This window comes from Watersipora subatra, chromosome 11 (assembly GCF_963576615.1).
Source record: "Watersipora subatra chromosome 11, tzWatSuba1.1, whole genome shotgun sequence".
NCBI classification, from domain to species: domain Eukaryota; kingdom Metazoa; phylum Bryozoa; class Gymnolaemata; order Cheilostomatida; family Watersiporidae; genus Watersipora; species Watersipora subatra.
In genome coordinates, this window is record NC_088718.1 from 19,701,565 (window position 1) to 19,845,743 (window position 144,179).

The window sequence follows — 144,179 nt, forward strand, 5'->3', positions numbered from 1 at the left end:
AATATTGCAATTGTCTGACAAAAGTGAAAAATGTAAATTTCCAATTTCAACCAAACATGCTAGAAATGCTCCAATTGAGCTAATTAGCTTATTGTGAGAATATTGCAATTGTCTGACAAAAGTGAAAAAAGTAAATTTCCAATTTCAACCAAACATGCTAGAAATGCTCCAATTGAGCTAATTAGCTTATTGTGAGAATATTGCAATTGTCTGACAAAAGTGAAAAATGTAAATTTCCAATTTCAACCAAACATGCTAGAAATGCTCCAATTGAGCTAATTAGCTTATTGTGAGAATATTGCAATTGTCTGACAGAAGTGAAAAATGTAAATTTGCAATTTCAACCAAACATGCTAGAAATGCTCCAATTGAGCTAATTAGCTTATTGTGAGAATATTACAAACGTCTGACAACACTGAAAAATGTAAATTTCCAATTTCAACCAAACATGCTAGAAATGCTCCAATTGAGCTAATTAGCTTATTGTGAGAATATTGCAATTGTCTGACAAAAGTGAAAAAAGTAAATTTCCAATTTCAACCAAACATGCTAGAAATGCTCAAATTGCGCAAATAAGCCTACTGTAAGAATTTTACAAACGTCTGACAAAACTGAAAAATGTAAATTTCCAATATCAACCAAACATGCTAAAAATGCTCCAATTGAGCTAATTAGCCTATTGTGAGAATATTACAAACGTCTGACAACACTGAAAAATGTAAATTTCTAATTTCAACCAAACATGCTAGAAATGCTCCAAATGAGCTAATTAGCTTATTGAGAGAATATTGCAATTGTCTGACAAAAGTGAAAAAAGTAAATTTCCAATTTCAACCAAACATGCTCCAATTGAGCTAATTAGCTTATTGTGAGAATATTGCAATTGTCTGACAAAAGTGAAAAATGTAAATTTCCAATTTCAACCAAACATGCTAGATTTGCTCCAATTGAGCTAATTAGCTTACTGTGAGATTATTGCAATTGTCTGACAAAAGTGAAAAATGTAAATTTCCAATTTCAACCAAACATGCTAGAAATGCTCCAATTGAGCTAATTAGCTTATTGTGAGAATATTACAAACGTCTAACAAAATTGAAAAATGTAAATTTCCAATTTCAACCAAACATGCTAGAAATGCTCCCATTGAGCTAATTAGCTTATTGTGAGAATATTGCAATTGTCTGACAGAAGTGAAAAATGTAAATTTGCAATTTCAACCAAACATGCTAGAAATGCTCCAATTTAGCTAATTAGCTTATTGTGAGAATATTACAAACGTCTGACAACACTGAGAAATGTAAATTTCCAATTTCAACCAAACATGCTAGAAATGCTCCAATTGAGCTAATTAGCTTATTGTGAGAATATTACAAACGTCTGACAAAAGTGAAAAATGTAAATTTCCAATTTCAACCAAACATGCTAGAAATGCTCCAATTGAGCTAATTAGCTTATTGTGAGAATATTGCAATTGTCTGACAAAAGTGAAAAATGTAAATTTCCAATTTCAACCAAACATGCTAGAAATGCTCCAATTGAGCTAATTAGCTTATTGTGAGAATATTACAAACGTCTAACAAAATTGAAAAATGTAAATTTCCAATTTCAACCAAACATGCTAGAAATGCTCCAATTTAGCTAATTAGCTTATTGTGAGAATATTGCAATTGTCTGACAGAAGTGAAAAATGTAAATTTGCAATTTCAACCAAACATGCTAGAAATGCTCCAATTTAGCTAATTAGCTTATTGTGAGAATATTACAAACGTCTGACAACACTGAAAAATGTAAATTTCCAATTTCAACCAAACATGCTAGAAATGCTCCAATTGAGCTAATTAGCTTATTGTGAGAATATTGCAATTGTCTGACAAAAGTGAAAAAAGTAAATTTCCAATTTCAACCAAACATGCTAGAAATGCTCAAATTGCGCAAATAAGCCTACTGTAAGAATTTTACAAACGTCTGACAAAACTGAAAAATGTAAATTTCCAATATCAACCAAACATGCTAAAAATGCTCCAATTGAGCTAATTAGCTTATTGTGAGAATATTACAAACGTCTGAAAACACTGAAAAATGTAAATTTCTAATTTCAACCAAACATGCTAGAAATGCTCCAAATGAGCTAATTAGCTTATTGAGAGAATATTGCAATTGTCTGACAAAAGTGAAAAAAGTAAATTTCCAATTTCAACCAAACATGCTAGAAATGCTCCAATTGAGGTAATTAGCTTATTGAGAGAATATTGCAATTGTTTGACAAAAGTGAAAAATGTAAATTTCCAATTTCAACCAAACGTGCTAGAAATGCTCCAATTGAGCTAATTAGCTTATTGTGAGAATATTACAAACGTCTGACAAAAGTGAAAAATGTAAATTTCCAATTTCAACCAAACATGCTAGAAATGCTCCAATTGAGCTAATTAGCTTATTGTGAGAATATTGCAATTGTCTGACAAAAGTGAAAAATGTAAATTTCCAATTTCAACCAAACATGCTAGAAATGCTCCAATTGAGCTAATTAGCTTATTGCGAGAATATTACAAACGTCTGACAACACTGAAAAATGTAAATTTCCAATTTCAACCGAAGATGCTAGAAATGCTCCAATTGAGCTAATTAGCTTATTGTGAGAATATTGCAATTGTCTGACAAAAGTGAAAAATGTAAATTTCCAATTTCAACCAAACGTGCTAGAAATGCTCCAATTGAGCTAATTAGCTTATTGTGAGAATATTACAAACGTCTGACAAAAGTGAAAAATGTAAATTTCCAATTTCAACCAAACATGCTAGAAATGCTCCAATTGAGCTAATTAGCTTATTGTGAGAATATTGCAATTGTCTGACAAAAGTGAAAAATGTAAATTTCCAATTTCAACCAAACATGCTAGAAATGCTCCAATTGAGCTAATTAGCTTATTGTGAGAATATTGCAATTGTCTGACAAAAGTGAAAAAAGTAAATTTCCAATTTCAACCAAACATGCTAGAAATGCTCAAATTGCGCAAATAAGCCTACTGTAAGAATTTTACAAACGTCTGACAAAACTGAAAAATGTAAATTTCCAATTTCAACCAAACATGCTAGAAATGCTCCAATTGAGCTAATTAGCTTATTGTGAGAATATTACAAACGTCTAACAAAATTGAAAAATGTAAATTTCCAATTTCAACCAAACATGCTAGAAATGCTCCAATTGAGCTAATTAGCTTATTGTGAGAATATTGCAATTGTCTGACAAAAGTGAAAAATGTAAATTTCCAATTTCAACCAAACATGCTAGAAATGCTCAAATTGCGCAAAAAAGCCTACTGTAAGAATTTTACAAACGTCTGACAAAACTGAAAAATGTAAATTTCCAATTTCAACCAAACATGCTAAAAATGCTCCAATTGAGCTAATTAGCTTATTGTGAGAATATTACAAACGTCTGACAACACTGAAAAATGTAAATTTCTAATTTCAACCAAACATGCTAGAAATGCTCCAAATGAGCTAATTAGCTTATTGAGAGAATATTGCAATTGTCTGACAAAAGTGAAAAATGTAATCTTCCAATTTCAACCAAACATGCTAGAAATGCTCCAATTGAGCTAATTAGCTTATTGTGAGAATATTGCAATTGTCTGACAAAAGTGAAAAATGTAAATTTCCAATTTCAACCAAACATGCTAGAAATGCTCCAATTGAGCTAATTAGCTTATTGTGAGAATACTGCAATTGTCTGACAAAAGTGAAAAATGTAAATTTCCAATTTCAACCAAACATGCTAGAAATGCTCCAATTGAGCTAATTAGCTTATTGTGAGAATATTACAAACGTCTGACAACACTGAAAAATGTAAATTTCCAATTTCAACCGAAGATGCTAGAAATGCTCCAATTGAGCTAATTAGCTTATTGTGAGAATATTGCAATTGTCTGACAAAAGTGAAAAATGTAAATTTCCAATTTCAACCAAACGTGCTAGAAATGCTCCAATTGAGCTAATTAGCTTATTGTGAGAATATTACAAACGTCTGACAAAAGTGAAAAATGTAAATTTCCAATTTCAACCAAACATGCTAGAAATGCTCCAATTGAGCTAATTAGCTTATTGTGAGAATATTGCAATTGTCTGACAAAAGTGAAAAAAGTAAATTTCCAATTTCAACCAAACATGCTAGAAATGCTCAAATTGCGCAAATAAGCCTACTGTAAGAATTTTACAAACGTCTGACAAAACTGAAAAATGTAAATTTCCAATTTCAACCAAACATGCTAAAAATGCTCCAATTGAGCTAATTAGCTTATTGTGAGAATATTACAAACGTCTGACAACACTGAAAAATGTAAATTTCTAATTTCAACCAAACATGCTAGAAATGCTCCAAATGAGCTAATTAGCTTATTGAGAGAATATTGCAATTGCCTGACAAAAGTGAAAAATGTAATCTTCCAATTTCAACCAAACATGCTAGAAATGCTCCAATTGAGCTAATTAGCTTATTGTGAGAATATTGCAATTGTCTGACAAAAGTGAAAAATGTAAATTTCCAATTTCAACCAAACATGCTAGAAATGCTCCAATTGAGCTAATTAGCTTATTGTGAGAATATTACAAACGTCTGACATAAGTGAAAAATGTAAATTTCCAATTTCAACCAAACATGCTAGAAATGCTCCAATTGAGCTAATTAGCTTATTGAGAGAATATTGCAATTGTTTGACAAAAGTGAAAAATGTAAATTTCCAATTTCAACCAAACATGCTAGAAATGCTCCAATGGAGCTAATTAGCTTATTGAGAGAATATTGCAATTGTTTGGCAAAAGTGAAAAATGTAAATTTCAAATTTCAACCAAACGTGCTAGAAATGCTCCAATTGAGCTAATTAGCTTATTGTGAGAATATTACAAACGTCTGACAAAAGTGAAAAATGTAAATTTCCAATTTCAACCAAACATGCTAGAAATGCTCCAATTGAGCTAATTAGCTTATTGTGAGAATATTGCAATTGTCTGACAAAAGTGAAAAATGTAAATTTCCAATTTCAACCAAACATGCTAGAAATGCTCAAATTGCGCAAATAAGCCTACTGTAAGAATTTTACAAACGTCTGACAAAACTGAAAAATGTAAATTTCCAATATCAACCAAACATGCTAAAAATGCTCCAATTGAGCTAATTAGCTTATTGTGAGAATATTACAAACGTCTGACAACACTGAAAAATGTAAATTTCTAATTTCAACCAAACATGCTAGAAATGCTCCAAATGAGCTAATTAGCTTATTGAGAGAATATTGCAATTGTCTGACAAAAGTGAAAAAAGTAAATTTCCAATTTCAACCAAACATGCTAGAAATGCTCCAATTGAGCTAATTAGCTTATTGTGAGAATATTGCAATTGTCTGACAAAAGTGAAAAATGTAAATTTCCAATTTCAACCAAACATGCTAGATTTGCTCCAATTGAGCTAACTAGCTTACTGTGAGATTATTGCAATTGTCTGACAAAAGTGAAAAATGTAAATTTGCAATTTCAACCAAACATGCTAGAAATGCTCCAATTGAGCTAATTAGCTTATTGTGAGAATATTACAAACGTCTGACAACACTGAAAAATGTAAATTTCCAATTTCAACCGTAGATGCTAGAAATGCTCCAATTGAGCTAATTAGCTTATTGTGAGAATATTGCAATTGTCTGACAAAAGTGAAAAATGTAAATTTCCAATTTCAACCAAACGTGCTAGAAATGCTCCAATTGAGCTAATTAGCTTATTGTGAGAATATTACAAACGTCTGACAAAAGTGAAAAATGTAAACTTCCAATTTCAACCAAACATGCTAGAAATGCTCCAATTGAGCTAATTAGCTTATTGAGAGAATATTGCAATTGTTTGACAAAAGTGAAAGATGTAAATTTCCAATTTCAACCAAACATGCTAGAAATGCTCCAATTGAGCTAATTAGCTTATTGAGAGAATATTGCAATTGTTTGACAAAAGTGAAAAATGTAAATTTGCAATTTCAACCAAACGTGCTAGAAATGCTCCAATTGAGCTAATTAGCTTATTGTGAAAATATTACAAACGTCTGACAAAAGTGAAAAATGTAAATTTCCAATTTCAACCAAACATGCTAGAAATGCTCCAATTGAGCTAATTAGCTTATTGTGAGAATATTGCAATTGTCTGACAAAAGTGAAAAATGTAAATTTCCAATTTCAACCAAACATGCTAGAAATGCTCCAATTGAGGTAATTAGCTTATAGTGAGAATATTACAAACGTCTAACAAAATTGAAAAATGTAAATTTCCAATTTCAACCAAACATGCTAGAAATGCTCCCATTGAGCTAATTGGCTTATTGTGAGAATATTGCAATTGTCTGACAGAAGTGAAAAATGTAAATTTGCAATTTCAACCAAACATGCTAGAAATGCTCCAATTTAGCTAATTAGCTTATTGTGAGAATATTACAAACGTCTGACAACACTGAGAAATGTAAATTTCCAATTTCAACCAAACATGCTAGAAATGCTCCAATTGAGCTAATTAGCTTATTGTGAGAATATTACAAACGTCTGACAAAAGTGAAAAATGTAAATTTCCAATTTCAACCAAACATGCTAGAAATGCTCCAATTGAGCTAATTAGCTTATTGTGAGAATATTGCAATTGTCTGACAAAAGTGAAAAATGTAAATTTCCAATTTCAACCAAACATGCTAGAAATGCTCCAATTGAGCTAATTAGCTTATTGTGAGAATATTACAGACGTCTAACAAAATTGAAAAATGTAAATTTCCAATTTCAACCAAACATGCTAGAAATGCTCCAATTTAGCTAATTAGCTTATTGTGAGAATATTGCAATTGTCTGACAGAAGTGAAAAATGTAAATTTGCAATTTCAACCAAACATGCTAGAAATGCTCCAATTTAGCTAATTAGCTTATTGTGAGAATATTACAAACGTCTGACAACACTGAAAAATGTAAATTTCCAATTTCAACCAAACATGCTAGAAATGCTCCAATTGAGCTAATTAGCTTATTGTGAGAATATTGCAATTGTCTGACAAAAGTGAAAAAAGTAAATTTCCAATTTCAACCAAACATGCTAGAAATGCTCAAATTGCGCAAATAAGCCTACTGTAAGAATTTTACAAACGTCTGACAAAACTGAAAAATGTAAATTTCCAATATCAACCAAACATGCTAAAAATGCTCCAATTGAGCTAATTAGCTTATTGTGAGAATATTACAAACGTCTGAAAACACTGAAAAATGTAAATTTCTAATTTCAACCAAACATGCTAGAAATGCTCCAAATGAGCTAATTAGCTTATTGAGAGAATATTGCAATTGTCTGACAAAAGTGAAAAAAGTAAATTTCCAATTTCAACCAAACATGCTAGAAATGCTCCAATTGAGGTAATTAGCTTATTGAGAGAATATTGCAATTGTTTGACAAAAGTGAAAAATGTAAATTTCCAATTTCAACCAAACGTGCTAGAAATGCTCCAATTGAGCTAATTAGCTTATTGTGAGAATATTACAAACGTCTGACAAAAGTGAAAAATGTAAATTTCCAATTTCAACCAAACATGCTAGAAATGCTCCAATTGAGCTAATTAGCTTATTGTGAGAATATTGCAATTGTCTGACAAAAGTGAAAAATGTAAATTTCCAATTTCAACCAAACATGCTAGAAATGCTCCAATTGAGCTAATTAGCTTATTGCGAGAATATTACAAACGTCTGACAACACTGAAAAATGTAAATTTCCAATTTCAACCGAAGATGCTAGAAATGCTCCAATTGAGCTAATTAGCTTATTGTGAGAATATTGCAATTGTCTGACAAAAGTGAAAAATGTAAATTTCCAATTTCAACCAAACGTGCTAGAAATGCTCCAATTGAGCTAATTAGCTTATTGTGAGAATATTACAAACGTCTGACAAAAGTGAAAAATGTAAATTTCCAATTTCAACCAAACATGCTAGAAATGCTCCAATTGAGCTAATTAGCTTATTGTGAGAATATTGCAATTGTCTGACAAAAGTGAAAAATGTAAATTTCCAATTTCAACCAAACATGCTAGAAATGCTCCAATTGAGCTAATTAGCTTATTGTGAGAATATTGCAATTGTCTGACAAAAGTGAAAAAAGTAAATTTCCAATTTCAACCAAACATGCTAGAAATGCTCAAATTGCGCAAATAAGCCTACTGTAAGAATTTTACAAACGTCTGACAAAACTGAAAAATGTAAATTTCCAATTTCAACCAAACATGCTAAAAATGCTCCAATTGAGCTAATTAGCTTATTGTGAGAATATTACAAACGTCTGACAAAAGTGAAAAATGTAAATTTCCAATTTCAACCAAACATGCTAGAAATGCTCCAATTGAGCTAATTAGCTTATTGTGAGAATATTACAAACGTCTAACAAAATTGAAAAATGTAAATTTCCAATTTCAACCAAACATGCTAGAAATGCTCCAATTGAGCTAATTAGCTTATTGTGAGAATATTGCAATTGTCTGACAAAAGTGAAAAATGTAAATTTCCAATTTCAACCAAACATGCTAGAAATGCTCAAATTGCGCAAAAAAGCCTACTGTAAGAATTTTACAAACGTCTGACAAAACTGAAAAAAGTAAATTTCCAATTTCAACCAAACATGCTAGAAATGCTCCAATTGAGCTAATTAGCTTATTGTGAGAATATTGCAATTGTCTGACAAAAGTGAAAAATGTAAATTTCCAATTTCAACCAAACATGCTAGATTTGCTCCAATTGAGCTAATTAGCTTACTGTGAGATTATTGCAATTGTCTGACAAAAGTGAAAAATGTAAATTTCCAATTTCAACCAAACATGCTAGAAATGCTCCAATTGAGCTAATTAGCTTATTGTGAGAATATTACAAACGTCTGACAACACTGAAAAATGTAAATTTCCAATTTCAACCGTAGAAGCTAGAAATGCTCCAATTGAGCTAATTAGCTTATTGTGAGAATATTGCAATTGTCTGACAAAAGTGAAAAATGTAAATTTCCAATTTCAACCAAACGTGCTAGAAATGCTCCAATTGAGCTAATTAGCTTATTGTGAGAATATTACAAACGTCTGACAAAAGTGAAAAATGTAAACTTCCAATTTCAACCAAACATGCTAGAAATGCTCCAATTGAGCTAATTAGCTTATTGAGAGAATATTGCAATTGTTTGACAAAAGTGAAAAATGTAAATTTCCAATTTCAACCAAACATGCTAGAAATGCTCCAATTGAGCTAATTAGCTTATTGAGAGAATATTGCAATTGTTTGACAAAAGTGAAAAATGTAAATTTGCAATTTCAACCAAACGTGCTAGAAATGCTCCAATTGAGCTAATTAGCTTATTGTGAAAATATTACAAACGTCTGACAAAAGTGAAAAATGTAAATTTCCAATTTCAACCAAACATGCTAGAAATGCTCCAATTGAGCTAATTAGCTTATTGTGAGAATATTGCAATTGTCTGACAAAAGTGAAAAATGTAAATTTCCAATTTCAACCAAACATGCTAGAAATGCTCCAATTGAGCTAATTAGCTTATTGTGAGAATATTACAAACGTCTAACAAAATTGAAAAATGTAAATTTCCAATTTCAACCAAACATGCTAGAAATGCTCCCATTGAGCTAATTAGCTTATTGTGAGAATATTGCAATTGTCTGACAGAAGTGAAAAATGTAAATTTGCAATTTCAACCAAACATGCTAGAAATGCTCCAATTTAGCTAATTAGCTTATTGTGAGAATATTACAAACGTCTGACAACACTGAGAAATGTAAATTTCCAATTTCAACCAAACATGCTAGAAATGCTCCCATTGAGCTAATTAGCTTATTGTGAGAATATTGCAATTGTCTGACAAAAGTGAAAAATGTAAATTTCCAATTTCAACCAAACATGCTAGAAATGCTCCAATTGAGCTAATTAGCTTATTGTGAAAATATTACAAATGTCTGACAAAAGTGAAAAATGTAAATTTCCAATTTCAACCAAACATGCTAGAAATGCTCCAATTGAGCTAATTAGCTTATTGTGAGAATATTGCAATTGTCTGACAAAAGTGAAAAATGTAAATTTCCAATTTCAACCAAACATGCTAGAAATGCTCCAATTGAGCTAATTAGCTTATTGTGAGAATATTACAAACGTCTAACAAAATTGAAAAATGTAAATTTGCAATTTCAACCAAACATGCTAGAAATGCTCCAATTTAGCTAATTAGCTTATTGTGAGAATATTGCAATTGTCTGACAGAAGTGAAAAATGTAAATTTGCAATTTCAACCAAACATGCTAGAAATGCTCCAATTTAGCTAATTAGCTTATTGTGAGAATATTACAAACGTCTGGCAACACTGAAAAATGTAAATTTCCAATTTCAACCAAACATGCTAGAAATGCTCCAATTGAGCTAATTAGCTTATTGTGACAATATTGCAATTGTCTGACAAAAGTGAAAAAAGTAAATTTCCAATTTCAACCAAACATGCTAGAAATGCTCAAATTGCGCAAATAAGCCTACTGTAAGAATTTTACAAACGTCTGACAAAACTGTAAAATGTAAATTTCCAATATCAACCAAACATGCTAAAAATGCTCCAAATGAGCTAATTAGCTTATTGAGAGAATATTGCAATTGTCTGACAAAAGTGAAAAAAGTAAATTTCCAATTTCAACCAAACATGCTAGAAATGCTCCAATTGAGGTAATTAGCTTATTGAGAGAATATTGCAATTGTTTGACAAAAGTGAAAAATGTAAATTTCCAATTTCAACCAAACGTGCTAGAAATGCTCCAATTGAGCTAATTAGCTTATTGTGAGAATATTACAAACGTCTGACAAAAGTGAAAAATGTAAATTTCCAATTTCAACCAAACATGCTAGAAATGCTCCAATTGAGCTAATTAGCTTATTGTGAGAATATTGCAATTGTCTGACAAAAGTGAAAAATGTAAATTTCCAATTTCAACCAAACATGCTAGAAATGCTCCAATTGAGCTAATTAGCTTATTGCGAGAATATTACAAACGTCTGACAACACTGAAAAATGTAAATTTCCAATTTCAACCGAAGATGCTAGAAATGCTCCAATTGAGCTAATTAGCTTATTGTGAGAATATTGCAATTGTTTGACAAAAGTGAAAAATGTAAATTTCCAATTTCAACCAATCATGCTAGATTTGCTCCAATTGAGCTAATTAGCTTACTGTGAGATTATTGCAATTGTCTGACAAAAGTGAAAAATGTAAATTTCCAATTTCAACCAAACATGCTAGAAATGCTCCAATTGAGCTAATTAGCTTATTGTGAGAATATTACAAACGTCTGACAACACTGAAAAATGTAAATTTCCAATTTCAACCGTAGATGCTAGAAATGCTCCAATTGAGCTAATTAGCTTATTGTGAGAATATTGCAATTGTCTGACAAAAGTGAAAAATGTAAATTTCCAATTTCAACCAAACGTGCTAGAAATGCTCCAATTGAGCTAATTAGCTTATTGTGAGAATATTACAAACGTCTGACAAAAGTGAAAAATGTAAACTTCCAATTTCAACCAAACATGCTAGAAATGCTCCAATTGAGCTAATTAGCTTATTGAGAGAATATTGCAATTGTTTGACAAAAGTGAAAATTGTAAATTTCCAATTTCAACCAAACATGCTAGAAATGCTCCAATTGAGCTAATTAGCTTATTGAGAGAATATTGCAATTGTTTGACAAAAGTGAAAAATGTAAATTTGCAATTTCAACCAAACGTGCTAGAAATGCTCCAATTGAGCTAATTAGCTTATTGTGAAAATATTACAAACGTCTGACAAAAGTGAAAAATGTAAATTTCCAATTTCAACCAAACATGCTAGAAATGCTCCAATTGAGCTAATTAGCTTATTGTGAGAATATTGCAATTGTCTGACAAAAGTGAAAAATGTAAATTTCCAATTTCAACCAAACATGCTAGAAATGCTCCAATTGAGCTAATTAGCTTATTGTGAGAATATTACAAACGTCTAACAAAATTGAAAAATGTAAATTTCCAATTTCAACCAAACATGCTAGAAATGCTCCCATTGAGCTAATTAGCTTATTGTGAGAATATTGCAATTGTCTGACAGAAGTGAAAAATGTAAATTTGCAATTTCAACCAAACATGCTAGAAATGCTCCAATTTAGCTAATTAGCTTATTGTGAGAATATTACAAACGTCTGACAACACTGAGAAATGTAAATTTCCAATTTCAACCAAACATGCTAGAAATGCTCCAATTGAGCTAATTAGCTTATTGTGAGAATATTACAAACGTCTGACAAAAGTGAAAAATGTAAATTTCCAATTTCAACCAAACATGCTAGAAATGCTCCAATTGAGCTAATTAGCTTATTGTGAGAATATTGCAATTGTCTGACAAAAGTGAAAAATGTAAATTTCCAATTTCAACCAAACATGCTAGAAATGCTCCAATTGAGCTAATTAGCTTATTGTGAGAATATTACAAACGTCTAACAAAATTGAAAAATGTAAATTTCCAATTTCAACCAAACATGCTAGAAATGCTCCAATTTAGCTAATTAGCTTATTGTGAGAATATTGCAATTGTCTGACAGAAGTGAAAAATGTAAATTTGCAATTTCAACCAAACATGCTAGAAATGCTCCAATTTAGCTAATTAGCTTATTGTGAGAATATTACAAACGTCTGACAACACTGAAAAATGTAAATTTCCAATTTCAACCAAACATGCTAGAAATGCTCCAATTGAGCTAATTAGCTTATTGTGACAATATTGCAATTGTCTGACAAAAGTGAAAAAAGTAAATTTCCAATTTCAACCAAACATGCTAGAAATGCTCAAATTGCGCAAATAAGCCTACTGTAAGAATTTTACAAACGTCTGACAAAACTGAAAAATGTAAATTTCCAATATCAACCAAACATGCTAAAAATGCTCCAATTGAGCTAATTAGCTTATTGTGAGAATATTACAAACGTCTGAAAACACTGAAAAATGTAAATTTCAAATTTCAACCAAACATGCTAGAAATGCTCCAAATGAGCTAATTAGCTTATTGAGAGAATATTGCAATTGTCTGACAAAAGTGAAAAAAGTAAATTTCCAATTTCAACCAAACATGCTAGAAATGCTCCAATTGAGGTAATTAGCTTATTGAGAGAATATTGCAATTGTTTGACAAAAGTGAAAAATGTAAATTTCCAATTTCAACCAAACGTGCTAGAAATGCTCCAATTGAGCTAATTAGCTTATTGTGAGAATATTACAAACGTCTGACAAAAGTGAAAAATGTAAATTTCCAATTTCAACCAAACATGCTAGAAATGCTCCAATTGAGCTAATTAGCTTATTGTGAGAATATTGCAATTGTCTGACAAAAGTGAAAAATGTAAATTTCCAATTTCAACCAAACATGCTAGAAATGCTCCAATTGAGCTAATTAGCTTATTGCGAGAATATTACAAACGTCTGACAACACTGAAAAATGTAAATTTCCAATTTCAACCGAAGATGCTAGAAATGCTCCAATTGAGCTAATTAGCTTATTGTGAGAATATTGCAATTGTCTGACAAAAGTGAAAAATGTAAATTTCCAATTTCAACCAAACGTGCTAGAAATGCTCCAATTGAGCTAATTAGCTTATTGTGAGAATATTACAAACGTCTGACAAAAGTGAAAAATGTAAATTTCCAATTTCAACCAAACATGCTAGAAATGCTCCAATTGAGCTAATTAGCTTATTGTGAGAATATTGCAATTGTCTGACAAAAGTGAAAAATGTAAATTTCCAATTTCAACCAAACATGCTAGAAATGCTCCAATTGAGCTAATTAGCTTATTGTGAGAATATTGCAATTGTCTGACAAAAGTGAAAAAAGTAAAGTTCCAATTTCAACCAAACATGCTAGAAATGCTCAAATTGCGCAAATAAGCCTACTGTAAGAATTTTACAAACGTCTGACAAAACTGAAAAATGTAAATTTCCAATTTCAACCAAACATGCTAGAAATGCTCCAATTGAGCTAATTAGCTTATTGTGAGAATATTACAAACGTCTAACAAAATTGAAAAATGTAAATTTCCAATTTCAACCAAACATGCTAGAAATGCTCCAATTGAGCTAATTAGCTTATTGTGAGAATATTGCAATTGTCTGACAAAAGTGAAAAATGTAAATTTCCAATTTCAACCAAACATGCTAGAAATGCTCAAATTGCGCAAAAAAGCCTACTGTAAGAATTTTACAAACGTCTGACAAAACTGAAAAATGTAAATTTCCAATTTCAACCAAACATGCTAAAAATGCTCCAATTGAGCTAATTAGCTTATTGTGAGAATATTACAAACGTCTGACAACACTGAAAAATGTAAATTTCTAATTTCAACCAAACATGCTAGAAATGCTCCAAATGAGCTAATTAGCTTATTGAGAGAATATTGCAATTGTCTGACAAAAGTGAAAAATGTAATCTTCCAATTTCAACCAAACATGCTAGAAATGCTCCAATTGAGCTAATTAGCTTATTGTGAGAATATTGCAATTGTCTGACAAAAGTGAAAAATGTAAATTTCCAATTTCAACCAAACATGCTAGAAATGCTCCAATTGAGCTAATTAGCTTATTGTGAGAATACTGCAATTGTCTGACAAAAGTGAAAAATGTAAATTTCCAATTTCAACCAAACATGCTAGAAATGCTCCAATTGAGCTAATTAGCTTATTGTGAGAATATTACAAACGTCTGACAACACTGAAAAATGTAAATTTCCAATTTCAACCGAAGATGCTAGAAATGCTCCAATTGAGCTAATTAGCTTATTGTGAGAATATTGCAATTGTCTGACAAAAGTGAAAAATGTAAATTTCCAATTTCAACCAAACGTGCTAGAAATGCTCCAATTGAGCTAATTAGCTTATTGTGAGAATATTACAAACGTCTGACAAAAGTGAAAAATGTAAATTTCCAATTTCAACCAAACATGCTAGAAATGCTCCAATTGAGCTAATTAGCTTATTGTGAGAATATTGCAATTGTCTGACAAAAGTGAAAAAAGTAAATTTCCAATTTCAACCAAACATGCTAGAAATGCTCAAATTGCGCAAATAAGCCTACTGTAAGAATTTTACAAACGTCTGACAAAACTGAAAAATGTAAATTTCCAATTTCAACCAAACATGCTAAAAATGCTCCAATTGAGCTAATTAGCTTATTGTGAGAATATTACAAACGTCTGACAAAAGTGAAAAATGTAAATTTCCAATTTCAACCAAACATGCTAAAAATGCTCCAATTGAGCTAATTAGCTTATTGTGAGAATATTACAAACGTCTAACAAAATTGAAAAATGTAAATTTCCAATTTCAACCAAACATGCTAGAGATGCTCCAATTGAGCTAATTAGCTTATTGTGAGAATATTGCAATTGTCTGACAAAAGTGAAAAATGTAAATTTCCAATTTCAACCAAACATGCTAGAAATGCTCAAATTGCGCAAAAAAGCCTACTGTAAGAATTTTACAAACGTCTGACAAAACTGAAAAATGTAAATTTCCAATTTCAACCAAACATGCTAAAAATGTTAATTGAGCTAATTAGCTTATTGTGAGAATATTACAAACGTCTGACAACACTGAAAAATGTAAATTTCTAATTTCAACCAAACATGCTAGAAATGCTCCAAATGAGCTAATTAGCTTATTGAGAGAATATTGCAATTGCCTGACAAAAGTGAAAAATGTAATCTTCCAATTTCAACCAAACATGCTAGAAATGCTCCAATTGAGCTAATTAGCTTATTGTGAGAATATTGCAATTGTCTGACAAAAGTGAAAAATGTAAATTTCCAATTTCAACCAAACATGCTAAAATTGCTCCAATTGAACTAATTAGCTTACTGTGAGATTATTGCAATTGTCTGACAAAAGTGAAAAATGTAAATTTCCAATTTCAACCAAACATGCTAGAAATGCTCCAATTGAGCTAATTAGCTTATTGTGAGAATATTACAAACGTCTGACAAAAGTGAAAAATGTAAATTTCCAATTTCAACCAAACATGCTAGAAATGCTCCAATTGAGCTAATTAGCTTATTGAGAGAATATTGCAATTGTTTGACAAAAGTGAAAAATGTAAATTTCCAATTTCAACCAAACATGCTAGAAATGCTCCAATTGAGCTAATTAGCTTATTGAGAGAATATTGCAATTGTTTGGCAAAAGTGAAAAATGTAAATTTCAAATTTCAACCAAACGTGCTAGAAATGCTCCAATTGAGCTAATTAGCTTATTGTGAGAATATTACAAACGTCTGACAAAAGTGAAAAATGTAAATTTCCAATTTCAACCAAACATGCTAGAAATGCTCCAATTGAGCTAATTAGCTTATTGTGAGAATATTGCAATTGTCTGACAAAAGTGAAAAATGTAAATTTCCAATTTCAACCAAACATGCTAGAAATGCTCCAATTGAGCTAATTAGCTTATTGTGAGAATATTACAAACGTCTAACAAAATTGAAAAATGTAAATTTCCAATTTCAACCAAACATGCTAGAAATGCTCCAATTGAGCTAATTAGCTTATTGTGAGAATATTGCAATTGTCTGACAGAAGTGAAAAATATAAATTTCCAATTTCAACCAAACATGCTAGAAATGCTCCAATTTAGCTAATTAGCTTATTGTGAGAATATTACAAACGTCTGACAACACTGAAAAATGTAAATTTCCAATTTCAACCAAACATGCTAGAAATGCTCCAATTGAGCTAATTAGCTTATTGTGAGAATATTGCAATTGTCTGACAAAAGTGAAAAAAGGAAATTTCCAATTTCAACCAAACATGCTAGAAATGCTCCAATTGAGCTAATTAGCTTATTGTGAGAATATTACAAACATCTGACAAAATTGAAAAATGTAAATTTCCAATTTCAACCAAACATGCTAGAAATGCTCCAATTGAGCTAATTAGCTTATTGTGAGAATATTGCAATTGTCTGACAAAAGTGAAAAATGTAAATTTCCAATTTCAACCAAACATGCTAGAAATTCTCCAATTGAGCTAATTAGCTTATTGTGAGAATATTACAAACGTCTAACAAAATTGAAAAATGTAAATTTCCAATTTCAACCAAACATGCTAGAAATGCTCCAATTGAGCTAATTAGCTTATTGTGAGAATATTGCAATTGTCTGACAGAAGTGAAAAATGTAAATTTGCAATTTCAACCAAACATGCTAGAAATGCTCCAATTGAGCTAATTAGCTTATTGTGAGAATATTACAAACATCTGACAAAAGTGAAAAATGTAAATTTCCAATTTCAACCAAACATGCTAGAAATGCTCCAATTGAGCTAATTAGCTTATTGTGAGAATATTGCAATTGTCTGACAAAAGTGAAAAATGTAAATTTCCAATTTCAACCAAACATGCTAGAAATTCTCCAATTGAGCTAATTAGCTTATTGTGAGAATATTACAAACGTCTAACAAAATTGAAAAATGTAAATTTCCAATTTCAACCAAACATGCTAGAAATGCTCCAATTGAGCTAATTAGCTTATAGTGAGAATATTGCAATTGTCTGACAGAAGTGAAAAGTGTAAATTTGCAATTTCAACCAAACATGCTAGAAATGCTCCAATTGAGCTAATTAGCTTATTGTGAGAATATTACAAACGTCTGACAACACTGAAAAATGTAAATTTCCAATTTCAACCAAACATGCTAGAAATGCTCCAATTGAGCTAATTAGCTTATTGTGAGAATATTGCAATTGTCTGACAAAATTGAAAAAAGTAAATTTCCAATTTCAACCAAACATGCTAGAAATGCTCCAATTGAGCTAATTAGCTTATAGTGAGAATATTGCAATTGTCTGACAAAAGTGAAAAATGTAAATTTCCAATTTCAACCAAACATGCTAGAAATGCTCCAATTGAGCTAATTAGCTTATTGTGAGAATACTGCAATTGTCTGACAAAAGTGAAAAATGTAAATTTCCAATTTCAACCAAACATGCTAGAAATGCTCCAATTGAGCTAATTAGCTTATTGTGAGAATATTACAAACGTCTGACAACACTGAAAAATGTAAATTTCCAATTTCAACCGAAGATGCTAGAAATGCTCCAATTGAGCTAATTAGCTTATTGTGAGAATATTGCAATTGTCTGACAAAAGTGAAAAATGTAAATTTCCAATTTCAACCAAACGTGCTAGAAATGCTCCAATTGAGCTAATTAGCTTATTGTGAGAATATTACAAACGTCTGACAAAAGTGAAAAATGTAAATTTCCAATTTCAACCAAACATGCTAGAAATGCTCCAATTGAGCTAATTAGCTTATTGTGAGAATATTGCAATTGTCTGACAAAAGTGAAAAAAGTAAATTTCCAATTTCAACCAAACATGCTAGAAATGCTCAAATTGCGCAAATAAGCCTACTGTAAGAATTTTACAAACGTCTGACAAAACTGAAAAATGTAAATTTCCAATTTCAACCAAACATGCTAAAAATGCTCCAATTGAGCTAATTAGCTTATTGTGAGAATATTACAAACGTCTGACAAAAGTGAAAAATGTAAATTTCCAATTTCAACCAAACATGCTAAAAATGCTCCAATTGAGCTAATTAGCTTATTGTGAGAATATTACAAACGTCTAACAAAATTGAAAAATGTAAATTTCCAATTTCAACCAAACATGCTAGAAATGCTCCAATTGAGCTAATTAGCTTATTGTGAGAATATTGCAATTGTCTGACAAAAGTGAAAAATGTAAATTTCCAATTTCAACCAAACATGCTAAAATTGCTCCAATTGAACTAATTAGCTTACTGTGAGATTATTGCAATTGTCTGACAAAAGTGAAAAATGTAAATTTCCAATTTCAACCAAACATGCTAGAAATGCTCCAATTGAGCTAATTAGCTTATTGTGAGAATATTACAAACGTCTGACAAAAGTGAAAAATGTAAATTTCCAATTTCAACCAAACATGCTAGAAATGCTCCAATTGAGCTAATTAGCTTATTGAGAGAATATTGCAATTGTTTGACAAAAGTGAAAAATGTAAATTTCCAATTTCAACCAAACATGCTAGAAATGCTCCAATTGAGCTAATTAGCTTATTGAGAGAATATTGCAATTGTTTGGCAAAAGTGAAAAATGTAAATTTCAAATTTCAACCAAACGTGCTAGAAATGCTCCAATTGAGCTAATTAGCTTATTGTGAGAATATTACAAACGTCTGACAAAAGTGAAAAATGTAAATTTCCAATTTCAACCAAACATGCTAGAAATGCTCCAATTGAGCTAATTAGCTTATTGTGAGAATATTGCAATTGTCTGACAAAAGTGAAAAATGTAAATTTCCAATTTCAACCAAACATGCTAGAAATGCTCCAATTGAGCTAATTAGCTTATTGTGAGAATATTACAAACGTCTAACAAAATTGAAAAATGTAAATTTCCAATTTCAACCAAACATGCTAGAAATGCTCCAATTGAGCTAATTAGCTTATTGTGAGAATATTGCAATTGTCTGACAGAAGTGAAAAATATAAATTTCCAATTTCAACCAAACATGCTAGAAATGCTCCAATTTAGCTAATTAGCTTATTGTGAGAATATTACAAACGTCTGACAACACTGAAAAATGTAAATTTCCAATTTCAACCAAACATGCTAGAAATGCTCCAATTGAGCTAATTAGCTTATTGTGAGAATATTGCAATTGTCTGACAAAAGTGAAAAAAGGAAATTTCCAATTTCAACCAAACATGCTAGAAATGCTCCAATTGAGCTAATTAGCTTATTGTGAGAATATTACAAACATCTGACAAAATTGAAAAATGTAAATTTCCAATTTCAACCAAACATGCTAGAAATGCTCCAATTGAGCTAATTAGCTTATTGTGAGAATATTGCAATTGTCTGACAAAAGTGAAAAATGTAAATTTCCAATTTCAACCAAACATGCTAGAAATTCTCCAATTGAGCTAATTAGCTTATTGTGAGAATATTACAAACGTCTAACAAAATTGAAAATTGTAAATTTCCAATTTCAACCAAACATGCTAGAAATGCTCCAATTGAGCTAATTAGCTTATTGTGAGAATATTGCAATTGTCTGACAGAAGTGAAAAATGTAAATTTGCAATTTCAACCAAACATGCTAGAAATGCTCCAATTGAGCTAATTAGCTTATTGTGAGAATATTACAAACATCTGACAAAAGTGAAAAATGTAAATTTCCAATTTCAACCAAACATGCTAGAAATGCTCCAATTGAGCTAATTAGCTTATTGTGAGAATATTGCAATTGTCTGACAAAAGTGAAAAATGTAAATTTCCAATTTCAACCAAACATGCTAGAAATTCTCCAATTGAGCTAATTAGCTTGTTGTGAGAATATTACAAACGTCTAACAAAATTGAAAAATGTAAATTTCCAATTTCAACCAAACATGCTAGAAATGCTCCAATTGAGCTAATTAGCTTATAGTGAGAATATTGCAATTGTCTGACAGAAGTGAAAAGTGTAAATTTGCAATTTCAACCAAACATGCTAGAAATGCTCCAATTGAGCTAATTAGCTTATTGTGAGAATATTACAAACGTCTGACAACACTGAAAAATGTAAATTTCCAATTTCAACCAAACATGCTAGAAATGCTCCAATTGAGCTAATTAGCTTATTGTGAGAATATTGCAATTGTCTGACAAAATTGAAAAAAGTAAATTTCCAATTTCAACCAAACATGCTAGAAATGCTCCAATTGAGCTAATTAGCTTATAGTGAGAATATTGCAATTGTCTGACAGAAGTGAAAAGTGTAAATTTGCAATTTCAACCAAACATGCTAGAAATGCTCCAATTGAGCTAATTAGCTTATTGTGAGAATATTACAAACGTCTGACAACACTGAAAAATGTAAATTTCCAATTTCAACCAAACATGCTAGAAATGCTCAAATTGCGCAAATAAGCCTACTGCAAGAATTTTACAAACGTCTGACAAAACTGAAAAATGTAAATTTCCAATTTCAACCAAACATGCTAAAAATGCTCCAATTGAGCTAATTAGCTTATTGTGAGAATATTACAAACGTCTGACAACACTGAAAAATGTAAATTTCTAATTTCAACCAAACATGCTAGAAATGCTCCAAATGAGCTAATTAGCTTATTGAGAGAATATTGCAATTGCCTGACAAAAGTGAAAAATGTAATCTTCCAATTTCAACCAAACATGCTAGAAATGCTCCAATTGAGCTAATTAGCTTATTGTGAGAATATTGCAATTGTCTGACAAAAGTGAAAAATGTAAATTTCCAATTTCAACCAAACATGCTAGAAATGCTCCAATTGAGCTAATTAGCTTATTGTGAGAATATTACAAACGTCTAACAAAATTGAAAAATGTAAATTTCCAATTTCAACCAAACATGCTAGAAATGCTCCCATTGAGCTAATTAGCTTATTGTGTGAATATTGCAATTGTCTGACAGAAGTGAAAAATGTAAATTTGCAATTTCAACCAAACATGCTAGAAATGCTCCAATTTAGCTAATTAGCTTATTGTGAGAATATTACAAACGTCTGACAACACTGAGAAATGTAAATTTCCAATTTCAACCAAACATGCTAGAAATGCTCCAATTGAGCTAATTAGCTTATTGTGAGAATATTACAAACGTCTGACAAAAGTGAAAAATGTAAATTTCCAATTTCAACCAAACATGCTAGAAATGCTCCAATTGAGCTAATTAGCTTATTGTGAGAATATTGCAATTGTCTGACAAAAGTGAAAAAGGTAAATTTCCAATTTCAACCAAACATGCTAGAAATGCTCCAATTGAGCTAATTAGCTTATTGTGAGAATATTACAAACGTCTAACAAAATTGAAAAATGTAAATTTCCAATTTCAACCAAACATGCTAGAAATGCTCCAATTTAGCTAATTAGCTTATTGTGAGAATATTGCAATTGTCTGACAGAAGTGAAAAATGTAAATTTGCAATTTCAACCAAACATGCTAGAAATGCTCCAATTTAGCTAATTAGCTTATTGTGAGAATATTACAAACGTCTGACAACACTGAAAAATGTAAATTTCCAATTTCAACCAAACATGCTAGAAATGCTCCAATTGAGCTAATTAGCTTATTGTGACAATATTGCAATTGTCTGACAAAAGTGAAAAAAGTAAATTTCCAATTTCAACCAAACATGCTAGAAATGCTCAAATTGCGCAAATAAGCCTACCGTAAGAATTTTACAAACGTCTGACAAAACTGAAAAATGTAAATTTCCAATATCAACCAAACATGCTAAAAATGCTCCAATTGAGCTAATTAGCTTATTGTGAGAATATTACAAACGTCTGAAAACACTGAAAAATGTAAATTTCAAATTTCAACCAAACATGCTAGAAATGCTCCAAATGAGCTAATTAGCTTATTGAGAGAATATTGCAATTGTCTGACAAAAGTGAAAAAAGTAAATTTCCAATTTCAACCAAACATGCTAGAAATGCTCCAATTGAGGTAATTAGCTTATTGAGAGAATATTGCAATTGTTTGACAAAAGTGAAAAATGTAAATTTCCAATTTCAACCAAACGTGCTAGAAATGCTCCAATTGAGCTAATTAGCTTATTGTGAGAATATTACAAACGTCTGACAAAAGTGAAAAATGTAAATTTCCAATTTCAACCAAACATGCTAGAAATGCTCCAATTGAGCTAATTAGCTTATTGTGAGAATATTGCAATTGTCTGACAAAAGTGAAAAATGTAAATTTCCAATTTCAACCAAACATGCTAGAAATGCTCCAATTGAGCTAATTAGCTTATTGCGAGAATATTACAAACGTCTGACAACACTGAAAAATGTAAATTTCCAATTTCAACCGAAGATGCTAGAAATGCTCCAATTGAGCTAATTAGCTTATTGTGAGAATATTGCAATTGTCTGACAAAAGTGAAAAATGTAAATTTCCAATTTCAACCAAACGTGCTAGAAATGCTCCAATTGAGCTAATTAGCTTATTGTGAGAATATTACAAACGTCTGACAAAAGTGAAAAATGTAAATTTCCAATTTCAACCAAACATGCTAGAAATGCTCCAATTGAGCTAATTAGCTTATTGTGAGAATATTGCAATTGTCTGACAAAAGTGAAAAATGTAAATTTCCAATTTCAACCAAACATGCTAGAAATGCTCCAATTGAGCTAATTAGCTTATTGTGAGAATATTGCAATTGTCTGACAAAAGTGAAAAAAGTAAAGTTCCAATTTCAACCAAACATGCTAGAAATGCTCAAATTGCGCAAATAAGCCTACTGTAAGAATTTTACAAACGTCTGACAAAACTGAAAAATGTAAATTTCCAATTTCAACCAAACATGCTAGAAATGCTCCAATTGAGCTAATTAGCTTATTGTGAGAATATTACAAACGTCTAACAAAATTGAAAAATGTAAATTTCCAATTTCAACCAAACATGCTAGAAATGCTCCAATTGAGCTAATTAGCTTATTGTGAGAATATTGCAATTGTCTGACAAAAGTGAAAAATGTAAATTTCCAATTTCAACCAAACATGCTAGAAATGCTCAAATTGCGCAAAAAAGCCTACTGTAAGAATTTTACAAACGTCTGACAAAACTGAAAAATGTAAATTTCCAATTTCAACCAAACATGCTAAAAATGCTCCAATTGAGCTAATTAGCTTATTGTGAGAATATTACAAACGTCTGACAACACTGAAAAATGTAAATTTCTAATTTCAACCAAACATGCTAGAAATGCTCCAAATGAGCTAATTAGCTTATTGAGAGAATATTGCAATTGTCTGACAAAAGTGAAAAATGTAATCTTCCAATTTCAACCAAACATGCTAGAAATGCTCCAATTGAGCTAATTAGCTTATTGTGAGAATATTGCAATTGTCTGACAAAAGTGAAAAATGTAAATTTCCAATTTCAACCAAACATGCTAGAAATGCTCCAATTGAGCTAATTAGCTTATTGTGAGAATACTGCAATTGTCTGACAAAAGTGAAAAATGTAAATTTCCAATTTCAACCAAACATGCTAGAAATGCTCCAATTGAGCTAATTAGCTTATTGTGAGAATATTACAAACGTCTGACAACACTGAAAAATGTAAATTTCCAATTTCAACCGAAGATGCTAGAAATGCTCCAATTGAGCTAATTAGCTTATTGTGAGAATATTGCAATTGTCTGACAAAAGTGAAAAATGTAAATTTCCAATTTCAACCAAACGTGCTAGAAATGCTCCAATTGAGCTAATTAGCTTATTGTGAGAATATTACAAACGTCTGACAAAAGTGAAAAATGTAAATTTCCAATTTCAACCAAACATGCTAGAAATGCTCCAATTGAGCTAATTAGCTTATTGTGAGAATATTGCAATTGTCTGACAAAAGTGAAAAAAGTAAATTTCCAATTTCAACCAAACATGCTAGAAATGCTCAAATTGCGCAAATAAGCCTACTGTAAGAATTTTACAAACGTCTGACAAAACTGAAAAATGTAAATTTCCAATTTCAACCAAACATGCTAAAAATGCTCCAATTGAGCTAATTAGCTTATTGTGAGAATATTACAAACGTCTGACAAAAGTGAAAAATGTAAATTTCCAATTTCAACCAAACATGCTAAAAATGCTCCAATTGAGCTAATTAGCTTATTGTGAGAATATTACAAACGTCTAACAAAATTGAAAAATGTAAATTTCCAATTTCAACCAAACATGCTAGAGATGCTCCAATTGAGCTAATTAGCTTATTGTGAGAATATTGCAATTGTCTGACAAAAGTGAAAAATGTAAATTTCCAATTTCAACCAAACATGCTAGAAATGCTCAAATTGCGCAAAAAAGCCTACTGTAAGAATTTTACAAACGTCTGACAAAACTGAAAAATGTAAATTTCCAATTTCAACCAAACATGCTAAAAATGTTAATTGAGCTAATTAGCTTATTGTGAGAATATTACAAACGTCTGACAACACTGAAAAATGTAAATTTCTAATTTCAACCAAACATGCTAGAAATGCTCCAAATGAGCTAATTAGCTTATTGAGAGAATATTGCAATTGCCTGACAAAAGTGAAAAATGTAATCTTCCAATTTCAACCAAACATGCTAGAAATGCTCCAATTGAGCTAATTAGCTTATTGTGAGAATATTGCAATTGTCTGACAAAAGTGAAAAATGTAAATTTCCAATTTCAACCAAACATGCTAAAATTGCTCCAATTGAACTAATTAGCTTACTGTGAGATTATTGCAATTGTCTGACAAAAGTGAAAAATGTAAATTTCCAATTTCAACCAAACATGCTAGAAATGCTCCAATTGAGCTAATTAGCTTATTGTGAGAATATTACAAACGTCTGACAAAAGTGAAAAATGTAAATTTCCAATTTCAACCAAACATGCTAGAAATGCTCCAATTGAGCTAATTAGCTTATTGAGAGAATATTGCAATTGTTTGACAAAAGTGAAAAATGTAAATTTCCAATTTCAACCAAACATGCTAGAAATGCTCCAATTGAGCTAATTAGCTTATTGAGAGAATATTGCAATTGTTTGGCAAAAGTGAAAAATGTAAATTTCAAATTTCAACCAAACGTGCTAGAAATGCTCCAATTGAGCTAATTAGCTTATTGTGAGAATATTACAAACGTCTGACAAAAGTGAAAAATGTAAATTTCCAATTTCAACCAAACATGCTAGAAATGCTCCAATTGAGCTAATTAGCTTATTGTGAGAATATTGCAATTGTCTGACAAAAGTGAAAAATGTAAATTTCCAATTTCAACCAAACATGCTAGAAATGCTCCAATTGAGCTAATTAGCTTATTGTGAGAATATTACAAACGTCTAACAAAATTGAAAAATGTAAATTTCCAATTTCAACCAAACATGCTAGAAATGCTCCAATTGAGCTAATTAGCTTATTGTGAGAATATTGCAATTGTCTGACAGAAGTGAAAAATATAAATTTCCAATTTCAACCAAACATGCTAGAAATGCTCCAATTTAGCTAATTAGCTTATTGTGAGAATATTACAAACGTCTGACAACACTGAAAAATGTAAATTTCCAATTTCAACCAAACATGCTAGAAATGCTCCAATTGAGCTAATTAGCTTATTGTGAGAATATTGCAATTGTCTGACAAAAGTGAAAAAAGGAAATTTCCAATTTCAACCAAACATGCTAGAAATGCTCCAATTGAGCTAATTAGCTTATTGTGAGAATATTACAAACATCTGACAAAATTGAAAAATGTAAATTTCCAATTTCAACCAAACATGCTAGAAATGCTCCAATTGAGCTAATTAGCTTATTGTGAGAATATTGCAATTGTCTGACAAAAGTGAAAAATGTAAATTTCCAATTTCAACCAAACATGCTAGAAATTCTCCAATTGAGCTAATTAGCTTATTGTGAGAATATTACAAACGTCTAACAAAATTGAAAAATGTAAATTTCCAATTTCAACCAAACATGCTAGAAATGCTCCAATTGAGCTAATTAGCTTATTGTGAGAATATTGCAATTGTCTGACAGAAGTGAAAAATGTAAATTTGCAATTTCAACCAAACATGCTAGAAATGCTCCAATTGAGCTAATTAGCTTATTGTGAGAATATTACAAACATCTGACAAAAGTGAAAAATGTAAATTTCCAATTTCAACCAAACATGCTAGAAATGCTCCAATTGAGCTAATTAGCTTATTGTGAGAATATTGCAATTGTCTGACAAAAGTGAAAAATGTAAATTTCCAATTTCAACCAAACATGCTAGAAATTCTCCAATTGAGCTAATTAGCTTATTGTGAGAATATTACAAACGTCTAACAAAATTGAAAAATGTAAATTTCCAATTTCAACCAAACATGCTAGAAATGCTCCAATTGAGCTAATTAGCTTATAGTGAGAATATTGCAATTGTCTGACAGAAGTGAAAAGTGTAAATTTGCAATTTCAACCAAACATGCTAGAAATGCTCCAATTGAGCTAATTAGCTTATTGTGAGAATATTACAAACGTCTGACAACACTGAAAAATGTAAATTTCCAATTTCAACCAAACATGCTAGAAATGCTCCAATTGAGCTAATTAGCTTATTGTGAGAATATTGCAATTGTCTGACAAAATTGAAAAAAGTAAATTTCCAATTTCAACCAAACATGCTAGAAATGCTCCAATTGAGCTAATTAGCTTATAGTGAGAATATTGCAATTGTCTGACAAAAGTGAAAAATGTAAATTTCCAATTTCAACCAAACATGCTAGAAATGCTCCAATTGAGCTAATTAGCTTATTGTGAGAATACTGCAATTGTCTGACAAAAGTGAAAAATGTAAATTTCCAATTTCAACCAAACATGCTAGAAATGCTCCAATTGAGCTAATTAGCTTATTGTGAGAATATTACAAACGTCTGACAACACTGAAAAATGTAAATTTCCAATTTCAACCGAAGATGCTAGAAATGCTCCAATTGAGCTAATTAGCTTATTGTGAGAATATTGCAATTGTCTGACAAAAGTGAAAAATGTAAATTTCCAATTTCAACCAAACGTGCTAGAAATGCTCCAATTGAGCTAATTAGCTTATTGTGAGAATATTACAAACGTCTGACAAAAGTGAAAAATGTAAATTTCCAATTTCAACCAAACATGCTAGAAATGCTCCAATTGAGCTAATTAGCTTATTGTGAGAATATTGCAATTGTCTGACAAAAGTGAAAAAAGTAAATTTCCAATTTCAACCAAACATGCTAGAAATGCTCAAATTGCGCAAATAAGCCTACTGTAAGAATTTTACAAACGTCTGACAAAACTGAAAAATGTAAATTTCCAATTTCAACCAAACATGCTAAAAATGCTCCAATTGAGCTAATTAGCTTATTGTGAGAATATTACAAACGTCTGACAAAAGTGAAAAATGTAAATTTCCAATTTCAACCAAACATGCTAAAAATGCTCCAATTGAGCTAATTAGCTTATTGTGAGAATATTACAAACGTCTAACAAAATTGAAAAATGTAAATTTCCAATTTCAACCAAACATGCTAGAAATGCTCCAATTGAGCTAATTAGCTTATTGTGAGAATATTGCAATTGTCTGACAAAAGTGAAAAATGTAAATTTCCAATTTCAACCAAACATGCTAAAATTGCTCCAATTGAACTAATTAGCTTACTGTGAGATTATTGCAATTGTCTGACAAAAGTGAAAAATGTAAATTTCCAATTTCAACCAAACATGCTAGAAATGCTCCAATTGAGCTAATTAGCTTATTGTGAGAATATTACAAACGTCTGACAAAAGTGAAAAATGTAAATTTCCAATTTCAACCAAACATGCTAGAAATGCTCCAATTGAGCTAATTAGCTTATTGAGAGAATATTGCAATTGTTTGACAAAAGTGAAAAATGTAAATTTCCAATTTCAACCAAACATGCTAGAAATGCTCCAATTGAGCTAATTAGCTTATTGAGAGAATATTGCAATTGTTTGGCAAAAGTGAAAAATGTAAATTTCAAATTTCAACCAAACGTGCTAGAAATGCTCCAATTGAGCTAATTAGCTTATTGTGAGAATATTACAAACGTCTGACAAAAGTGAAAAATGTAAATTTCCAATTTCAACCAAACATGCTAGAAATGCTCCAATTGAGCTAATTAGCTTATTGTGAGAATATTGCAATTGTCTGACAAAAGTGAAAAATGTAAATTTCCAATTTCAACCAAACATGCTAGAAATGCTCCAATTGAGCTAATTAGCTTATTGTGAGAATATTACAAACGTCTAACAAAATTGAAAAATGTAAATTTGCAATTTCAACCAAACATGCTAGAAATGCTCCAATTGAGCTAATTAGCTTATTGTGAGAATATTGCAATTGTCTGACAGAAGTGAAAAATATAAATTTCCAATTTCAACCAAACATGCTAGAAATGCTCCAATTTAGCTAATTAGCTTATTGTGAGAATATTACAAACGTCTGACAACACTGAAAAATGTAAATTTCCAATTTCAACCAAACATGCTAGAAATGCTCCAATTGAGCTAATTAGCTTATTGTGAGAATATTGCAATTGTCTGACAAAAGTGAAAAAAGGAAATTTCCAATTTCAACCAAACATGCTAGAAATGCTCCAATTGAGCTAATTAGCTTATTGTGAGAATATTACAAACATCTGACAAAATTGAAAAATGTAAATTTCCAATTTCAACCAAACATGCTAGAAATGCTCCAATTGAGCTAATTAGCTTATTGTGAGAATATTGCAATTGTCTGACAAAAGTGAAAAATGTAAATTTCCAATTTCAACCAAACATGCTAGAAATTCTCCAATTGAGCTAATTAGCTTATTGTGAGAATATTACAAACGTCTAACAAAATTGAAAATTGTAAATTTCCAATTTCAACCAAACATGCTAGAAATGCTCCAATTGAGCTAATTAGCTTATTGTGAGAATATTGCAATTGTCTGACAGAAGTGAAAAATGTAAATTTGCAATTTCAACCAAACATGCTAGAAATGCTCCAATTGAGCTAATTAGCTTATTGTGAGAATATTACAAACATCTGACAAAAGTGAAAAATGTAAATTTCCAATTTCAACCAAACATGCTAGAAATGCTCCAATTGAGCTAATTAGCTTATTGTGAGAATATTGCAATTGTCTGACAAAAGTGAAAAATGTAAATTTCCAATTTCAACCAAACATGCTAGAAATTCTCCAATTGAGCTAATTAGCTTGTTGTGAGAATATTACAAACGTCTAACAAAATTGAAAAATGTAAATTTCCAATTTCAACCAAACATGCTAGAAATGCTCCAATTGAGCTAATTAGCTTATAGTGAGAATATTGCAATTGTCTGACAGAAGTGAAAAGTGTAAATTTGCAATTTCAACCAAACATGCTAGAAATGCTTCAATTGAGCTAATTAGCTTATTGTGAGAATATTACAAACGTCTGACAACACTGAAAAATGTAAATTTCCAATTTCAACCAAACATGCTAGAAATGCTCCAATTGACCTAATTAGCTTATTGTGAGAATATTGCAATTGTCTGACAAAATTGAAAAAAGTAAATTTCCAATTTCAACCAAACATGCTAGAAATGCTCCAATTGAGCTAATTAGCTTATAGTGAGAATATTGCAATTGTCTGACAGAAGTGAAAAGTGTAAATTTGCAATTTCAACCAAACATGCTAGAAATGCTCCAATTGAGCTAATTAGCTTATTGTGAGAATATTACAAACGTCTGACAACACTGAAAAATGTAAATTTCCAATTTCAACCAAACATGCTAGAAATGCTCAAATTGCGCAAATAAGCCTACTGCAAGAATTTTACAAACGTCTGACAAAACTGAAAAATGTAAATTTCCAATTTCAACCAAACATGCTAAAAATGCTCCAATTGAGCTAATTAGCTTATTGTGAGAATATTACAAACGTCTGACAACACTGAAAAATGTAAATTTCTAATTTCAACCAAACATGCTAGAAATGCTCCAAATGAGCTAATTAGCTTATTGAGAGAATATTGCAATTGCCTGACAAAAGTGAAAAATGTAATCTTCCAATTTCAACCAAACATGCTAGAAATGCTCCAATTGAGCTAATTAGCTTATTGTGAGAATATTGCAATTGTCTGACAAAAGTGAAAAATGTAAATTTCCAATTTCAACCAAACATGCTAAAATTGCTCCAATTGAACTAATTAGCTTACTGTGAGATTATTGCAATTGTCTGACAAAAGTGAAAAATGTAAATTTCCAATTTCAACCAAACATGCTAGAAATGCTCCAATTGAGCTAATTAGCTTATTGTGAGAATATTACAAACGTCTGACAAAAGTGAAAAATGTAAATTTCCAATTTCAACCAAACATGCTAGAAATGCTCCAATTGAGCTAATTAGCTTATTGAGAGAATATTGCAATTGTTTGACAAAAGTGAAAAATGTAAATTTCCAATTTCAACCAAACATGCTAGAAATGCTCCAATTGAGCTAATTAGCTTATTGAGAGAATATTGCAATTGTTTGGCAAAAGTGAAAAATGTAAATTTCAAATTTCAACCAAACGTGCTAGAAATGCTCCAATTGAGCTAATTAGCTTATTGTGCGAATATTACAAACGTCTGACAAAAGTGAAAAATGTAAATTTCCAATTTCAACCAAACATGCTAGAAATGCTCCAATTGAGCTAATTAGCTTATTGTGAGAATATTGCAATTGTCTGACAAAAGTGAAAAATGTAAATTTCCAATTTCAACCAAACATGCTAGAAATGCTCCAATTGAGCTAATTAGCTTATTGTGAGAATATTACAAACGTCTAACAAAATTGAAAAATGTAAATTTCCAATTTCAACCAAACATGCTAGAAATGCTCCAATTGAGCTAATTAGCTTATTGTGAGAATATTGCAATTGTCTGACAGAAGTGAAAAATATAAATTTCCAATTTCAACCAAACATGCTAGAAATGCTCCAATTTAGCTAATTAGCTTATTGTGAGAATATTACAAACGTCTGACAACACTGAAAAATGTAAATTTCCAATTTCAACCAAACATGCTAGAAATGCTCCAATTGAGCTAATTAGCTTATTGTGAGAATATTGCAATTGTCTGACAAAAGTGAAAAAAGGAAATTTCCAATTTCAACCAAACATGCTAGAAATGCTCCAATTGAGCTAATTAGCTTATTGTGAGAATATTACAAACATCTGACAAAATTGAAAAATGTAAATTTCCAATTTCAACCAAACATGCTAGAAATGCTCCAATTGAGCTAATTAGCTTATTGTGAGAATATTGCAATTGTCTGACAAAAGTGAAAAATGTAAATTTCCAATTTCAACCAAACATGCTAGAAATTCTCCAATTGAGCTAATTAGCTTATTGTGAGAATATTACAAACGTCTAACAAAATTGAAAAATGTAAATTTCCAATTTCAACCAAACATGCTAGAAATGCTCCAATTGAGCTAATTAGCTTATTGTGAGAATATTGCAATTGTCTGACAAAAGTGAAAAATGTAAATTTCCAATTTCAACCAAACATGCTAGAAATTCTCCAATTGAGCTAATTAGCTTATTGTGAGAATATTACAAACGTCTAACAAAAATGAAAAATGTAAATTTCCAATTTCAACCAAACATGCTAGAAATGCTCCAATTGAGCTAATTAGCTTATAGTGAGAATATTGCAATTGTCTGACAGAAGTGAAAAGTGTAAATTTGCAATTTCAACCAAACATGCTAGAAATGCTCCAATTGAGCTAATTAGCTTATTGTGAGAATATTACAAACGTCTGACAACACTGAAAAATGTAAATTTCCAATTTCAACCAAACATGCTAGAAATGCTCCAATTGAGCTAATTAGCTTATTGTGAGAATATTGCAATTGTCTGACAAAATTGAAAAAAGTAAATTTCCAATTTCAACCAAACATGCTAGAAATGCTCCAATTGAGCTAATTAGCTTATAGTGAGAATATTGCAATTGTCTGACAGAAGTGAAAAGTGTAAATTTGCAATTTCAACCAAACATGCTAGAAATGCTCCAATTGAGCTAATTAGCTTATTGTGAGAATATTACAAACGTCTGACAACACTGAAAAATGTAAATTTCCAATTTCAACCAAACATGCTAGAAATGCTCAAATTGCGCAAATAAGCCTACTGTAAGAATTTTACAAACGTCTGACAAAACTGAAAAATGTAAATTTCCAATATCAACCAAACATGCTAAAAATGCTCCAATTGAGCTAATTAGCTTATTGTGAGAATATTACAAACGTCTGACAACACTGAAAAATGTAAATTTCCAATTTCAACCAAACATGCTAGAAATGCTCCAAATGAGCTAATTAGCTTAGTGAGAGAATATTGCAATTGTCTGACAAAAGTGAAAAAAGTAAATTTCCAATTTCAACCAAACATGCTAGAAATGCTCCAATTGAGCTAATTAGCTTATTGTGAGAATATTGCAATTGTCTGACAAAAGTGAAAAATGTAAATTTCCAATTTCAACCAAACATGCTAGATTTGCTCCAATTGAGCTAATTAGCTTACTGTGAGATTATTGCAATTGTCTGACAAAAGTGAAAAATGTAAATTTCCAATTTCAACCAAACATGCTAGAAATGCTCCAATTGAGCTAATTAGCTTATTGTGAGAATATTACAAACGTCTGACAACACTGAAAAATGTAAATTTCCAATTTCAACAGAAGATGCTTGAAATGCTCCAATTGAGCTAATTAGCTTATTGTGAGAATATTGCAACTGTCTGACAAAAGTGAAAAATGTAAATTTCCAATTTCAACCAAACGTGCTAGAAATGCTCCAATTGAGCTAATTAGCTTATTGTGAGAATATTACAAACGTCTGACAAAAGTGAATAATGTAAACTTCCAATTTCAACCAAACATGCTAGAAATGCTCCAATTGAGCTAATTAGCTTATTGAGAGAATATTGCAATTGTTTGACAAAAGTGAAAAATGTAAATTTCAAATTTCAACCAAACGTGCTAGAAATGCTCCAATTGAGCTAATTAGCTTATTGTGAGAATATTGCAATTGTCTGACAAAAGTGAAAAATGTAAATTTCCAATTTCAACCAAACATGCTAGAAATGCTCCAATTGAGCTAATTAGCTTATTGTGAGAATATTGCAATTGTCTGACAAAAGTGAAAAATGTAAATTTCCAATTTCAACCAAACATGCTAGAAATGCTCCAATTGAGCTAATTAGCTTATTGTGAGAATATTACAAACGTCTAACAAAATTGAAAAATGTAAATTTCCAATTTCAACCAAACATGCTAGAAATGCTCCAATTGAGCTAATTAGCTTATTGTGAGAATATTGCAATTGTCTGACAGAAGTGAAAAATATAAATTTGCAATTTCAACTAAACATGCTAGAAATGCTCCAATTGAGCTAATTAGCTTATTGTGAGAATATTACAAACGTCTGACAACACTGAAAAATGTAAATTTCCAATTTCAACCAAACATGCTAGAAATGCTCCAATTGAGCTAATTAGCTTATTGTGAGAATATTACAAACATCTGACAAAATTGAAAAATGTAAATTTCCAATTTCAACCAAACATGCTAGAAATGCTCCAATTGAGCTAATTAGCTTATTGTGAGAATATTGCAATTGTCTGACAAAAGTGAAAAATGTAAATTTCCAATTTCAACCAAACATGCTAGAAACTCTCCAATTGAGCTAATTAGCTTATTGTGAGAATATTACAAACGTCTAACAAAATTGAAAAATGTAAATTTCCAATTTCAACCAAACATGCTAGAAATGCTCCAATTGAGCTAATTAGCTTATTGTGAGAATATTGCAATTGTCTGACAAAAGTGAAAAATGTAAATTTCCAATTTCAACCAAACATGCTAGAAATGCTCCAATTGAGCTAATTAGCTTATTGTGAGAATATTACAAACATCTGACAAAAGTGAAAAATGTAAATTTCCAATTTCAACCAAACATGCTAGAAATGCTCCAATTGAGCTAATTAGCTTATTGTGAGAATATTGCAATTGTCTGACAAAAGTGAAAAATGTAAATTTCCAATTTCAACCAAACATGCTAGAAATTCTCCAATTGAGCTAATTAGCTTATTGTGAGAATATTACAAACGTCTAACAAAAATGAAAAATGTAAATTTCCAATTTCAACCAAACATGCTAGAAATGCTCCAATTGAGCTAATTAGCTTATAGTGAGAATATTGCAATTGTCTGACAGAAGTGAAAAGTGTAAATTTGCAATTTCAACCAAACATGCTAGAAATGCTCCAATTGAGCTAATTAGCTTATTGTGAGAATATTACAAACGTCTGACAACACTGAAAAATGTAAATTTCCAATTTCAACCAAACATGCTAGAAATGCTCCAATTGAGCTAATTAGCTTATTGTGAGAATATTGCAATTGTCTGACAAAATTGAAAAAAGTAAATTTCCAATTTCAACCAAACATGCTAGAAATGCTCCAATTGAGCTAATTAGCTGATAGTGAGAATATTGCAATTGTCTGACAGAAGTGAAAAGTGTAAATTTGCAATTTCAACCAAACATGCTAGAAATGCTCCAATTGAGCTAATTAGCTTATTGTGAGAATATTACAAACGTCTGACAACACTGAAAAATGTAAATTTCCAATTTCAACCAAACATGCTAGAAATGCTCAAATTGCGCAAATAAGCCTACTGTAAGAATTTTACAAACGTCTGACAAAACTGAAAAATGTAAATTTCCAATATCAACCAAACATGCTAAAAATGCTCCAATTGAGCTAATTAGCTTATTGTGAGAATATTACAAACGTCTGACAACACTGAAAAATGTAAATTTCCAATTTCAACCAAACATGCTAGAAATGCTCCAAATGAGCTAATTAGCTTAGTGAGAGAATATTGCAATTGTCTGACAAAAGTGAAAAAAGTAAATTTCCAATTTCAACCAAACATGCTAGAAATGCTCCAATTGAGCTAATTAGCTTATTGTGAGAATATTGCAATTGTCTGACAAAAGTGAAAAATGTAAATTTCCAATTTCAACCAAACATGCTAGATTTGCTCCAATTGAGCTAATTAGCTTACTGTGAGATTATTGCAATTGTCTGACAAAAGTGAAAAATGTAAATTTCCAATTTCAACCAAACATGCTAGAAATGCTCCAATTGAGCTAATTAGCTTATTGTGAGAATATTACAAACGTCTGACAACACTGAAAAATGTAAATTTCCAATTTCAACAGAAGATGCTTGAAATGCTCCAATTGAGCTAATTAGCTTATTGTGAGAATATTGCAACTGTCTGACAAAAGTGAAAAATGTAAATTTCCAATTTCAACCAAACGTGCTAGAAATGCTCCAATTGAGCTAATTAGCTTATTGTGAGAATATTACAAACGTCTGACAAAAGTGAATAATGTAAACTTCCAATTTCAACCAAACATGCTAGAAATGCTCCAATTGAGCTAATTAGCTTATTGAGAGAATATTGCAATTGTTTGACAAAAGTGAAAAATGTAAATTTCAAATTTCAACCAAACGTGCTAGAAATGCTCCAATTGAGCTAATTAGCTTATTGTGAGAATATTGCAATTGTCTGACAAAAGTGAAAAATGTAAATTTCCAATTTCAACCAAACATGCTAGAAATGCTCCAATTGAGCTAATTAGCTTATTGTGAGAATATTGCAATTGTCTGACAAAAGTGAAAAATGTAAATTTCCAATTTCAACCAAACATGCTAGAAATGCTCCAATTGAGCTAATTAGCTTATTGTGAGAATATTACAAACGTCTAACAAAATTGAAAAATGTAAATTTCCAATTTCAACCAAACATGCTAGAAATGCTCCAATTGAGCTAATTAGCTTATTGTGAGAATATTGCAATTGTCTGACAGAAGTGAAAAATATAAATTTGCAATTTCAACTAAACATGCTAGAAATGCTCCAATTGAGCTAATTAGCTTATTGTGAGAATATTACAAACGTCTGACAACACTGAAAAATGTAAATTTCCAATTTCAACCAAACATGCTAGAAATGCTCCAATTGAGCTAATTAGCTTATTGTGAGAATATTGCAATTGTCTGACAAAAGTGAAAAAAGGAAATTTCCAATTTCAACCAAACATGCTAGAAATGCTCCAATTGAGCTAATTAGCTTATTGTGAGAATATTACAAACATCTGACAAAATTGAAAAATGTAAATTTCCAATTTCAACCAAACATGCTAGAAATGCTCCAATTGAGCTAATTAGCTTATTGTGAGAATATTGCAATTGTCTGACAAAAGTGAAAAATGTAAATTTCCAATTTCAACCAAACATGCTAGAAACTCTCCAATTGAGCTAATTAGCTTATTGTGAGAATATTACAAACGTCTAACAAAATTGAAAAATGTAAATTTCCAATTTCAACCAAACATGCTAGAAATGCTCCAATTGAGCTAATTAGCTTATTGTGAGAATATTGCAATTGTCTGACAAAAGTGAAAAATGTAAATTTCCAATTTCAACCAAACATGCTAGAAATGCTCCAATTGAGCTAATTAGCTTATTGTGAGAATATTACAAACATCTGACAAAAGTGAAAAATGTAAATTTCCAATTTCAACCAAACATGCTAGAAATGCTCCAATTGAGCTAATTAGCTTATTGTGAGAATATTGCAATTGTCTGACAAAAATGAAAAATGTAAATTTCCAATTTCAACCAAACATGCTAGAAATGCTCCAATTGAGCTAATTAGCTTATAGTGAGAATATTGCAATTGTCTGACAGAAGTGAAAAGTGTAAATTTGCAATTTCAACCAAACATGCTAGAAATGCTCCAATTGAGCTAATTAGCTTATTGTGAGAATATTACAAACGTCTGACAACACTGAAAAATGTAAATTTCCAATTTCAACCAAACATGCTAGAAATGCTCCAATTGAGCTAATTAGCTTATTGTGAGAATATTGCAATTGTCTGACAAAATTGAAAAAAGTAAATTTCCAATTTCAACCAAACATGCTAGAAATGCTCCAATTGAGCTAATTAGCTTATAGTGAGAATATTGCAATTGTCTGACAGAAGTGAAAAGTGTAAATTTGCAATTTCAACCAAACATGCTAGAAATGCTCCAATTGAGCTAATTAGCTTATTGTGAGAATATTACAAACGTCTGACAACACTGAAAAATGTAAATTTCCAATTTCAACCAAACATGCTAGAAATGCTCAAATTGCGCAAATAAGCCTACTGTAAGAATTTTACAAACGTCTGACAAAACTGAAAAATGTAAATTTCCAATATCAACCAAACATGCTAAAAATGCTCCAATTGAGCTAATTAGCTTATTGTGAGAATATTACAAACGTCTGACAACACTGAAAAATGTAAATTTCCAATTTCAACCAAACATGCTAGAAATGCTCCAAATGAGCTAATTAGCTTAGTGAGAGAATATTGCAATTGTCTGACAAAAGTGAAAAAAGTAAATTTCCAATTTCAACCAAACATGCTAGAAATGCTCCAATTGAGCTAATTAGCTTATTGTGAGAATATTGCAATTGTCTGACAAAAGTGAAAAATGTAAATTTCCAATTTCAACCAAACATGCTAGATTTGCTCCAATTGAGCTAATTAGCTTACTGTGAGATTATTGCAATTGTCTGACAAAAGTGAAAAATGTAAATTTCCAATTTCAACCAAACATGCTAGAAATGCTCCAATTGAGCTAATTAGCTTATTGTGAGAATATTACAAACGTCTGACAACACTGAAAAATGTAAATTTCCAATTTCAACAGAAGATGCTTGAAATGCTCCAATTGAGCTAATTAGCTTATTGTGAGAATATTGCAACTGTCTGACAAAAGTGAAAAATGTAAATTTCCAATTTCAACCAAACGTGCTAGAAATGCTCCAATTGAGCTAATTAGCTTATTGTGAGAATATTACAAACGTCTGACAAAAGTGAATAATGTAAACTTCCAATTTCAACCAAACATGCTAGAAATGCTCCAATTGAGCTAATTAGCTTATTGAGAGAATATTGCAATTGTTTGACAAAAGTGAAAAATGTAAATTTCAAATTTCAACCAAACGTGCTAGAAATGCTCCAATTGAGCTAATTAGCTTATTGTGAGAATATTGCAATTGTCTGACAAAAGTGAAAAATGTAAATTTCCAATTTCAACCAAACATGCTAGAAATGCTCCAATTGAGCTAATTAGCTTATTGTGAGAATATTGCAATTGTCTGACAAAAGTGAAAAATGTAAATTTCCAATTTCAACCAAACATGCTAGAAATGCTCCAATTGAGCTAATTAGCTTATTGTGAGAATATTACAAACGTCTAACAAAATTGAAAAATGTAAATTTCCAATTTCAACCAAACATGCTAGAAATGCTCCAATTGAGCTAATTAGCTTATTGTGAGAATATTGCAATTGTCTGACAGAAGTGAAAAATATAAATTTGCAATTTCAACTAAACATGCTAGAAATGCTCCAATTGAGCTAATTAGCTTATTGTGAGAATATTACAAACGTCTGACAACACTGAAAAATGTAAATTTCCAATTTCAACCAAACATGCTAGAAATGCTCCAATTGAGCTAATTAGCTTATTGTGAGAATATTGCAATTGTCTGACAAAAGTGAAAAAAGGAAATTTCCAATTTCAACCAAACATGCTAGAAATGCTCCAATTGAGCTAATTAGCTTATTGTGAGAATATTACAAACATCTGACAAAATTGAAAAATGTAAATTTCCAATTTCAACCAAACATGCTAGAAATGCTCCAATTGAGCTAATTAGCTTATTGTGAGAATATTGCAATTGTCTGACAAAAGTGAAAAATGTAAATTTCCAATTTCAACCAAACATGCTAGAAACTCTCCAATTGAGCTAATTAGCTTATTGTGAGAATATTACAAACGTCTAACAAAATTGAAAAATGTAAATTTCCAATTTCAACCAAACATGCTAGAAATGCTCCAATTGAGCTAATTAGCTTATTGTGAGAATATTGCAATTGTCTGACAAAAGTGAAAAATGTAAATTTCCAATTTCAACCAAACATGCTAGAAATGCTCCAATTGAGCTAATTAGCTTATTGTGAGAATATTACAAACATCTGACAAAAGTGAAAAATGTAAATTTCCAATTTCAACCAAACATGCTAGAAATGCTCCAATTGAGCTAATTAGCTTATTGTGAGAATATTGCAATTGTCTGACAAAAGTGAAAAATGTAAATTTCCAATTTCAACCAAACATGCTAGAAATTCTCCAATTGAGCTAATTAGCTTATTGTGAGAATATTACAAACGTCTAACAAAATTGAAAAATGTAAATTTCCAATTTCAACCAAACATGCTAGAAATGCTCCAATTGAGCTAATTAGCTTATAGTGAGAATATTGCAATTGTCTGACAGAAGTGAAAAGTGTAAATTTGCAATTTCAACCAAACATGCTAGAAATGCTCCAATTGAGCTAATTAGCTTATTGTGAGAATATTACAAACGTCTGACAACACTGAAAAATGTAAATTTCCAATTTCAACCAAACATGCTAGAAATGCTCCAATTGAGCTAATTAGCTTATTGTGAGAATATTGCAATTGTCTGACAAAATTGAAAAAAGTAAATTTACAATTTCAACCAAACATGCTAGAAATGCTCCAATTGAGCTAATTAGCTTATAGTGAGAATATTGCAATTGTCTGACAGAAGTGAAAAGTGTAAATTTGCAATTTCAACCAAACATGCTAGAAATGCTCCAATTGAGCTAATTAGCTTATTGTGAGAATATTACAAACGTCTGACAACACTGAAAAATGTAAATTTCCAATTTCAACCAAACATGCTAGAAATGCTCCAAATGAGCTAATTAGCTTATTGAGAGAATATTGCAATTGTCTGACAAAAGTGAAAAAAGTAAATTTCCAATTTCAACCAAACATGCTAGAAATGCTCCAATTGAGCTAATTAGCTTATTGTGAGAATATTGCAATTGTCTGACAAAAGTGAAAAATGTAAATTTCCAATTTCAACCAAACATGCTAGATTTGCTCCAATTGAGCTAATTAGCTTACTGTGAGATTATTGCAATTGTCTGACAAAAGTGAAAAATGTAAATTTCCAATTTCAACCAAACATGCTAGAAATGCTCCAATTGAGCTAATTAGCTTATTGTGAGAATATTACAAACGTCTGACAACACTGAAAAATGTAAATTTCCAATTTCAACAGAAGATGCTAGAAATGCTCCAATTGAGCTAATTAGCTTATTGTGAGAATATTGCAACTGTCTGACAAAAGTGAAAAATGTAAATTTCCAATTTCAACCAAACGTGCTAGAAATGCTCCAATTGAGCTAATTAGCTTATTGTGAGAATATTACAAACGTCTGACAAAAGTGAATAATGTAAACTTCCAATTTCAACCAAACATGCTAGAAATGCTCCAATTGAGCTAATTAGCTTATTGAGAGAATATTGCAATTGTTTGACAAAAGTGAAAAATGTAAATTTCCAATTTCAACCAAACATGCTAGAAATGCTCCAATTGAGCTAATTAGCTTATTGTGAGAATATTACAAACGTCTGACAAAAGTGAAAAATGTAAATTTCCAATTTCAACCAAACATGCTAGAAATGCTCCAATTGAGCTAATTAGCTTATTGTGAGAATATTGCAATTGTCTGACAAAATTGAAAAAAGTAAATTTCCAATTTCAACCAAACATGCTAGAAATGCTCCAATTGAGCTAATTAGCTTATTGTGAGAATATTGCAATTGTCTGACAAAAGTGAAAAATGTAAATTTCCAATTTCAACCAAACATGCTAGAAATGCTCCAATTGAGCTAATTAGCTTATTGTGAGAATATTGCAATTGTCTGACAAAAGTGAAAAAAGTAAATTTCCAATTTCAACCAAACATGCTAGAAATGCTCAAATTGCGCAAATAAGCCTACTGTGAGAATTTTACAAACGTCTGACAAAACTGAAAAATGTAAATTTCCAATTTCAACCAAACATGCTAAAAATGCTCCAATTGAGCTAATTAGCCTATTGTGAGAATATTACAAACGTCTGACAAAAGTGAAAAATGTAAATTTCCAATTTCAACCAAACATGCTAGAAATGCTCCAATTGAGCTAATTAGCTTATTGTGAGAATATTACAAACGTCTAACAAAATTGAAAAATGTAAATTTCCAATTTCAACCAAACATGCTAGAAATGCTCCAATTGAGCTAATTAGCTTATTGTGAGAATATTGCAATTGTCTGACAAAAGTGAAAAATGTAAATTTCCAATTTCAACCAAACATGCTAGAAATGCTCAAATTGCGCAAAAAAGCCTACTGTAAGAATTTTACAAACGTCTGACAAAACTGAAAAATGTAAATTTCCAATTTCAACCAAACATGCTAAAAATGCTCCAATTGAGCTAATTAGCTTATTGTGAGAATATTACAAACGTCTGACAACACTGAAAAATGTAAATTTCTAATTTCAACCAAACATGCTAGAAATGCTCCAAATGAGCTAATTAGCTTATTGAGAGAATATTGCAATTGTCTGACAAAAGTGAAAAATGTAATCTTCCAATTTCAACCAAACATGCTAGAAATGCTCCAATTGAGCTAATTAGCTTATTGTGAGAATATTGCAATTGTCTGACAAAAGTGAAAAATGTAAATTTCCAATTTCAACCAAACATGCTAAAATTGCTCCAATTGAACTAATTAGCTTACTGTGAGATTATTGCAATTGTCTGACAAAAGTGAAAAATGTAAATTTCCAATTTCAACCAAACATGCTAGAAATGCTCCAATTGAGCTAATTAGCTTATTGTGAGAATATTACAAACGTCTGACAAAAGTGGAAAATGTAAATTTCCAATTTCAACCAAACATGCTAGAAATGCTCCAATTGAGCTAATTAGCTTATTGAGAGAATATTGCAATTGTTTGACAAAAGTGAAAAATGTAAATTTCCAATTTCAACCAAACATGCTAGAAATGCTCAAATTGCGCAAAAAAGCCTACTGTAAGAATTTTACAAACGTCTGACAAAACTGAAAAATGTAAATTTCCAATTTCAACCAAACATGCTAAAAATGCTCCAATTGAGCTAATTAGCTTATTGTGAGAATATTACAAACGTCTGACAACACTGAAAAATGTAAATTTCTAATTTCAACCAAACATGCTAGAAATGCTCCAAATGAGCTAATTAGCTTATTGAGAGAATATTGCAATTGTCTGACAAAAGTGAAAAATGTAATCTTCCAATTTCAACCAAACATGCTAGAAATGCTCCAATTGAGCTAATTAGCTTATTGTGAGAATATTGCAATTGTCTGACAAAAGTGAAAAATGTAAATTTCCAATTTCAACCAAACATGCTAAAATTGCTCCAATTGAACTAATTAGCTTACTGTGAGATTATTGCAATTGTCTGACAAAAGTGAAAAATGTAAATTTCCAATTTCAACCAAACATGCTAGAAATGCTCCAATTGAGCTAATTAGCTTATTGTGAGAATATTACAAACGTCTGACAAAAGTGGAAAATGTAAATTTCCAATTTCAACCAAACATGCTAGAAATGCTCCAATTGAGCTAATTAGCTTATTGAGAGAATATTGCAATTGTTTGACAAAAGTGAAAAATGTAAATTTCCAATTTCAACCAAACATGCTAGAAATGCTCCAATTGAGCTAATTAGCTTATTGAGAGAATATTGCAATTGTTTGACAAAAGTGAAAAATGTAAATTTCCAATTTCAACCAAACATGCTAGAAATGCTCCAATTGAGCTAATTAGCTTATTGTGAGAATATTGCAATTGTCTGACAAAAGTGAAAAATGTAAATTTCCAATTTCAACCAAACATGCTAGAAATGCTCCAATTGAGCTAATTAGCTTATTGTGAGAATATTGCAATTGTCTGACAAAAGTGAAAAAAGTAAATTTCCAATTTCAACCAAACATGCTAGAAATGCTCAAATTGCGCAAATAAGCCTACTGTGAGAATTTTACAAACGTCTGACAAAACTGAAAAATGTAAATTTCCAATTTCAACCAAACATGCTAAAAATGCTCCAATTGAGCTAATTAGCCTATTGTGAGAATATTACAAACGTCTGACAAAAGTGAAAAATGTAAATTTCCAATTTCAACCAAACATGCTAGAAATGCTCCAATTGAGCTAATTAGCTTATTGTGAGAATATTACAAACGTCTAACAAAATTGAAAAATGTAAATTTCCAATTTCAACCAAACATGCTAGAAATGCTCCAATTGAGCTAATTAGCTTATTGTGAGAATATTGCAATTGTCTGACAAAAGTGAAAAATGTAAATTTCCAATTTCAACCAAACATGCTAGAAATGCTCAAATTGCGCAAAAAAGCCTACTGTAAGAATTTTACAAACGTCTGACAAAACTGAAAAATGTAAATTTCCAATTTCAACCAAACATGTTAAAATTGCTCCAATTGAGCTAATTAGCTTATTGTGAGAATATTACAAACGTCTGACAACACTGAAAAATGTAAATTTCTAATTTCAACCAAACATGCTAGAAATGCTCCAAATGAGCTAATTAGCTTATTGAGAGAATATTGCAATTGTCTGACAAAAGTGAAAAATGTAATCTTCCAATTTCAACCAAACATGCTAGAAATGCTCCAATTGAGCTAATTAGCTTATTGTGAGAATATTGCAATTGTCTGACAAAAGTGAAAAATGTAAATTTCCAATTTCAACCAAACATGCTAAAATTGCTCCAATTGAACTAATTAGCTTACTGTGAGATTATTGCAATTGTCTGACAAAAGTGAAAAATGTAAATTTCCAATTTCAACCAAACATGCTAGAAATGCTCCAATTGAGCTAATTAGCTTATTGTGGGAATATTACAAACGTCTGACAAAAGTGAAAAATGTAAATTTCCAATTTCAACCAAACATGCTAGAAATGCTCCAATTGAGCTAATTAGCTTATTGAGAGAATATTGCAATTGTTTGACAAAAGTGAAAAATGTAAATTTCCAATTTCAACCAAACATGCTAGAAATGCTCCAATTGAGCTAATTAGCTTATTGAGAGAATATTGCAATTGTTTGACAAAAGTGAAAAATGTAAATTTCAAATTTCAACCAAACGTGCTAGAAATGCTCCAATTGAGCTAATTAGCTTATTGTGAGAATATTACAAACGTCTGACAAAAGTGAAAAATGTAAATTTCCAATTTCAACCAAACATGCTAGAAATGCTCCAATTGAGCTAATTAGCTTATTGTGAGAATATTGCAATTGTCTGACAAAAGTGAAAAATGTAAATTTCCAATTTCAACCAAACATGCTAGAAATGCTCCAATTGAGCTAATTAGCTTATTGTGAGAATATTACAAACGTCTAACAAAATTGAAAAATGTAAATTTCCAATTTCAACCAAACATGCTAGAAATGCTCCAATTGAGCTAATTAGCTTATTGTGAGAATATTGCAATTGTCTGACAGAAGTGAAAAATATAAATTTGCAATTTCAACCAAACATGCTAGAAATGCTCCAATTTAGCGAATTAGCTTATTGTGAGAATATTACAAACGTCTGACAACACTGAAAAATGTAAATTTCCAATTTCAACCAAACATGCTAGAAATGCTCCAATTGAGCTAATTAGCTTATTGTGAGAATATTGCAATTGTCTGACAAAAGTGAAAAAAGGAAATTTCCAATTTCAACCAAACATGCTAGAAATGCTCCAATTGAGCTAATTAGCTTATTGTGAGAATATTACAAACATCTGACAAAATTGAAAAATGTAAATTTCCAATTTCAACCAAACATGCTAGAAATGCTCCAATTGAGCTAATTAGCTTATTGTGAGAATATTGCAATTGTCTGACAAAAGTGAAAAATGTAAATTTCAAATTTCAACCAAACATGCTAGAAATTCTCCAATTGAGCTAATTAGCTTATTGTGAGAATATTACAAACGTCTAACAAAATTGAAAAATGTAAATTTCCAATTTCAACCAAACATGCTAGAAATGCTCCAATTGAGCTAATTAGCTTATTGTGAGAATATTGCAATTGTCTGACAGAAGTGAAAAATGTAAATTTGCAATTTCAACCAAACATGCTAGAAATGCTCCAATTGAGCTAATTAGCTTATTGTGAGAATATTACAAACATCTGACAAAAGTGAAAAATGTAAATTTCCAATTTCAACCAAACATGCTAGAAATGCTCCAATTGAGCTAATTAGCTTATTGTGAGAATATTGCAATTGTCTGACAAAAGTGAAAAATGTAAATTTCCAATTTCAACCAAACATGCTAGAAATTCTCCAATTGAGCTAATTAGCTTATTGTGAGAATATTACAAACGTCTAACAAAATTGAAAAATGTAAATTTCCAATTTCAACCAAACATGCTAGAAATGCTCCAATTGAGCTAATTAGCTTATTGTGAGAATATTACAAACGTCTAACAAAATTGAAAAATTTAAATTTCCAATTTCAACCAAACATGCTAGAAATGCTCCAATTGAGCTAATTAGCTTATTGTGAGAATATTGCAATTGTCTGACAAAAGTGAAAAATATAAATTTCCAATTTCAACCAAACATGCTAGAAATGCTCAAATTGCGCAAAAAAGCCTACTGTAAGAATTTTACAAACGTCTGACAAAACTGAAAAATGTAAATTTCCAATTTCAACCAAACATGCTAAAAATGCTCCAATTGAGCTAATTAGCTTATTGTGAGAATATTACAAACGTCTGACAACACTGAAAAATGTAAATTTCTAATTTCAACCAAACATGCTAGAAATGCTCCAAATGAGCTAATTAGCTTATTGAGAGAATATTGCAATTGTCTGACAAAAGTGAAAAATGTAATCTTCCAATTTCAACCAAACATGCTAGAAATGCTCCAATTGAGCTAATTAGCTTATTGTGAGAATATTGCAATTGTCTGACAAAAGTGAAAAATGTAAATTTCCAATTTCAACCAAACATGCTAAAATTGCTCCAATTGAACTAATTAGCTTACTGTGAGATTATTGCAATTGTCTGACAAAAGTGAAAAATGTAAATTTCCAATTTCAACCAAACATGCTAGAAATGCTCCAATTGAGCTAATTAGCTTATTGTGAGAATATTACAAACGTCTAACAAAATTGAAAAATTTAAATTTCCAATTTCAACCAAACATGCTAGAAATGCTCCAATTGAGCTAATTAGCTTATTGTGAGAATATTGCAATTGTCTGACAAAAGTGAAAAATATAAATTTCCAATTTCAACCAAACATGCTAGAAATGCTCAAATTGCGCAAAAAAGCCTACTGTAAGAATTTTACAAACGTCTGACAAAACTGAAAAATGTAAATTTCCAATTTCAACCAAACATGCTAAAAATGCTCCAATTGAGCTAATTAGCTTATTGTGAGAATATTACAAACGTCTGACAAAAGTGAAAAATGTAAATTTCCAATTTCAACCAAACATGCTAGAATTGCTCCAATTGAGCTAATTAGCTTATTGAGAGAATATTGCAATTGTTTGACAAAAGTGAAAAATGTAAATTTCCAAATTCAACCAAACATGCTAGAAATGCACCAATTGAGCTAATTAGCTTATTGAGAGAATATTGCAATTGTTTGACAAAAGTGAAAAATGTAAATTTCAAATTTCAACCAAACGTGCTAGAAATGCTCCAATTGAGCTAATTAGCTTATTGTGAGAATATTACAAACGTCTGACAAAAGTGAAAAATGTAAATTTCCAATTTCAACCAAACATGCTAGAAATGCTCCAATTGAGCTAATTAGCTTATTGTGAGAATATTGCAATTGTCTGACAAAAGTGAAAAATGTAAATTTCCAATTTCAACCAAACATGCTAGAAATGCTCCAATTGAGCTAATTAGCTTATTGTGAGAATATTACAAACGTCTAACAAAATTGAAAAATGTAAATTTCCAATTTCAACCAAACATGCTAGAAATGCTCCAATTGAGCTAATTAGCTTATTGTGAGAATATTGCAATTGTCTGACAGAAGTGAAAAATATAAATTTGCAATTTCAACCAAACATGCTAGAAATGCTCCAATTTAGCGAATTAGCTTATTGTGAGAATATTACAAACGTCTGACAACACTGAAAAATGTAAATTTCCAATTTCAACCAAACATGCTAGAAATGCTCCAATTGAGCTAATTAGCTTATTGTGAGAATATTGCAATTGTCTGACAAAAGTGAAAAAAGGAATTTTCCAATTTCAACCAAACATGCTAGAAATGCTCCAATTGAGCTAATTAGCTTATTGTGAGAATATTACAAACATCTGACAAAATTGAAAAATGTAAATTTCCAATTTCAACCAAACATGCTAGAAATGCTCCAATTGAGCTAATTAGCTTATTGTGAGAATATTGCAATTGTCTGACAAAAGTGAAAAATGTAAATTTCAAATTTCAACCAAACATGCTAGAAATTCTCCAATTGAGCTAATTAGCTTATTGTGAGAATATTACAAACGTCTAACAAAATTGAAAAATGTAAATTTCCAATTTCAACCAAACATGCTAGAAATGCTCCAATTGAGCTAATTAGCTTATTGTGAGAATATTGCAATTGTCTGACAGAAGTGAAAAATGTAAATTTGCAATTTCAACCAAACGTGCTAGAAATGCTCCAATTGAGCTAATTAGCTTATTGTGAGAATATTACAAACATCTGACAAAAGTGAAAAATGTAAATTTCCAATTTCAACCAAACATGCTAGAAATGCTCCAATTGAGCTAATTAGCTTATTGTGAGAATATTGCAATTGTCTGACAAAAGTGAAAAATGTAAATTTCCAATTTCAACCAAACATGCTAGAAATTCTCCAATTGAGCTAATTAGCTTATTGTGAGAATATTACAAACGTCTAACAAAATTGAAAAATGTAAATTTCCAATTTCAACCAAACATGCTAGAAATGCTCCAATTGAGCTAATTAGCTTATAGTGAGAATATTGCAATTGTCTGATAGAAGTGAAAAGTGTAAATTTGCAATTTCAACCAAACATGCTAGAAATGCTCCAATTGAGCTAATTAGCTTATTGTGAGAATATTACAAACGTCTGACAACACTGAAAAATGTGAATTTCCAATTTCAACCAAACATGCTAGAAATGCTCCAATTGAGCTAATTAGCTTATTGTGAGAATATTGCAATTGTCTGACAAAATTGAAAAAAGTAAATTTCCAATTTCAACCAAACATGCTAGAAATGCTCCAATTGAGCTAATTAGCTTATAGTGAGAATATTGCAATTGTCTGACAGAAGTTAAAAGTGTAAATTTGCAATTTCAACCAAACATGCTAAAAATGCTCCAATTGAGCTAATTAGCTTATTGTGAGAATATTACAAACGTCTGACAACACTGAAAAATGTAAATTTCCAATTTCAACCAAACATGCTAGAAATGCTCAAATTGCGCAAATAAGCCTACTGTAAGAATTTTACAAACGTCTGACAAAACTGAAAAATGTAAATTTCCAATTTCAACCAAACATGCTAGAAATGCTCCAATTGAGCTAATTAGCTTATAGTGAGAATATTGCAATTGTCTGACAGAAGTGAAAAGTGTAAATTTGCAATTTCAACCAAACATGCTAGAAATGCTCCAATTGAGCTAATTAGCTTATTGTGAGAATATTACAAACGTCTGATAACACTGAAAAATGTAAATTTCCAATTTCAACCAAACATGCTAGATTTGCTCCAATTGAGCTAATTAGCTTACTGTGAGATTATTGCAATTGTCTGACAAAAGTGAAAAATGTAAATTTCCAATTTCAACCAAACATGCTAGAAATGCTCCAATTGAGCTAATCAGCTTATTGTGAGAATATTACAAACGTCTGACAACACTGAAAAATGTAAATTTCCAATTTCAACCAAACATGCTAGATTTGCTCCAATTGAGCTAATTAGCTTACTGTGAGAATATTGCAATTGTCTGACAAAAGTGAAAAATGTAAATTTCAAATTTCAACCAAACATGCTAGAAATTCTCCAATTGAGCTAATTAGCTTATTGTGAGAATATTACAAACGTCTAACAAAATTGAAAAATGTAAATTTCCAATTTCAACCAAACATGCTAGAAATGCTCCAATTGAGCTAATTAGCTTATTGTGAGAATATTGCAATTGTCTGACAGAAGTGAAAAATGTAAATTTGCAATTTCAACCAAACATGCTAGAAATGCTCCAATTGAGCTAATTAGCTTATTGTGAGAATATTACAAACATCTGACAAAAGTGAAAAATGTAAATTTCCAATTTCAACCAAACATGCTAGAAATGCTCCAATTGAGCTAATTAGCTTATTGTGAGAATATTGCAATTGTCTGACAAAAGTGAAAAATGTAAATTTCCAATTTCAACCAAACATGCTAGAAATTCTCCAATTGAGCTAATTAGCTTATTGTGAGAATATTACAAACGTCTAACAAAATTGAAAAATGTAAATTTCCAATTTCAACCAAACATGCTAGAAATGCTCCAATTGAGCTAATTAGCTTATTGTGAGAATATTACAAACGTCTAACAAAATTGAAAAATTTAAATTTCCAATTTCAACCAAACATGCTAGAAATGCTCCAATTGAGCTAATTAGCTTATAGTGAGAATATTGCAATTGTCTGACAGAAGTTAAAAGTGTAAATTTGCAATTTCAACCAAACATGCTAAAAATGCTCCAATTGAGCTAATTAGCTTATTGTGAGAATATTACAAACGTCTGACAACACTGAAAAATGTAAATTTCCAATTTCAACCAAACATGCTAGAAATGCTCAAATTGCGCAAATAAGCCTACTGTAAGAATTTTACAAACGTCTGACAAAACTGAAAAATGTAAATTTCCAATTTCAACCAAACATGCTAGAAATGCTCCAATTGAGCTAATTAGCTTATAGTGAGAATATTGCAATTGTCTGACAGAAGTGAAAAGTGTAAATTTGCAATTTCAACCAAACATGCTAGAAATGCTCCAATTGAGCTAATTAGCTTATTGTGAGAATATTACAAACGTCTGATAACACTGAAAAATGTAAATTTCCAATTTCAACCAAACATGCTAGATTTGCTCCAATTGAGCTAATTAGCTTACTGTGAGATTATTGCAATTGTCTGACAAAAGTGAAAAATGTAAATTTCCAATTTCAACCAAACATGCTAGAAATGCTCCAATTGAGCTAATTAGCTTATTGTGAGAATATTACAAACGTCTGACAACACTGAAAAATGTAAATTTCCAATTTCAACCAAACATGCTAGATTTGCTCCAATTGAGCTAATTAGCTTACTGTGAGAATATTGCAATTGTCTGACAAAAGTGAAAAATGTAAATTTCAAATTTCAACCAAACATGCTAGAAATTCTCCAATTGAGCTAATTAGCTTATTGTGAGAATATTACAAACGTCTAACAAAATTGAAAAATGTAAATTTCCAATTTCAACCAAACATGCTAGAAATGCTCCAATTGAGCTAATTAGCTTATTGTGAGAATATTGCAATTGTCTGACAGAAGTGAAAAATGTAAATTTGCAATTTCAACCAAACATGCTAGAAATGCTCCAATTGAGCTAATTAGCTTATTGTGAGAATATTACAAACATCTGACAAAAGTGAAAAATGTAAATTTCCAATTTCAACCAAACATGCTAGAAATGCTCCAATTGAGCTAATTAGCTTATTGTGAGAATATTGCAATTGTCTGACAAAAGTGAAAAATGTAAATTTCCAATTTCAACCAAACATGCTAGAAATTCTCCAATTGAGCTAATTAGCTTATTGTGAGAATATTACAAACGTCTAACAAAATTGAAAAATGTAAATTTCCAATTTCAACCAAACATGCTAGAAATGCTCCAATTGAGCTAATTAGCTTATTGTGAGAATATTACAAACGTCTAACAAAATTGAAAAATTTAAATTTCCAATTTCAACCAAACATGCTAGAAATGCTCAAATTGCGCAAAAAAGCCTACTGTAAGAATTTTACAAACGTCTGACAAAACTGAAAAATGTAAATTTCCAATTTCAACCAAACATGCTAAAAATGCTCCAATTGAGCTAATTAGCTTATTGTGAGAATATTACAAACGTCTGACAACACTGAAAAATGTAAATTTCTAATTTCAACCAAACATGCTAGAAATGCTCCAAATGAGCTAATTAGCTTATTGAGAGAATATTGCAATTGTCTGACAAAAGTGAAAAATGTAATCTTCCAATTTCAACCAAACATGCTAGAAATGCTCCAATTGAGCTAATTAGCTTATTGTGAGAATATTGCAATTGTCTGACAAAAGTGAAAAATGTAAATTTCCAATTTCAACCAAACATGCTAAAATTGCTCCAATTGAACTAATTAGCTTACTGTGAGATTATTGCAATTGTCTGACAAAAGTGAAAAATGTAAATTTCCAATTTCAACCAAACATGCTAGAAATGCTCCAATTGAGCTAATTAGCTTATTGTGAGAATATTACAAACGTCTGACAAAAGTGAAAAATGTAAATTTCCAATTTCAACCAAACATGCTAGAAATGCTCCAATTGAGCTAATTAGCTTATTGAGAGAATATTGCAATTGTTTGACAAAAGTGAAAAATGTAAATTTCCAATTTCAACCAAACATGCTAGAAATGCTCCAATTGAGCTAATTAGCTTATTGAGAGAATATTGCAATTGTTTGACAAAAGTGAAAAATGTAAATTTCAAATTTCAACCAAACGTGCTAGAAATGCTCCAATTGAGCTAATTAGCTTATTGTGAGAATATTACAAACGTCTGACAAAAGTGAAAAATGTAAATTTCCAATTTCAACCAAACATGCTAGAAATGCTCCAATTGAGCTAATTAGCTTATTGTGAGAATATTGCAATTGTCTGACAAAAGTGAAAAATGTAAATTTCCAATTTCAACCAAACATGCTAGAAATGCTCCAATTGAGCTAATTAGCTTATTGTGAGAATATTACAAACGTCTAACAAAATTGAAAAATGTAAATTTCCAATTTCAACCAAACATGCTAGAAATGCTCCAATTGAGCTAATTAGCTTATTGTGAGAATATTGCAATTGTCTGACAGAAGTGAAAAATATAAATTTGCAATTTCAACCAAACATGCTAGAAATGCTCCAATTTAGCGAATTAGCTTATTGTGAGAATATTACAAACGTCTGACAACACTGAAAAATGTAAATTTCCAATTTCAACCAAACATGCTAGAAATGCTCCAATTGAGCTAATTAGCTTATTGTGAGAATATTGCAATTGTCTGACAAAAGTGAAAAAAGGAATTTTCCAATTTCAACCAAACATGCTAGAAATGCTCCAATTGAGCTAATTAGCTTATTGTGAGAATATTACAAACATCTGACAAAATTGAAAAATGTAAATTTCCAATTTCAACCAAACATGCTAGAAATGCTCCAATTGAGCTAATTAGCTTATTGTGAGAATATTGCAATTGTCTGACAAAAGTGAAAAATGTAAATTTCAAATTTCAACCAAACATGCTAGAAATTCTCCAATTGAGCTAATTAGCTTATTGTGAGAATATTACAAACGTCTAACAAAATTGAAAAATGTAAATTTCCAATTTCAACCAAACATGCTAGAAATGCTCCAATTGAGCTAATTAGCTTATTGTGAGAATATTGCAATTGTCTGACAGAAGTGAAAAATGTAAATTTGCAATTTCAACCAAACGTGCTAGAAATGCTCCAATTGAGCTAATTAGCTTATTGTGAGAATATTACAAACATCTGACAAAAGTGAAAAATGTAAATTTCCAATTTCAACCAAACATGCTAGAAATGCTCCAATTGAGCTAATTAGCTTATTGTGAGAATATTGCAATTGTCTGACAAAAGTGAAAAATGTAAATTTCCAATTTCAACCAAACATGCTAGAAATTCTCCAATTGAGCTAATTAGCTTATTGTGAGAATATTACAAACGTCTAACAAAATTGAAAAATGTAAATTTCCAATTTCAACCAAACATGCTAGAAATGCTCCAATTGAGCTAATTAGCTTATAGTGAGAATATTGCAATTGTCTGATAGAAGTGAAAAGTGTAAATTTGCAATTTCAACCAAACATGCTAGAAATGCTCCAATTGAGCTAATTAGCTTATTGTGAGAATATTACAAACGTCTGACAACACTGAAAAATGTGAATTTCCAATTTCAACCAAACATGCTAGAAATGCTCCAATTGAGCTAATTAGCTTATTGTGAGAATATTGCAATTGTCTGACAAAATTGAAAAAAGTAAATTTCCAATTTCAACCAAACATGCTAGAAATGCTCCAATTGAGCTAATTAGCTTATAGTGAGAATATTGCAATTGTCTGACAGAAGTGAAAAGTGTAAATTTGCAATTTCAACCAAACATGCTAGAAATGCTCCAATTGAGCTAATTAGCTTATTGTGAGAATATTACAAACGTCTGACAACACTGAAAAATGTAAATTTCCAATTTCAACCAAACATGCTAGAAATGCTCAAATTGCGCAAATAAGCCTACTGTAAGAATTTTACAAACGTCTGACAAAACTGAAAAATGTAAATTTCCAATTTCAACCAAACATGCTAGAAATGCTCCAATTGAGCTAATTAGCTTATAGTGAGAATATTGCAATTGTCTGACAGAAGTGAAAAGTGTAAATTTGCAATTTCAACCAAACATGCTAGAAATGCTCCAATTGAGCTAATTAGCTTATTGTGAGAATATTACAAACGTCTGATAACACTGAAAAATGTAAATTTCCAATTTCAACCAAACATGCTAGATTTGCTCCAATTGAGCTAATTAGCTTACTGTGAGATTATTGCAATTGTCTGACAAAAGTGAAAAATGTAAATTTCCAATTTCAACCAAACATGCTAGAAATGCTCCAATTGAGCTAATTAGCTTATTGTGAGAATATTACAAACGTCTGACAACACTGAAAAATGTAAATTTCCAATTTCAACAGAAGATGCTAGAAATGCTCCAATTGACCTAATTAGCTTATTGTGAGAATATTGCAACTGTCTGACAAAAGTGAAAAATGTAAATTTCCAATTTCAACCAAACGTGCTAGAAATGCTCCAATTGAGCTAATTAGCTTATTGTGAGAATATTACAAACGTCTGACAAAAGTGAATAATGTAAATTTGCAATTTCAACCAAACATGCTAGAAATGCTCCAATTGAGCTAATTAGCTTATTGTGAAAATATTACAAACGTCTGACAAAAGTGAAAAATGTAAATTTCCAATTTCAACCAAACATGCTAGAAATGCTCCAATTGAGCTAATTAGCTTATTGTGAGAATTATGCAATTGTCTGACAAAAGTGAAAAATGTAAATTTCCAATTTCAACCAAACATGCTAGAAATGCTCCACTTGAGCTAATTAGCTTATTGTGAGAATATTACAAACGTCTAAAAAAATTGAAAAATGTAAATTTGCAATTTCAACCAAACACGCTAGAAATGCTCCAATTTAGCTAATTAGCTTATTGTGAGAATATTACAAACGTCTGACAACACTGAAAAATGTAAATTTCCAATTTTAACCAAACATGCTAGAAATGCTCCAATTGAGCTAATTAGCTTATTGTGAGAATATTGCAATTGTCTGACAAAAGTGAAAAAAGTAAATTTCCAATTTCAACCAAACATGCTAAAAATGCTCAAATTGCGCAAATAAGCCTACTGTAAGAATTTTACAAACGTCTGACAAAACTGAAAAATGTAAATTTCCAATATCAACCAAACATGCTAAAAATGCTCCAATTGAGCTAATTAGCTTATTGTGAGAATATTACAAACGTCTGAAAACACTGAAAAATGTAAATTTCTAATTTCAACCAAACATGCTAGAAATGCTCCAAATGAGCTAATTAGCTTATTGAGAGAATATTGCAATTGTCTGACAAAAGTGAAAAAAGTAAATTTCCAATTTCAACCAAACATGCTAGAAATGCTCCAATTGAGCTAATTAGCTTATTGAGAGAATATTGCAATTGTTTGACAAAAGTGAAAAATGTAAATTTCCAATTTCAACCAAACGTGCTAGAAATGCTCCAATTGAGCTAATTAGCTTATTGTGAGAATATTACAAACGTCTGACAAAAGTGAAAAATGTAAATTTCCAATTTCAACCAAACATGCTAGAAATGCTCCAATTGAGCTAATTAGCTTATTGTGAGAATATTGCAATTGTCTGACAAAAGTGAAAAATGTAAATTTCCAATTTTAACCAAACATGCTAGAAATGCTCCAATTGAGCTAATTAGCTTATTGTGAGAATATTACAAACGTCTGACAACACTGAAAAATGTAAATTTCCAATTTCAACCGAAGATGCTAGAAATGCTCCAATTGAGCTAATTAGCTTATTGTGAGAATATTGCAATTGTCTGACAAAAGTGAAAAATGTAAATTTGCAATTTCAACCAAACATGCTAGAAATGCTCCAATTTAGCTAATTAGCTTATTGTGAGAATACTACAAACGTCTGACAACACTGAAAAATGTAAATTTCCAATTTCAACCAAACATGCTAGAAATGCTCCAATTGAGCTAATTAGCTTATTGTGAGAATATTGCAATTGTCTGACAAAAGTGAAAAAAGTAAATTTCCAATTTCAACCAAACATGCTAGAAATGCTCAAATTGCGCAAATAAGCCTACTGTAAGAATTTTACAAACGTCTGACAAAACTGAAAAATGTAAATTTCCAATTTCAACCAAACATGCTAAAAATGCTCCAATTGAGCTAATTAGCTCATTGTGAGAATATTACAAACGTCTGACAAAAGTGAAAAATGTAAATTTCAAATTTCAACCAAACATGCTAGAAATGCTCCAATTGAGCTAATTAGCTTATTGTGAGAATATTACAAACGTCTAACAAAATTGAAAAATGTAAATTTCCAATTTCAACCAAACATGCTAGAAATGCTCCAATTGAGCTAATTAGCTTATTGTGAGAATATTGCAATTGTCTGACAAAAGTGAAAAATGTAAATTTCCAATTTCAACCAAACATGCTAGAAATGCTCAAATTGCGCAAAAAAGCCTACTGTAAGAATTTTACAAACGTCTGACAAAACTGAAAAATGTAAATTTCCAATTTCAACCAAACATGCTAAAAATGCTCCAATTGAGCTAATTAGCTTATTGTGAGAATATTGCAATTGTCTGACAAAAGTGAAAAAAGTAAATTTCCAATTTCAACCAAACATGCTAGAAATGCTCAAATTGCGCAAATAAGCCTACTGTAAGAATTTTACAAACGTCTGACAAAACTGAAAAATGTAAATTTCCAATTTCAACCAAACATGCTAAAAATGCTCCAATTGAGCTAATTAGCTCATTGTGAGAATATTACAAACGTCTGACAAAAGTGAAAAATGTAAATTTCAAATTTCAACCAAACATGCTAAAATTGCTCCAATTGAACTAATTAGCTTACTGTGAGATTATTGCAATTGTCTGACAAAAGTGAAAAATGTAAATTTCCAATTTCAACCAAACATGCTAGAAATGCTCCAATTGAGCTAATTAGCTTATTGTGAGAATATTACAAACGTCTGACAACACTGAAAAATGTAAATTTCCAATTTCAACCGAAGATGCTAGAATTGCTCCAATTGAGCTAATTAGCTTATTGTGAGAATAGTGCAATTGTCTGACAAAAGTGAAAAATGTAAATTTCCAATTTCAACCAAACGTGCTAGAAATGCTCCAATTGAGCTAATTAGCTTATTGTGAGAATATTACAAACGTCTGACAAAAGTGAAAAATGTAAATTTCCAATTTCAACCAAACATGCTAGAAATGCTCCAATTGAGCTAATTAGCTTATTGTGAGAATATTGCAATTGTTTGACAAAAGTGAAAAATGTAAATTTCCAATTTCAACCAAACATGCTAGAAATGCTCCAATTGAGCTAATTAGCTTATTGAGAGAATATTGCAATTGTTTGACAAAAGTGAAAAATGTAAATTTCAAATTTCAACCAAACGTGCTAGAAATGCTCCAATTGAGCTAATTAGCTTATTGTGAGAATATTACAAACGTCTGACAAAAGTGAAAAATGTAAATTTCCAATTTCAACCAAACATGCTAGAAATGCTCCAATTGAGCTAATTAGCTTATTGTGAGAATATTGCAATTGTCTGACAAAAGTGAAAAATGTAAATTTCCAATTTTAACCAAACATGCTAGAAATGCTCCAATTTAGCTAATTAGCTTATTGTGAGAATATTACAAACGTCTGACAACACTGAAAAATGTAAATTTCCAATTTCAACCAAACATGCTAGAAATGCTCCAATTGAGCTAATTAGCTTATTGTGAGAATATTGCAATTGTCTGACAAAAGTGAAAAAAGTAAATTTCCAATTTCAACCAAACATGCTAGAAATGCTCAAATTGCGCAAATAAACCTACTGTAAGAATTTTACAAACGTCTGACAAAACTGAAAAATGTAAATTTCCAATTTCAACCAAACATGCTAGAAATGCTCCAATTTAGCTAATTAGCTTATTGTGAGAATATTACAAACGTCTGACAACACTGAAAAATGTAAATTTCTAATTTCAACCAAACATGCTAGAAATGCTCAAATTGCGCAAATAAGCCTACTGTAAGAATTTTACAAACGTCTGACAAAACTGAAAAATGTAAATTTCCAATATCAACCAAACATGCTAAAAATGCTCCAATTGAGCTAATTAGCTTATTGTGAGAATATTACAAACGTCTGAAAACACTGAAAAATGTAAATTTCTAATTTCAACCAAACATGCTAGAAATGCTCCAAATGAGCTAATTAGCTTATTGAGAGAATATTGCAATTGTCTGACAAAAGTGAAAAAAGTAAATTTCCAATTTCAACCAAACATGCTAGAAATGCTCCAATTGAGCTAATTAGCTTATTGAGAGAATATTGCAATTGTTTGACAAAAGTGAAAAATGTAAATTTCCAATTTCAACCAAACGTGCTAGAAATGCTCCAATTGAGCTAATTAGCTTATTGTGAGAATATTACAAACGTCTGACAAAAGTGAAAAATGTAAATTTCCAATTTCAACCAAACATGCTAGAAATGCTCCAATTGAGCTAATTAGCTTATTGTGAGAATATTGCAATTGTCTGACAAAAGTGAAAAATGTAAATTTCCAATTTTAACCAAACATGCTAGAAATGCTCCAATTGAGCTAATTAGCTTATTGTGAGAATATTACAAACGTCTGACAACACTGAAAAATGTAAATTTCCAATTTCAACCGAAGATGCTAGAAATGCTCCAATTGAGCTAATTAGCTTATTGTGAGAATATTGCAATTGTCTGACAAAAGTGAAAAATGTAAATTTGCAATTTCAACCAAACATGCTAGAAATGCTCCAATTTAGCTAATTAGCTTATTGTGAGAATACTACAAACGTCTGACAACACTGAAAAATGTAAATTTCCAATTTCAACCAAACATGCTAGAAATGCTCCAATTGAGCTAATTAGCTTATTGTGAGAATATTGCAATTGTCTGACAAAAGTGAAAAAAGTAAATTTCCAATTTCAACCAAACATGCTAGAAATGCTCAAATTGCGCAAATAAGCCTACTGTAAGAATTTTACAAACGTCTGACAAAACTGAAAAATGTAAATTTCCAATTTCAACCAAACATGCTAAAAATGCTCCAATTGAGCTAATTAGCTCATTGTGAGAATATTACAAACGTCTGACAAAAGTGAAAAATGTAAATTTCAAATTTCAACCAAACATGCTAGAAATGCTCCAATTGAGCTAATTAGCTTATTGTGAGAATATTACAAACGTCTAACAAAATTGAAAAATGTAAATTTCCAATTTCAACCAAACATGCTAGAAATGCTCCAATTGAGCTAATTAGCTTATTGTGAGAATATTGCAATTGTCTGACAAAAGTGAAAAATGTAAATTTCCAATTTCAACCAAACATGCTAGAAATGCTCAAATTGCGCAAAAAAGCCTACTGTAAGAATTTTACAAACGTCTGACAAAACTGAAAAATGTAAATTTCCAATTTCAACCAAACATGCTAAAAATGCTCCAATTGAGCTAATTAGCTTATTGTGAGAATATTGCAATTGTCTGACAAAAGTGAAAAAAGTAAATTTCCAATTTCAACCAAACATGCTAGAAATGCTCAAATTGCGCAAATAAGCCTACTGTAAGAATTTTACAAACGTCTGACAAAACTGAAAAATGTAAATTTCCAATTTCAACCAAACATGCTAAAAATGCTCCAATTGAGCTAATTAGCTCATTGTGAGAATATTACAAACGTCTGACAAAAGTGAAAAATGTAAATTTCAAATTTCAACCAAACATGCTAAAATTGCTCCAATTGAACTAATTAGCTTACTGTGAGATTATTGTAATTGTCTGACAAAAGTGAAAAATGTAAATTTCCAATTTCAACCAAACATGCTAGAAATGCTCCAATTGAGCTAATTAGCTTATTGTGAGAATATTACAAACGTCTGACAACACTGAAAAATGTAAATTTCCAATTTCAACCGAAGATGCTAGAATTGCTCCAATTGAGCTAATTAGCTTATTGTGAGAATAGTGCAATTGTCTGACAAAAGTGAAAAATGTAAATTTCCAATTTCAACCAAACGTGCTAGAAATGCTCCAATTGAGCTAATTAGCTTATTGTGAGAATATTACAAACGTCTGACAAAAGTGAAAAATGTAAATTTCCAATTTCAACCAAACATGCTAGAAATGCTCCAATTGAGCTAATTAGCTTATTGTGAGAATATTGCAATTGTTTGACAAAAGTGAAAAATGTAAATTTCCAATTTCAACCAAACATGCTAGAAATGCTCCAATTGAGCTAATTAGCTTATTGAGAGAATATTGCAATTGTTTGACAAAAGTGAAAAATGTAAATTTCAAATTTCAACCAAACGTGCTAGAAATGCTCCAATTGAGCTAATTAGCTTATTGTGAGAATATTACAAACGTCTGACAAAAGTGAAAAATGTAAATTTCCAATTTCAACCAAACATGCTAGAAATGCTCCAATTGAGCTAATTAGCTTATTGTGAGAATATTGCAATTGTCTGACAAAAGTGAAAAATGTAAATTTCCAATTTCAACCAAACATGCTAGAAATGCTCCAATTGAGCTAATTAGCTTATTGTGAGAATATTACAAACGTCTAACAAAATTGAAAAATGTAAATTTCCAATTTCAACCAAACATGCTAGAAATGCTCCAATTGAGCTAATTAGCTTATTGTGAGAATATTGCAATTGTCTGACAGAAGTGAAAAATGTAAATTTGCAATTTCAACCAAACATGCTAGAAATGCTCCAATTTAGCTAATTAGCTTATTGTGAGAATATTACAAACGTCTGACAACACTGAAAAATGTAAATTTCCAATTTCAACCAAACATGCTAGAAATGCTCCAATTGAGCTAATTAGCTTATTGTGAGAATATTGCAATTGTCTGACAAAAGTGAAAAAAGTAAATTTCCAATTTCAACCAAACATGCTAGAAATGCTCAAATTGCGCAAATAAACCTACTGTAAGAATTTTACAAACGTCTGACAAAACTGAAAAATGTAAATTTCCAATTTCAACCAAACATGCTAGAAATGCTCCAATTTAGCTAATTAGCTTATTGTGAGAATATTACAAACGTCTGACAAAAGTGAAAAATGTAAATTTCCAATTTCAACCAAACATGCTAGAAATGCTCCAATTGAGCTAATTAGCTTATTGTGAGAATATTGCAATTGTCTGACAGAAGTGAAAAATGTAAATTTGCAATTTCAACCAAACATGCTAGAAATGCTCCAATTTAGCTAATTAGCTTATTGTGAGAATATTACAAACGTCTGACAACACTGAAAAATGTAAATTTCCAATTTCAACCAAACATGCTAGAAATGCTCCAATTGAGCTAATTAGCTTATTGTGAGAATATTGCAATTGTCTGACAAAATTGAAAAAAGTAAATTTCCAATTTCAACCAAACATGCTAGAAATGCTCAAATTGCGCAAATAAGCCTACTGTAAGAATTTTACAAACGTCTGACAAAACTGAAAAATGTAAATTTCCATTATCAACCAAACATGCTAAAAATGCTCCAATTGAGCTAATTAGCTTATTGTGAGAATATTACAAACGTCTGACAACACTGAAAAATGTAAATTTCTAATTTCAACCAAACATGCTAGAAATGCTCCAAATGATCTAATTAGCTTATTGAGAGAATATTGCAATTGTCTGACAAAAGTGAAAAAAGTAACCTTCCAATTTCAACCAAACATGCTAGAAATGCTCCAATTGAGCTAATTAGCTTATTGTGAGAATATTGCAATTGTCTGACAAAAGTGAAAAATTTAAATTTCCAATTTCAACCAAACATGCTAGATTTGCTCCAATTGAGCTAATTAGCTTACTGTGAGATTATTGCAATTGTCTGACAAAAGTGAAAAATGTAAATTTCCAATTTCAACCAAACATGCTAGAAATGCTCCAATTGAGCTAATTAGCTTATTGTGAGAATATTACAAACGTCTGACAAAAGTGAAAAATGTAAATTTCCAATTTCAACCAAACATGCTAGAAATGCTCCAATTGAGCTAATTAGCTTATTGTGAGAATATTGCAATTGTCTGACAAAAGTGAAAAATGTAAATTTCCAATTTCAACCAAACATGCTAGAAATGCTCCAATTGAGCTAATTAGCTTATTGTGAGAATATTACAAACGTCTGACAACACTGAAAAATGTAAATTTCCAATTTCAACCAAACATGCTAGAAATGCTCCAATTGAGCTAATTAGCTTATTGTGAGAATATTGCAATTGTCTGACAAAAGTGAAAAATGTAAATTTCCAATTTCAACCAAACATGCTAGAAATGCTCCAATTGAGCTAATTAGCTTATTGTGAGAATATTGCAATTGTCTGACAAAAGTGAAAAAAGTAAATTTCCAATTTCAACCAAACATGCTAGAAATGCTCAAATTGCGCAAATAAGCCTACTGTAAGAATATTACAAACGTCTGACAAAACTGAAAAATGTAAATTTCCAATTTCAACCAAACATGCTACAAATGCTCCAATTGAGCTAATTAGCTTATTGTGAGAATATTACAAACGTCTGACAAAAGTGAAAAATGTAAATTTCAAATTTCAACCAAACATGCTAGAAATGCTCCAATTGAGCTAATTAGCTTATTGTGAGAATATTACAAACGTCTAACGAAATTGAAAAATGTAAATTTCCAATTTCAACCAAACATGCTAGAAATGCTCCAATTGAGCTAATTAGCTTATTGTGAGAATATTGCAATTGTCTGACAAAAGTGAAAAATGTAAATTTCCAATTTCAACCAAACATGCTAGAAATGCTCAAATTGCGCAAAAAAGCCTACTGTAAGAATTTTACAAACGTCTGACAAAACTGAAAAATGTAAATTTCCAATTTCAACCAAACATGCTAAGAATGCTCCAATTGAGCTAATTAGCTTATTGTGAGAATATTACAAACGTCTGACAACACTGAAAAATGTAAATTTCTAATTTCAACCGAACATGCTAGAAATGCTCCAAATGAGCTAATTAGCTTATTGAGAGAATATTGCAATTGTCTGACAAAAGTGAAAAATGTAAATTTCCAATTTCAACCAAACATGCTAGAAATGCTCCAATTGAGCTAATTAGCTTATTGTGAGAATATTGCAATTGTCTGACAAAAGTGAAAAATGTAAATTTCCAATTTCAACCAAACATGCTAAAATTGCTCCAATTGAACTAATTAGCTTACTGTGAGATTATTGCAATTGTCTGACAAAAGTGAAAAATGTAAATTTCCAATTACAACCAAACATGCTAGAAATGCTCCAATTGAGCTAATTAGCTTATTGTGAGAATATTACAAACGTCTGACAACACTGAAAAATGTAAATTTCCAATTTCAACCGAAGATGCTAGAATTGCTCCAATTGAGCTAATTAGCTTATTGTGAGAATAGTGCAATTGTCTGACAAAAGTGAAAAATGTAAATTTCCAATTTCAACCAAACGTGCTAGAAATGCTCCAATTGAGCTAATTAGCTTATTGTGAGAATATTACAAACGTCTGACAAAAGTGAAAAATGTAAATTTCCAATTTCAACCAAACATGCTAGAAATGCTCCAATTGAGCTAATTAGCTTATTGAGAGAATATTGCAATTGTTTGACAAAAGTGAAAAATGTAAATTTCCAATTTCAACCAAACATGCTAGAAATGCTCCAATTGAGCTAATTAGCTTATTGAGAGAATATTGCAATTGTTTGACAAAAGTGAAAAATGTAAATTTCTAATTTCAACCAAACGTGCTAGAAATGCTCCAATTGAGCTAATTAGCTTATTGTGAGAATATTACAAACGTCTGACAAAAGTGAAAAATGTAAATTTCCAATTTCGACCAAACATGCTAGAAATGCTCAAATTGCGCAAATAAGCCTACTGTAAGAATTTTACAAACGCATGACAAAACTGAAAAATGTAAATTTCCAATTTCAACCAAACATGCTAGAAATGCTCCAATTGAGCTAATTAGCTTATTGTGAGAATATTACAAACGTCTGACAAAAGTGAAAAATGTAAATTTCCAATTTCAACCAAACATGCTAGAAATGCTCCAATTGAGCTAATTAGCTTATTGTGAGAATATTGCAATTGTCTGACAAAAGTGAAAAATGTAAATTTCCAATTTCAACCAAACATGCTAGAAATGCTCCAATTGAGCTAATTAGCTTATTGTGAGAATATTACAAACGTCTAACAAAATTGAAAAATGTAAATTTTCAATTTCAACCAAACATGCTAGAAATGCTCCAATTGAGCTAATTAGCTTATTGTGAGAATATTGCAATTGTCTGACAAAATTGAAAAAAGTAAATTTCCAATTTCAACCAAACATGCTAGAAATGCTCAAATTGCGCAAATAAGCCTACTGTAAGAATTTTACAAACGTCTGACAAAACTGAAAAATGTAAATTTCCAATATCAACCAAACATGCTAAAAATGCTCCAATTGAGCTAATTAGCTTATTGTGAGAATATTACAAACGTCTGACAACACTGAAAAATGTAAATTTCTAATTTCAACCAAACATGCTAGAAATGCTCCAAATGAGCTAATTAGCTTATTGAGAGAATATTGCAATTGTCTGACAAAAGTGAAAAAAGTAACCTTCCAATTTCAACCAAACATGCTAGAAATGCTCCAAATGAGCTAATTAGCTTATTGTGAGAATATTGCAATTGTCTGACAAAAGTGAAAAATGTAAATTTCCAATTTCAACCAAACATGCTAGATTTGCTCCAATTGAGCTAATTAGCTTACTGTGAGATTATTGCAATTGTCTGACAAAAGTGAAAAATGTAAATTTCCAATTTCAACCAAACATGCTAAAATTGCTCCAATTGAACTAATTAGCTTACTGTGAGATTATTGCAATTGTCTGACAAAAGTGAAAAATGTAAATTTCCAATTTCAACCAAACATGTTAGAAATGCTCCAATTGAGCTAATTAGCTTATTGTGAGAATATTACAAACGTCTGGCAACACTGAAAAATGTAAATTTCCAATTTCAACCGAAGATGCTAGAATTGCTCCAATTGAGCTAATTAGCTTATTGTGAGAATAGTGCAATTGTCTGACAAAAGTGAAAAATGTAAATTTCCAATTTCAACCAAACGTGCTAGAAATGCTCCAATTGAGCTAATTAGCTTATTGTGAGAATATTACAAACGTCTGACAAAAGTGAAAAAAGTAAATTTCCAATTTCAACCAAACATGCTAGAAATGCTCAAATTGCGCAAATAAGCCTACTGTAAGAATTTTACAAACGTCTGACAAAACTGAAAAATGTAAATTTCCAATTTCAACCAAACATGCTAAAAATGCTCCAATTGAGCTAATTAGCTTATTGTGAGAATATTACAAACGTCTGACAAAAGTGAAAAATGTAAATTTCCAATTTCAACCAAACATGCTAGAAATGCTCCAATTGAGCTAATTAGCTTATTGTGAGAATATTGCAATTGTCTGACAAAAGTGAAAAATGTAAATTTCCAATTTCAACCAAACATGCTAGAAATGCTCCAATTGAGCTAATTAGCTTATTGTGAGAATATTACAAACGTCTAACAAAATTGAAAAATGTAAATTTTCAATTTCAACCAAACATGCTAGAAATGCTCCAATTGAGCTAATTAGCTTATTGTGAGAATATTGCAATTGTCTGACAGAAGTGAAAAATGCAAATTTGCAATTTCAACCAAACATGCTAGAAATGCTCCAATTGAGCTAATTAGCTTATTGTGAGAATATTACAAACGTCTGACAACACTGAAAAATGTAAATTTCCAATTTCAACCAAACATGCTAGAAATGCTCCAATTGAGCTAATTAGCTTATTGTGAGAATATTGCAATTGTCTGACAAAATTGAAAAAAGTAAATTTCCAATTTCAACCAAACATGCTAGAAATGCTCAAATTGCGCAAATAAGCCTACTGTAAGAATTTTACAAACGTCTGACAAAACTGAAAAATGTAAATTTCCAATATCAACCAAACATGCTAAAAATGCTCCAATTGAGCTAATTAGCTTATTGTGAGAATATTACAAACGTCTGACAACACTGAAAAATGTAAATTTCTAATTTCAACCAAACATGCTAGAAATGCTCCAATTGAGCTAATTAGCTTATTGTGAGAATATTGCAATTGTCTGACAGAAGTGAAAAATGTAAATTTGCAATTTCAACCAAACATGCTAGAAATGCTCCAATTTAGCTAATTAGCTTATTGTGAGAATATTACAAACGTCTGACAACACTGAAAAATGTAAATTTCCAATTTCAACCAAACATGCTAGAAATGCTCCAATTGAGCTAATTAGCTTATTGTGAGAATATTACAAACGTCTAACAAAATTGAAAAATGTAAATTTTCAATTTCAACCAAACATGCTAGAAATGCTCCAATTGAGCTAATTAGCTTATTGTGAGAATATTGCAATTGTCTGACAGAAGTGAAAAATGTAAATTTGCAATTTCAACCAAACATGCTAGAAATGCTCCAATTGAGCTAATTAGCTTATTGTGAGAATATTACAAACGTCTGACAACACTGAAAAATGTAAATTTCCAATTTCAACCAAACATGCTAGAAATGCTCCAATTGAGCTAATTAGCTTATTGTGAGAATATTGCAATTGTCTGACAAAATTGAAAAAAGTAAATTTCCAATTTCAACCAAACATGCTAGAAATGCTCAAATTGCGCAAATAAGCCTACTGTAAGAATTTTACAAACGTCTGACAAAACTGAAAAATGTAAATTTCCAATATCAACCAAACATGCTAAAAATGCTCCAATTGAGCTAATTAGCTTATTGTGAGAATATTACAAACGTCTGACAACACTGAAAAATGTAAATTTCTAATTTCAACCAAACATGCTAGAAATGCTCCAATTGAGCTAATTAGCTTATTGTGAGAATATTGCAATTGTCTGACAGAAGTGAAAAATGTAAATTTGCAATTTCAACCAAACATGCTAGAAATGCTCCAATTTAGCTAATTAGCTTATTGTGAGAATATTACAAACGTCTGACAACACTGAAAAATGTAAATTTCCAATTTCAACCAAACATGCTAGAAATGCTCCAATTGAGCTAATTAGCTTATTGTGAGAATATTGCAATTGTCTGACAAAATTGAAAAAAGTAAATTTCCAATTTCAACCAAACATGCTAGAAATGCTCAAATTGCGCAAATAAGCCTACTGTAAGAATTTTACAAACGTCTGACAAAACTGAAAAATGTAAATTTCCAATATCAACCAAACATGCTAAAAATGCTCCAATTGAGCTAATTAGCTTATTGTGAGAATATTACAAACGTCTGACAACACTGAAAAATGTAAATTTCTAATTTCAACCAAACATGCTAGAAATGCTCCAAATGAGCTAATTAGCTTATTGAGAGAATATTGCAATTGTCTGACAAAAGTGAAAAAAGTAACCTTCCAATTTCAACCAAACATGCTAGAAATGCTCCAATTGAGCTAATTAGCTTATTGTGAGAATATTACAAACGTCTGACAACACTGAAAAATGTAAATTTCCAATTTCAACCGAAAATGCTAGAATTGCTCCAATTGAGCTAATTAGCTTATTGTGAGAATAGTGCAATTGTCTGACAAAAGTGAAAAATGTAAATTTCCAATTTCAACCAAACGTGCTAGAAATGCTCCAATTGAGCTAATTAGCTTATTGTGAGAATATTACAAACGTCTGACAAAAGTGAAAAATGTAAATTTCCAATTTCAACCAAACATGCTAGAAATGCTCCAATTGAGCTAATTAGCTTATTGTGAGAATATTGCAATTGTCTGACAAAAGTGAAAAATGTAAATTTCCAATTTCAACCAAACATGCTAGAAATGCTCCAATTGAGCTAATTAGCTTATTGTGAGAATATTACAAACGTCTGACAAAATTGAAAAATGTAAATTTTCAATTTCAACCAAACATGCTAGAAATGCTCCAATTGAGCTAATTAGCTTATTGTGAGAATATTGCAATTGTCTGACAGAAGTGAAAAATGTAAATTTGCAATTTCAACCAAACATGCTAGAAATGCTCCAATTTAGCTAATTAGCTTATTGTGAGAATATTACAAACGTCTGACAACACTGAAAAATGTAAATTTCCAATTTCAACCAAACATGCTAGAAATGCTCCAATTGAGCTAATTAGCTTATTGTGAGAATATTGCAATTGTCTGACAAAATTGAAAAAAGTAAATTTCCAATTTCAACCAAACATGCTAGAAATGCTTAAATTGCGCAAATAAGCCTACTGTAAGAATTTTACAAACGTCTGACAAAACTGAAAAATGTAAATTTCCAATATCAACCAAACATGCTAAAAATGCTCCAATTGAGCTAATTAGCTTATTGTGAGAATATTACAAACGTCTGACAACACTGAAAAATGTAAATTTCTAATTTCAACCAAACATGCTAGAAATGCTCCAAATGAGCTAATTAGCTTATTGAGAGAATATTGCAATTGTCTGACAAAAGTGAAAAAAGTAACCTTCCAATTTCAACCAAACATGCTAGAAATGCTCCAATTGAGCTAATTAGCTTATTGTGAGAATATTGCAATTGTCTGACAAAAGTGAAAAATGTAAATTTCCAATTTCAACCAAACATGCTAGATTTGCTCCAATTGAGCTAATTAGCTTACTGTGAGATTATTGCAATTGTCTGACAAAAGTGAAAAATGTAAATTTCCAATTTCAACCAAACATGCTAGAAATGCTCCAATTGAGCTAATTAGCTTATTGTGAGAATATTACAAACGTCTGACAACACTGAGAAATGTAAATTTCCAATTTCAACCGAAGATGCTAGAAATGCTCCAATTGAGCTAATTAGCTTATTGTGAGAATATTGCAATTGTCTGACAAAAGTGAAAAATGTAAATTTCCAATTTCAACCAAACGTGCTAGAAATGCTCCAATTGAGCTAATTAGCTTATTGTGAGAATATTACAAACGTCTGACAAAAGTGAAAAATGTAAATTTCCAATTTCAACCAAACATGCTAGAAATGCTCCAATTGAGCTAATTAGCTTATTGAGAGAATATTGCAATTGTTTGACAAAAGTGAAAAATGTAAATTTCCAATTTCAACCAAACATGCTAGAAATGCTCCAATTGAGCTAATTAGCTTATTGAGAGAATATTGCAATTGTTTGACAAAAGTGAAAAATGTAAATTCCCAATTTCAACCAAACGTGCTAGAAATGCTCCAATTGAGCTAATTAGCTTATTGTGAGAATATTACAAATGTCTGACAAAAGTGAAAAATGTAAATTTCCAATTTCAACCAAACATGCTAGAAATGCTCCAATTGAGCTAATTAGCTTATTGTGAGAATATTGCAATTGTCTGACAAAAGTGAAAAATGTAAATTTCCAATTTCAACCAAACATGCTAGAAATGCTCCAATTGAGCTAATTAGCTTATTGTGAGAATATTACAAACGTCTAACAAAATTGAAAAATGTAATTTTCCAATTTCAACCAAACATGCTAGAAATGCTCCAATTGAGCTAATTAGCTTATTGTGAGAATATTGCAATTGTCTGACAGAAGTGAAAAATGTAAATTTGCAATTTCAACCAAACATGCTAGAAATGCTCCAATTTAGCTAATTAGCTTATTGTGAGAATATTACAAACGTCTGACAACACTGAAAAATGTAAATTTCCAATTTCAACCAAACATGCGAGAAATGCTCCAATTGAGCTAATTAGCTTATTGTGAGAATATTGCAATTGTCTGACAAAAGTGAAAAAAGTAAATTTCCAATTTCAACCAAACATGCTAGAAATGCTCCAATTGAGCTAATTAGCTTATTGTGAGAATATTGCAATTGTCTGACAAAAGTGAAAAAAGTAAATTTCCAATTTCAACCAAACATGCTAGAAATGCTCCAATTGAGCTAATTAGCTTATTGTGAGAATATTGCAATTGTCTGACAAAAGTGAAAAATGTAAATTTCCAATTTCAACCAAACATGCTAGATTTGCTCCAATTGAGCTAATTAGCTTACTGTGAGATTATTGCATTTGTCTGACAAAAGTGAAAAATGTAAATTTCCAATTTCAACCAAACATGCTAGAAATGCTCCAATTGAGCTAATTAGCTTATTGTGAGAATATTACAAACGTCTGACAACACTGAAAAATGTAAATTTCCAATTTCAACCGAAGATGCAAGAAATGCTCCAATTGAGCTAATTAGCTTATTGTGAGAATATTGCAATTGTCTGACAAAAGTGAAAAATGTAAATTTCCAATTTCAACCAAACGTGCTAGAAATGCTCCAATTGAGCTAATTACCTTATTGTGAGAATATTGCAATTGTCTGACAAAACTGAAAAATGTAAATTTCCAATTTCAACCAAACATGCTAAAAATGCTCCAATTGAGCTAATTAGCTTATTGTGAGAATATTACAAACGTCTGACAAAAGTGAAAAATGTAAATTTCCAATTTCAACCAAACATGCTAGAAATGCTCCAATTGAGCTAATTAGCTTATTGTGAGAATATTGCAATTGTCTGACAACACTGAAAAATGTAAATTTCCAATTTCAACCAAACATGCTAGAAATGCTCCAATTGAGCTAATTAGCTTATTGTGAGAATATTACAAACGTCTAACAAAAGTGAAAAATGTAAATTTCCAATTTCAACCAAACATGCTAGAAATGCTCCAATTGAGCTAATTAGCTTATTGTGAGAATATTGCAATTGTCTGACAGAAGTGAAAAATGTAAATTTGCAATTTCAACCAAACATGCTAGAAATGCTCCAATTTAGCTAATTAGCTTATTGTGAGAATATTACAAACGTCTGACAACACTGAAAAATGTAAATTTCCAATTTCAACCAAACATGCTAGAAATGCTCCAATTGAGCTAATTAGCTTATTGTGAGAATATTGCAATTGTCTGACAAAAGTGAAAAAAGTAAATTTCCAATTTCAACCAAACATGCTAGAAATGCTCAAATTGCGCAAATAAGCCTACTGTAAGAATTTTACAAACGTCTGACAAAACTGAAAAATGTAAATTTCCAATATCACCCAAACATGCTAAAAATGCTCCAATTGAGCTAATTAGCTTATTGTGAGAATATTACAAACGTCTGACAACACTGAAAAATGTAAATTTCTAATTTCAACCAAACATGCTAGAAATGCTCCAAATGAGCTAATTAGCTTATTGAGAGAATATTGCAATTGTCTGACAAAAGTGAAAAAAGTAAATTTCCAATTTCAACCAAACATGCTAGAAATGCTCCAATTGAGCTAATTAGCTTATTGTGAGAATATTGCAATTGTCTGACAAAAGTGAAAAATGTAAATTTCCAATTTCAACCAAACATGCTAGATTTGCTCCAATTGAGCTAATTAGCTTACTGTGAGATTATTGCATTTGTCTGACAAAAGTGAAAAATGTAAAATTCCAATTTGAACCAAACATGCTAGAAATGCTCCAATTGAGCTAATTAGCTAATTGTGAGAATATTACAAACGTCTGACAACACTGAAAAATGTAAATTTCCAATTTCAACCGAAGATGCTAGAAATGCTCCAATTGAGCTAATTAGCTTATTGTGAGAATATTGCAATTGTCTGACAAAAGTGAAAAATGTAAATTTCCAATTTCAACCAAACATGCTAGAAATGCTCCAATTGAGCTAATTAGCTTATTGAGAGAATATTGCAATTGTTTGACAAAAGTGAAAAATGTAAAATTCCAATTTCAACCAAACATGCTAAAAATGCTCAAATTGCGCAAATAAGCCTACTGTAAGAATTTTACAAACGTCTGACAACACTGAAAAATGTAAATTTCTAATTTCAACCAAACATGCTAGAAATGCTCCAATTGAGCTAATTAGCTTATTGTGAGAATATTACAAACGTCTGACAAAACTGAAAAATGTAAATTTCCAATTTCAACCAAACATGCTAGAAATGCTCCAATTGAGCTAATTAGCTTATTGTGAGAATATTACAAACGTCTGACAACACTGAAAAATGTAAATTTCCAATTTCAACCAAACATGCTAGAAATGCTCCAATTGAGCTAATTAGCTTATTGTGAGAATATTGCAATTGTCTGACAAAATTGAAAAAAGGAAATTTCCAATTTCAACCAAACATGCTAGAAATGCTCAAATTGCGCAAATAAGCCTACTGTAAGAATTTTACAAACGTCTGACAAAACTGAAAAATGTAAATTTCCAATATCAACCAAACATGCTAAAAATGCTCCAATTGAGCTAATTAGCTTATTGTGAGAATATTACAAACGTCTGACAACACTGAAAAATGTAAATTTCTAATTTCAACCAAACATGCTAGAAATGCTCCAATTGAGCTAATTAGCTTATTGTGAGAATATTGCAATTGTTTGACAAAAGTGAAAAATGTAAATTTCCAATTTCAACCAAACATGCTAGAAATGCTCCAATTGAGCTAATTAGCTTATTGTGAGAATATTACAAACGTCTAACAAAATTGAAAAATGTAAATTTTCAATTTCAACCAAACATGCTAGAAATGCTCCAATTGAGCTAATTAGCTTATTGTGAGAATATTGCAATTGTCTGACAGAAGTGAAAAATGTAAATTTGCAATTTCAACCAAACATGCTAGAAATGCTCCAATTTAGCTAATTAGCTTATTGTGAGAATATTACAAACGTCTGACAACACTGAAAAATGTAAATTTCCAATTTCAACCAAACATGCTAGAAATGCTCCAATTGAGCTAATTAGCTTATTGTGAAAATATTGCAATTGTCTGACAAAATTGAAAAAAGTAAATTTCCAATTTCAACCAAACATGCTAGAAATGCTCAAATTGCGCAAATAAGCCTACTGTAAGAATTTTACAAACGTCTGACAAAACTGAAAAATGTAAATTTCCAATATCAACCAAACATGCTAAAAATGCTCCAATTGAGCTAATTAGCTTATTGTGAGAATATTACAAACGTCTGACAACACTGAAAAATGTAAATTTCTAATTTCAACCAAACATGCTAGAAATGCTCCAAATGAGCTAATTAGCTTATTGAGAGAATATTGCAATTGTCTGACAAAAGTGAAAAAAGTAACCTTCCAATTTCAACCAAACATGCTAGAAATGCTCCAATTGAGCTAATTAGCTTATTGTGAGAATATTACAAACGTCTGACAACACTGAAAAATGTAAATTTCCAATTTCAACCAAACATGCTAAAATTGCTCCAATTGAACTAATTAGCTTACTGTGAGATTATTGCAATTGTCTGACAAAAGTGAAAAATGTAAATTTCCAATTTCAACCAAACATGCTAGAAATGCTCCAATTGAGCTAATTAGCTTATTGTGAGAATATTACAAACGTCTGACAACACTGAAAAATGTAAATTTCCAATTTCAACCGAAGATGCTAGATTTGCTCCAATTGAGCTAATTAGCTTATTGTGAGAATAGTGCAATTGTCTGACAAAAGTGAAAAATGTAAATTTCCAATTTCAACCAAACGTGCTAGAAATGCTCCAATTGAGCTAATTAGCTTATTGTGAGAATATTACAAACGTCTGACAAAAGTGAAAAATGTAAATTTCCAATTTCAACCAAACATGCTAGAAATGCTCCAATTGAGCTAATTAGCTTATTGTGAGAATATTGCAATTGTCTGACAAAAGTGAAAAATGTAAATTTCCAATTTCAACCAAACATGCTAGAAATGCTCCAATTGAGCTAATTAGCTTATTGTGAGAATATTACAAACGTCTAACAAAATTGAAAAATGTAAATTTTCAATTTCAACCAAACATGCTAGAAATGCTCCAATTGAGCTAATTAGCTTATTGTGAGAATATTGCAATTGTCTGACAGAAGTGAAAAATGTAAATTTGCAATTTCAACCAAACATGCTAGAAATGCTCCAATTTAGCTAATTAGCTTATTGTGAGAATATTACAAACGTCTGACAACACTGAAAAATGTAAATTTCCAATTTCAACCAAACATGCTAGAAATGCTCCAATTGAGCTAATTAGCTTATTGTGAGAATATTGCAATTGTCTGACAAAATTGAAAAAAGTAAATTTCCAATTTCAACCAAACATGCTAGAAATGCTCAAATTGCGCAAATAAGCCTACTGTAAGAATTTTACAAACGTCTGACAAAACTGAAAAATGTAAATTTCCAATATCAACCAAACATGCTAAAAATGCTCCAATTGAGCTAATTAGCTTATTGTGAGAATATTACAAACGTCTGACAACACTGAAAAATGTAAATTTCTAATTTCAACCAAACATGCTAGAAATGCTCCAAATGAGCTAATTAGCTTATTGAGAGAATATTGCAATTGTCTGACAAAAGTGAAAAAAGTAACCTTCCAATTTCAACCAAACATGCTAGAAATGCTCCAATTGAGCTAATTAGCTTATTGTGAGAATATTGCAATTGTCTGACAAAAGTGAAAAATGTAAATTTCCAATTTCAACCAAACATGCTAGATTTGCTCCAATTGAGCTAATTAGCTTACTGTGAGATTATTGCAATTGTCTGACAAAAGTGAAAAATGTAAATTTCCAATTTCAACCAAACATGCTAGAAATGCTCCAATTTAGCTAATTAGCTTATTGTGAGAATATTACAAACGTCTGACAAAACTGAAAAATGTAAATTTGCAATTTCAACCAAACATGCTAGAAATGCTCCAATTGAGCTAATTAGCTTATTGTGAGAATATTACAAACGTCTGACAACACTGAAAAATGTAAATTTCCAATTTCAACCAAACATGCTAGAAATGCTCCAATTGAGCTAATTAGCTTATTGTGAGAATATTGCAATTGTCTGACAAAATTGAAAAAAGTAAATTTCCAATTTCAACCAAACATGCTAGAAATGCTCAAATTGCGCAAATAAGCCTACTGTAAGAATTTTACAAACGTCTGACAAAACTGAAAAATGTAAATTTCCAATATCAACCAAACATGCTAAAAATGCTCCAATTGAGCTAATTAGCTTATTGTGAGAATATTACAAACGTCTGACAACACTGAAAAATGTAAATTTCTAATTTCAACCAAACATGCTAGAAATGCTCCAATTGAGCTAATTAGCTTATTGTGAGAATATTGCAATTGTTTGACAAAAGTGAAAAATGTAAATTTCCAATTTCAACCAAACATGCTAGAAATGCTCCAATTGAGCTAATTAGCTTATTGTGAGAATATTACAAACGTCTAACAAAATTGAAAAATGTAAATTTTCAATTTCAACCAAACATGCTAGAAATGCTCCAATTGAGCTAATTAGCTTATTGTGAGAATATTGCAATTGTCTGACAGAAGTGAAAAATGTAAATTTGCAATTTCAACCAAACATGCTAGAAATGCTCCAATTTAGCTAATTAGCTTATTGTGAGAATATTACAAACGTCTGACAACACTGAAAAATGTAAATTTCCAATTTCAACCAAACATGCTAGAAATGCTCCAATTGAGCTAATTAGCTTATTGTGAAAATATTGCAATTGTCTGACAAAATTGAAAAAAGTAAATTTCCAATTTCAACCAAACATGCTAGAAATGCTCAAATTGCGCAAATAAGCCTACTGTAAGAATTTTACAAACGTCTGACAAAACTGAAAAATGTAAATTTCCAATATCAACCAAACATGCTAAAAATGCTCCAATTGAGCTAATTAGCTTATTGTGAGAATATTACAAACGTCTGACAACACTGAAAAATGTAAATTTCTAATTTCAACCAAACATGCTAGAAATGCTCCAAATGAGCTAATTAGCTTATTGAGAGAATATTGCAATTGTCTGACAAAAGTGAAAAAAGTAACCTTCCAATTTCAACCAAACATGCTAGAAATGCTCCAATTGAGCTAATTAGCTTATTGTGAGAATATTACAAACGTCTGACAACACTGAAAAATGTAAATTTCCAATTTCAACCAAACATGCTAAAATTGCTCCAATTGAACTAATTAGCTTACTGTGAGATTATTGCAATTGTCTGACAAAAGTGAAAAATGTAAATTTCCAATTTCAACCAAACATGCTAGAAATGCTCCAATTGAGCTAATTAGCTTATTGTGAGAATATTACAAACGTCTGACAACACTGAAAAATGTAAATTTCCAATTTCAACCGAAGATGCTAGAATTGCTCCAATTGAGCTAATTAGCTTATTGTGAGAATAGTGCAATTGTCTGACAAAAGTGAAAAATGTAAATTTCCAATTTCAACCAAACGTGCTAGAAATGCTCCAATTGAGCTAATTAGCTTATTGTGAGAATATTACAAACGTCTGACAAAAGTGAAAAATGTAAATTTCCAATTTCAACCAAACATGCTAGAAATGCTCCAATTGAGCTAATTAGCTTATTGTGAGAATATTGCAATTGTCTGACAAAAGTGAAAAATGTAAATTTCCAATTTCAACCAAACATGCTAGAAATGCTCCAATTGAGCTAATTAGCTTATTGTGAGAATATTACAAACGTCTAACAAAATTGAAAAATGTAAATTTTCAATTTCAACCAAACATGCTAGAAATGCTCCAATTGAGCTAATTAGCTTATTGTGAGAATATTGCAATTGTCTGACAGAAGTGAAAAATGTAAATTTGCAATTTCAACCAAACATGCTAGAAATGCTCCAATTTAGCTAATTAGCTTATTGTGAGAATATTACAAACGTCTGACAACACTGAAAAATGTAAATTTCCAATTTCAACCAAACATGCTAGAAATGCTCCAATTGAGCTAATTAGCTTATTGTGAGAATATTGCAATTGTCTGACAAAATTGAAAAAAGTAAATTTCCAATTTCAACCAAACATGCTAGAAATGCTCAAATTGCGCAAATAAGCCTACTGTAAGAATTTTACAAACGTCTGACAAAACTGAAAAATGTAAATTTCCAATATCAACCAAACATGCTAAAAATGCTCCAATTGAGCTAATTAGCTTATTGTGAGAATATTACAAACGTCTGACAACACTGAAAAATGTAAATTTCTAATTTCAACCAAACATGCTAGAAATGCTCCAAATGAGCTAATTAGCTTATTGAGAGAATATTGCAATTGTCTGACAAAAGTGAAAAAGTAACCTTCCAATTTCAACCAAACATGCTAGAAATGCTCCAATTGAGCTAATTAGCTTATTGTGAGAATATTGCAATTGTCTGACAAAAGTGAAAAATGTAAATTTCCAATTTCAACCAAACATGCTAGATTTGCTCCAATTGAGCTAATTAGCTTACTGTGAGATTATTGCAATTGTCTGACAAAAGTGAAAAATGTAAATTTCCAATTTCAACCAAACATGCTAGAAATGCTCCAATTTAGCTAATTAGCTTATTGTGAGAATATTACAAACGTCTGACAACACTGAGAAATGTAAATTTCCAATTTCAACCGAAGATGCTAGAAATGCTCCAATTGAGCTAATTAGCTTATTGTGAGAATATTGCAATTGTCTGACAAAAGTGAAAAATGTAAATTTCCAATTTCAACCAAACGTGCTAGAAATGCTCCAATTGAGCTAATTAGCTTATTGTGAGAATATTACAAACGTCTGACAAAAGTGAAAAATGTAAATTTCCAATTTCAACCAAACATGCTAGAAATGCTCCAATTGAGCTAATTAGCTTATTGAGAGAATATTGCAATTGTTTGACAAAAGTGAAAAATGTAAATTCCCAATTTCAACCAAACGTGCTAGAAATGCTCCAATTGAGCTAATTAGCTTATTGTGAGAATATTACAAACGTCTGACAAAAGTGAAAAATGTAAATTTCCAATTTCAACCAAACATGCTAGAAATGCTCCAATTGAGCTAATTAGCTTATTGTGAGAATATTGCAATTGTCTGACAAAAGTGAAAAATGTAAATTTCCAATTTCAACCAAACATGCTAGAAATGCTCCAATTGAGCTAATTAGCTTATTGTGAGAATATTACAAACGTCTAACAAAATTGAAAAATGTAATTTTCCAATTTCAACCAAACATGCTAGAAATGCTCCAATTGAGCTAATTAGCTTATTGTGAGAATATTGCAATTGTCTGACAGAAGTGAAAAATGTAAATTTGCAATTTCAACCAAACATGCTAGAAATGCTCCAATTTAGCTAATTAGCTTATTGTGAGAATATTACAAACGTCTGACAACACTGAAAAATGTAAATTTCCAATTTCAACCAAACATGCTAGAAATGCTCCAATTGAGCTAATTAGCTTATTGTGAGAATATTGCAATTGTCTGACAAAAGTGAAAAAAGTAAATTTCCAAATTAAAACCAAACATGCTAGAAATGCTCAAATTGCGCAAATAAGCCGACTGTAAGAATTTTACAAACGTCTGACAAAACTGAAAAATGTAAATTTCCAATATCAACCAAACATGCTAAAAATGCTCCAATTGAGCTAATTAGCTTATTGTGAGAATATTACAAACGTCTGACAACACTGAAAAATGTAAATTTCTAATTTCAACCAAACATGCTAGAAATGCTCCAAATGAGCTAATTAGCTTATTGAGAGAATATTGCAATTGTCTGACAAAAGTGAAAAAAGTAACCTTCCAATTTCAACCAAACATGCTAGAAATGCTCCAATTGAGCTAATTAGCTTATTGTGAGAATATTACAAACGTCTGACAACACTGAAAAATGTAAATTTCCAATTTCAACCGAAGATGCTAGAATTGCTCCAATTGAGCTAATTAGCTTATTGTGAGAATAGTGCAATTGTCTGACAAAAGTGAAAAATGTAAATTTCCAATTTCAACCAAACGTGCTAGAAATGCTCCAATTGAGCTAATTAGCTTATTGTGAGAATATTACAAACGTCTGACAAAAGTGAAAAATGTAAATTTCCAATTTCAACCAAACATGCTAGAAATGCTCCAATTGAGCTAATTAGCTTATTGTGAGAATATTGCAATTGTCTGACAAAAGTGAAAAATGTAAATTTCCAATTTCAACCAAACATGCTAGAAATGCTCCAATTGAGCTAATTAGCTTATTGTGAGAATATTACAAACGTCTGACAAAATTGAAAAATGTAAATTTTCAATTTCAACCAAACATGCTAGAAATGCTCCAATTGAGCTAATTAGCTTATTGTGAGAATATTACAAACGTCTGACAACACTGAAAAATGTAAATTTCCAATATCAACCAAACATGCTAAAAATGCTCCAATTGAGCTAATTAGCTTATTGTGAGAATATTACAAACGTCTGACAACACTGAAAAATGTAAATTTCTAATTTCAACCAAACATGCTAGAAATGCTCCAAATGAGCTAATTAGCTTATTGAGAGAATATTGCAATTGTCTGACAAAAGTGAAAAAAGTAACCTTCCAATTTCAACCAAACATGCTAGAAATGCTCCAATTGAGCTAATTAGCTTATTGTGAGAATATTGCAATTGTCTGACAAAAGTGAAAAATGTAAATTTCCAATTTCAACCAAACATGCTAGATTTGCTCCAATTGAGCTAATTAGCTTACTGTGAGATTATTGCAATTGTCTGACAAAAGTGAAAAATGTAAATTTCCAATTTCAACCAAACATGCTAGAAATGCTCCAATTGAGCTAATTAGCTTATTGTGAGAATATTACAAACGTCTGACAACACTGAGAAATGTAAATTTCCAATTTCAACCGAAGATGCTAGAAATGCTCCAATTGAGCTAATTAGCTTATTGTGAGAATATTGCAATTGTCTGACAAAAGTGAAAAATGTAAATTTCCAATTTCAACCAAACGTGCTAGAAATGCTCCAATTGAGCTAATTAGCTTATTGTGAGAATATTACAAACGTCTGACAAAAGTGAAAAATGTAAATTTCCAATTTCAACCAAACATGCTAGAAATGCTCCAATTGAGCTAATTAGCTTATTGAGAGAATATTGCAATTGTTTGACAAAAGTGAAAAATGTAAATTTCCAATTTCAACCAAACATGCTAGAAATGCTCCAATTGAGCTAATTAGCTTATTGAGAGAATATTGCAATTGTTTGACAAAAGTGAAAAATGTAAATTCCCAATTTCAACCAAACGTGCTAGAAATGCTCCAATTGAGCTAATTAGCTTATTGTGAGAATATTACAAACGTCTGACAAAAGTGAAAAATGTAAATTTCCAATTTCAACCAAACATGCTAGAAATGCTCCAATTGAGCTAATTAGCTTATTGTGAGAATATTGCAATTGTCTGACAAAAGTGAAAAATGTAAATTTCCAATTTCAACCAAACATGCTAGAAATGCTCCAATTGAGCTAATTAGCTTATTGTGAGAATATTACAAACGTCTAACAAAATTGAAAAATGTAATTTTCCAATTTCAACCAAACATGCTAGAAATGCTCCAATTGAGCTAATTAGCTTATTGTGAGAATATTGCAATTGTCTGACAGAAGTGAAAAATGTAAATTTGCAATTTCAACCAAACATGCTAGAAATGCTCCAATTTAGCTAATTAGCTTATTGTGAGAATATTACAAACGTCTGACAACACTGAAAAATGTAAATTTCCAATTTCAACCAAACATGCTAGAAATGCTCCAATTGAGCTAATTAGCTTATTGTGAGAATATTGCAATTGTCTGACAAAAGTGAAAAAAGTAAATTTCCAAATTAAAACCAAACATGCTGGAAATGCTAAAATTGCACAAATAAGCCTACTGTAAGAATTTTACAAACGTCTGACAAAACTGAAAAATGTAAATTTCCAATATCAACCAAACATGCTAAAAATGCTCCAGTTGAGCTAATTAGCTTATTGTGAGAATATTACAAACGTCTGACAACACTGAAAAATGTAAATTTCTAATTTCAACCAAACATGCTAGAAATGCTCCAAATGAGCTAATTAGCTTATTGAGAGAATATTGCAATTGTCTGACAAAAGTGAAAAAAGTAAATTTCCAATTTCAACCAAACATGCTAGAAATGCTCCAATTGAGCTAATTAGCTTATTGTGAGAATATTACAAACGTCTGACAACACTGAAAAATGTAAATTTCCAATTTCAACCGAAGATGCAAGAAATGCTCCAATTGAGCTAATTAGCTTATTGTGAGAATATTGCAATTGTCTGACAAAAGTGAAAAATGTAAATTTCCAATTTCAACCAAACGTGCTAGAAATGCTCCAATTGAGCTAATTAGCTTATTGTGAGAATATTGCAATTGCCTGACAGAAGTGAAAAATGTAAATTTGCAATTTCAACCAAACATGCTAGAAATGCTCCAATTTAGCTAATTAGCTTATTGTGAGAATATTACAAACGTCTGACAACACTGAAAAATGTAAATTTCCAATTTCAACCAAACATGCTAGAAATGCTCCAATTGAGCTAATTAGCTTATTGTGAGAATATTGCAATTGTCTGACAAAAGTGAAAAAAGTAAATTTCCAATTTCAACCAAACATGCTAGAAATGCTCCAATTGAGCTAATTAGCTTATTGTGAGAATATTGCAATTGTCTGACAAAAGTGAAAAAAGTAAATTTCCAATTTCAACCAAACATGCTAGAAATGCTCCAATTGAGCTAATTAGCTTATTGTGAGAATATTGCAATTGTCTGACAAAAGTGAAAAATGTAAATTTCCAATTTCAACCAAACATGCTAGATTTGCTCCAATTGAGCTAATTAGCTTACTGTGAGATTATTGCATTTGTCTGACAAAAGTGAAAAATGTAAATTTCCAATTTCAACCAAACATGCTAGAAATGCTCCAATTGAGCTAATTAGCTTATTGTGAGAATATTACAAACGTCTGACAACACTGAAAAATGTAAATTTCCAATTTCAACCGAAGATGCAAGAAATGCTCCAATTGAGCTAATTAGCTTATTGTGAGAATATTGCAATTGTCTGACAAAAGTGAAAAATGTAAATTTCCAATTTCAACCAAACGTGCTAGAAATGCTCCAATTGAGCTAATTAGCTTATTGTGAGAATATTGCAATTGTCTGACAGAAGTGAAAAATGTAAATTTGCAATTTCAACCAAACATGCTAGAAATGCTCCAATTTAGCTAATTAGCTTATTGTGAGAATATTACAAACGTCTGACAACACTGAAAAATGTAAATTTCCAATTTCAACCAAACATGCTAGAAATGCTCCAATTGAGCTAATTAGCTTATTGTGAGAATATTGCAATTGTCTGACAAAAGTGAAAAAAGTAAATTTCCAATTTCAACCAAACATGCTAGAAATGCTCAAATTGCGCAAATAAGCCTACTGTAAGAATTTTACAAACGTCTGACAAAACTGAAAAATGTAAATTTCCAATTTCAACCAAACATGCTAAAAATGCTCCAATTGAGCTAATTAGCTTATTGTGAGAATATTACAAACGTCTGACAAAAGTGAAAAATGTAAATTTCCAATTTCAACCAAACATGCTAGAAATGCTCCAATTGAGCTAATTAGCTTATTGTGAGAATATTGCAATTGTCTGACAAAAGTGAAAAATGTAAATTTCCAATTTCAACCAAACATGCTAGAAATGCTCCAATTGAGCTAATTAGCTTATTGTGAGAATATTACAAACGTCTAACAAAAGTGAAAAATGTAAATTTCCAATTTCAACCAAACATGCTAGAAATGCTCCAATTGAGCTAATTAGCTTATTGTGAGAATATTGCAATTGTCTGACAGAAGTGAAAAATGTAAATTTGCAATTTCAACCAAACATGCTAGAAATGCTCCAATTTAGCTAATTAGCTTATTGTGAGAATATTACAAACGTCTGACAACACTGAAAAATGTAAATTTCCAATTTCAACCAAACATGCTAGAAATGCTCCAATTGAGCTAATTAGCTTATTGTGAGAATATTGCAATTGTCTGACAAAAGTGAAAAAAGTAAATTTCCAATTTCAACCAAACATGCTAGAAATGCTCAAATTGCGCAAATAAGCCTACTGTAAGAATTTTACAAACGTCTGACAAAACTGAAAAATGTAAATTTCCAATATCAACCAAACATGCTAAAAATGCTCCAATTGAGCTAATTAGCTTATTGTGAGAATATTACAAACGTCTGACAACACTGAAAAATGTAAATTTCTAATTTCAACCAAACATGCTAGAAATGCTCCAAATGAGCTAATTAGCTTATTGAGAGAATATTGCAATTGTCTGACAAAAGTGAAAAAAGTAAATTTCCAATTTCAACCAAACATGCTAGAAATGCTCCAATTGAGCTAATTAGCTTATTGTGAGAATATTGCAATTGTCTGACAAAAGTGAAAAATGTAAATTTCCAATTTCAACCAAACATGCTAGATTTGCTCCAATTGAGCTAATTAGCTTACTGTGAGATTATTGCATTTGTCTGACAAAAGTGAAAAATGTAAAATTCCAATTTCAACCAAACATGCTAGAAATGCTCCAATTGAGCTAATTAGCTTATTGTGAGAATATTACAAACGTCTGACAACACTGAAAAATGTAAATTTCCAATTTCAACCGAAGATGCTAGAAATGCTCCAATTGAGCTAATTAGCTTATTGTGAGAATATTGCAATTGTCTGACAAAAGTGAAAAATGTAAATTTCCAATTTCAACCAAACATGCTAGAAATGCTCCAATTGAGCTAATTAGCTTATTGAGAGAATATTGCAATTGTTTGACAAAAGTGAAAAATGTAAAATTCCAATTTCAACCAAACATGCTAAAAATGCTCAAATTGCGCAAATAAGCCTACTGTAAGAATTTTACAAACGTCTGACAACACTGAAAAATGTAAATTTCTAATTTCAACCAAACATGCTAGAAATGCTCCAATTGAGCTAATTAGCTTATTGTGAGAATATTACAAACGTCTGACAAAACTGAAAAATGTAAATTTCCAATTTCAACCAAACATGCTAGAAATGCTCCAATTGAGCTAATTAGCTCATTGTGAGAATATTACAAACGTCTGACAACACTGAAAAATGTAAATTTCCAATTTCAACCAAACATGCTAGAAATGCTCCAATTGAGCTAATTAGCTTATTGTGAGAATATTGCAATTGTCTGACAAAATTGAAAAAAGTAAATTTCCAATTTCAACCAAACATGCTAGAAATGCTCAAATTGCGCAAATAAGCCTACTGTAAGAATTTTACAAACGTCTGACAAAACTGAAAAATGTAAATTTCCAATATCAACCAAACATGCTAAAAATGCTCCAATTGAGCTAATTAGCTTATTGTGAGAATATTACAAACGTCTGACAACACTGAAAAATGTAAATTTCTAATTTCAACCAAACATGCTAGAAATGCTCCAATTGAGCTAATTAGCTTATTGTGAGAATATTGCAATTGTTTGACAAAAGTGAAAAATGTAAATTTCCAATTTCAACCAAACATGCTAGAAATGCTCCAATTGAGCTAATTAGCTTATTGTGAGAATATTACAAACGTCTAACAAAATTGAAAAATGTAAATTTTCAATTTCAACCAAACATGCTAGAAATGCTCCAATTGAGCTAATTAGCTTATTGTGAGAATATTGCAATTGTCTGACAACACTGAAAAATGTAAATTTCCAATTTCAACCGAAGATGCAAGAAATGCTCCAATTGAGCTAATTAGCTTTTTGTGAGAATATTGCAATTGTCTGACAAAAGTGAAAAATGTAAATTTCCAATTTCAACCAAACGTGCTAGAAATGCTCCAATTGAGCTAATTAGCTTATTGTGAGAATATTGCAATTGTCTGACAGAAGTGAAAAATGTAAATTTGCAATTTCAACCAAACATGCTAGAAATGCTCCAATTTAGCTAATTAGCTTATTGTGAGAATATTACAAACGTCTGACAACACTGAAAAATGTAAATTTCCAATTTCAACCAAACATGCTAGAAATGCTCCAATTGAGCTAATTAGCTTATTGTGAGAATATTGCAATTGTCTGACAAAAGTGAAAAAAGTAAATTTCCAATTTCAACCAAACATGCTAGAAATGCTCAAATTGCGCAAATAAGCCTACTGTAAGAATTTTACAAACGTCTGACAAAACTGAAAAATGTAAATTTCCAATTTCAACCAAACATGCTAAAAATGCTCCAATTGAGCTAATTAGCTTATTGTGAGAATATTACAAACGTCTGACAAAAGTGAAAAATGTAAATTTCCAATTTCAACCAAACATGCTAGAAATGCTCCAATTGAGCTAATTAGCTTATTGTGAGAATATTGCAATTGTCTGACAAAAGTGAAAAATGTAAATTTCCAATTTCAACCAAACATGCTAGAAATGCTCCAATTGAGCTAATTAGCTTATTGTGAGAATATTACAAACGTCTAACAAAAGTGAAAAATGTAAATTTCCAATTTCAACCAAACATGCTAGAAATGCTCCAATTGAGCTAATTAGCTTATTGTGAGAATATTGCAATTGTCTGACAGAAGTGAAAAATGTAAATTTGCAATTTCAACCAAACATGCTAGAAATGCTCCAATTTAGCTAATTAGCTTATTGTGAGAATATTACAAACGTCTGACAACACTGAAAAATGTAAATTTCCAATTTCAACCAAACATGCTAGAAATGCTCCAATTGAGCTAATTAGCTTATTGTGAGAATATTGCAATTGTCTGACAAAAGTGAAAAAAGTAAATTTCCAATTTCAACCAAACATGCTAGAAATGCTCAAATTGCGCAAATAAGCCTACTGTAAGAATTTTACAAACGTCTGACAAAACTGAAAAATGTAAATTTCCAATATCAACCAAACATGCTAAAAATGCTCCAATTGAGCTAATTAGCTTATTGTGAGAATATTACAAACGTCTGACAACACTGAAAAATGTAAATTTCTAATTTCAACCAAACATGCTAGAAATGCTCCAAATGAGCTAATTAGCTTATTGAGAGAATATTGCAATTGTCTGACAAAAGTGAAAAAAGTAAATTTCCAATTTCAACCAAACATGCTAGAAATGCTCCAATTGAGCTAATTAGCTTATTGTGAGAATATTGCAATTGTCTGACAAAAGTGAAAAATGTAAATTTCCAATTTCAACCAAACATGCTAGATTTGCTCCAATTGAGCTAATTAGCTTACTGTGAGATTATTGCATTTGTCTGACAAAAGTGAAAAATGTAAAATTCCAATTTCAACCAAACATGCTAGAAATGCTCCAATTGAGCTAATTAGCTTATTGTGAGAATATTACAAACGTCTGACAACACTGAAAAATGTAAATTTCCAATTTCAACCGAAGATGCTAGAAATGCTCCAATTGAGCTAATTAGCTTATTGTGAGAATATTGCAATTGTCTGACAAAAGTGAAAAATGTAAATTTCCAATTTCAACCAAACATGCTAGAAATGCTCCAATTGAGCTAATTAGCTTATTGAGAGAATATTGCAATTGTTTGACAAAAGTGAAAAATGTAAAATTCCAATTTCAACCAAACATGCTAAAAATGCTCAAATTGCGCAAATAAGCCTACTGTAAGAATTTTACAAACGTCTGACAACACTGAAAAATGTAAATTTCTAATTTCAACCAAACATGCTAGAAATGCTCCAATTGAGCTAATTAGCTTATTGTGAGAATATTACAAACGTCTGACAAAACTGAAAAATGTAAATTTCCAATTTCAACCAAACATGCTAGAAATGCTCCAATTGAGCTAATTAGCTTATTGTGAGAATATTACAAACGTCTGACAACACTGAAAAATGTAAATTTCCAATTTCAACCAAACATGCTAGAAATGCTCCAATTGAGCTAATTAGCTTATTGTGAGAATATTGCAATTGTCTGACAAAATTGAAAAAAGTAAATTTCCAATTTCAACCAAACATGCTAGAAATGCTCAAATTGCGCAAATAAGCCTACTGTAAGAATTTTACAAACGTCTGACAAAACTGAAAAATGTAAATTTCCAATATCAACCAAACATGCTAAAAATGCTCCAATTGAGCTAATTAGCTTATTGTGAGAATATTACAAACGTCTGACAACACTGAAAAATGTAAATTTCTAATTTCAACCAAACATGCTAGAAATGCTCCAATTGAGCTAATTAGCTTATTGTGAGAATATTGCAATTGTTTGACAAAAGTGAAAAATGTAAATTTCCAATTTCAACCAAACATGCTAGAAATGCTCCAATTGAGCTAATTAGCTTATTGTGAGAATATTACAAACGTCTAACAAAATTGAAAAATGTAAATTTTCAATTTCAACCAAACATGCTAGAAATGCTCCAATTGAGCTAATTAGCTTATTGTGAGAATATTGCAATTGTCTGACAGAAGTGAAAAATGTAAATTTGCAATTTCAACCAAACATGCTAGAAATGCTCCAATTTAGCTAATTAGCTTATTGTGAGAATATTACAAACGTCTGACAACACTGAAAAATGTAAATTTCCAATTTCAACCAAACATGCTAGAAATGCTCCAATTGAGCTAATTAGCTTATTGTAAAAATATTGCAATTGTCTGACAAAATTGAAAAAAGTAAATTTCCAATTTCAACCAAACATGCTAGAAATGCTCAAATTGCGCAAATAAGCCTACTGTAAAAATTTTACAAACGTCTGACAAAACTGAAAAATGTAAATTTCCAATATCAACCAAACATGCTAAAAATGCTCCAATTGAGCTAATTAGCTTATTGTGAGAATATTACAAACGTCTGACAACACTGAAAAATGTAAATTTCTAATTTCAACCAAACATGCTAGAAATGCTCCAAATGAGCTAATTAGCTTATTGAGAGAATATTGCAATTGTCTGACAAAAGTGAAAAAAGTAACCTTCCAATTTCAACCAAACATGCTAGAAATGCTCCAATTGAGCTAATTAGCTTATTGTGAGAATATTACAAACGTCTGACAACACTGAAAAATGTAAATTTCCAATTTCAACCAAACATGCTAAAATTGCTCCAATTGAACTAATTAGCTTACTGTGAGATTATTGCAATTGTCTGACAAAAGTGAAAAATGTAAATTTCCAATTTCAACCAAACATGCTAGAAATGCTCCAATTGAGCTAATTAGCTTATTGTGAGAATATTACAAACGTCTGACAACACTGAAAAATGTAAATTTCCAATTTCAACCGAAGATGCTAGAATTGCTCCAATTGAGCTAATTAGCTTATTGTGAGAATAGTGCAATTGTCTGACAAAAGTGAAAAATGTAAATTTCCAATTTCAACCAAACGTGCTAGAAATGCTCCAATTGAGCTAATTAGCTTATTGTGAGAATATTACAAACGTCTGACAAAAGTGAAAAATGTAAATTTCCAATTTCAACCAAACATGCTAGAAATGCTCCAATTGAGCTAATTAGCTTATTGTGAGAATATTGCAATTGTCTGACAAAAGTGAAAAATGTAAATTTCCAATTTCAACCAAACATGCTAGAAATGCTCCAATTGAGCTAATTAGCTTATTGTGAGAATATTACAAACGTCTAACAAAATTGAAAAATGTAAATTTTCAATTTCAACCAAACATGCTAGAAATGCTCCAATTGAGCTAATTAGCTTATTGTGAGAATATTGCAATTGTCTGACAGAAGTGAAAAATGTAAATTTGCAATTTCAACCAAACATGCTAGAAATGCTCCAATTTAGCTAATTAGCTTATTGTGAGAATATTACAAACGTCTGACAACACTGAAAAATGTAAATTTCCAATTTCAACCAAACATGCTAGAAATGCTCCAATTGAGCTAATTAGCTTATTGTGAGAATATTGCAATTGTCTGACAAAATTGAAAAAAGTAAATTTCCAATTTCAACCAAACATGCTAGAAATGCTCAAATTGCGCAAATAAGCCTACTGTAAGAATTTTACAAACGTCTGACAAAACTGAAAAATGTAAATTTCCAATATCAACCAAACATGCTAAAAATGCTCCAATTGAGCTAATTAGCTTATTGTGAGAATATTACAAACGTCTGACAACACTGAAAAATGTAAATTTCTAATTTCAACCAAACATGCTAGAAATGCTCCAAATGAGCTAATTAGCTTATTGAGAGAATATTGCAATTGTCTGACAAAAGTGAAAAAAGTAACCTTCCAATTTCAACCAAACATGCTAGAAATGCTCCAATTGAGCTAATTAGCTTATTGTGAGAATATTGCAATTGTCTGACAAAAGTGAAAAATGTAAATTTCCAATTTCAACCAAACATGCTAGATTTGCTCCAATTGAGCTAATTAGCTTACTGTGAGATTATTGCAATTGTCTGACAAAAGTGAAAAATGTAAATTTCCAATTTCAACCAAACATGCTAGAAATGCTCCAATTTAGCTAATTAGCTTATTGTGAGAATATTACAAACGTCTGACAACACTGAGAAATGTAAATTTCCAATTTCAACCGAAGATGCTAGAAATGCTCCAATTGAGCTAATTAGCTTATTGTGAGAATATTGCAATTGTCTGACAAAAGTGAAAAATGTAAATTTCCAATTTCAACCAAACGTGCTAGAAATGCTCCAATTGAGCTAATTAGCTTATTGTGAGAATATTACAAACGTCTGACAAAAGTGAAAAATGTAAATTTCCAATTTCAACCAAACATGCTAGAAATGCTCCAATTGAGCTAATTAGCTTATTGAGAGAATATTGCAATTGTTTGACAAAAGTGAAAAATGTAAATTCCCAATTTTAACCAAACGTGCTAGAAATGCTCCAATTGAGCTAATTAGCTTATTGTGAGAATATTACAAACGTCTGACAAAAGTGAAAAATGTAAATTTCCAATTTCAACCAAACATGCTAGAAATGCTCCAATTGAGCTAATTAGCTTATTGTGAGAATATTACAAACGTCTGACAACACTGAAAAATGTAAATTTCCAATTTCAACCGAAGATGCTAGAAATGCTCCAATTGAGCTAATTAGCTTATTGTGAGAATATTGCAATTGTCTGACAAAAGTGAAAAATGTAAATTTCCAATTTCAACCAAACATGCTAGAAATGCTCCAATTGAGCTAATTAGCTTATTGAGAGAATATTGCAATTGTTTGACAAAAGTGAAAAATGTAAAATTCCAATTTCAACCAAACATGCTAAAAATGCTCAAATTGCGCAAATAAGCCTACTGTAAGAATTTTACAAACGTCTGACAACACTGAAAAATGTAAATTTCTAATTTCAACCAAACATGCTAGAAATGCTCCAATTGAGCTAATTAGCTTATTGTGAGAATATTACAAACGTCTGACAAAACTGAAAAATGTAAATTTCCAATTTCAACCAAACATGCTAGAAATGCTCCAATTGAGCTAATTAGCTTATTGTGAGAATATTACAAACGTCTGACAACACTGAAAAATGTAAATTTCCAATTTCAACCAAACATGCTAGAAATGCTCCAATTGAGCTAATTAGCTTATTGTGAGAATATTGCAATTGTCTGACAAAATTGAAAAAAGTAAATTTCCAATTTCAACCAAACATGCTAGAAATGCTCAAATTGCGCAAATAAGCCTACTGTAAGAATTTTACAAACGTCTGACAAAACTGAAAAATGTAAATTTCCAATATCAACCAAACATGCTAAAAATGCTCCAATTGAGCTAATTAGCTTATTGTGAGAATATTACAAACGTCTGACAACACTGAAAAATGTAAATTTCTAATTTCAACCAAACATGCTAGAAATGCTCCAATTGAGCTAATTAGCTTATTGTGAGAATATTGCAATTGTTTGACAAAAGTGAAAAATGTAAATTTCCAATTTCAACCAAACATGCTAGAAATGCTCCAATTGAGCTAATTAGCTTATTGTGAGAATATTACAAACGTCTAACAAAATTGAAAAATGTAAATTTTCAATTTCAACCAAACATGCTAGAAATGCTCCAATTGAGCTAATTAGCTTATTGTGAGAATATTGCAATTGTCTGACAGAAGTGAAAAATGTAAATTTGCAATTTCAACCAAACATGCTAGAAATGCTCCAATTTAGCTAATTAGCTTATTGTGAGAATATTACAAACGTCTGACAACACTGAAAAATGTAAATTTCCAATTTCAACCAAACATGCTAGAAATGCTCCAATTGAGCTAATTAGCTTATTGTGAAAATATTGCAATTGTCTGACAAAATTGAAAAAAGTAAATTTCCAATTTCAACCAAACATGCTAGAAATGCTCAAATTGCGCAAATAAGCCTACTGTAAGAATTTTACAAACGTCTGACAAAACTGAAAAATGTAAATTTCCAATATCAACCAAACATGCTAAAAATGCTCCAATTGAGCTAATTAGCTTATTGTGAGAATATTACAAACGTCTGACAACACTGAAAAATGTAAATTTCTAATTTCAACCAAACATGCTAGAAATGCTCCAAATGAGCTAATTAGCTTATTGAGAGAATATTGCAATTGTCTGACAAAAGTGAAAAAAGTAACCTTCCAATTTCAACCAAACATGCTAGAAATGCTCCAATTGAGCTAATTAGCTTATTGTGAGAATATTACAAACGTCTGACAACACTGACAAATGTAAATTTCCAATTTCAACCAAACATGCTAAAATTGCTCCAATTGAACTAATTAGCTTACTGTGAGATTATTGCAATTGTCTGACAAAAGTGAAAAATGTAAATTTCCAATTTCAACCAAACATGCTAGAAATGCTCCAATTGAGCTAATTAGCTTATTGTGAGAATATTACAAACGTCTGACAACACTGAAAAATGTAAATTTCCAATTTCAACCGAAGATGCTAGAATTGCTCCAATTGAGCTAATTAGCTTATTGTGAGAATAGTGCAATTGTCTGACAAAAGTGAAAAATGTAAATTTCCAATTTCAACCAAACGTGCTAGAAATGCTCCAATTGAGCTAATTAGCTTATTGTGAGAATATTACAAACGTCTGACAAAAGTGAAAAATGTAAATTTCCAATTTCAACCAAACATGCTAGAAATGCTCCAATTGAGCTAATTAGCTTATTGTGAGAATATTGCAATTGTCTGACAAAAGTGAAAAATGTAAATTTCCAATTTCAACCAAACATGCTAGAAATGCTCCAATTGAGCTAATTAGCTTATTGTGAGAATATTACAAACGTCTAACAAAATTGAAAAATGTAAATTTTCAATTTCAACCAAACATGCTAGAAATGCTCCAATTGAGCTAATTAGCTTATTGTGAGAATATTGCAATTGTCTGACAGAAGTGAAAAATGTAAATTTGCAATTTCAACCAAACATGCTAGAAATGCTCCAATTTAGCTAATTAGCTTATTGTGAGAATATTACAAACGTCTGACAACACTGAAAAATGTAAATTTCCAATTTCAACCAAACATGCTAGAAATGCTCCAATTGAGCTAATTAGCTTATTGTGAGAATATTGCAATTGTCTGACAAAATTGAAAAAAGTAAATTTCCAATTTCAACCAAACATGCTAGAAATGCTCAAATTGCGCAAATAAGCCTACTGTAAGAATTTTACAAACGTCTGACAAAACTGAAAAATGTAAATTTCCAATATCAACCAAACATGCTAAAAATGCTCCAATTGAGCTAATTAGCTTATTGTGAGAATATTACAAACGTCTGACAACACTGAAAAATGTAAATTTCTAATTTCAACCAAACATGCTAGAAATGCTCCAAATGAGCTAATTAGCTTATTGAGAGAATATTGCAATTGTCTGACAAAAGTGAAAAAAGTAACCTTCCAATTTCAACCAAACATGCTAGAAATGCTCCAATTGAGCTAATTAGCTTATTGTGAGAATATTGCAATTGTCTGACAAAAGTGAAAAATGTAAATTTCCAATTTCAACCAAACATGCTAGATTTGCTCCAATTGAGCTAATTAGCTTACTGTGAGATTATTGCAATTGTCTGACAAAAGTGAAAAATGTAAATTTCCAATTTCAACCAAACATGCTAGAAATGCTCCAATTTAGCTAATTAGCTTATTGTGAGAATATTACAAACGTCTGACAACACTGAGAAATGTAAATTTCCAATTTCAACCGAAGATGCTAGAAATGCTCCAATTGAGCTAATTAGCTTATTGTGAGAATATTGCAATTGTCTGACAAAAGTGAAAAATGTAAATTTCCAATTTCAACCAAACGTGCTAGAAATGCTCCAATTGAGCTAATTAGCTTATTGGGAGAATATTACAAACGTCTGACAAAAGTGAAAAATGTAAATTTCCAATTTCAACCAAACATGCTAGAAATGCTCCAATTGAGCTAATTAGCTTATTGAGAGAATATTGCAATTGTTTGACAAAAGTGAAAAATGTAAATTCCCAATTTTAACCAAACGTGCTAGAAATGCTCCAATTGAGCTAATTAGCTTATTGTGAGAATATTACAAACGTCTGACAAAAGTGAAAAATGTAAATTTCCAATTTCAACCAAACATGCTAGAAATGCTCCAATTGAGCTAATTAGCTTATTGTGAGAATATTGCAATTGTCTGACAAAAGTGAAAAATGTAAATTTCCAATTTCAACCAAACATGCTAGAAATGCTCCAATTGAGCTAATTAGCTTATTGTGAGAATATTACAAACGTCTAACAAAATTGAAAAATGTAATTTTCCAATTTCAACCAAACATGCTAGAAATGCTCCAATTGAGCTAATTAGCTTATTGTGAGAATATTGCAATTGTCTGACAGAAGTGAAAAATGTAAATTTGCAATTTCAACCAAACATGCTAGAAATGCTCCAATTTAGCTAATTAGCTTATTGTGAGAATATTACAAACGTCTGACAACACTGAAAAATGTAAATTTCCAATTTCAACCAAACATGCTAGAAATGCTCCAATTGAGCTAATTAGCTTATTGTGAGAATATTGCAATTGTCTGACAAAAGTGAAAAAAGTAAATTTCCAAATTAAAACCAAACATGCTAGAAATGCTCAAATTGCGCAAATAAGCCGACTGTAAGAATTTTACAAACGTCTGACAAAACTGAAAAATGTAAATTTCCAATATCAACCAAACATGCTAAAAATGCTCCAATTGAGCTAATTAGCTTATTGTGAGAATATTACAAACGTCTGACAACACTGAAAAATGTAAATTTCTAATTTCAACCAAACATGCTAGAAATGCTCCAAATGAGCTAATTAGCTTATTGAGAGAATATTGCAATTGTCTGACAAAAGTGAAAAAAGTAAATTTCCAATTTCAACCAAACATGCTAGAAATGCTCCAATTGAGCTAATTAGCTTATTGTGAGAATATTGCAATTGTCTGACAAAAGTGAAAAATGTAAATTTCCAATTTCAACCAAACATGCTAGAAATGCTCCAATTGAGCTAATTAGCTTATTGTGAGAATATTACAAACGTCTAACAAAAGTGAAAAATGTAAATTTCCAATTTCAACCAAACATGCTAGAAATGCTCCAATTGAGCTAATTAGCTTATTGTGAGAATATTGCACTTGTCTGACAGAAGTGAAAAATGTAAATTTGCAATTTCAACCAAACATGCTAGAAATGCTCCAATTTAGCTAATTAGCTTATTGTGAGAATATTACAAACGTCTGACAACACTGAAAAATGTAAATTTCCAATTTCAACCAAACATGCTAGAAATGCTCCAATTGAGCTAATTAGCTTATTGTGAGAATATTGCAATTGTCTGACAAAAGTGAAAAAAGTAAATTTCCAATTTCAACCAAACATGCTAGAAATGCTCAAATTGCGCAAATAAGCCTACTGTAAGAATTTTACAAACGTCTGACAAAACTGAAAAATGTAAATTTCCAATATCAACCAAACATGCTAAAAATGCTCCAATTGAGCTAATTAGCTTATTGTGAGAATATTACAAACGTCTGACAACACTGAAAAATGTAAATTTCTAATTTCAACCAAACATGCTAGAAATGCTCCAAATGAGCTAATTAGCTTATTGAGAGAATATTGCAATTGTCTGACAAAAGTGAAAAAAGTAAATTTCCAATTTCAACCAAACATGCTAGAAATGCTCCAATTGAGCTAATTAGCTTATTGTGAGAATATTGCAATTGTCTGACAAAAGTGAAAAATGTAAATTTCCAATTTCAACCAAACATGCTAGATTTGCTCCAATTGAGCTAATTAGCTTACTGTGAGATTATTGCATTTGTCTGACAAAAGTGAAAAATGTAAAATTCCAATTTCAACCAAACATGCTAGAAATGCTCCAATTGAGCTAATTAGCTTATTGTGAGAATATTACAAACGTCTGACAACACTGAAAAATGTAAATTTCCAATTTCAACCGAAGATGCTAGAAATGCTCCAATTGAGCTAATTAGCTTATTGTGAGAATATTGCAATTGTCTGACAAAAGTGAAAAATGTAAATTTCCAATTTCAACCAAACATGCTAGAAATGCTCCAATTGAGCTAATTAGCTTATTGAGAGAATATTGCAATTGTTTGACAAAAGTGAAAAATGTAAAATTCCAATTTCAACCAAACATGCTAAAAATGCTCAAATTGCGCAAATAAGCCTACTGTAAGAATTTTACAAACGTCTGACAACACTGAAAAATGTAAATTTCTAATTTCAACCAAACATGCTAGAAATGCTCCAATTGAGCTAATTAGCTTATTGTGAGAATATTACAAACGTCTGACAAAACTGAAAAATGTAAATTTCCAATTTCAACCAAACATGCTAGAAATGCTCCAATTGAGCTAATTAGCTTATTGTGAGAATATTACAAACGTCTGACAACACTGAAAAATGTAAATTTCCAATTTCAACCAAACATGCTAGAAATGCTCCAATTGAGCTAATTAGCTTATTGTGAGAATATTGCAATTGTCTGACAAAATTGAAAAAAGTAAATTTCCAATTTCAACCAAACATGCTAGAAATGCTCAAATTGCGCAAATAAGCCTACTGTAAGAATTTTACAAACGTCTGACAACACTGAAAAATGTAAATTTCTAATTTCAACCAAACATGCTAGAAATGCTCCAATTGAACTAATTAGCTTACTGTGAGATTATTGCAATTGTCTGACAAAAGTGAAAAATGTAAATTTCCAATTTCAACCCAACATGCTAGAAATGCTCCAATTGAGCTAATTAGCTTATTGTGAGAATATTACAAACGTCTGACAACACTGAAAAATGTAAATTTCCAATTTCAACCGAAGATGCTAGAATTGCTCCAATTGAGCTAATTAGCTTATTGTGAGAATAGTGCAATTGTCTGACAAAAGTGAAAAATGTAAATTTCCAATTTCAACCAAACGTGCTAGAAATGCTCCAATTGAGCTAATTAGCTTATTGTGAGAATATTACAAACGTCTGACAAAAGTGAAAAATGTAAATTTCCAATTTCAACCAAACATGCTAGAAATGCTCCAATTGAGCTAATTAGCTTATTGTGAGAATATTGCAATTGTCTGACAAAAGTGAAAAATGTAAATTTCCAATTTCAACCAAACATGCTAGAAATGCTCCAATTGAGCTAATTAGCTTATTGTGAGAATATTACAAACGTCTAACAAAATTGAAAAATGTAAATTTTCAATTTCAACCAAACATGCTAGAAATGCTCCAATTGAGCTAATTAGCTTATTGTGAGAATATTGCAATTGTCTGACAGAAGTGAAAAATGTAAATTTGCAATTTCAACCAAACATGCTAGAAATGCTCCAATTTAGCTAATTAGCTTATTGTGAGAATATTACAAACGTCTGACAACACTGAAAAATGTAAATTTCCAATTTCAACCAAACATGCTAGAAATGCTCCAATTGAGCTAATTAGCTTATTGTGAGAATATTGCAATTGTCTGACAAAATTGAAAAAAGTAAATTTCCAATTTCAACCAAACATGCTAGAAATGCTCAAATTGCGCAAATAAGCCTACTGTAAGAATTTTACAAACGTCTGACAAAACTGAAAAATGTAAATTTCCAATATCAACCAAACATGCTAAAAATGCTCCAATTGAGCTAATTAGCTTATTGTGAGAATATTACAAACGTCTGACAACACTGAAAAATGTAAATTTCTAATTTCAACCAAACATGCTAGAAATGCTCCAAATGAGCTAATTAGCTTATTGAGAGAATATTGCAATTGTCTGACAAAAGTGAAAAAAGTAACCTTCCAATTTCAACCAAACATGCTAGAAATGCTCCAATTGAGCTAATTAGCTTATTGTGAGAATATTGCAATTGTCTGACAAAAGTGAAAAATGTAAATTTCCAATTTCAACCAAACATGCTAGATTTGCTCCAATTGAGCTAATTAGCTTACTGTGAGATTATTGCAATTGTCTGACAAAAGTGAAAAATGTAAATTTCCAATTTCAACCAAACATGCTAGAAATGCTCCAATTTAGCTAATTAGCTTATTGTGAGAATATTACAAACGTCTGACAACACTGAGAAATGTAAATTTCCAATTTCAACCGAAGATGCTAGAAATGCTCCAATTGAGCTAATTAGCTTATTGTGAGAATATTGCAATTGTCTGACAAAAGTGAAAAATGTAAATTTCCAATTTCAACCAAACGTGCTAGAAATGCTCCAATTGAGCTAATTAGCTTATTGTGAGAATATTACAAACGTCTGACAAAAGTGAAAAATGTAAATTTCCAATTTCAACCAAACATGCTAGAAATGCTCCAATTGAGCTAATTAGCTTATTGAGAGAATATTGCAATTGTTTGACAAAAGTGAAAAATGTAAATTCCCAATTTCAACCAAACGTGCTAGAAATGCTCCAATTGAGCTAATTAGCTTATTGTGAGAATATTACAAACGTCTGACAAAAGTGAAAAATGTAAATTTCCAATTTCAACCAAACATGCTAGAAATGCTCCAATTGAGCTAATTAGCTTATTGTGAGAATATTGCAATTGTCTGACAAAAGTGAAAAATGTAAATTTCCAATTTCAACCAAACATGCTAGAAATGCTCCAATTGAGCTAATTAGCTTATTGTGAGAATATTACAAACGTCTAACAAAATTGAAAAATGTAATTTTCCAATTTCAACCAAACATGCTAGAAATGCTCCAATTGAGCTAATTAGCTTATTGTGAGAATATTGCAATTGTCTGACAGAAGTGAAAAATGTAAATTTGCAATTTCAACCAAACATGCTAGAAATGCTCCAATTTAGCTAATTAGCTTATTGTGAGAATATTACAAACGTCTGACAACACTGAAAAATGTAAATTTCCAATTTCAACCAAACATGCTAGAAATGCTCCAATTGAGCTAATTAGCTTATTGTGAGAATATTGCAATTGTCTGACAAAAGTGAAAAAAGTAAATTTCCAAATTAAAACCAAACATGCTAGAAATGCTCAAATTGCGCAAATAAGCCGACTGTAAGAATTTTACAAACGTCTGACAAAACTGAAAAATGTAAATTTCCAATATCAACCAAACATGCTAAAAATGCTCCAATTGAGCTAATTAGCTTATTGTGAGAATATTACAAACGTCTGACAACACTGAAAAATGTAAATTTCTAATTTCAACCAAACATGCTAGAAATGCTCCAAATGAGCTAATTAGCTTATTGAGAGAATATTGCAATTGTCTGACAAAAGTGAAAAAAGTAAATTTCCAATTTCAACCAAACATGCTAGAAATGCTCCAATTGAGCTAATTAGCTTATTGTGAGAATATTGCAATTGTCTGACAAAAGTGAAAAATGTAAATTTCCAATTTCAACCAAACATGCTAGAAATGCTCCAATTGAGCTAATTAGCTTATTGTGAGAATATTACAAACGTCTAACAAAAGTGAAAAATGTAAATTTCCAATTTCAACCAAACATGCTAGAAATGCTCCAATTGAGCTAATTAGCTTATTGTGAGAATATTGCAATTGTCTGACAGAAGTGAAAAATGTAAATTTGCAATTTCAACCAAACATGCTAGAAATGCTCCAATTTAGCTAATTAGCTTATTGTGAGAATATTACAAACGTCTGACAACACTGAAAAATGTAAATTTCCAATTTCAACCAAACATGCTAGAAATGCTCCAATTGAGCTAATTAGCTTATTGTGAGAATATTGCAATTGTCTGACAAAAGTGAAAAAAGTAAATTTCCAATTTCAACCAAACATGCTAGAAATGCTCAAATTGCGCAAATAAGCCTACTGTAAGAATTTTACAAACGTCTGACAAAACTGAAAAATGTAAATTTCCAATATCAACCAAACATGCTAAAAATGCTCCAATTGAGCTAATTAGCTTATTGTGAGAATATTACAAACGTCTGACAACACTGAAAAATGTAAATTTCTAATTTCAACCAAACATGCTAGAAATGCTCCAAATGAGCTAATTAGCTTATTGAGAGAATATTGCAATTGTCTGACAAAAGTGAAAAAAGTAAATTTCCAATTTCAACCAAACATGCTAGAAATGCTCCAATTGAGCTAATTAGCTTATTGTGAGAATATTGCAATTGTCTGACAAAAGTGAAAAATGTAAATTTCCAATTTCAACCAAACATGCTAGATTTGCTCCAATTGAGCTAATTAGCTTACTGTGAGATTATTGCATTTGTCTGACAAAAGTGAAAAATGTAAAATTCCAATTTCAACCAAACATGCTAGAAATGCTCCAATTGAGCTAATTAGCTTATTGTGAGAATATTACAAACGTCTGACAACACTGAAAAATGTAAATTTCCAATTTCAACCGAAGATGCTAGAAATGCTCCAATTGAGCTAATTAGCTTATTGTGAGAATATTGCAATTGTCTGACAAAAGTGAAAAATGTAAATTTCCAATTTCAACCAAACATGCTAGAAATGCTCCAATTGAGCTAATTAGCTTATTGAGAGAATATTGCAATTGTTTGACAAAAGTGAAAAATGTAAAATTCCAATTTCAACCAAACATGCTAAAAATGCTCAAATTGCGCAAATAAGCCTACTGTAAGAATTTTACAAACGTCTGACAACACTGAAAAATGTAAATTTCTAATTTCAACCAAACATGCTAGAAATGCTCCAATTGAGCTAATTAGCTTATTGTGAGAATATTACAAACGTCTGACAAAACTGAAAAATGTAAATTTCCAATTTCAACCAAACATGCTAGAAATGCTCCAATTGAGCTAATTAGCTTATTGTGAGAATATTACAAACGTCTGACAACACTGAAAAATGTAAATTTCCAATTTCAACCAAACATGCTAGAAATGCTCCAATTGAGCTAATTAGCTTATTGTGAGAATATTGCAATTGTCTGACAAAATTGAAAAAAGTAAATTTCCAATTTCAACCAAACATGCTAGAAATGCTCAAATTGCGCAAATAAGCCTACTGTAAGAATTTTACAAACGTCTGACAAAACTGAAAAATGTAAATTTCCAATATCAACCAAACATGCTAAAAATGCTCCAATTGAGCTAATTAGCTTATTGTGAGAATATTACAAACGTCTGACAACACTGAAAAATGTAAATTTCTAATTTCAACCAAACATGCTAGAAATGCTCCAATTGAGCTAATTAGCTTATTGTGAGAATATTGCAATTGTTTGACAAAAGTGAAAAATGTAAATTTCCAATTTCAACCAAACATGCTAGAAATGCTCCAATTGAGCTAATTAGCTTATTGTGAGAATATTACAAACGTCTAACAAAATTGAAAAATGTAAATTTTCAATTTCAACCAAACATGCTAGAAATGCTCCAATTGAGCTAATTAGCTTATTGTGAGAATATTGCAATTGTCTGACAGAAGTGAAAAATGTAAATTTGCAATTTCAACCAAACATGCTAGAAATGCTCCAATTTAGCTAATTAGCTTATTGTGAGAATATTACAAACGTCTGACAACACTGAAAAATGTAAATTTCCAATTTCAACCAAACATGCTAGAAATGCTCCAATTGAGCTAATTAGCTTATTGTGAAAATATTGCAATTGTCTGACAAAATTGAAAAAAGTAAATTTCCAATTTCAACCAAACATGCTAGAAATGCTCAAATTGCGCAAATAAGCCTACTGTAAGAATTTTACAAACGTCTGACAAAACTGAAAAATGTAAATTTCCAATATCAACCAAACATGCTAAAAATGCTCCAATTGAGCTAATTAGCTTATTGTGAGAATATTACAAACGTCTGACAACACTGAAAAATGTAAATTTCTAATTTCAACCAAACATGCTAGGAATGCTCCAAATGAGCTAATTAGCTTATTGAGAGAATATTGCAATTGTCTGACAAAAGTGAAAAAAGTAACCTTCCAATTTCAACCAAACATGCTAGAAATGCTCCAATTGAGCTAATTAGCTTATTGTGAGAATATTACAAACGTCTGACAACACTGAAAAATGTAAATTTCCAAATTCAACCAAACATGCTAAAATTGCTCCAATTGAACTAATTAGCTTACTGTGAGATTATTGCAATTGTCTGACAAAAGTGAAAAATGTAAATTTCCAATTTCAACCAAACATGCTAGAAATGCTCCAATTGAGCTAATTAGCTTATTGTGAGAATATTACAAACGTCTGACAACACTGAAAAATGTAAATTTCCAATTTCAACCGAAGATGCTAGAATTGCTCCAATTGAGCTAATTAGCTTATTGTGAGAATAGTGCAATTGTCTGACAAAAGTGAAAAATGTAAATTTCCAATTTCAACCAAACGTGCTAGAAATGCTCCAATTGAGCTAATTAGCTTATTGTGAGAATATTACAAACGTCTGACAAAAGTGAAAAATGTAAATTTCCAATTTCAACCAAACGTGCTAGAAATGCTCCAATTGAGCTAATTAGCTTATTGTGAGAATATTGCAATTGTCTGACAGAAGTGAAAAAAGTAAATTTCCAATTTCAACCAAACATGCTAGAAATGCTCAAATTGCGCAAATAAGCCTACTGTAAGAATTTTACAAACGTCTGACAAAACTGAAAAATGTAAATTTCCAATATCAACCAAACATGCTAAAAATGCTCCAATTGAGCTAATTAGCTTATTGTGAGAATATTACAAACGTCTGACAACACTGAAAAATGTAAATTCCTAATTTCAACCAAACATGCTAGAAATGCTCCAAATGAGCTAATTAGCTTATTGAGAGAATATTGCAATTGTCTGACAAAAGTGAAAAAAGTAAATTTCCAATTTCAACCAAACATGCTAGAAATGCTCCAATTGAGCTAATTAGCTTATTGTGAGAATATTGCAATTGTCTGACAAAAGTGAAAAATGTAAATTTCCAATTTCAACCAAACATGCTAGATTTGCTCCAATTGAGCTAATTAGCTTACTGTGAGATTATTGCATTTGTCTGACAAAAGTGAAAAATGTAAAATTCCAATTTCAACCAAACATGCTAGAAATGCTCCAATTGAGCTAATTAGCTTATTGTGAGAATATTACAAACGTCTGACAACACTGAAAAATGTAAATTTCCAATTTCAACCAAACATGCTAGAAATGCTCCAATTGAGCTAATTAGCTTATTGAGAGAATATTGCAATTGTTTGACAAAAGTGAAAAATGTAAAATTCCAATTTCAACCAAACATGCTAAAAATGCTCAAATTGCGCAAATAAGCCTACTGTAAGAATTTTACAAACGTCTGACAACACTGAAAAATGTAAATTTCTAATTTCAACCAAACATGCTAGAAATGCTCCAATTGAGCTAATTAGCTTATTGTGAGAATATTACAAACGTCTGACAAAACTGAAAAATGTAAATTTCCAATTTCAACCAAACATGCTAGAAATGCTCCAATTGAGCTAATTAGCTTATTGTGAGAATATTACAAACGTCTGACAACACTGAAAAATGTAAATTTCCAATTTCAACCAAACATGCTAGAAATGCTCCAATTGAGCTAATTAGCTTATTGTGAGAATATTGCAATTGTCTGACAAAATTGAAAAAAGTAAATTTCCAATTTTAACCAAACATGCTAGAAATGCTCCAATTTAGCTAATTAGCTTATTGTGAGAATATTACAAACGTCTGACAACACTGAAAAATGTAAATTTCCAATTTCAACCAAACATGCTAGAAATGCTCCAATTGAGCTAATTAGCTTATTGTGAGAATATTGCAATTGTCTGACAAAAGTGAAAAAAGTAAATTTCCAAATTAAAACCAAACATGCTAGAAATGCTCAAATTGCGCAAATAAGCCGACTGTAAGAATTTTACAAACGTCTGACAAAACTGAAAAATGTAAATTTCCAATATCAACCAAACATGCTAAAAATGCTCCAATTGAGCTAATTAGCTTATTGTGAGAATATTACAAACGTCTGACAACACTGAAAAATGTAAATTTCTAATTTCAACCAAACATGCTAGAAATGCTCCAAATGAGCTAATTAGCTTATTGAGAGAATATTGCAATTGTCTGACAAAAGTGAAAAAAGTAAATTTCCAATTTCAACCAAACATGCTAGAAATGCTCCAATTGAGCTAATTAGCTTATTGTGAGAATATTGCAATTGTCTGACAAAAGTGAAAAATGTAAATTTCCAATTTCAACCAAACATGCTAGAAATGCTCCAATTGAGCTAATTAGCTTATTGTGAGAATATTACAAACGTCTAACAAAAGTGAAAAATGTAAATTTCCAATTTCAACCAAACATGCTAGAAATGCTCCAATTGAGCTAATTAGCTTATTGTGAGAATATTGCAATTGTCTGACAGAAGTGAAAAATGTAAATTTGCAATTTCAACCAAACATGCTAGAAATGCTCCAATTTAGCTAATTAGCTTATTGTGAGAATATTACAAACGTCTGACAACACTGAAAAATGTAAATTTCCAATTTCAACCAAACATGCTAGAAATGCTCCAATTGAGCTAATTAGCTTATTGTGAGAATATTGCAATTGTCTGACAAAAGTGAAAAAAGTAAATTTCCAATTTCAACCAAACATGCTAGAAATGCTCAAATTGCGCAAATAAGCCTACTGTAAGAATTTTACAAACGTCTGACAAAACTGAAAAATGTAAATTTCCAATATCAACCAAACATGCTAAAAATGCTCCAATTGAGCTAATTAGCTTATTGTGAGAATATTACAAACGTCTGACAACACTGAAAAATGTAAATTTCTAATTTCAACCAAACATGCTAGAAATGCTCCAAATGAGCTAATTAGCTTATTGAGAGAATATTGCAATTGTCTGACAAAAGTGAAAAAAGTAAATTTCCAATTTCAACCAAACATGCTAGAAATGCTCCAATTGAGCTAATTAGCTTATTGTGAGAATATTGCAATTGTCTGACAAAAGTGAAAAATGTAAATTTCCAATTTCAACCAAACATGCTAGATTTGCTCCAATTGAGCTAATTAGCTTACTGTGAGATTATTGCATTTGTCTGACAAAAGTGAAAAATGTAAAATTCCAATTTCAACCAAACATGCTAGAAATGCTCCAATTGAGCTAATTAGCTTATTGTGAGAATATTACAAACGTCTGACAACACTGAAAAATGTAAATTTCCAATTTCAACCGAAGATGCTAGAAATGCTCCAATTGAGCTAATTAGCTTATTGTGAGAATATTGCAATTGTCTGACAAAAGTGAAAAATGTAAATTTCCAATTTCAACCAAACATGCTAGAAATGCTCCAATTGAGCTAATTAGCTTATTGAGAGAATATTGCAATTGTTTGACAAAAGTGAAAAATGTAAAATTCCAATTTCAACCAAACATGCTAAAAATGCTCAAATTGCGCAAATAAGCCTACTGTAAGAATTTTACAAACGTCTGACAACACTGAAAAATGTAAATTTCTAATTTCAACCAAACATGCTAGAAATGCTCCAATTGAGCTAATTAGCTTATTGTGAGAATATTACAAACGTCTGACAAAACTGAAAAATGTAAATTTCCAATTTCAACCAAACATGCTAGAAATGCTCCAATTGAGCTAATTAGCTTATTGTGAGAATATTACAAACGTCTGACAACACTGAAAAATGTAAATTTCCAATTTCAACCAAACATGCTAGAAATGCTCCAATTGAGCTAATTAGCTTATTGTGAGAATATTGCAATTGTCTGACAAAATTGAAAAAAGTAAATTTCCAATTTCAACCAAACATGCTAGAAATGCTCAAATTGCGCAAATAAGCCTACTGTAAGAATTTTACAAACGTCTGACAAAACTGAAAAATGTAAATTTCCAATATCAACCAAACATGCTAAAAATGCTCCAATTGAGCTAATTAGCTTATTGTGAGAATATTACAAACGTCTGACAACACTGAAAAATGTAAATTTCTAATTTCAACCAAACATGCTAGAAATGCTCCAATTGAGCTAATTAGCTTATTGTGAGAATATTGCAATTGTTTGACAAAAGTGAAAAATGTAAATTTCCAATTTCAACCAAACATGCTAGAAATGCTCCAATTGAGCTAATTAGCTTATTGTGAGAATATTACAAACGTCTAACAAAATTGAAAAATGTAAATTTTCAATTTCAACCAAACATGCTAGAAATGCTCCAATTGAGCTAATTAGCTTATTGTGAGAATATTGCAATTGTCTGACAGAAGTGAAAAATGTAAATTTGCAATTTCAACCAAACATGCTAGAAATGCTCCAATTTAGCTAATTAGCTTATTGTGAGAATATTACAAACGTCTGACAACACTGAAAAATGTAAATTTCCAATTTCAACCAAACATGCTAGAAATGCTCCAATTGAGCTAATTAGCTTATTGTGAAAATATTGCAATTGTCTGACAAAATTGAAAAAAGTAAATTTCCAATTTCAACCAAACATGCTAGAAATGCTCAAATTGCGCAAATAAGCCTACTGTAAGAATTTTACAAACGTCTGACAAAACTGAAAAATGTAAATTTCCAATATCAACCAAACATGCTAAAAATGCTCCAATTGAGCTAATTAGCTTATTGTGAGAATATTACAAACGTCTGACAACACTTAAAAATGTAAATTTCTAATTTCAACCAAACATGCTAGGAATGCTCCAAATGAGCTAATTAGCTTATTGAGAGAATATTGCAATTGTCTGACAAAAGTGAAAAAAGTAACCTTCCAATTTCAACCAAACATGCTAGAAATGCTCCAATTGAGCTAATTAGCTTATTGTGAGAATATTACAAACGTCTGACAACACTGAAAAATGTAAATTTCCAAATTCAACCAAACATGCTAAAATTGCTCCAATTGAACTAATTAGCTTACTGTGAGATTATTGCAATTGTCTGACAAAAGTGAAAAATGTAAATTTCCAATTTCAACCAAACATGCTAGAAATGCTCCAATTGAGCTAATTAGCTTATTGTGAGAATATTACAAACGTCTGACAACACTGAAAAATGTAAATTTCCAATTTCAACCGAAGATGCTAGAATTGCTCCAATTGAGCTAATTAGCTTATTGTGAGAATAGTGCAATTGTCTGACAAAAGTGAAAAATGTAAATTTCCAATTTCAACCAAACGTGCTAGAAATGCTCCAATTGAGCTAATTAGCTTATTGTGAGAATATTACAAACGTCTGACAAAAGTGAAAAATGTAAATTTCCAATTTCAACCAAACGTGCTAGAAATGCTCCAATTGAGCTAATTAGCTTATTGTGAGAATATTGCAATTGTCTGACAGAAGTGAAAAAAGTAAATTTCCAATTTCAACCAAACATGCTAGAAATGCTCAAATTGCGCAAATAAGCCTACTGTAAGAATTTTACAAACGTCTGACAAAACTGAAAAATGTAAATTTCCAATATCAACCAAACATGCTAAAAATGCTCCAATTGAGCTAATTAGCTTATTGTGAGAATATTACAAACGTCTGACAACACTGAAAAATGTAAATTCCTAATTTCAACCAAACATGCTAGAAATGCTCCAAATGAGCTAATTAGCTTATTGAGAGAATATTGCAATTGTCTGACAAAAGTGAAAAAAGTAAATTTCCAATTTCAACCAAACATGCTAGAAATGCTCCAATTGAGCTAATTAGCTTATTGTGAGAATATTGCAATTGTCTGACAAAAGTGAAAAATGTAAATTTCCAATTTCAACCAAACATGCTAGATTTGCTCCAATTGAGCTAATTAGCTTACTGTGAGATTATTGCATTTGTCTGACAAAAGTGAAAAATGTAAAATTCCAATTTCAACCAAACATGCTAGAAATGCTCCAATTGAGCTAATTAGCTTATTGTGAGAATATTACAAACGTCTGACAACACTGAAAAATGTAAATTTCCAATTTCAACCGAAGATGCTAGAAATGCTCCAATTGAGCTAATTAGCTTATTGTGAGAATATTGCAATTGTCTGACAAAAGTGAAAAATGTAAATTTCCAATTTCAACCAAACATGCTAGAAATGCTCCAATTGAGCTAATTAGCTTATTGAGAGAATATTGCAATTGTTTGACAAAAGTGAAAAATGTAAAATTCCAATTTCAACCAAACATGCTAAAAATGCTCAAATTGCGCAAATAAGCCTACTGTAAGAATTTTACAAACGTCTGACAACACTGAAAAATGTAAATTTCTAATTTCAACCAAACATGCTAGAAATGCTCCAATTGAGCTAATTAGCTTATTGTGAGAATATTACAAACGTCTGACAAAACTGAAAAATGTAAATTTCCAATTTCAACCAAACATGCTAGAAATGCTCCAATTGAGCTAATTAGCTTATTGTGAGAATATTACAAACGTCTGACAACACTGAAAAATGTAAATTTCCAATTTCAACCAAACATGCTAGAAATGCTCCAATTGAGCTAATTAGCTTATTGTGAGAATATTGCAATTGTCTGACAAAATTGAAAAAAGTAAATTTCCAATTTCAACCAAACATGCTAGAAATGCTCAAATTGCGCAAATAAGCCTACTGTAAGAATTTTACAAACGTCTGACAAAACTGAAAAATGTAAATTTCCAATATCAACCAAACATGCTAAAAATGCTCCAATTGAGCTAATTAGCTTATTGTGAGAATATTACAAACGTCTGACAACACTGAAAAATGTAAATTTCTAATTTCAACCAAACATGCTAGAAATGCTCCAATTGAGCTAATTAGCTTATTGTGAGAATATTGCAATTGTTTGACAAAAGTGAAAAATGTAAATTTCCAATTTCAACCAAACATGCTAGAAATGCTCCAATTGAGCTAATTAGCTTATTGTGAGAATATTACAAACGTCTAACAAAATTGAAAAATGTAAATTTTCAATTTCAACCAAACATGCTAGAAATGCTCCAATTGAGCTAATTAGCTTATTGTGAGAATATTGCAATTGTCTGACAGAAGTGAAAAATGTAAATTTGCAATTTCAACCAAACATGCTAGAAATGCTCCAATTTAGCTAATTAGCTTATTGTGAGAATATTACAAACGTCTGACAACACTGAAAAATGTAAATTTCCAATTTCAACCAAACATGCTAGAAATGCTCCAATTGAGCTAATTAGCTTATTGTGAAAATATTGCAATTGTCTGACAAAATTGAAAAAAGTAAATTTCCAATTTCAACCAAACATGCTAGAAATGCTCAAATTGCGCAAATAAGCCTACTGTAAGAATTTTACAAACGTCTGACAAAACTGAAAAATGTAAATTTCCAATATCAACCAAACATGCTAAAAATGCTCCAATTGAGCTAATTAGCTTATTGTGAGAATATTACAAACGTCTGACAACACTGAAAAATGTAAATTTCTAATTTCAACCAAACATGCTAGAAATGCTCCAAATGAGCTAATTAGCTTATTGAGAGAATATTGCAATTGTCTGACAAAAGTGAAAAAAGTAACCTTCCAATTTCAACCAAACATGCTAGAAATGCTCCAATTGAGCTAATTAGCTTATTGTGAGAATATTACAAACGTCTGACAACACTGAAAAATGTAAATTTCCAATTTCAACCAAACATGCTAAAATTGTTCCAATTGAACTAATTAGCTTACTGTGAGATTATTGCAATTGTCTGACAAAAGTGAAAAATGTAAATTTCCAATTTCAACCAAACATGCTAGAAATGCTCCAATTGAGCTAATTAGCTTATTGTGAGAATATTACAAACGTCTGACAACACTGAAAAATGTAAATTTCCAATTTCAACCGAAGATGCTAGAATTGCTCCAATTGAGCTAATTAGCTTATTGTGAGAATAGTGCAATTGTCTGACAAAAGTGAAAAATGTAAATTTCCAATTTCAACCAAACGTGCTAGAAATGCTCCAATTGAGCTAATTAGCTTATTGTGAGAATATTACAAACGTCTGACAAAAGTGAAAAATGTAAATTTCCAATTTCAACCAAACATGCTAGAAATGCTCCAATTGAGCTAATTAGCTTATTGTGAGAATATTGCAATTGTCTGACAAAAGTGAAAAATGTAAATTTCCAATTTCAACCAAACATGCTAGAAATGCTCCAATTGAGCTAATTAGCTTATTGTGAGAATATTACAAACGTCTAACAAAATTGAAAAATGTAAATTTTCAATTTCAACCAAACATGCTAGAAATGCTCCAATTGAGCTAATTAGCTTATTGTGAGAATATTGCAATTGTCTGACAGAAGTGAAAAATGTAAATTTGCAATTTCAACCAAACATGCTAGAAATGCTCCAATTTAGCTAATTAGCTTATTGTGAGAATATTACAAACGTCTGACAACACTGAAAAATGTAAATTTCCAATTTCAACCAAACATGCTAGAAATGCTCCAATTGAGCTAATTAGCTTATTGTGAGAATATTGCAATTGTCTGACAAAATTGAAAAATGTAAATTTCCAATTTCAACCAAACGTGCTAGAAATGCTCAAATTGCGCAAATAAGCCTACTGTAAGAATTTTACAAACGTCTGACAAAACTGAAAAATGTAAATTTCCAATATCAACCAAACATGCTAAAAATGCTCCAATTGAGCTAATTAGCTTATTGTGAGAATATTACAAACGTCTGACAACACTGAAAAATGTAAATTTCTAATTTCAACCAAACATGCTAGGAATGCTCCAAATGAGCTAATTAGCTTATTGAGAGAATATTGCAATTGTCTGACAAAAGTGAAAAAAGTAACCTTCCAATTTCAACCAAACATGCTAGAAATGCTCCAATTGAGCTAATTAGCTTATTGTGAGAATATTACAAACGTCTGACAACACTGAAAAATGTAAATTTCCAAATTCAACCAAACATGCTAAAATTGCTCCAATTGAACTAATTAGCTTACTGTGAGATTATTGCAATTGTCTGACAAAAGTGAAAAATGTAAATTTCCAATTTCAACCAAACATGCTAGAAATGCTCCAATTGAGCTAATTAGCTTATTGTGAGAATATTACAAACGTCTGACAACACTGAAAAATGTAAATTTCCAATTTCAACCGAAGATGCTAGAATTGCTCCAATTGAGCTAATTAGCTTATTGTGAGAATAGTGCAATTGTCTGACAAAAGTGAAAAATGTAAATTTCCAATTTCAACCAAACGTGCTAGAACTGCTCCAATTGAGCTAATTAGCTTATTGTGAGAATATTACAAACGTCTGACAAAAGTGAAAAATGTAAATTTCCAATTTCAACCAAACGTGTTAGAAATGCTCCAATTGAGCTAATTAGCTTATTGTGAGAATATTGCAATTGTCTGACAGAAGTGAAAAAAGTAAATTTCCAATTTCAACCAAACATGCTAGAAATGCTCAAATTGCGCAAATAAGCCTACTGTAAGAATTTTACAAACGTCTGACAAAACTGAAAAATGTAAATTTCCAATATCAACCAAACATGCTAAAAATGCTCCAATTGAGCTAATTAGCTTATTGTGAGAATATTACAAACGTCTGACAACACTGAAAAATGTAAATTCCTAATTTCAACCAAACATGCTAGAAATGCTCCAAATGAGCTAATTAGCTTATTGAGAGAATATTGCAATTGTCTGACAAAAGTGAAAAAAGTAAATTTCCAATTTCAACCAAACATGCTAGAAATGCTCCAATTGAGCTAATTAGCTTATTGTGAGAATATTGCAATTGTCTGACAAAAGTGAAAAATGTAAATTTCCAATTTCAACCAAACATGCTAGATTTGCTCCAATTGAGCTAATTAGCTTACTGTGAGATTATTGCATTTGTCTGACAAAAGTGAAAAATGTAAAATTCCAATTTCAACCAAACATGCTAGAAATGCTCCAATTGAGCTAATTAGCTTATTGTGAGAATATTACAAACGTCTGACAACACTGAAAAATGTAAATTTCCAATTTCAACCGAAGATGCTAGAAATGCTCCAATTGAGCTAATTAGCTTATTGTGAGAATATTGCAATTGTCTGACAAAAGTGAAAAATGTAAATTTCCAATTTCAACCAAACATGCTAGAAATGCTCCAATTGAGCTAATTAGCTTATTGAGAGAATATTGCAATTGTTTGACAAAAGTGAAAAATGTAAAATTCCAATTTCAACCAAACATGCTAAAAATGCTCAAATTGCGCAAATAAGCCTACTGTAAGAATTTTACAAACGTCTGACAACACTGAAAAATGTAAATTTCTAATTTCAACCAAACATGCTAGAAATGCTCCAATTGAGCTAATTAGCTTATTGTGAGAATATTACAAACGTCTGACAAAACTGAAAAATGTAAATTTCCAATTTCAACCAAACATGCTAGAAATGCTCCAATTGAGCTAATTAGCTTATTGTGAGAATATTACAAACGTCTGACAACACTGAAAAATGTAAATTTCCAATTTCAACCAAACATGCTAGAAATGCTCCAATTGAGCTAATTAGCTTATTGTGAGAATATTGCAATTGTCTGACAAAATTGAAAAAAGTAAATTTCCAATTTCAACCAAACATGCTAGAAATGCTCAAATTGCGCAAATAAGCCTACTGTAAGAATTTTACAAACGTCTGACAAAACTGAAAAATGTAAATTTCCAATATCAACCAAACATGCTAAAAATGCTCCAATTGAGCTAATTAGCTTATTGTGAGAATATTACAAACGTCTGACAACACTGAAAAATGTAAATTTCTAATTTCAACCAAACATGCTAGAAATGCTCCAATTGAGCTAATTAGCTTATTGTGAGAATATTGCAATTGTTTGACAAAAGTGAAAAATGTAAATTTCCAATTTCAACCAAACATGCTAGAAATGCTCCAATTGAGCTAATTAGCTTATTGTGAGAATATTACAAACGTCTAACAAAATTGAAAAATGTAAATTTTCAATTTCAACCAAACATGCTAGAAATGCTCCAATTGAGCTAATTAGCTTATTGTGAGAATATTGCAATTGTCTGACAGAAGTGAAAAATGTAAATTTGCAATTTCAACCAAACATGCTAGAAATGCTCCAATTTAGCTAATTAGCTTATTGTGAGAATATTACAAACGTCTGACAACACTGAAAAATGTAAATTTCCAATTTCAACCAAACATGCTAGAAATGCTCCAATTGAGCTAATTAGCTTATTGTGAAAATATTGCAATTGTCTGACAAAATTGAAAAAAGTAAATTTCCAATTTCAACCAAACATGCTAGAAATGCTCAAATTGCGCAAATAAGCCTACTGTAAGAATTTTACAAACGTCTGACAAAACTGAAAAATGTAAATTTCCAATATCAACCAAACATGCTAAAAATGCTCCAATTGAGCTAATTAGCTTATTGTGAGAATATTACAAACGTCTGACAACACTGAAAAATGTAAATTTCTAATTTCAACCAAACATGCTAGAAATGCTCCAATTGAGCTAATTAGCTTATTGTGAGAATATTACAAACGTCTGACAACACTGAAAAATGTAAATTTCCAATTTCAACCAAACATGCTAAAATTGCTCCAATTGAACTAATTAGCTTACTGTGAGATTATTGCAATTGTCTGACAAAAGTGAAAAATGTAAATTTCCAATTTCAACCAAACATGCTAGAAATGCTCCAATTGAGCTAATTAGCTTATTGTGAGAATATTACAAACGTCTGACAACACTGAAAAATGTAAATTTCCAATTTCAACCGAAGATGCTAGAATTGCTCCAATTGAGCTAATTAGCTTATTGTGAGAATAGTGCAATTGTCTGACAAAAGTGAAAAATGTAAATTTCCAATTTCAACCAAACGTGCTAGAAATGCTCCAATTGAGCTAATTAGCTTATTGTGAGAATATTACAAACGTCTGACAAAAGTGAAAAATGTAAATTTCCAATTTCAACCAAACATGCTAGAAATGCTCCAATTGAGCTAATTAGCTTATTGTGAGAATATTGCAATTGTCTGACAAAAGTGAAAAATGTAAATTTCCAATTTCAACCAAACATGCTAGAAATGCTCCAATTGAGCTAATTAGCTTATTGTGAGAATATTACAAACGTCTAACAAAATTGAAAAATGTAAATTTTCAATTTCAACCAAACATGCTAGAAATGCTCCAATTGAGCTAATTAGCTTATTGTGAGAATATTGCAATTGTCTGACAGAAGTGAAAAATGTAAATTTGCAATTTCAACCAAACATGCTAGAAATGCTCCAATTTAGCTAATTAGCTTATTGTGAGAATATTACAAACGTCTGACAACACTGAAAAATGTAAATTTCCAATTTCAACCAAACATGCTAGAAATGCTCCAATTGAGCTAATTAGCTTATTGTGAGAATATTGCAATTGTCTGACAAAATTGAAAAAAGTAAATTTCCAATTTCAACCAAACATGCTAGAAATGCTCAAATTGCGCAAATAAGCCTACTGTAAGAATTTTACAAACGTCTGACAAAACTGAAAAATGTAAATTTCCAATATCAACCAAACATGCTAAAAATGCTCCAATTGAGCTAATTAGCTTATTGTGAGAATATTACAAACGTCTGACAACACTGAAAAATGTAAATTTCTAATTTCAACCAAACATGCTAGAAATGCTCCAAATGAGCTAATTAGCTTATTGAGAGAATATTGCAATTGTCTGACAAAAGTGAAAAAAGTAACCTTCCAATTTCAACCAAACATGCTAGAAATGCTCCAATTGAGCTAATTAGCTTATTGTGAGAATATTGCAATTGTCTGACAAAAGTGAAAAATGTAAATTTCCAATTTCAACCAAACATGCTAGATTTGCTCCAATTGAGCTAATTAGCTTACTGTGAGATTATTGCAATTGTCTGACAAAAGTGAAAAATGTAAATTTCCAATTTCAACCAAACATGCTAGAAATGCTCCAATTTAGCTAATTAGCTTATTGTGAGAATATTACAAACGTCTGACAACACTGAGAAATGTAAATTTCCAATTTCAACCGAAGATGCTAGAAATGCTCCAATTGAGCTAATTAGCTTATTGTGAGAATATTGCAATTGTCTGACAAAAGTGAAAAATGTAAATTTCCAATTTCAACCAAACGTGCTAGAAATGCTCCAATTGAGCTAATTAGCTTATTGTGAGAATATTACAAACGTCTGACAAAAGTGAAAAATGTAAATTTCCAATTTCAACCAAACATGCTAGAAATGCTCCAATTGAGCTAATTAGCTTATTGAGAGAATATTGCAATTGTTTGACAAAAGTGAAAAATGTAAATTCCCAATTTCAACCAAACGTGCTAGAAATGCTCCAATTGAGCTAATTAGCTTATTGTGAGAATATTACAAACGTCTGACAAAAGTGAAAAATGTAAATTTCCAATTTCAACCAAACATGCTAGAAATGCTCCAATTGAGCTAATTAGCTTATTGTGAGAATATTGCAATTGTCTGACAAAAGTGAAAAATGTAAATTTCCAATTTCAACCAAACATGCTAGAAATGCTCCAATTGAGCTAATTAGCTTATTGTGAGAATATTACAAACGTCTAACAAAATTGAAAAATGTAATTTTCCAATTTCAACCAAACATGCTAGAAATGCTCCAATTGAGCTAATTAGCTTATTGTGAGAATATTGCAATTGTCTGACAGAAGTGAAAAATGTAAATTTGCAATTTCAACCAAACATGCTAGAAATGCTCCAATATAGCTAATTAGCTTATTGTGAGAATATTACAAACGTCTGACAACACTGAAAAATGTAAATTTCCAATTTCAACCAAACATGCTAGAAATGCTCCAATTGAGCTAATTAGCTTATTGTGAGAATATTGCAATTGTCTGACAAAAGTGAAAAAAGTAAATTTCCAAATTAAAACCAAACATGCTAGAAATGCTCAAATTGCGCAAATAAGCCGACTGTAAGAATTTTACAAACGTCTGACAAAACTGAAAAATGTAAATTTCCAATATCAACCAAACATGCTAAAAATGCTCCAATTGAGCTAATTAGCTTATTGTGAGAATATTACAAACGTCTGACAACACTGAAAAATGTAAATTTCTAATTTCAACCAAACATGCTAGAAATGCTCCAAATGAGCTAATTAGCTTATTGAGAGAATATTGCAATTGTCTGACAAAAGTGAAAAAAGTAAATTTCCAATTTCAACCAAACATGCTAGAAATGCTCCAATTGAGCTAATTAGCTTATTGAGAGAATATTGCAATTGTCTGACAAAAGTGAAAAAAGTAAATTTCCAATTTCAACAAAACATGCTAGAAATGCTCCAATTGAGCTAATTAGCTTATTGTGAGAATATTGCAATTGTCTGACAAAAGTGAAAAATGTAAATTCCCAATTTCAACCAAACGTGCTAGAAATGCTCCAATTGAGCTAATTAGCTTATTGTGAGAATATTACAAACGTCTGACAAAAGTGAAAAATGTAAATTTCCAATTTCAACCAAACATGCTAGAAATGCTCCAATTGAGCTAATTAGCTTATTGTGAGAATATTACAAACGTCTGACAACACTGAAAAATGTAAATTTCCAATTTCAACCGAAGATGCAAGAAATGCTCCAATTGAGCTAATTAGCGTATTGTGAGAATATTGCAATTGTCTGACAAAAGTGAAAAATGTAAATTTCCAATTTCAACCAAACGTGCTAGAAATGCTCCAATTGAGCTAATTAGCTTATTGTGAGAATATTGCAATTGTCTGACAGAAGTGAAAAATGTAAATTTCCAATTTCAACCAAACATGCTAGAAATGCTCCAATTGAGCTAATTAGCTTATTGTGAGAATATTACAAACGTCTAACAAAATTGAAAAATGTAAATTTTCAATTTCAACCAAACATGCTAGAAATGCTCCAATTGAGCTAATTAGCTTATTGTGAGAATATTGCAATTGTCTGACAGAAGTGAAAAATGTAAATTTGCAATTTCAACCAAACATGCTAGAAATGCTCCAATTTAGCTAATTAGCTTATTGTGAGAATATTACAAACGTCTGACAACACTGAAAAATGTAAATTTCCAATTTCAACCAAACATGCTAGAAATGCTCCAATTGAGCTAATTAGCTTATTGTGAGAATATTGCAATTGTCTGACAAAATTGAAAAAAGTAAATTTCCAATTTCAACCAAACATGCTAGAAATGCTCAAATTGCGCAAATAAGCCTACTGTAAGAATTTTACAAACGTCTGACAAAACTGAAAAATGTAAATTTCCAATATCAACCAAACATGCTAAAAATGCTCCAATTGAGCTAATTAGCTTATTGTGAGAATATTACAAACGTCTGACAACACTGAAAAATGTAAATTTCTAATTTCAACCAAACATGCTAGAAATGCTCCAAATGAGCTAATTAGCTTATTGGGAGAATATTGCAATTGTCTGACAAAAGTGAAAAAAGTAACCTTCCAATTTCAACCAAACATGCTAGAAATGCTCCAATTGAGCTAATTAGCTTATTGTGAGAATATTGCAATTGTCTGACAAAAGTGAAAAATGTAAATTTCCAATTTCAACCAAACATGCTAGATTTGCTCCAATTGAGCTAATTAGCTTACTGTGAGATTATTGCAATTGTCTGACAAAAGTGAAAAATGTAAATTTCCAATTTCAACCAAACATGCTAGAAATGCTCCAATTTAGCTAATTAGCTTATTGTGAGAATATTACAAACGTCTGACAACACTGAGAAATGTAAATTTCCAATTTCAACCGAAGATGCTAGAAATGCTCCAATTGAGCTAATTAGCTTATTGTGAGAATATTGCAATTGTCTGACAAAAGTGAAAAATGTAAATTTCCAATTTCAACCAAACGTGCTAGAAATGCTCCAATTGAGCTAATTAGCTTATTGTGAGAATATTACAAACGTCTGACAAAAGTGAAAAATGTAAATTTCCAATTTCAACCAAACATGCTAGAAATGCTCCAATTGAGCTAATTAGCTTATTGAGAGAATATTGCAATTGTTTGACAAAAGTGAAAAATGTAAATTCCCAATTTCAACCAAACGTGCTAGAAATGCTCCAATTGAGCTAATTAGCTTATTGTGAGAATATTACAAACGTCTGACAAAAGTGAAAAATGTAAATTTCCAATTTCAACCAAACATGCTAGAAATGCTCCAATTGAGCTAATTAGCTTATTGTGAGAATATTGCAATTGTCTGACAAAAGTGAAAAATGTAAATTTCCAATTTCAACCAAACATGCTAGAAATGCTCCAATTGAGCTAATTAGCTTATTGTGAGAATATTACAAACGTCTAACAAAATTGAAAAATGTAATTTTCCAATTTCAACCAAACATGCTAGAAATGCTCCAATTGAGCTAATTAGCTTATTGTGAGAATATTGCAATTGTCTGACAGAAGTGAAAAATGTAAATTTGCAATTTCAACCAAACATGCTAGAAATGCTCCAATATAGCTAATTAGCTTATTGTGAGAATATTACAAACGTCTGACAACACTGAAAAATGTAAATTTCCAATTTCAACCAAACATGCTAGAAATGCTCCAATTGAGCTAATTAGCTTATTGTGAGAATATTGCAATTGTCTGACAAAAGTGAAAAAAGTAAATTTCCAAATTAAAACCAAACATGCTAGAAATGCTCAAATTGCGCAAATAAGCCGACTGTAAGAATTTTACAAACGTCTGACAAAACTGAAAAATGTAAATTTCCAATATCAACCAAACATGCTAAAAATGCTCCAATTGAGCTAATTAGCTTATTGTGAGAATATTACAAACGTCTGACAACACTGAAAAATGTAAATTTCTAATTTCAACCAAACATGCTAGAAATGCTCCAAATGAGCTAATTAGCTTATTGAGAGAATATTGCAATTGTCTGACAAAAGTGAAAAAAGTAAATTTCCAATTTCAACCAAACATGCTAGAAATGCTCCAATTGAGCTAATTAGCTTATTGAGAGAATATTGCAATTGTCTGACAAAAGTGAAAAAAGTAAATTTCCAATTTCAACCAAACATGCTAGAAATGCTCCAATTGAGCTAATTAGCTTATTGTGAGAATATTGCAATTGTCTGACAAAAGTGAAAAATGTAAATTCCCAATTTCAACCAAACGTGCTAGAAATGCTCCAATTGAGCTAATTAGCTTATTGTGAGAATATTACAAACGTCTGACAAAAGTGAAAAATGTAAATTTCCAATTTCAACCAAACATGCTAGAAATGCTCCAATTGAGCTAATTAGCTTATTGTGAGAATATTACAAACGTCTGACAACACTGAAAAATGTAAATTTCCAATTTCAACCGAAGATGCAAGAAATGCTCCAATTGAGCTAATTAGCGTATTGTGAGAATATTGCAATTGTCTGACAAAAGTGAAAAATGTAAATTTCCAATTTCAACCAAACGTGCTAGAAATGCTCCAATTGAGCTAATTAGCTTATTGTGAGAATATTGCAATTGTCTGACAGAAGTGAAAAATGTAAATTTCCAATTTCAACCAAACATGCTAGAAATGCTCCAATTGAGCTAATTAGCTTATTGTGAGAATATTACAAACGTCTAACAAAATTGAAAAATGTAAATTTTCAATTTCAACCAAACATGCTAGAAATGCTCCAATTGAGCTAATTAGCTTATTGTGAGAATATTGCAATTGTCTGACAGAAGTGAAAAATGTAAATTTGCAATTTCAACCAAACATGCTAGAAATGCTCCAATTTAGCTAATTAGCTTATTGTGAGAATATTACAAACGTCTGACAACACTGAAAAATGTAAATTTCCAATTTCAACCAAACATGCTAGAAATGCTCCAATTGAGCTAATTAGCTTATTGTGAGAATATTGCAATTGTCTGACAAAATTGAAAAAAGTAAATTTCCAATTTCAACCAAACATGCTAGAAATGCTCAAATTGCGCAAATAAGCCTACTGTAAGAATTTTACAAACGTCTGACAAAACTGAAAAATGTAAATTTCCAATATCAACCAAACATGCTAAAAATGCTCCAATTGAGCTAATTAGCTTATTGTGAGAATATTACAAACGTCTGACAACACTGAAAAATGTAAATTTCTAATTTCAACCAAACATGCTAGAAATGCTCCAAATGAGCTAATTAGCTTATTGGGAGAATATTGCAATTGTCTGACAAAAGTGAAAAAAGTAACCTTCCAATTTCAACCAAACATGCTAGAAATGCTCCAATTGAGCTAATTAGCTTATTGTGAGAATATTGCAATTGTCTAACAAAAGTGAAAAATGTAAATTTCCAATTTCAACCAAACATGCTAGATTTGCTCCAATTGAGCTAATTAGCTTACTGTGAGATTATTGCAATTGTCTGACAAAAGTGAAAAATGTAAATTTCCAATTTCAACCAAACATGCTAGAAATGCTCCAATTTAGCTAATTAGCTTATTGTGAGAATATTACAAACGTCTGACAACACTGAGAAATGTAAATTTCCAATTTCAACCGAAGATGCTAGAAATGCTCCAATTGAGCTAATTAGCTTATTGTGAGAATATTGCAATTGTCTGACAAAAGTGAAAAATGTAAATTTCCAATTTCAACCAAACGTGCTAGAAATGCTCCAATTGAGCTAATTAGCTTATTGTGAGAATATTACAAACGTCTGACAAAAGTGAAAAATGTAAATTTCCAATTTCAACCAAACATGCTAGAAATGCTCCAATTGAGCTAATTAGCTTATTGAGAGAATATTGCAATTGTTTGACAAAAGTGAAAAATGTAAATTCCCAATTTCAACCAAACGTGCTAGAAATGCTCCAATTGAGCTAATTAGCTTATTGTGAGAATATTACAAACGTCTGACAAAAGTGAAAAATGTAAATTTCCAATTTCAACCAAACATGCTAGAAATGCTCCAATTGAGCTAATTAGCTTATTGTGAGAATATTGCAATTGTCTGACAAAAGTGAAAAATGTAAATTTCCAATTTCAACCAAACATGCTAGAAATGCTCCAATTGAGCTAATTAGCTTATTGTGAGAATATTACAAACGTCTAACAAAATTGAAAAATGTAATTTTCCAATTTCAACCAAACATGCTAGAAATGCTCCAATTGAGCTAATTAGCTTATTGTGAGAATATTGCAATTGTCTGACAGAAGTGAAAAATGTAAATTTGCAATTTCAACCAAACATGCTAGAAATGCTCCAATTTAGCTAATTAGCTTATTGTGAGAATATTACAAACGTCTGACAACACTGAAAAATGTAAATTTCCAATTTCAACCAAACATGCTAGAAATGCTCCAATTGAGCTAATTAGCTTATTGTGAGAATATTGCAATTGTCTGACAAAAGTGAAAAAAGTAAATTTCCAAATTAAAACCAAACATGCTAGAAATGCTCAAGTTGCGCAAATAAGCCGACTGTAAGAATTTTACAAACGTCTGACAAAACTGAAAAATGTAAATTTCCAATATCAACCAAACATGCTAAAAATGCTCCAATTGAGCTAATTAGCTTATTGTGAGAATATTACAAACGTCTGACAACACTGAAAAATGTAAATTTCTAATTTCAACCAAACATGCTAGAAATGCTCCAAATGAGCTAATTAGCTTATTGAGAGAATATTGCAATTGTCTGACAAAAGTGAAAAAAGTAAATTTCCAATTTCAACCAAACATGCTAGAAATGCTCCAATTGAGCTAATTAGCTTATTGAGAGAATATTGCAATTGTCTGACAAAAGTGAAAAAAGTAAATTTCCAATTTCAACCAAACATGCTAGAAATGCTCCAATTGAGCTAATTAGCTTATTGTGAGAATATTGCAATTGTCTGACAAAAGTGAAAAATGTAAATTCCCAATTTCAACCAAACGTGCTAGAAATGCTCCAATTGAGCTAATTAGCTTATTGTGAGAATATTACAAACGTCTGACAAAAGTGAAAAATGTAAATTTCCAATTTCAACCAAACATGCTAGAAATGCTCCAATTGAGCTAATTAGCTTATTGTGAGAATATTACAAACGTCTGACAACACTGAAAAATGTAAATTTCCAATTTCAACCGAAGATGCAAGAAATGCTCCAATTGAGCTAATTAGCGTATTGTGAGAATATTGCAATTGTCTGACAAAAGTGAAAAATGTAAATTTCCAATTTCAACCAAACGTGCTAGAAATGCTCCAATTGAGCTAATTAGCTTATTGTGAGAATATTGCAATTGTCTGACAGAAGTGAAAAATGTAAATTTGCAATTTCAACCAAACATGCTAGAAATGCTCCAATTTAGCTAATTAGCTTATTGTGAGAATATTACAAACGTCTGACAACACTGAAAAATGTAAATTTCCAATTTCAACCAAACATGCTAGAAATGCTCCAATTGAGCTAATTAGCTTATTGTGAGAATATTGCAATTGTCTGACAAAAGTGAAAAAAGTAAATTTCCAATTTCAACCAAACATGCTAGAAATGCTCAAATTGCGCAAATAAGCCTACTGTAAGAATTTTACAAACGTCTGACAAAACTGAAAAATGTAAATTTCCAATTTCAACCAAACATGCTAAAAATGCTCCAATTGAGCTAATTAGCTTATTGTGAGAATATTACAAACGTCTGACAAAAGTGAAAAATGTAAATTTCCAATTTCAACCAAACATGCTAGAAATGCTCCAATTGAGCTAATTAGCTTATTGTGAGAATATTGCAATTGTCTGACAAAAGTGAAAAATGTAAATTTCCAATTTCAACCAAACATGCTAGAAATGCTCCAATTGAGCTAATTAGCTTATTGTGAGAATATTACAAACGTCTGACAACACTGAAAAATGTAAATTTCTAATTTCAACCAAACATGCTAGAAATGCTCCAAATGAGCTAATTAGCTTATTGAGAGAATATTGCAATTGTCTGACAAAAGTGAAAAAAGTAAATTTCCAATTTCAACCAAACATGCTAGAAATGCTCCAATTGAGCTAATTAGCTTATTGTGAGAATATTACAAACGTCTGACAACACTGAAAAATGTAAATTTCCAATTTCAACCGAAGATGCTAGAAATGCTCCAATTGAGCTAATTAGCTTATTGTGAGAATATTGCAATTGTCTGACAAAAGTGAAAAATGTAAATTTCCAATCTCAACCAAACATGCTAGAAATGCTCCAATTGAGCTAATTAGCTTATTGAGAGAATATTGCAATTGTTTGACAAAAGTGAAAAATGTAAAATTCCAATTTCAACCAAACATGCTAAAAATGCTCAAATTGCGCAAATAAGCCTACTGTAAGAATTTTACAAACGTCTGACAACACTGAAAAATGTAAATTTCTAATTTCAACCAAACATGCTAGAAATGCTCCAATTGAGCTAATTAGCTTATTGTGAGAATATTACAAACGTCTGACAAAACTGAAAAATGTAAATTTCCAATTTCAACCAAACATGCTAGAAATGCTCCAATTGAGCTAATTAGCTTATTGAGAGAATATTGCAATTGTCTGACAAAAGTGAAAAATGTAAATTTCCAATTTCAACCAAACGTGCTAGAAATGCTCCAATTGAGCTAATTAGCTTATTGTGAGAATATTACAAACGTCTGACAAAAGTGAAAAATTTAAATTTCCAATTTCAACCAAACATGCTAGAAATGCTCCAATTGAGCTAATTAGCTTATGGAGAGAATATTGCAATTGTTTGACAAAAGTGAAAAATGTAGATTTCCAATTTCAACCAAATGTGCTAAAAATGCTCCAATTGAGCTAATTAGCTTATTGTGAGAATATTACAAACGTCTGACAAAAGTGAAAAATGTAAATTTCCAATTTCAACCAAACATGCTAGAAATGCTCCAATTGAGCTAATTAGCTTATCGTGAGAATATTGCAATTGTCTGACAAAAGTGAAAAATGTAAGTTTCCAATTTCAACCAAACATGCTAGAAATGCTCCAATTGAGCTAATTAGCTTATTGTGAGAATATTACAAACGTCTGACAAAAGTGAAAAATGTAAATTTGCAATTTCAACCAAACATGCTAGAAATGCTCCAATTGAGCTAATTAGCTTATTGTGAGAATATTACAAACGTCTGACAACACTGAAAAATGTAAATTTCCAATTTCAACCGAAGATGCAAGAAATGCTCCAATTGAGCTAATTAGCTTATTGTGAGAATATTGCAATTGTCTGACAAAAGTGAAAAATGTAAATTTCCAATTTCAACCAAACGTGCTAGAAATGCTCCAATTGAGCTAATTAGCTTATTGTGAGAATATTGCAATTGTCTGACAGAAGTGAAAAATGTAAATTTGCAATTTCAACCAAACATGCTAGAAATGCTCCAATTTAGCTAATTAGCTTATTGTGAGAATATTACAAACGTCTGACAACACTGAAAAATGTAAATTTCCAATTTCAACCAAACATGCTAGAAATGCTCCAATTGAGCTAATTAGCTTATTGTGAGAATATTGCAATTGTCTGACAAAAGTGAAAAAAGTAAATTTCCAATTTCAACCAAACATGCTAGAAATGCTCAAATTGCGCAAATAAGCCTACTGTAAGAATTTTACAAACGTCTGACAAAACTGAAAAATGTAAATTTCCAATTTCAACCAAACATGCTAAAAATGCTCCAATTGAGCTAATTAGCTTATTGTGAGAATATTACAAACGTCTGACAAAAGTGAAAAATGTAAATTTCCAATTTCAACCAAACATGCTAGAAATGCTCCAATTGAGCTAATTAGCTTATTGTGAGAATATTGCAATTGTCTGACAAAAGTGAAAAATGTAAATTTCCAATTTCAACCAAACATGCTAGAAATGCTCCAATTGAGCTAATTAGCTTATTGTGAGAATATTACAAACGTCTAACAAAAGTGAAAAATGTAAATTTCCAATTTCAACCAAACATGCTAGAAATGCTCCAATTGAGCTAATTAGCTTATTGTGAGAATATTGCAATTGTCTGACAGAAGTGAAAAATGTAAATTTGCAATTTCAACCAAACATGCTAGAAATGCTCCAATTTAGCTAATTAGCTTATTGTGAGAATATTACAAACGTCTGACAACACTGAAAAATGTAAATTTCTAATTTCAACCAAACATGCTAGAAATGCTCCAAATGAGCTAATTAGCTTATTGGGAGAATATTGCAATTGTCTGACAAAAGTGAAAAAAGTAACCTTCCAATTTCAACCAAACATGCTAGAAATGCTCCAATTGAGCTAATTAGCTTATTGTGAGAATATTGCAATTGTCTGACAAAAGTGAAAAATGTAAATTTCCAATTTCAACCAAACATGCTAGATTTGCTCCAATTGAGCTAATTAGCTTACTGTGAGATTATTGCAATTGTCTGACAAAAGTGAAAAATGTAAATTTCCAATTTCAACCAAACATGCTAGAAATGCTCCAATTTAGCTAATTAGCTTATTGTGAGAATATTACAAACGTCTGACAACACTGAGAAATGTAAATTTCCAATTTCAACCGAAGATGCTAGAAATGCTCCAATTGAGCTAATTAGCTTATTGTGAGAATATTGCAATTGTCTGACAAAAGTGAAAAATGTAAATTTCCAATTTCAACCAAACGTGCTAGAAATGCTCCAATTGAGCTAATTAGCTTATTGTGAGAATATTACAAACGTCTGACAAAAGTGAAAAATGTAAATTTCCAATTTCAACCAAACATGCTAGAAATGCTCCAATTGAGCTAATTAGCTTATTGAGAGAATATTGCAATTGTTTGACAAAAGTGAAAAATGTAAATTCCCAATTTCAACCAAACGTGCTAGAAATGCTCCAATTGAGCTAATTAGCTTATTGTGAGAATATTACAAACGTCTGACAAAAGTGAAAAATGTAAATTTCCAATTTCAACCAAACATGCTAGAAATGCTCCAATTGAGCTAATTAGCTTATTGTGAGAATATTGCAATTGTCTGACAAAAGTGAAAAATGTAAATTTCCAATTTCAACCAAACATGCTAGAAATGCTCCAATTGAGCTAATTAGCTTATTGTGAGAATATTACAAACGTCTAACAAAATTGAAAAATGTAATTTTCCAATTTCAACCAAACATGCTAGAAATGCTCCAATTGAGCTAATTAGCTTATTGTGAGAATATTGCAATTGTCTGACAGAAGTGAAAAATGTAAATTTGCAATTTCAACCAAACATGCTAGAAATGCTCCAATTTAGCTAATTAGCTTATTGTGAGAATATTACAAACGTCTGACAACACTGAAAAATGTAAATTTCCAATTTCAACCAAACATGCTAGAAATGCTCCAATTGAGCTAATTAGCTTATTGTGAGAATATTGCAATTGTCTGACAAAAGTGAAAAAAGTAAATTTCCAAATTAAAACCAAACATGCTAGAAATGCTCAAGTTGCGCAAATAAGCCGACTGTAAGAATTTTACAAACGTCTGACAAAACTGAAAAATGTAAATTTCCAATATCAACCAAACATGCTAAAAATGCTCCAATTGAGCTAATTAGCTTATTGTGAGAATATTACAAACGTCTGACAACACTGAAAAATGTAAATTTCTAATTTCAACCAAACATGCTAGAAATGCTCCAAATGAGCTAATTAGCTTATTGAGAGAATATTGCAATTGTCTGACAAAAGTGAAAAAAGTAAATTTCCAATTTCAACCAAACATGCTAGAAATGCTCCAATTGAGCTAATTAGCTTATTGAGAGAATATTGCAATTGTCTGACAAAAGTGAAAAAAGTAAATTTCCAATTTCAACCAAACATGCTAGAAATGCTCCAATTGAGCTAATTAGCTTATTGTGAGAATATTGCAATTGTCTGACAAAAGTGAAAAATGTAAATTCCCAATTTCAACCAAACGTGCTAGAAATGCTCCAATTGAGCTAATTAGCTTATTGTGAGAATATTACAAACGTCTGACAAAAGTGAAAAATGTAAATTTCCAATTTCAACCAAACATGCTAGAAATGCTCCAATTGAGCTAATTAGCTTATTGTGAGAATATTACAAACGTCTGACAACACTGAAAAATGTAAATTTCCAATTTCAACCGAAGATGCAAGAAATGCTCCAATTGAGCTAATTAGCGTATTGTGAGAATATTGCAATTGTCTGACAAAAGTGAAAAATGTAAATTTCCAATTTCAACCAAACGTGCTAGAAATGCTCCAATTGAGCTAATTAGCTTATTGTGAGAATATTGCAATTGTCTGACAGAAGTGAAAAATGTAAATTTGCAATTTCAACCAAACATGCTAGAAATGCTCCAATTTAGCTAATTAGCTTATTGTGAGAATATTACAAACGTCTGACAACACTGAAAAATGTAAATTTCCAATTTCAACCAAACATGCTAGAAATGCTCCAATTGAGCTAATTAGCTTATTGTGAGAATATTGCAATTGTCTGACAAAAGTGAAAAAAGTAAATTTCCAATTTCAACCAAACATGCTAGAAATGCTCAAATTGCGCAAATAAGCCTACTGTAAGAATTTTACAAACGTCTGACAAAACTGAAAAATGTAAATTTCCAATTTCAACCAAACATGCTAAAAATGCTCCAATTGAGCTAATTAGCTTATTGTGAGAATATTACAAACGTCTGACAAAAGTGAAAAATGTAAATTTCCAATTTCAACCAAACATGCTAGAAATGCTCCAATTGAGCTAATTAGCTTATTGTGAGAATATTGCAATTGTCTGACAAAAGTGAAAAATGTAAATTTCCAATTTCAACCAAACATGCTAGAAATGCTCCAATTGAGCTAATTAGCTTATTGTGAGAATATTACAAACGTCTGACAACACTGAAAAATGTAAATTTCTAATTTCAACCAAACATGCTAGAAATGCTCCAAATGAGCTAATTAGCTTATTGAGAGAATATTGCAATTGTCTGACAAAAGTGAAAAAAGTAAATTTCCAATTTCAACCAAACATGCTAGAAATGCTCCAATTGAGCTAATTAGCTTATTGTGAGAATATTACAAACGTCTGACAACACTGAAAAATGTAAATTTCCAATTTCAACCGAAGATGCTAGAAATGCTCCAATTGAGCTAATTAGCTTATTGTGAGAATATTGCAATTGTCTGACAAAAGTGAAAAATGTAAATTTCCAATCTCAACCAAACATGCTAGAAATGCTCCAATTGAGCTAATTAGCTTATTGAGAGAATATTGCAATTGTCTGACAAAAGTGAAAAATGTAAATTTCCAATTTCAACCAAACGTGCTAGAAATGCTCCAATTGAGCTAATTAGCTTATTGTGAGAATATTACAAACGTCTGACAAAAGTGAAAAATTTAAATTTCCAATTTCAACCAAACATGCTAGAAATGCTCCAATTGAGCTAATTAGCTTATGGAGAGAATATTGCAATTGTTTGACAAAAGTGAAAAATGTAGATTTCCAATTTCAACCAAATGTGCTAAAAATGCTCCAATTGAGCTAATTAGCTTATTGTGAGAATATTACAAACGTCTGACAAAAGTGAAAAATGTAAATTTCCAATTTCAACCAAACATGCTAGAAATGCTCCAATTGAGCTAATTAGCTTATCGTGAGAATATTGCAATTGTCTGACAAAAGTGAAAAATGTAAGTTTCCAATTTCAACCAAACATGCTAGAAATGCTCCAATTGAGCTAATTAGCTTATTGTGAGAATATTACAAACGTCTGACAAAAGTGAAAAATGTAAATTTGCAATTTCAACCAAACATGCTAGAAATGCTCCAATTGAGCTAATTAGCTTATTGTGAGAATATTACAAACGTCTGACAACACTGAAAAATGTAAATTTCCAATTTCAACCGAAGATGCAAGAAATGCTCCAATTGAGCTAATTAGCTTATTGTGAGAATATTGCAATTGTCTGACAAAAGTGAAAAATGTAAATTTCCAATTTCAACCAAACGTGCTAGAAATGCTCCAATTGAGCTAATTAGCTTATTGTGAGAATATTGCAATTGTCTGACAGAAGTGAAAAATGTAAATTTGCAATTTCAACCAAACATGCTAGAAATGCTCCAATTTAGCTAATTAGCTTATTGTGAGAATATTACAAACGTCTGACAACACTGAAAAATGTAAATTTCCAATTTCAACCAAACATGCTAGAAATGCTCCAATTGAGCTAATTAGCTTATTGTGAGAATATTGCAATTGTCTGACAAAAGTGAAAAAAGTAAATTTCCAATTTCAACCAAACATGCTAGAAATGCTCAAATTGCGCAAATAAGCCTACTGTAAGAATTTTACAAACGTCTGACAAAACTGAAAAATGTAAATTTCCAATTTCAACCAAACATGCTAAAAATGCTCCAATTGAGCTAATTAGCTTATTGTGAGAATATTACAAACGTCTGACAAAAGTGAAAAATGTAAATTTCCAATTTCAACCAAACATGCTAGAAATGCTCCAATTGAGCTAATTAGCTTATTGTGAGAATATTGCAATTGTCTGACAAAAGTGAAAAATGTAAATTTCCAATTTCAACCAAACATGCTAGAAATGCTCCAATTGAGCTAATTAGCTTATTGTGAGAATATTACAAACGTCTAACAAAAGTGAAAAATGTAAATTTCCAATTTCAACCAAACATGCTAGAAATGCTCCAATTGAGCTAATTAGCTTATTGTGAGAATATTGCAATTGTCTGACAGAAGTGAAAAATGTAAATTTGCAATTTCAACCAAACATGCTAGAAATGCTCCAATTTAGCTAATTAGCTTATTGTGAGAATATTACAAACGTCTGACAACACTGAAAAATGTAAATTTCCAATTTCAACCAAACATGCTAGAAATGCTCCAATTGAGCTAATTAGCTTATTGTGAGAATATTGCAATTGTCTGACAAAAGTGAAAAAAGTAAATTTTCAATTTCAACCAAACATGCTAGAAATGCTCAAATTGCGCAAATAAGCCTACTGTAAGAATTTTACAAACGTCTGACAAAACTGAAAAATGTAAATTTCCAATATCAACCAAACATGCTAAAAATGCTCCAATTGAGCTAATTAGCTTATTGTGAGAATATTACAAACGTCTGACAACACTGAAAAATGTAAATTTCTAATTTCAACCAAACATGCTAGAAATGCTCCAAATGAGCTAATTAGCTTATTGAGAGAATATTGCAATTGTCTGACAAAAGTGAAAAAAGTAAATTTCTAATTTCAACCAAACATGCTAGAAATGCTCCAATTGAGCTAATTAGCTTATTGTGAGAATATTACAAACGTCTGACAACACTGAAAAATGTAAATTTCCAATTTCAACCGAAGATGCTAGAAATGCTCCAATTGAGCTAATTAGCTTATTGTGAGAATATTGCAATTGTCTGACAAAAGTGAAAAATGTAAATTTCCAATTTCAACCAAACATGCTAGAAATGCTCCAATTGAGCTAATTAGCTTATTGAGAGAATATTGCAATTGTTTGAAAAAAGTGAAAAATGTAAAATTCCAATTTCAACCAAACATGCTAAAAATGCTCAAATTGCGCAAATAAGCCTACTGTAAGAATTTTACAAACGTCTGACAACACTGAAAAATGTAAATTTCTAATTTCAACCAAACATGCTAGAAATGCTCCAATTGAGCTAATTAGCTTATTGTGAGAATATTACAAACGTCTGACAAAACTGAAAAATGTAAATTTCCAATTTCAACCAAACATGCTAGAAATGCTCCAATTGAGCTAATTAGCTTATTGAGAGAATATTGCAATTGTCTGACAAAAGTGAAAAATGTAAATTTCCAATTTCAACCAAACGTGCTAGAAATGCTCCAATTGAGCTAATTAGCTTATTGTGAGAATATTACAAACGTCTGACAAAAGTGAAAAATTTAAATTTCCAATTTCAACCAAACATGCTAGAAATGCTCCAATTGAGCTAATTAGCTTATGGAGAGAATATTGCAATTGTTTGACAAAAGTGAAAAATGTAGATTTCCAATTTCAACCAAATGTGCTAAAAATGCTCCAATTGAGCTAATTAGCTTATTGTGAGAATATTACAAACGTCTGACAAAAGTGAAAAATGTAAATTTCCAATTTCAACCAAACATGCTAGAAATGCTCCAATTGAGCTAATTAGCTTATCGTGAGAATATTGCAATTGTCTGACAAAAGTGAAAAATGTAAGTTTCCAATTTCAACCAAACATGCTAGAAATGCTCCAATTGAGCTAATTAGCTTATTGTGAGAATATTGCAATTGTCTGACAAAAGTGAAAAAAGTAAATTTCCAATTTCAACCAAACATGCTAGAAATGCTCAAATTGCGCAAATAAGCCTACTGTAAGAATTTTACAAACGTCTGACAAAACTGAAAAATGTAAATTTCCAATTTCAACCAAACATGCTAAAAATGCTCCAATTGAGCTAATTAGCTTATTGTGAGAATATTACAAACGTCTGACAAAAGTGAAAAATGTAAATTTCCAATTTCAACCAAACATGCTAGAAATGCTCCAATTGAGCTAATTAGCTTATTGTGAGAATATTGCAATTGTCTGACAAAAGTGAAAAATGTAAATTTCCAATTTCAACCAAACATGCTAGAAATGCTCCAATTGAGCTAATTAGCTTATTGTGAGAATATTACAAACGTCTGACAACACTGAAAAATGTAAATTTCTAATTTCAACCAAACATGCTAGAAATGCTCCAAATGAGCTAATTAGCTTATTGAGAGAATATTGCAATTGTCTGACAAAAGTGAAAAAAGTAAATTTCCAATTTCAACCAAACATGCTAGAAATGCTCCAATTGAGCTAATTAGCTTATTGTGAGAATATTACAAACGTCTGACAACACTGAAAAATGTAAATTTCCAATTTCAACCGAAGATGCTAGAAATGCTCCAATTGAGCTAATTAGCTTATTGTGAGAATATTGCAATTGTCTGACAAAAGTGAAAAATGTAAATTTCCAATCTCAACCAAACATGCTAGAAATGCTCCAATTGAGCTAATTAGCTTATTGAGAGAATATTGCAATTGTTTGACAAAAGTGAAAAATGTAAAATTCCAATTTCAACCAAACATGCTAAAAATGCTCAAATTGCGCAAATAAGCCTACTGTAAGAATTTTACAAACGTCTGACAACACTGAAAAATGTAAATTTCTAATTTCAACCAAACATGCTAGAAATGCTCCAATTGAGCTAATTAGCTTATTGTGAGAATATTACAAACGTCTGACAAAACTGAAAAATGTAAATTTCCAATTTCAACCAAACATGCTAGAAATGCTCCAATTGAGCTAATTAGCTTATTGAGAGAATATTGCAATTGTCTGACAAAAGTGAAAAATGTAAATTTCCAATTTCAACCAAACGTGCTAGAAATGCTCCAATTGAGCTAATTAGCTTATTGTGAGAATATTACAAACGTCTGACAAAAGTGAAAAATTTAAATTTCCAATTTCAACCAAACATGCTAGAAATGCTCCAATTGAGCTAATTAGCTTATGGAGAGAATATTGCAATTGTTTGACAAAAGTGAAAAATGTAGATTTCCAATTTCAACCAAATGTGCTAAAAATGCTCCAATTGAGCTAATTAGCTTATTGTGAGAATATTACAAACGTCTGACAAAAGTGAAAAATGTAAATTTCCAATTTCAACCAAACATGCTAGATATGCTCCAATTGAGCTAATTAGCTTATCGTGAGAATATTGCAATTGTCTGACAAAAGTGAAAAATGTAAGTTTCCAATTTCAACCAAACATGCTAGAAATGCTCCAATTGAGCTAATTAGCTTATTGTGAGAATATTACAAACGTCTGACAAAAGTGAAAAATGTAAATTTGCAATTTCAACCAAACATGCTAGAAATGCTCCAATTGAGCTAATTAGCTTATTGTGAGAATATTACAAACGTCTGACAACACTGAAAAATGTAAATTTCCAATTTCAACCGAAGATGCAAGAAATGCTCCAATTGAGCTAATTAGCTTATTGTGAGAATATTGCAATTGTCTGACAAAAGTGAAAAATGTAAATTTCCAATTTCAACCAAACGTGCTAGAAATGCTCCAATTGAGCTAATTAGCTTATTGTGAGAATATTGCAATTGTCTGACAGAAGTGAAAAATGTAAATTTGCAATTTCAACCAAACATGCTAGAAATGCTCCAATTTAGCTAATTAGCTTATTGTGAGAATATTACAAACGTCTGACAACACTGAAAAATGTAAATTTCCAATTTCAACCAAACATGCTAGAAATGCTCCAATTGAGCTAATTAGCTTATTGTGAGAATATTGCAATTGTCTGACAAAAGTGAAAAAAGTAAATTTCCAATTTCAACCAAACATGCTAGAAATGCTCAAATTGCGCAAATAAGCCTACTGTAAGAATTTTACAAACGTCTGACAAAACTGAAAAATGTAAATTTCCAATTTCAACCAAACATGCTAAAAATGCTCCAATTGAGCTAATTAGCTTATTGTGAGAATATTACAAACGTCTGACAAAAGTGAAAAATGTAAATTTCCAATTTCAACCAAACATGCTAGAAATGCTCCAATTGAGCTAATTAGCTTATTGTGAGAATATTGCAATTGTCTGACAAAAGTGAAAAATGTAAATTTCCAATTTCAACCAAACATGCTAGAAATGCTCCAATTGAGCTAATTAGCTTATTGTGAGAATATTACAAACGTCTAACAAAAGTGAAAAATGTAAATTTCCAATTTCAACCAAACATGCTAGAAATGCTCCAATTGAGCTAATTAGCTTATTGTGAGAATATTGCAATTGTCTGACAGAAGTGAAAAATGTAAATTTGCAATTTCAACCAAACATGCTAGAAATGCTCCAATTTAGCTAATTAGCTTATTGTGAGAATATTACAAACGTCTGACAACACTGAAAAATGTAAATTTCTAATTTCAACCAAACATGCTAGAAATGCTCCAAATGAGCTAATTAGCTTATTGGGAGAATATTGCAATTGTCTGACAAAAGTGAAAAAAGTAACCTTCCAATTTCAACCAAACATGCTAGAAATGCTCCAATTGAGCTAATTAGCTTATTGTGAGAATATTGCAATTGTCTGACAAAAGTGAAAAATGTAAATTTCCAATTTCAACCAAACATGCTAGATTTGCTCCAATTGAGCTAATTAGCTTACTGTGAGATTATTGCAATTGTCTGACAAAAGTGAAAAATGTAAATTTCCAATTTCAACCAAACATGCTAGAAATGCTCCAATTTAGCTAATTAGCTTATTGTGAGAATATTACAAACGTCTGACAACACTGAGAAATGTAAATTTCCAATTTCAACCGAAGATGCTAGAAATGCTCCAATTGAGCTAATTAGCTTATTGTGAGAATATTGCAATTGTCTGACAAAAGTGAAAAATGTAAATTTCCAATTTCAACCAAACGTGCTAGAAATGCTCCAATTGAGCTAATTAGCTTATTGTGAGAATATTACAAACGTCTGACAAAAGTGAAAAATGTAAATTTCCAATTTCAACCAAACATGCTAGAAATGCTCCAATTGAGCTAATTAGCTTATTGAGAGAATATTGCAATTGTTTGACAAAAGTGAAAAATGTAAATTCCCAATTTCAACCAAACGTGCTAGAAATGCTCCAATTGAGCTAATTAGCTTATTGTGAGAATATTACAAACGTCTGACAAAAGTGAAAAATGTAAATTTCCAATTTCAACCAAACATGCTAGAAATGCTCCAATTGAGCTAATTAGCTTATTGTGAGAATATTGCAATTGTCTGACAAAAGTGAAAAATGTAAATTTCCAATTTCAACCAAACATGCTAGAAATGCTCCAATTGAGCTAATTAGCTTATTGTGAGAATATTACAAACGTCTAACAAAATTGAAAAATGTAATTTTCCAATTTCAACCAAACATGCTAGAAATGCTCCAATTGAGCTAATTAGCTTATTGTGAGAATATTGCAATTGTCTGACAGAAGTGAAAAATGTAAATTTGCAATTTCAACCAAACATGCTAGAAATGCTCCAATTTAGCTAATTAGCTTATTGTGAGAATATTACAAACGTCTGACAACACTGAAAAATGTAAATTTCCAATTTCAACCAAACATGCTAGAAATGCTCCAATTGAGCTAATTAGCTTATTGTGAGAATATTGCAATTGTCTGACAAAAGTGAAAAAAGTAAATTTCCAAATTAAAACCAAACATGCTAGAAATGCTCAAGTTGCGCAAATAAGCCGACTGTAAGAATTTTACAAACGTCTGACAAAACTGAAAAATGTAAATTTCCAATATCAACCAAACATGCTAAAAATGCTCCAATTGAGCTAATTAGCTTATTGTGAGAATATTACAAACGTCTGACAACACTGAAAAATGTAAATTTCTAATTTCAACCAAACATGCTAGAAATGCTCCAAATGAGCTAATTAGCTTATTGAGAGAATATTGCAATTGTCTGACAAAAGTGAAAAAAGTAAATTTCCAATTTCAACCAAACATGCTAGAAATGCTCCAATTGAGCTAATTAGCTTATTGAGAGAATATTGCAATTGTCTGACAAAAGTGAAAAAAGTAAATTTCCAATTTCAACCAAACATGCTAGAAATGCTCCAATTGAGCTAATTAGCTTATTGTGAGAATATTGCAATTGTCTGACAAAAGTGAAAAATGTAAATTCCCAATTTCAACCAAACGTGCTAGAAATGCTCCAATTGAGCTAATTAGCTTATTGTGAGAATATTACAAACGTCTGACAAAAGTGAAAAATGTAAATTTCCAATTTCAACCAAACATGCTAGAAATGCTCCAATTGAGCTAATTAGCTTATTGTGAGAATATTACAAACGTCTGACAACACTGAAAAATGTAAATTTCCAATTTCAACCGAAGATGCAAGAAATGCTCCAATTGAGCTAATTAGCGTATTGTGAGAATATTGCAATTGTCTGACAAAAGTGAAAAATGTAAATTTCCAATTTCAACCAAACGTGCTAGAAATGCTCCAATTGAGCTAATTAGCTTATTGTGAGAATATTGCAATTGTCTGACAGAAGTGAAAAATGTAAATTTGCAATTTCAACCAAACATGCTAGAAATGCTCCAATTTAGCTAATTAGCTTATTGTGAGAATATTACAAACGTCTGACAACACTGAAAAATGTAAATTTCCAATTTCAACCAAACATGCTAGAAATGCTCCAATTGAGCTAATTAGCTTATTGTGAGAATATTGCAATTGTCTGACAAAAGTGAAAAAAGTAAATTTCCAATTTCAACCAAACATGCTAGAAATGCTCAAATTGCGCAAATAAGCCTACTGTAAGAATTTTACAAACGTCTGACAAAACTGAAAAATGTAAATTTCCAATTTCAACCAAACATGCTAAAAATGCTCCAATTGAGCTAATTAGCTTATTGTGAGAATATTACAAACGTCTGACAAAAGTGAAAAATGTAAATTTCCAATTTCAACCAAACATGCTAGAAATGCTCCAATTGAGCTAATTAGCTTATTGTGAGAATATTGCAATTGTCTGACAAAAGTGAAAAATGTAAATTTCCAATTTCAACCAAACATGCTAGAAATGCTCCAATTGAGCTAATTAGCTTATTGTGAGAATATTACAAACGTCTGACAACACTGAAAAATGTAAATTTCTAATTTCAACCAAACATGCTAGAAATGCTCCAAATGAGCTAATTAGCTTATTGAGAGAATATTGCAATTGTCTGACAAAAGTGAAAAAAGTAAATTTCCAATTTCAACCAAACATGCTAGAAATGCTCCAATTGAGCTAATTAGCTTATTGTGAGAATATTACAAACGTCTGACAACACTGAAAAATGTAAATTTCCAATTTCAACCGAAGATGCTAGAAATGCTCCAATTGAGCTAATTAGCTTATTGTGAGAATATTGCAATTGTCTGACAAAAGTGAAAAATGTAAATTTCCAATCTCAACCAAACATGCTAGAAATGCTCCAATTGAGCTAATTAGCTTATTGAGAGAATATTGCAATTGTTTGACAAAAGTGAAAAATGTAAAATTCCAATTTCAACCAAACATGCTAAAAATGCTCAAATTGCGCAAATAAGCCTACTGTAAGAATTTTACAAACGTCTGACAACACTGAAAAATGTAAATTTCTAATTTCAACCAAACATGCTAGAAATGCTCCAATTGAGCTAATTAGCTTATTGTGAGAATATTACAAACGTCTGACAAAACTGAAAAATGTAAATTTCCAATTTCAACCAAACATGCTAGAAATGCTCCAATTGAGCTAATTAGCTTATTGAGAGAATATTGCAATTGTCTGACAAAAGTGAAAAATGTAAATTTCCAATTTCAACCAAACGTGCTAGAAATGCTCCAATTGAGCTAATTAGCTTATTGTGAGAATATTACAAACGTCTGACAAAAGTGAAAAATTTAAATTTCCAATTTCAACCAAACATGCTAGAAATGCTCCAATTGAGCTAATTAGCTTATGGAGAGAATATTGCAATTGTTTGACAAAAGTGAAAAATGTAGATTTCCAATTTCAACCAAATGTGCTAAAAATGCTCCAATTGAGCTAATTAGCTTATTGTGAGAATATTACAAACGTCTGACAAAAGTGAAAAATGTAAATTTCCAATTTCAACCAAACATGCTAGAAATGCTCCAATTGAGCTAATTAGCTTATCGTGAGAATATTGCAATTGTCTGACAAAAGTGAAAAATGTAAGTTTCCAATTTCAACCAAACATGCTAGAAATGCTCCAATTGAGCTAATTAGCTTATTGTGAGAATATTACAAACGTCTGACAAAAGTGAAAAATGTAAATTTGCAATTTCAACCAAACATGCTAGAAATGCTCCAATTGAGCTAATTAGCTTATTGTGAGAATATTACAAACGTCTGACAACACTGAAAAATGTAAATTTCCAATTTCAACCGAAGATGCAAGAAATGCTCCAATTGAGCTAATTAGCTTATTGTGAGAATATTGCAATTGTCTGACAAAAGTGAAAAATGTAAATTTCCAATTTCAACCAAACGTGCTAGAAATGCTCCAATTGAGCTAATTAGCTTATTGTGAGAATATTGCAATTGTCTGACAGAAGTGAAAAATGTAAATTTGCAATTTCAACCAAACATGCTAGAAATGCTCCAATTTAGCTAATTAGCTTATTGTGAGAATATTACAAACGTCTGACAACACTGAAAAATGTAAATTTCCAATTTCAACCAAACATGCTAGAAATGCTCCAATTGAGCTAATTAGCTTATTGTGAGAATATTGCAATTGTCTGACAAAAGTGAAAAAAGTAAATTTCCAATTTCAACCAAACATGCTAGAAATGCTCAAATTGCGCAAATAAGCCTACTGTAAGAATTTTACAAACGTCTGACAAAACTGAAAAATGTAAATTTCCAATTTCAACCAAACATGCTAAAAATGCTCCAATTGAGCTAATTAGCTTATTGTGAGAATATTACAAACGTCTGACAAAAGTGAAAAATGTAAATTTCCAATTTCAACCAAACATGCTAGAAATGCTCCAATTGAGCTAATTAGCTTATTGTGAGAATATTGCAATTGTCTGACAAAAGTGAAAAATGTAAATTTCCAATTTCAACCAAACATGCTAGAAATGCTCCAATTGAGCTAATTAGCTTATTGTGAGAATATTACAAACGTCTAACAAAAGTGAAAAATGTAAATTTCCAATTTCAACCAAACATGCTAGAAATGCTCCAATTGAGCTAATTAGCTTATTGTGAGAATATTGCAATTGTCTGACAGAAGTGAAAAATGTAAATTTGCAATTTCAACCAAACATGCTAGAAATGCTCCAATTTAGCTAATTAGCTTATTGTGAGAATATTACAAACGTCTGACAACACTGAAAAATGTAAATTTCCAATTTCAACCAAACATGCTAGAAATGCTCCAATTGAGCTAATTAGCTTATTGTGAGAATATTGCAATTGTCTGACAAAAGTGAAAAAAGTAAATTTTCAATTTCAACCAAACATGCTAGAAATGCTCAAATTGCGCAAATAAGCCTACTGTAAGAATTTTACAAACGTCTGACAAAACTGAAAAATGTAAATTTCCAATATCAACCAAACATGCTAAAAATGCTCCAATTGAGCTAATTAGCTTATTGTGAGAATATTACAAACGTCTGACAACACTGAAAAATGTAAATTTCCAATTTCAACCAAACATGCTAGAAATGCTCCAAATGAGCTAATTAGCTTATTGAGAGAATATTGCAATTGTCTGACAAAAGTGAAAAAAGTAAATTTCTAATTTCAACCAAACATGCTAGAAATGCTCCAATTGAGCTAATTAGCTTATTGTGAGAATATTACAAACGTCTGACAACACTGAAAAATGTAAATTTCCAATTTCAACCGAAGATGCTAGAAATGCTCCAATTGAGCTAATTAGCTTATTGTGAGAATATTGCAATTGTCTGACAAAAGTGAAAAATGTAAATTTCCAATTTCAACCAAACATGCTAGAAATGCTCCAATTGAGCTAATTAGCTTATTGAGAGAATATTGCAATTGTTTGACAAAAGTGAAAAATGTAAAATTCCAATTTCAACCAAACATGCTAAAAATGCTCAAATTGCGCAAATAAGCCTACTGTAAGAATTTTACAAACGTCTGACAACACTGAAAAATGTAAATTTCTAATTTCAACCAAACATGCTAGAAATGCTCCAATTGAGCTAATTAGCTTATTGTGAGAATATTACAAACGTCTGACAAAACTGAAAAATGTAAATTTCCAATTTCAACCAAACATGCTAGAAATGCTCCAATTGAGCTAATTAGCTTATTGAGAGAATATTGCAATTGTCTGACAAAAGTGAAAAATGTAAATTTCCAATTTCAACCAAACGTGCTAGAAATGCTCCAATTGAGCTAATTAGCTTATTGTGAGAATATTACAAACGTCTGACAAAAGTGAAAAATTTAAATTTCCAATTTCAACCAAACATGCTAGAAATGCTCCAATTGAGCTAATTAGCTTATGGAGAGAATATTGCAATTGTTTGACAAAAGTGAAAAATGTAGATTTCCAATTTCAACCAAATGTGCTAAAAATGCTCCAATTGAGCTAATTAGCTTATTGTGAGAATATTACAAACGTCTGACAAAAGTGAAAAATGTAAATTTCCAATTTCAACCAAACATGCTAGAAATGCTCCAATTGAGCTAATTAGCTTATCGTGAGAATATTGCAATTGTCTGACAAAAGTGAAAAATGTAAGTTTCCAATTTCAACCAAACATGCTAGAAATGCTCCAATTGAGCTAATTAGCTTATTGTGAGAATATTACAAACGTCTAACAAAATTGAAAAATGTAAATTTCCAATTTCAACCAAACATGCTAGAAATGCTCCAATTGAGCTAATTAGCTTATTGTGAAAATATTGCAATTGTCTGACAGAAGTAAAAAATGTAAATTTGCAATTTCAACCAAACATGCTAGAAATGCTCAAATTGCGCAAATAAGCCTACTGTAAGAATTTTACAAACGTCTGACAAAACTGAAAAATGTAAATTTCCAATTTCAACCAAACATGATAAAAATGCTCCAATTGAGCTAATTAGCTTATTGTGAGAATATTACAAACGTCTGACAACACTGAAAAATGTAAATTTCTAATTTCAACCAAACATGCTAGAAATGCTCCAACTGAGCTAATTAGCTTATTGAGAGAATATTGAGATTGTCTGACAAAAGTGAAAAAAGTAAATTTCCAATTGCAACCAAACATGCTAGAAATGCTCCAATTGAGCTAATTAGCTTATTGTGAGAATATTACAAACGTCTGACGAAAGTGAAAAATGTAAATTTCCAATTTCAACCAAACATGCTAGAAATGCTCCAATTGAGCTAATTAGCTTATTGTGAGAATATTGCAATTGTCTGACAAAAGTGAAAAATGTAAATTTCCAATTTCAACCAAACATGCTATAAATGCTCCAATTGAGCTAATTAGCTTATTGTGAGAATATTACAAACGTCTAACAAAATTGAAAAATGTAAATTTCCAATTTCAACCAAACATGCTAGAAATGCTCCAATTGAGCTAATTAGCTTATTGTGAGAATATTGCAATAGTCTGACAAAAGTGAAAAAAGTAAATTTCCAATTTCAACCAAACATGCTAGAAATGCTCAAATTGCGCAAATAAGCCTACTGTAAGAATTTTACAAACGTCTGACAAAACTGAAAAATGTAAATTTCCAATTTCAACCAAACATGCTAGAAATGCTCCAATTGAGCTAATTAGCTTATTGTGAGAATATTACAAACGTCTGACAACACTGAAAAATGTAAATTTCCAATTACAACCAAACATGCTAGAAATGCTCCAATTGAGCTAATTAGCTTATTGAGAGAATATTGCAATTGTTTGACAAAAGTGAAAAATGTAAATTTCCAATTTCAACCAAACATGCTAGAAATGCTCCAATTGAGCTAATTAGCTTATTGAGAGAATATTGCAATTGTTTGACAAAAGTGAAAAATGTAAATTTCCAATTTCAACCAAACGTGCTAGAAATGCTCCAATTGAGCTAATTAGCTTATTGTGAGAATATTACAAACGTCTGACAGAAGTGAAAAATGTAAATTTGCAATTTCAACCAAACATGCTAGAAATGCTCCAATTGAGCTAATTAGCTTATTGTGAGAATATTACAAACGTCTGACAACACTGAAAAATGTAAATTTCCAATTTCAACCAAACATGCTAGAAATGCTCCAATTGAGCTAATTAGCTTATTGAGAGAATATTGCAATTGTTTGACAAAAGTGAAAAATGTAAGTTTCCAAATTCAACCAAACGTGCTAGAAATGCTCCAATTGAGCTAATTAGCTTAATGTGAGAATATTACAAATGTCTGACAAAAGTGAAAAATGTAAATTTCCAATTTCAACCAAACATGCTAGAAATGCTCCAATTGAGCTAATTAGCTTATTGTGAGAATATTGCAATTGTCTGACAAAAGTGAAAAATGTTAATTTCCAATTTCAACCAAACATGCTAGAAATGCTCCAATTGAGCTAATTAGCTTATTGTGAGAATATTACATACGTCTAACAAAATTGAAAAATGTAAATTTCTAATTTAAACCAAACATGCTAGAAATGCTCCAATTGAGCTAATTAGCTTATTGTGAGAATATTACAAACGTCTGACAACACTGAAAAATGTAAATTTCTAATTTCAACAAACATGCTAGAAATGCTCCAATTGAGCTAATTAGCTTATTGTGAGAATATTACAAACGTCTAACAAAATTGAAAAATGTAAATTTCCAATTTAAACCAAACATGCTAAAAATGCTCCAATTGAGCTAATTAGCTTATTGTGAGAATATTACAAACGTCTGACAACACTGAAAAATGTAAATTTCCAATTTCAACCAAACATGCTAGAAATGCTCCAAATGAGCTAATTAGCTTATTGAGAGAATATTGCAATTGTCTGACAAAAGTGAAAAAAGTAAATTTCCAATTTCAACCAAACATGCTAGAAATGCTCTAATTGAGCTAATTAGCTTATTGTGAGAATATTACAAACGTCTGACAAAAGTGAAAAATGTAAATTTCCAATTTCAACCAAACATGCTAGAAATGCTCCAATTGAGCTAATTAGCTTATTGTGAGAATATTGCAATTATCTGTGAAAAGTGAAAAATGTAAATTTCCAATTTCAACCAAACATGCTAGAAATGCTCCAATTGAGCTAATTAGCTTATTGTGAGAATATTACAAACGTCTAACAAAATTGAAAAATGTAAATTTCCAATTTCAACCAAACATGCTAGAAATGCTCCAATTGAGCTAATTAGCTTATTGTGAGAATATTACAAACGTCTGACAACACTGAAAAATGTAAATTTCTAATTTCAACCAAACATGCTAGAAATGCTCCAAATGAGCTAATTAGCTTATTGAGAGAATATTGCAATTGTCTGACAAAAGTGAAAAAAGTAAATTTCCAATTTCAACCAAACATGCTAGAAATGCTCTAATTGAGCTAATTAGCTTATTGTGAGAATATTACAAACGTCTGACAAAAGTGAAAAATGTAAATTTCCAATTTCAACCAAACATGCTAGAAATGCTCCAATTGAGCTAATTAGCTTATTGTGAGAATATTGCAAGTATCTGTCAAAAGTGAAAAATGTAAATTTCCAATTTCAACCAAACATGCTAGAAATGCTCCAATTGAGCTAATTAGCTTATTGTGAGAATATTACAAACGTCTAACAAAATTGGAAAATGTAAATTTCCAATTTCAACCAAACATGCTAGAAATGCTCCAATTGAGCTAATTAGCTTATTGTGAGAATATTGCAATTGTCTGACAGAAGTGAAAAATGTAAATTTGCAATTTAAACCAAATATGCTAGAAATACTCCAATTTAGCTAATTAGCTTATTGTGAGAATATTACAAACGTCTGACAACAGTGAAAAATGTAAATTTCTAATTTCAACAAACATGCTCGAAATGCTCCAATTGAGCTAATTAGCTTATTGTGAGAATATTACAAACGTCTAACAAAATTGAAAAATGTAAATTTCCAATTTCAACCAAACATGCTAGAAATGCTCCAATTGAGCTAATTAGCTTATTGAGAGAATATTGCAATTGTTTGACAAAAGTGAAAAATGTAAATTTCCAATTTCAACCAAACATGCTAGAAATGCTCCAATTGAGCTAATTAGCTTATTGAGAGAATATTGCAATTGTTTGACAAAAGTGAAAAATGTAAATTTCCAATTTCAACCAAACGTGCTAGAAATGCTCCAATTGAGCTAATTAGCTTATTGTGAGAATATTACAAACGTCTGACAGAAGTGAAAAATGTAAATTTGCAATTTCAACCAAACATGCTAGAAATGCTCCAATTGAGCTAATTAGCTTATTGTGAGAATATTACAAACGTCTGACAACACTGAAAAATGTAAATTTCCAATTTCAACCAAACATGCTAAAAATGCTCCAATTGAGCTAATTAGCTTATTGAGAGAATATTGCAATTGTTTGACAAAAGTGAAAAATGTAAGTTTCCAAATTCAACCAAACGTGCTAGAAATGCTCCAATTGAGCTAATTAGCTTAATGTGAGAATATTACAAACGTCTGACAAAAGTGAAAAATGTAAATTTCCAATTTCAACCAAACATGCTAGAAATGCTCCAATTGAGCTAATTAGCTTATTGTGAGAATATTACAAACGTCTAACAAAATTGAAAAATGTAAATTTCCAATTTAAACCAAACATGCTAGAAATGCTCCAATTGAGCTAATTAGCTTATTGTGAGAATATTACAAACGTCTAACAAAATTGAAAAAAGTAAATTTCCAATTTCAACCAAACATGCTAGAAATGCTCCAATTGAGCTAATTAGCTTATTGTGAGAATATTACAAACGTCTAACAAAATTGA